The sequence below is a fragment of the Tenrec ecaudatus genome, chromosome 10 (genome assembly GCF_050624435.1).
Source record: "Tenrec ecaudatus isolate mTenEca1 chromosome 10, mTenEca1.hap1, whole genome shotgun sequence".
Classification (NCBI taxonomy): domain Eukaryota; kingdom Metazoa; phylum Chordata; class Mammalia; order Afrosoricida; family Tenrecidae; genus Tenrec; species Tenrec ecaudatus.
Window position 1 is genome coordinate 32,110,827 of NC_134539.1, and position 144,179 is coordinate 32,255,005.

The 144,179-nt window shown below is 44.9% G+C and overlaps 2 protein-coding genes and 1 long non-coding RNA gene across 3 annotated transcripts in view; 1 reads left to right on the forward strand and 2 right to left on the reverse strand.

Annotated features, from left to right (window-relative positions):
* The first annotated feature begins 1,519 nt into the window (after positions 1-1,519).
* LOC142457862 (uncharacterized) lies at positions 1,520-85,436 on the forward strand. Its single transcript, XR_012786393.1, has 5 exons — positions 1,520-1,639; positions 3,032-3,130; positions 34,718-34,763; positions 72,068-72,234; positions 83,495-85,436. It is a non-coding gene; the product is annotated as an uncharacterized LOC142457862 (long non-coding RNA).
* Positions 85,437-93,169: 7,733 nt separating this feature from the next.
* LOC142458466 (protein SPATA31F3-like) lies at positions 93,170-99,257 on the reverse strand. Its single transcript, XM_075559494.1, has 5 exons — positions 99,114-99,257; positions 97,208-97,253; positions 96,702-96,762; positions 95,510-95,622; positions 93,170-93,660 (listed from the first exon to the last, which is right to left on the reverse strand). The coding sequence occupies exons 1-5, from the start codon at positions 99,255-99,257 to the stop codon at positions 93,170-93,172; spliced, it is 855 nt and encodes a 284-aa protein (XP_075415609.1).
* Positions 99,258-142,954: 43,697 nt separating this feature from the next.
* Positions 142,955-144,179, reverse strand: part of LOC142458467 (protein SPATA31F3-like) — a 5,650-nt gene continuing 4,425 nt past the window's right edge. The window contains exons 6-7 of the mRNA XM_075559495.1: positions 143,257-143,445; positions 142,955-143,172 (exon numbers count right to left, since the gene is read on the reverse strand). Coding sequence (XP_075415610.1) covers positions 142,955-143,172; positions 143,257-143,445 — 407 coding nt within the window. The remainder of the gene's footprint in view (positions 143,173-143,256; positions 143,446-144,179) is intronic.

Genomic DNA, 144,179 nt, shown 5'->3' on the forward strand with positions numbered 1-144,179 from the left:
AACCACTGCCAGGTTCTCAGGAACTCTGCTGTCCCAGGAGAGACATACAGGGGCAGGGACTGTGCCCCCATGAATCTGCCAGCATTTGGAGTTGATGTGGCTCTGCAGCATTGCTTTGGTCTGCGTGAGCCAGTGTGGCATCGGGTCACTAACCCCATCGGCCTCTGGGCCTTCAGGCGGGGGGACAGTCAGCGTGTCCAAGGCTGTGCTGTTCCAGTGTCGGGGCTGCTGGTCAGTAGGGGGCAGGAGTAGCTGGATGGATTGCTTTATCATCTGGGGCAGGCCCCAATGATGGTAAATTAGCTTCTTCTGGAAGTGCAACTCCAGCAGCCTCCAGGCGTGGTCTGGGAACCAGAGCTGTTCCCTTGGCAAGACAGACACGGGGGGCCAGAAAGTCTCAGGAGATTGGTTGGTGGCCCGGGACTCAGATGGCATGTGGCTCTGGGAAGCAGCGGGCAAATCCCACCGAAGCTGGAGCTGTCTTCGAAGCAGGTGCCATTCTAAAGCCTCATACTCGCCCAGAGTCAGAAAAGGGAAATTGTTCTGGATTTGTTGAAGGTCAGGGGGAGATACCCATGTGTGGGTAGGTGGGGAAGGAGGTGTGGCTAAGTGAGGTGGATTATTCGGCAGCAGCGGGAGAAAGGAGGGCTTATTGAAGAGAAGAGGAACCTTCGAGGCAGGCTGGGATATGCTCCTGTTTTTAGGGGCGCCCTGAGAGTCCTTGAAGGTGATAAGTAGGGACTCACTGTGGAGACGAGGGAGGCCGTAGAATAGTTGGTTCGGCTTCCCACGAGTCCCCGCGTCTTCAGCCTGTCCTCCAGATTGTGAAGAGATGTTATTTAAGACCTTGAGAGCGGAAGTGGGCAAAGCCAGAGGCTCCGATCTTGGGGTTTTCTGGCAGGGGGGACTTGGGTGGCTTTGTTCTGAGTTCCTTCTGGACCATTCAGAATCCCACATGGCCTGGGGAGGCTGGCTGCCCATATGGGAGTCCCCAGTATCCCAAAAAATGGTCCCAATTGTTTCAGCACAGGCATTAGAAATAGCATCCGTGACGAGAGGAACTAATTGGCTATTTTCAGGCTGGCATGACAGTGGAGGGTCTTGCCTCAGCTGGCTCAGCGACTCCTCCACACGTTTGGGGAATCCCCACCTCAGGAAATGCACCCATTTTTTCATATGAACTTCAAGAAGCCTGAGGACGTCACTACTGAGGAATGGCAGATCGGAAGGAAGGACAGCGTCGTTACACAAAACCATAGGATGTGGCTGGGTGGCAGGGTCCGTGCATTCCTCAGTTTGTAAAGAAGACATCGTTCTCAGGTCCCTGGGCACATTTGGCAGTGGACATTCCTGGCCGAGGTCCAGGGGTGCAGTCCAGTAATCTTGGCCGCTTGATGGGCTAGTCGTCAGGGTTAAGGAATCTTGGTCTGTGAATTGGGACAGTGTGGAGGTTCCAGAGGCCATTAAAATCTCTCTGGAATGTTGGCAATGCAGCTCCAGAGTCTGCTCAAGAGAGACAGTAGACGGGGGCAAAATCTCTGTGCGAGAGGAGCGCTGGGTGGCCCTCACTGAAGTAGGGGCGACCAGGCTGTCCTCACTGGTGAACAGCTGCTGGATCTCCAGCGCCACATCATCGCAGGTGGGGCAGCAGGGGTCTGCGCAGAGGAGTCGCCTCACCCTTCCCTCCTCAGGAAGCCAATTGTGGCTGGGAAGGGAAAGAATGACCGTCACTGAGGGCGTGCCAGCTCCTCCTTGGAAGAGTGTGGCAGGTGGTGGGATGAGGGGTGGGATGGGACTAGGGGTTAGGATTGGCTCTACTCTCTCCTGGAAGCCCTGGGTGCCCCTCTGGGAGTTTACTGCTTTGCTTTATTCAGTACAAAAGTTCTGTTCAGCAGATTAGCCTTGGCTGAAGGGTTGGTATCTTGTTGGGTAAAGTCTAAGACAACCCATGGGTGGGCGGGGTCTTTTGAGAGGACTGGGGAGTGGGGTCCGTTCTCCAGCTGAACTGGGTTGGGAAGCTGGACTAGGCGAGGAGAACCAGGCAGGCGAGGGTGTCTGGTGGTCAGCAGAATGAGCACCACCAGGAACAGCGCCAGGTCACACCTCAGTTGAAGCTAAGAAAGCAAAGCCTGTTATTCAGAGTTTCTGGAGGGTGGGGCCCAAGATTGCTGCGGGAACCCTGCATTCTGGCAGCGTGGGGTGGCCCTGGTGCTGCCCAGAGTCTCTTTGGTATAAGTCACTATGGTGCTCTCTAGAGATTTCCACTAACTTCCCCGGAGACAGACCAACGGAGACGATGGTGTATTTACACAAAATCCATGGCTTTAACTGGATAGCTCATTTCATTGCTGAGTCTCAGAGGTTGCTTATAAATCATTCACTAGTCAAGCTTGAATTTTAGGACTGCTATGTCTCTAGTACCAAGAATGCAATTGGGAGTCTTCTATTCGCAGATATTGGGATCCCCCTCCCCGCCCCCCGCCCCGGCCTATGCAACTGTCTCAACCAGTGAACCAACCATCCTTCCTATCCTCATCCATGCCCCAGGTCAAGTCAGGAGGTTTTCACAGGTCATGGGGGGGCTTGGGAGACAACCAAGAGCAAATCACCTTTTCATGACCGAGAGAAGTTGCCATGGCTTCTTAGCCTCTTTCCGGGAAGACTTCATAGCTGAGAAACCAGAAGACAGTGTTAGGGGGCAGTTAGAGAGAGTCAGGGGGCATTCCCTGGGACATTGACTAGAAGGCGTTGGTCTCTGAACGAGAGGAAGCTGAACCTCCTCTTCGTAGTCTAGGGTATGTCCCCATGCACCTCAAACAGCCACTGTGTGCTATTCCACGAACACAGTATGCACTGGATCGTCATAACCGTAATGTGAGGGAGGCAAGAACGTGCATGTGAACACTCATTTTCTGTGTAATGAAATTGACAGCTAAAGTGACTTTCAGTGGTCAGGACCAACCCCCCCCCCCCAAACCCTAGTAAATCACATCATTAAGGATTTTCTCCCCTCTTTGTTTCACATTCTCAGGGGAATGAGGTAGTGAATTCTGGAACATTCCCAGGCTGGCATTGCAACCAAGGAAGCTTCTGTGAGAAGGTGTCCAGTTGCAGATGGAATTCTCCCTAGGTAAGTGTTCTTAAAGGCTCCTGGCATCAAAGGGTGGGAAAGAACCTCACCCGCAGCGAATGGGAGTCGGAGGAGAGCCCAGGACGTTACCTCTTGATGCCGTGTCTCTAGTCCTTTGTCTGACTCTTCGGTGTCGCTTAAAGAGACAAAAGAGAATGCTAAGGTGGGACACCATTTTCTTTGACTCTCAAAATGAGATAAGACCCATCAACACATTCCAGTCCTCTTCGATCTTCCAATATTTTCTATATTATTCTACTTTTCCTTTCTCTAGTCTGTCTTATGTTTCTGTTCGATTGTAGTAAGCTATAGATGAAACCATCTGCCATTTTAACCATCTTTCAGTCTACAATTCACGAAGTCCATTTACCTTATTTGCAACATCACCGTGGCCCATTTGTGAAACCCTAATCTACCTTTCCCCTCCGACATGCCCCGCCTCTTTATTTCTTACTCGCTTCCCTACTGCAGACCTTCCATCTCATGCTCAGGAGGAGCTCTGTGGGGCCCTTAGCATGATGCAGGAAGAAGAATGGAGCAGAGGGAAGGGTTAGTGGTTCCAGCAGCCAAAGGCTTCAGCTTACTAAAGCTTTGGAGAACTACCAACCAGACAACTTACCCAAATGGGGAGGCATTCTCAGAGCCAGTGAGGCAGACTCTATGTCTTGTAGGACTTGACCTCAAGCGAGGGAACATATGCCATAGGAAGGCCCTGTATCTGAGACCACCTGTTTCTATCCTAGAGGAGCTGAAGGGTTGCTTATCAAAAACGGGGTGCATAGACGACAGAGAGCGGAACGTGATGGTTTAAAAGATTCTTGTTTGGGAAGTAACTGAATGCATGGTTAGCATGTTTCCCTACCTGGCAGATGCTCTTGGTAGGTTCCAACTTTAATCCACAGTGTCTCTTTTTCACTCGCCAAAGAATTAGGATAACGATGAAGAGAGAGGCGTAGGTATAGAAGGGATATAGAATATCCCACATTACAAAGGTAGGATTCAACATGGTCGGAGCTGCGCTAGCACAAGGAGACCAGCTAGCCCAGGGTACTGGGATGGCCTAGTCATCTCTGCCTCACAGGGGTGGAACCAGAACACTGGCTGCATCATAAAGCCTTCCTGTGTCATGAGGCAGAGATGGTGTCAAAGGCCTATATTTGTCTTAGGGATGCTCAGTCCATCGATGAAGACATCTGGCTCTCTTTGAGGGTTACAGAGCCTGCGAGGAAAGGTTCTGCGGTTATAGTCAGTGTTGGACTCTCACGCCGACTCTGCTCTCTACAGCTGACACCAACCTGGTGACTAAGCTCCCTGTTACAACCACAATTTTGTCACCCATCCCCAGAAACGGAATGTTTAAGTACCCAGGCACCTTACAAGATGAAGTAGCTAGTACATAAGAACCCTTCACTAATCCCTTCACCTGTGCTGTAAACATCCTGAAGCACACCCAAGAGTTTAAGGCACACAGAGTCTGGGTCAAGTTTGAAATGGAAGGCTTTGATGTTACAAACTATGGGTGACTGGCAGGTATGATGCAGGCTGATGTGACAGAAAAGGACCAGGGTGACAGTATCTTCAAATGACAGTATGGGAGCAAGGAAGGAATGTCGCCAGTCTAAGTGAGTGGGAAAAAGCCCTCTTAACCCTTCTCCCCTGGAGGGACAGGAATGAGCCTCACGTAGGGAGGCCTGTCAAAGGGCTGCTTGTCCGGAGCTGCCCTTACAGATTTTCCCACTTACGCCTGCTTAGGGAGAGGCACACTACTTGCAAAGATGGGGCAGGGGCCCCTTTCAACTAAGGACCATAAACTGGTTGCTTGCTTGGATCTGCTCAATCTACTCTGCATATTGACTGCTTGATGGAAGTTTTTCTTCTTTTTCTTCACCTAGAACCTGGTTTATAAACTTTAAGAAGGACAAGAGTTTTCCAATTCAGCCTTCCCAAAGCAAACCAAACTCACTGCCATCAAGTTGATGCTGACTCATAGCGACCCTATAGAACTGCTGCCCCTGTGGATTTCCAGGACAGTGACTACTCAGTCCTCCTCTACTCTCTAAGAAGGCCTGGCCCCGGGGACAGTGAAGAAGCTATGTGACTCTTCTTTCTCCACCAGGCATGGCAAACACTCAGTAGATGCCCAGCCTCAAGCTGGGTAGTGTCAAGGGTACAAAGCTATTTGAACCATGCTGCTGGACTGCCCTCAGGATACTGAAAACATTTCAAAGTCAGGACCAATTCATGAGAAGTGAGAGCCTGCAAAGGGCAGTAATTAGAATTCTGTGCTTCCCTGTGAGGCTGAGGGAACACCTTCACATCGCAGAAGAGAGAAGGGGGTAGTGAGACTCAGGGTGGCCAGCAAAAGCTCTGGAAAATCAGCACTGGGGCTAAGTCTAAAAGTAGAGGCTGTAAAGAAAAGGGATCAGATCTGAGCGATCTGATTCAGATCAGAGAGAAACGTATGCACGATGGCAGCCAATGAGCAATGAGCAATGGACCAGCAGTTCATCTGGCAGGAAGCAATGCAGTCTATCTCTACCAGAGGTAAAGATTGTATAGACTGGAAAGGAATTGTAAGGAAAGATGAGAGGACCAGGGGTGAGTCCTCGTGATGAAGAAACTGGACATTTATTTAATTTCAAACGCTAAAATGAACTGATTTTTAAAAGGAGACATAGGTACACATGGAGCCCCGGTGGTGAAGTGGGTTATGATTTGAGCAGCAAACTACAGGTCAAATCCACTAGCTGCTCCTCGGGAGGAGGTTTTCCACGCTCATGAAGACGTACAGCCGTGGAAGCCCACAGGGGCAGTTCTACTCTGTCCTCCAGGGTCACTGTGAGTCAGAATTGACTCCATGACAGTGAGTTCTAGTTTGCTTTACATGGTTCCATGGTACACAGTTCAAACATCATGAGTAGGTACGCAGATGTCTCCTTCTGACACATGTCTGCCGTCTCCCAGTTTTCTTCCTTGGATGTGTTTCAAAACTAATTCAGAATAGGATGCACAAATTACTGTATACATTTTTCTTTTTTTGTATACATTTTTTCTTTACAACTATAAGAACATTACAATTCCCCCTCTTATTTATATATAAATATATCTGATGCATATAATTTTCTTTAATGACTATTCAGTCACTGTTTTCTTGTGGGGGGAGAGTTTTATTTATTTATTAATAAATTATTTTATTGGGGGCTCTTACAGCTCTTATAATAAGCCATACATCAATTGTATCAAGCACATTTGTACATATGTTGCCATCATTTAAAAAACATTTTCTTTCTACTTGAGCCCTTGGTATCAGCTCCTCTATTTTTCCTCCCCCCCCCCCCCCACTCTCACTCTCATGAACCCTTGACAAATTATGTTATTATTATTTTCATATCTTACACCGTCTGCTGTCTCCCTTCACCCACATTTCTGTTGTTTGTCCCCTGGGTGTGTGTGTGTATGTGTGTGTGTAATATATCATTCATTGTGATTGGTTTCGCTCTCTCCCCCTTCTCCCCACACCTTCCCCCTACCCTCCTGGTATCACTACTCCCGTTATTGTTCCTTAGGGGGTTATCTGTCTTGGATTCCGTGCATTGAGAGCTCTGATCCATATCAGTGTACATGCTCTGGTCTAGCCGGATTTGTAAGGTAGAACTGGGGTCATGAGCGGGTGGTGGTGGAGGAAGCATTAAAGAACTAGATGAATGTTGTGTGTTTTGTTGGTGGTATACTACACCCTGACTGGCTCGGCCCTTTCTTGTGACCATTCTGTGAGGGGATGTCCAATTGTCTATAGATGGGCTTTGGGTCTCCCCTCTGACCCACCTCGTTTTGCATAGATATGATTGTTTTTGGTCTTCTGATGCCTGATACCTGATCCTGTCGACACCTCATGATCCTACAGGCTGGTGTGCTCTTTCATGTGGGCTTTGTTGCTTCCCTGCTAGATGGCTGCTTGTTTAACTTCAAGCCTCGAAGACCCCAGATGCTATATCTTCTAATAGCCAGACACCATCATCTTTCTTCACCATGCTTGCTTATACACCCATTTTGACTTCAGTGATCATGATGGGAAGGTGAACATCACAGAATGCCAGGTTGTTAGAATGAAGTGTTCTTGTATTGAGGGAGGACTCAATGGGTGAGGAGGGCGTAGAATGCCTTGTGGGGTTTGATCAAGCTCAATGTAGCTGAGAGGAATTACTGAGAGCCGAATGAAGGTCAAACATGATAGTGAGACAGAAGGAAAGGAAAAGGAAATAGAGGAAAGAACTAGGAGGTAAATGGGCATTTATAGAGGTAGAAATATAGGCATGTATAAATTTAAATATATTAATATATGACAATAGGGATATAAGTCTATATAAATATATTTGTTTGTATGTTAATGTATGTTAAGTATCAAGATAGCAGATGGACATTGGGCCTCTAGTCAAGTCCTCCCTCAGTCATTAAAAAAATACTTTTATTGGGGGCTCTTACATCTCTTATTATAATTCATGCATTCATCTAGTTTGTCAAGCATATTTTCACATATGCTGCCATCATCATTTTCAAAGCATTCTCTTCCCACTTGAACCCTTGATATCAGCTCCCCATTTCTTCCCCCTCCCTCTCCTGCCCGCCCTCCCTCACGAACCCTTGATAAGTTATAGATTATTATTTTCATATCTTATATCATCTCTCTTAGTCATTCTTTTGTTAGTGGAAACATCACTTAAAATTTACTTAAATTTGTTGTTCATTTATTTGGTTTAGTGGATTTTAAATAATAATAAATATAAAACATTAAGTGTAACATAAGTGTAACATAGAGTTAACCATTTTAAAGATCACCTCATTTATGGGGGGTTTAATGCGATGTTATTGCTGGTTTCGTTTGTTGAGATGGGCTGTGCAGCTCTATAGAATGTGCTTCTTTAGAAACCAAAAGCAAATTGTGTTCGTCCAGACTGACTAGAGAAACAAATCCAGGGAAACTCTTATGTGTGTGAGAGAGAACTTTATATCAAAGAGCAATTGTACATTAAGAAAACATCCCAGCCCAGTCTAGGTTAAGTCCATAAATCTGAATTTAGCCTGTATGTCTGATCCATCCTATAAATTCCTCTCCAAACTCATGCAACACATGCAACGATGCTGACTGCAGGAAGATCGCAGGCCAGTGGGTGGAAAGTCTTGTGGATCCAGTGGCAGTGGAAGTATCGCAGTGCTGGCGTGGGTCTCCACATGGTTTCTCCAGCTCCAAGGCTCTAGCATATCTCTGTGTGTCTTGTCATCAGGAATACGAAGCAGAGAGTCCCTGTGTCCCCCTTCCAGTGAGATATTTATCTCCATAGCACCTCGAAATGAGGTCAAGATGCGACCTGATTGACAAGCTAAACTCCATGCCCTCACTCTTAATAGTCTCAAGTTGGCACCAGATTATGTAACTATCACACAAATGAATAAACAAAAAAGTCAGAGTAAAGGCTCACAACCTTAAAAATCCTCCAGACTCCTCATCCCTCACATCCAATCATTGGTCCGAGTAGCTAAAACAAGAAGGAAAAGTAAGACTGAAGCTGACTTGGAATCTTTAGTGACATACAAGGTCATTTCAAACATACGATTTTAAAAACCGACCATTTAAAAGTGAATAAATAACCAAGTTATTTCGTATATTCACAATGAAATGTCACCACCACCTCTGTTTAGTTCTAAAATATTTTTATTACCTAAACCTATTTGGCCTACCATCCCCTTTTCAGAAAAACAACAACAACAACAACAAACAAAAACTCAGCATCCTCCTGTCAATGCAAATGATTATACTATATAGTCCATAATCAAGGATCAAATGTTGGTATATGCTTTTGTAGTTGTACATCGTTCCAGAGCTCCCCATAGGGTGGCATCGCTGACTTTAAGAAACACTGAAAGAATATTGCAAATCTGGTGGTTTCAAAATGCTGACCGTTTGGTTATCAGTCCAGTGAGGAACCCTCTGTGCCACCAGGATAGAGGCAGTTCTACTCTGTCCTGTAGAGTTACTGTGAGTTAGAATTGACTTGACTGTAATGGGTTGTTTCTAAAGAATATCTGGTACCCACTAAGCAGTCAGTCTCCTTACTCTTTCCCGGGCCTCTGACAACCTCCGACTTATTTTCTGTCTCCATGGATTCATTAGGTGGGTGTCAAAAGGCAAAGATGCTACTTTGAGGATTAAGGTAAGCCTGACACAAGCCATGGTATTTTCATTATGCCTGTGAAAGTTGGACATTGACTAAGGAGGACCTAAGAAGCATCCATGCATTTGAATCGTGGTGTTGGGAAGAATATTCAAAGTACCACCGACCGCCAAAAGAACAAACAAATCTCTATCAGAATAAGTAAGCCAGAATGTTCTGTAGATGCAAGGGTGGCAAGACTTCAACTCACCAATTTGAATGGTATGTTTCTTTCATGTGGGCTTTGTAACTTCTGAGCTAGATGGCTGCTTGTTTACCTTCAAGCCTTTAATACCCCAGACACTAATATCTTTTGATAGCCAGGCACCATCAGCTTTCTTCGCCACATTTGATTATGCACTCATCTGTCTTCAGCGATAGTATCAGGGAGGTGAGCACACAATGATACGATTTTTTGTTCTTTGATAACTGATAACTGAATCCTTCGGCACCTCGTGATCACACAGGCTGGTGTGCTTCTTTCATGTGGGCTTTGGTGCTTCTGATCTAGATGGCCACTTGTTTACCTTTAAGCCTTTAATACCCCCAGTGCTATTTCTTTTGATAGCTGGGCACCATCAGCTTTCTTCACCAGATTTGCTTTTCCACCTACTTTGTCTTCAGCAGTCTATTCCTTCTATTGCCCCGTGTCTGTTGAGATTCTTGAAGTCCATCGGGGATAGTGTAGGGAGGGATTGTTTTTCCAAGAATTTGTCCACGTCTTCCAAATTGTTGAATTTATTTGAGTACAATCCTTCGTAGTACTGTGTAATTATCCCATTGATTTCATTAGTGTCTGTTGTAATGTCCCCTCTTTTATCCTTCATTCTTGCTATTGAGATGTGTTCCCTCCTTTCTTTGGTTAAGCTTGCCAGCAGTCTGTCTATTCTGTTCATCCTTGCAAAGACCCAACTTTTAGCAGCTTTAATTTCTTCTGTAATTTTCTTATTTTCTCTCTCCTGAATCTCAGAGAGAGGTCTGTATGATATCAATGTGCTCAAATTTATGTAGATTTGCCCTATGCCTCAGCATGTGGTTATCTTTGAATATATGCCACGCATATGTTGAAAAGAATGTGAATTTTTGGTATTAGGATGAAAAGATCTGTAAATATGTATCAGGTCAAATTGTCTAATTGTAGTATTTAAATCTCCAGCCTCCTTGTTGAATTTCTTTCTCTGTGACCTATCTTTCTCAGAGAGCGGTATACTGAAAGTTACCCACTACAATTGTTAAGGATGTGATTTCTTTTTTTCACTTTTTGGAGTGTTTGGTTGACGTATTCAGTGGGTCTCTCATTTGGGAATATTTGTTTACAATGCTTAGTGGTTCTTTTTCTACCATTCCTCTGAGCATTATATAGTATCCCTCCTTATTTCTTTCTATGGTTTGCAATTTGAGGTCAATTTTATCCCAGATTAGGATTACAACCCCTGCTTTTTTTGAATTTCTGTTTGCTTGATATGCCTTTCTCCAGCCTTTGATTCTCAGCCTATTTTTGTCTGTAGTCTTGAGATGTGTCTCCTGTAGGCAGCAGATTGATGGGTTGTGTTTTCTAAGCCAGTCTGATAGTCTCCATCTTTTAATGCCTGAGTTTAGTCCGTTGATATTCAGGGTTATTATCTCTATCTGCAGGCTCTGTGATGCCGATTTACACCTTTTGAGTGGGGTGTTTTCCTACCTTCCTTTCTTTGTGTTGTGCATGTGTAGTGTGCGGATCATTCTAGACTTCTTTCCATCCTTAAGCCAATGATATCTTGGAGTCTTTTTTTCTATTTGTTGCCCTCTGGGTGAGGTTGTTCTATGTGGCAGTCTCTTATTTATGCTTGGTGAATGTTGTTGTTCTGCCCATACTGGGTCAACAAGGATCTTTTGTTGGACTGAGTTTCTTCTAACATATTCTTTGAGTTTTTCCTTGTCTAGGAAGACTCTTACTTCTTGGCTGGGTAGAGTATTCTTGGGCTTGCATTATTTTCCTTCAATTTTTGGAACATGTTACTCCACTCTCTTTTCTTCTTAGTTTCTGCTGATAGGTCTGAACATATTCTTATTTGGGAACCTTTATATGTGATTGCTTGTTTTTTCCTAGCTGCTTTCATGATTTTCTCCTTTTCCTCAAAATTGGATAGTTCAACTCTTATGTGCCTTGGTGACTTCTTGGGATTCATTCAGCCTGGCATTCTTTCAGCCTCCTGAATATTTGCTTGTTTTTCATTCATTAAGCTGAGGTAGTTTTCCTCCAAGAATTCTCTCACTATTGTTGCAGATGACTTCTTTGTTGTCTCTTTTTCTGACAATCCAATTATTCTGAGTTTGTCCCTATTCATCGCATCAGACATAGCTCTTAGGTTTCTTCAGTTTCTCTGATGATCTTATTTGGTTTTTGTTCATTGTTGTTAGTCTGCTTGGCTGTCCCCCAAGTCACCGGTGAGGTTTTCTCCTTCCTCCAGTTGATTCTAGAGGTCTGTGAATCTGCTACTGGTGTACTGACTTTATCTCCTCTATCATTTCATACTTTTTCAGTGTGTTGTTTCCCTCATATCCTGTATGACTCCAAGGAATATTCTGAAAACTTCTTTCTGTGGCACATAGATGTCTGCTTCTTTTATGCATGTTGTTAGGTTCAGGACATCTGCCATTGCCTTTTGTTTCTCCTATTTTTTTGTTGAGGTCATTGTGGCTGATTGCTGTTTGCATTGCATTGTTTTAGAGGAACCAGGTGCCATTTTCCAGGGAGTCCAAGAGCACTGGCTCTCTCTGGGACTCTCGTAGGAATGCTTCTTTGAATTGCTTACAGCTAATTTCCCTATGGAATTATCCTACCACTTTATCTTCCTGTGACTTCACTCTTAAGGGGGGTTCCCCAGGAGGTTGATGGGTTGCCTGCTTTAGTGTAGAACACTGGGAATGGTGGGAGGAATTGCCCTGGCCTGGAAGATTACTGCAGAGCTTGGGAAGAGGTTCATGCAGCAGCTTGGAATGTTGGCGAGTGTTGACCCAGCTGCCTTAGGCCATGTGTGGCACTAAGGTAGATGGGAGGAAGTTCCCTCAATCACGTGGGCCCATAGAGGAAATATAGGAGCTCCCTCAGCCACAGGAGCAGGAATTCCCTTGGCAAGAAGTTGGGCAGAATATCCCCTGGTGGAGGCTGGCCAGTCTTTCCCTAGCCTTGGGCTATGCTGCCCAGTGTGGAATTTACCTAACTGGGTGGGGGACAGGCATAAATGCCCTAGGCTAAGGGGAGTGTCCTGGAGTTCAGCAGTGGCTTGTGAGAGAACAGGGAAGAGACAAATAGGAAAAAAAACAACAGCCTGCTGAGAATGGGGGGAGAAGAGAGAAGAGAGGGAAACCAAAGTAATAATATAGCTGAGCCCCAATCCCTGCCCGTGGGGCTGCAAGTGTTTAATTCCTGCCCCGAGGCAAAGCTGTGGCTGTGTTGAGATAAAGCCCCTGCGCCAGCTCCAAATGCTCCCAGCTCCGGCCAAGATAGTGCGGGGCCAAGGTAAGCCCCAGCGGGCCTCCGCTGAGGTAAGCCCAAACCCCCAGTCCCTCAAAACCTTGTGGATATGTGCCTACTCATTTTTATGAAGCTCCTTCTGTGGTCCAGCAGTGATGAATTTCCCTCATAGTAACTCTCCTGGGGTGATTTCCGTGGGGTCCCTCTGATATGTGTTACTCAGTCACTATCTTCCCGGAAGTCTCCTTCTTCTTTCTCATGCTCATTATTATTAGTTCTCCCTGTCCCCCTCATCCTTCCTGGCCCTATCTCTATAGATTTACCTATCTTAGGTTTAATATAAAGAAAAATATTTAAAACACAAAGCAATAAAAAACCCAACATGAAAAAATTAAAACAAAACAAACATGAACAATAAAACAGAAAAATCTCAATGGAAAAGAAAGCAGAAGATATTAAAACTGGAACAAATTTGAAATGGATTAAAAGGGAGAACAAATGATAAATGTTAACTTTTAACCTAACTACATTTGTCGTAAACCACTTCTCACTGCACTCGCCACCTGATCACAGGGCTGTACACATCCCAGGGCAATGGTCAGAGCGGATCCAGCAGAGGCTAAATTCACATGGGGACCCGACAAATAGATTTTGGGTGTTTGCTGTCTGTATTATTTCCAATCCTTGGATCACACAGGCTGAAGTGCTTCTTCCATGTTAACTGATACCTCACTTAGATGGCTGCTTGTTTTAAGACAAGCTTTTAATAGCGCAGATGTGATGCTTTATGATAGCTGGGAACCATCTGATTTCTTCACCACACTTTGCTATAATACCCATATCTTCAGTTGTCTCTTCATGAGGGCAAATATTGAGTAGGGCCACATCATAAGAAATAATTGTTCTTAGATTAGGACTGTGATTCAGTGTGAGCTACAAATCCATTCATATATCTCTGGTTTATATTTATCTCTGGTCCATTTTAGAGACATCAATATCATTTTATAATAGAGAACATTATAAATCATTCCCATGGGCATCAGGTAATTCTATCAATAGTATCATTAATTTAGCCAATAGTATGGAATTTAAAATACTTTTCAGAAAAGGAAAGCGTACACATTTAGGACAGATTGTTATACCAAAATACACAAATTTTGACCTGTACAGATAAAAAAACTCAAGTGGCTGTACAGTTTGCACCTCCCTAATGCTGCGACCTTTAAAACAGTTCCTCACATTGTGGTGACCCCCCAACCATAAAATTATTTTCATTGCTACTTCATAACTGTAATTTTGCTATTGTTATGAATTGGGAAACCCCTGTGAAAGGGTTGTTCAATCCCGAAAGGGGTCATGACCCACAGGTTGAGAACTGCTGGTTTACACACCAGTGAGGTTTGGAGATAGGGCAAAACTTTCAATAAGATTCATTCACCAAGGCAGGGCCATGCATGCTAGACTAAGATATGTCATAAAAAAGCAAAGAGAGTATAAAGATGCAAATATATGGTAGTCCTGAGTCACCAATCATTGGGTACCCTCGAAGCAAGAGATCTGAATCAAAGTCTTCACATCTGCTGCTTCTCATACTAGGGCGTTTCAGCATTAAATCCAAGGGAGTATTTCAGTTCCTTAAGGTAAAGCCCTGTTTGCTTAGTGGGGTTTCCAGATGGATCCTTTTGGTGTGTCCTATGAAGGATGTTGTGTACCTCGAAAAGGCAGTCTAGAGTCCTGGTTGTCTATAGTAGAGATATATTTGACACAAATTATAAAAACTGACTCCAATGATACAGCATTGGAGGACACTGGCATTTTTTTAGGTTCAGTAATAACTATACTTGTGGAAGTTTCTGTATCATCTGGACTATCTCTGGGGATGGAGACGGTGTTTCTAGTTTTAAAATAGCGAGTGCTGTCTGCATGCTACTTTTATTTTCCTTTATATTTTACAATCTCCTCTCATTGTTTCCTGACAATGTCTCTCAACCATGCTTTCAAGCAACTGAAGCCCTTGATGTAGTTTTGAAAAATTCCAGCTAATCTGTTCCTGTAAACATTTCTGATAATTTTCCTCCCTTTATTTTTCCTCTTCTTTTTTTCTCTTCAAAATCATTTAAGTTCTGATCTATTAGTTTCCATTCTTCAGGATATACAAGCTGTTCTACATAAATGACATCAGGTTTTAAATTCAGCCTTCTTGCCTTATGGGCGAGATTTCCACTGATCTCTTCCATCATATCATCCTGATCAAATGGTTGGAGTGTGTTCGCATGACTTAGCACATTTTCCATATCCCTTGCATGCATTTTCCTGCCACAGTCTTTCCCAGAAGATGAACTAATGAGAAGATGTACCCAGATAAATAAATCCATAAATAAACAAGAAGAAGAAAGAGGATGGTTGTAAATGTGGTTTGCTGACTCAGTACATCCTAAGTTGGGAACTATTTATATCTGAAACAAACTCTTATACACACACACACACACACACACACACAGCAGTAATAAAGAGCCAGCTTGGATATTGTTGCCTGTCAGATGAGTGTTTATCGCCTGGATGGCCAGGTGAAGGGGCTTCTTTGTGAAGTTGGTCCACCTCTGTAAAGCACCATCTTGCATTTGCTTTCTAAGGAGCCCCGGTGGCACAGGGCTGCTAGCTGCAAGATGGGAGTTTCAAGCCCAGCAGCTTCTTGGGCAGGGAGAACCCACCAGCTGCTCCCCAGGAGAAACATGAGGCTTCTCTGCTCCCTTAAAGAGATATAGTCTCAGAAACTCAAGGAAGGGTCACTGTGAGCTGGAACTGATTTGATGACAATGGGTTTTGTTATCTATTTACTTTCCATTCTTTCTTGCCTAATTACCTTTATCCTTCCTGTAAAGAATTATTACTCTGATTTGCTGGACTATGTTTTCTAGGGAACTGGAGCTAAGACCACGAGCACATCATAAATGCTTCATGTTAGAACTTGCAAGTGGAGGAACAAGGTAACGGAAAGTACTCTTAAGTTATGCAGAGGCTCAGTGTCTTCCATGAAGGGTTTCCCTGAGAATATTCTTGAGAAGACTCGGAGAAGTACCAAAGAATTGCTAACTATATTACTTTTTCCATTTGATGATTGCCAAATTTCAAGGGAATGGAAAGATAGCAGAAAATCAGTATTTGCACCGGAATGACTATCCCCTGTTGTGAAATTTCAGTAAGATACAGTACAAACATGCCTTGACTGGAGTGAATATGAACTAGACCTCAATGTCATGAATATAGAAGAAAAGCTCATCTGGAAAACAAGTAAATGAGAGTCCTCCAAAAGATCGCTTCACAAACCCAGGCTCAGAATAGGTGATTTCATGGGGTGAGTGGCCTGGAACCTGGCCTTGGCCCCATCCTAGAGTAGTTCCCTCTCCCACCCCCCCTTGGCATGACTCTCGTGTCTTTGCCATGCAATGGAAAAACCTAGGCAACGTGGAAATGTTGGTTCAGGCCCAGATCAGAGCGTTGTGTCTCAGGTTGCCACAGTCATATTCTCTCTCTCTCTCTCTCTCTCTCTCTCTCTCTCTCTCTCTCTCTCTCTCTCTCACACACACACACACACACACACCTGCTAACTAGACCAGCAAATTTAAAGATGATGAAATCTGAAGAAAGATGATTGAAGATTTTCTCTACAATTATGCCACGTCTATGCAGATTGTTTTATTGTGTATGAGGAAAAGGGCTAGTTTTGTGTGCTGGAGTACACTGAGTATTTGAATGGAATTTGTCAAATGTCTCAGGGCAGGACAAAAGGGCAAGTGGTTACTGCTCTCTAAAAACAGGTCCTGCCAAAATAAGGTGATCTTGGGCCCAGCGACGTTTTTTAGTAGATGGAGGAGATAGATGTTATTTGTCATGAATTGGCAAGGTTGTTCACCCAGTTCTATGGCATACTCATTAATCACCCGCTTAACCAGCCAGACAGGTGTTGAACAGGAAGCCAGGTGTTAAGCCCAACTTGACAAAAACAAATGAGAGGAACTAGAGAGACAAAGTCCATCCTGTAGCTAGCAGACTTGGGCACAAGATGGTCCCATTACTGGGACAGGTTCTAAAGGAGCAGGGGTGGGGGTGCCGAGTACCTGGAAACAGAGGAGGTATTAGAGGAAGGAGCCATCAACTGGAAGACTAACACATGTGACCCTGATAGGGGAGGAAGGAACTCGAATACAGCTGGGGTATTGTTCATTTTGATTTCTAAGATTTCCCATTTTTTTGCTCCCCAACATCTGAAATAAAAAAAATATGTAGAGTGACTTCACCAGTTGAAAAGGAAAATCAGATTCTGCATTAGCCCAAGGCTGACTCCTATGCGTCGGAGGCCGGACATGCCTCTTCTCTTCAACCTTCTTGCCAGCTTTGACACTGACCAAGTTTCCTACAGCATTTACTATTTCTCAGTTGGGTTTGAGAATCCATGCAACAGCCACACAGAACTCACAGACCATACTACTGGTGATAGCATTTACGAGGTACAATTCAGGAACAGAAATGTTCAGGATACAGTACTTTGGTCAGGACAGCCTCTTTTCTGTGGTGTCCAAGGTAGGTCTCTTTCTGGTCCACAGCCTTTGCCCTAGCCTCTTCTCTGCCAGATGTTATTACAAAGTTTTTTTGGTGTTTTTTTTTAAGCACTGTTGACAAATGCCCCAAAGATATTCCATTTTGCCTCAACTCAAAGGTGCTTGCCTCCAGCTCTGTGGGGAAGCAAGCGTAGCTTCCTTGATTAAGTGCTTAGAGTTCCCTACCCTAATCAGCTTTGCTTTTGCTCTGAGTGGGCCAGGAAGCCCACACTGTCTCTTGCTCTGGCTCTGCTGCTGTTGGTCCTCTGTCACACCTCTGCCATTTCTCTGGTGTCACAATGTTCTGGGCTTGGATCAAGGAGGTTTAATGGACAAGAATCAGGATCCAAAGGACATACTCCACTCCCATCTCTTTTTTCTTGATGGTAATGGGATCCCCATTCTTGTTTCTGAAATGGTTTAGTTTAAACCCAGAGGGATGGAAAATTGGCCAATTATTTGATTAGAGTTCTATGTTTACAATCACAATGAACTGTTACAAACCACTTGTATCTGGATCATATGAACCTAGCAGTATCTTCCCTCATCTTCTCCTACCCAGTTCCATCAGGAAACAGTGGTTGGGTGGGAGTTACAAAGACTAGGGCTAGAAGAGACATGGCTTCTTGACGCCAAGTCCCACTGGCCTAGCCTGGTGCATCCTGACTCAAGAAGCCCAGCAGAGCAGGGCTTTATTTCTCATCCACCACTCCTCATCACGTAGCACAGGCTAGCTGGCTCACTAGTGTGTCAGAAGTAGCTATGAGTCCCCTCCTGGGAGAACCAAGCTAATAACACCAACCCACCTACCTCCCCCTCCCCCACAGCTGCAGCAACTCTACAGTGGAATTTAAGAGCTAGTGGGGGTGGGGAGAAATAGGTATTTATAGCCAAAGTATCTATGTAAAATACGGATGGGATAAGGTTAAGTTTGTGAAAGCGCATACTGAAGCATTGATGAAAATCGAAGAGTTGATTGAAGGAACAAACCTGTCTGGCATTGGGCAATACCTCGTAAGGAATCGCCAAAGTGGTGCCGTGAAAAAAGGAACTTTTACAGAGTTTAAATACAGAGTCCAGGAATTTACAAGAAAAGGATTCTGATTGGTTGATATGGTCCTGTTTTCATAGATGACAATGGCAATATTCCTTAACTGTTTTTTGCTGATCATAACGTTTGAGTCTTTCAACCACTTCCTCTAAAATATTCGAAGGGTTCGCCTGAATGAATACTCTTCTTATGAGCATGCAATGAGAAGAAAGGGGGAGGAGGGAAGGTGGGGCCTGCAGGCTTCCTGAGATATGGTAGCTAGTTGACTTTTGAAAAGAGCTCAGAATAACCAGTAAAAAGACAAAAAAGAGTCTGGCCTGCATCAGTGGCAGAAGGCGTTTCTTATGCCAAGCACCTAATTCTTTTGAGCTCCTGAAGAAGCTAAACACCAGTATGTGAAACTATTTTAGCACCATGATAATAGTTGTGTATGAATGAGCAAAAAAACCCAGAAGGAAATATTCCAAACTGAAAGCATTGTTAGAAAGGCGAAGTTTTGAGAGAGAGAGAGAGATGTTTTTTCACTTTTTGGTATATGAATACCCTACTGTACTTCTATAGGTTAAAGAAACATTTCAGGAGTAAAGGGTTTGGAATCTTTCAATCCTATGATAGATTAAGTTGTTTCAGACTATACCTTACACAAAAACTAGGTAGAAAAGATTGACAAGATATTTTAAAAGTCTGTTTGAAGGCATTGTGTAACTACCAAATCCATGAGCTGACAACACATTAAGCACCAGGCTCTGTCATGGTTTGTGCTTCAGTTGGATAACAGCAAGATTTCTTCGTCTGCAACTCTTGACTCCTGATGGGCTGGTACAACACTCGGTGACACGAGAGCAAAGGGCTAGCAGTACCCACAGCCACCGTCACCCCAGTCAAATGTGGAGGTTATCTACTACAGACTCCTGTTGCAACTCACCCAGCCCTTGTTCCCCCGTCTCAGTTGAGCAAGTTAGAGACTGGTGCTGAGTCAGATAGTCGCCTCGTTGTTTACAGCACAGGCACTTAGTATATCTTATTGTCACAGAGTCAATTCTGACTCATAGTGACCCTCTTGGAAAGAGTAAAACTGCCCCTGTGGGTTTCGGAGACTGTAACTCTTTATTGGAGTGGAAAGCCTTGTTGTTCTCCTGTCGAGCCGACTGGCGGTTTTGAACGGCTGAGCTTGCAGCTAGCAGCCACTTAGCCACCACTCTGGCGTTTAGTATAGATTCCTTTATTGATTTGGTAGTGACGGGGGTGTTTGTGTGAACAAGAGCAAGTTCAGAGACCAGACACAGTTAAATTTGTTATTTTTAATGGTGTGGGTATAGATACTCACGTTGGCCTTCCTGCCTCATGCTAAAGAGTGGACAGCACACAGGGAGATGAAGTATGAGAAAGAACAGATGGCCTCAGAGAGCTGCACAATGATGATTTATACTCACTGTCTGGCCAAGAGCCAGACCACTACCACATGTTTTAAAAGTAGACTCTCTTCAGGAAACTGTTTATAGTTTCTGAGTAATATCAGGATATTCATACATGCTTGGGTTTATTAAAAAGCCTACTTAAACATGTCTCTGGGATTAGTGGATGGCTGTAGACAAGTTCTTTTCTTTTTCCGTTTTTTTTTTTAGTTACAAAAGGCATTGAAAATTATGGATAAGAATGATTTAAAATAAAAGTGCCTGATTAAACAAATACAACAAACAAATACAACATAGCCATATTTAGGACAACACAGCAGAGGTAGATATTCAAGAATAGAGTATTTTTGCCTGAGCAAAATGTAAAGACAAGTTCTTTTCATTAATATTTTTGTCTTGGTCTCATTAGGGTGACTTCAAAAATGGATTTTGTTTTTGTGCCATGAAGAGGGGTGGGGGTGGGTGAAGATAGGGACAGATATTGAGGTCAGGACTAGTATCAATATTTTTTCGGTATCAAATGACTTTAGACTTTATCTGAAGGAAAGGCACAAATGGAAGAACGGAAGTGGATGCTTGGGTACAATTTCTAGAAAAGGGACAGATCTACCCAATAAGCATGCGCTGCCTTGGTGACTTGGGGAAGGCCAGGCGGCCGCTTAGCGCTCTCCATCACCTGCTCATCCAGGTACTGCGTCTCGATGAAGTCACGGAGACGGGGGTCGTTGTCCGTGGCCAGCTTGTGCCGCTGTCGCAGGGACTGGCGATGCCCTTCTCCAGGTGCAGCGCACACTCCGTGGCGCTGAGCCCACTCTCCCCGTCGTTTCGGTCTGGTGGCTTGATATCCGGGAGGAAGATCCGGGCCCTCGCTGGGTCTGCAGCGTCATCCGTTGCTCCGCGTGTTCCCTCCTCGTGAGACTGGTGTAGAAAGTATTTGGCAAAATTCTTCAGAGCCACGTCATCCCCGTCGAAGTAGTAAGCCATGGTGGACAGGTAGACGTGGGAGGCGGAGAGCTCCAGGGTGATGTGGCGTTGATGGCGGCCTCAGTGAGAGTCCTGGTTGTAGTTCTGGCGCACCTGCGAGGGAGAGCGGTCACGGTCTGGGGGCGTGGAGGGTAGGCTGAGAGGTGCTGATGGGGGGCGGAGACTGGCAATTGCCGGGGGGGGGGGGGGGGGGGGTGGTAAAGCACCATTGAAGCAAGAGACCACTGCTGTTCCGCTAGTATCAATTTTTAAACAATACTCAAGTGGACACCTTCTCAAATCATTAAGCCTTTGCAACAAGTTTGCCAGAGTGCTGCCCCACACAAAACAATTTTTAGGTGGACTGAGAATTTAAAAAAAATCATTTTATTGGGGGCTTGTACAACTAACTCATCACAATCCATACATCCATCCATTGCGTCAAGCACATTTATACATTTGTTGCCATCATCATTCTCAAAACACTTGCTTTCTATGTGAGCCCTTGGTATCAGCTCCTCATTTTTACCCCTCCTCTCCTACCCCTCCCTCATGAACCCTTGATAATTTATAAATTATTATAATATTGTTATGCCTTACACTTTCATTATTATAATATTGTTATGCCTTACACTGTCCTATGTCTCCCTTCACACACTTTTCTGTGGGTCGTCCTTCAGGGAGGAGGTTATATGTAGATTCTTGTAATCGGTTCCCCCTTTCCACCCTACCCTCCACCCACCCTCCCGGTATCGCCACTCTCAGCACTGGTCCTGAAGGGATCATCTGTCCTGGATTCTCTGTGTTTCCAGTTCCTATCTGTACCAGTGTACATCCTCTGGTCTAGCCAGATTTGTAAGGTAGAATTGGGATCATGATGGTGGGGGCAGGGAGGAGGAAGAATTTAAGAACTAGAGGAAGGTTGTAAGTTTCATCATTGCTATACTGCACCCTGACTGGCTTTTCTCCTCCTTGCCACCCTTCCATAAGGGGATGTACAGTTGCCTACAGATGGGCTTTGGTTCCCCACTCCTCACATGTCCTCATTCACAATGATATGATATTCTCTTCTTTGATGCCTGATACCTGATCCAATCAACACCTCGTAATCGCACAGGCTGGTGTGCTTCTTCCATGTGGGCTTTGTTGCTTCTGAGCTAGATGGCTGCTTGTTTACATTCAAGCTTTTAAGACCCTAGACACAATGTCTTTTGATAGCCAGGCTCCATCAACTTTCTTCACCACGTTTGCTGATGCACTCATTTGTCTTCAGTGATCGTGTTGGGAAGGTGAGCATCATGGAATGTCAGTTTAAAAGAACAAAGTGTTTTTGCATTGAGGGAGTACTTGAGTGGAGGTCCAATGTCCATATGCGACCTTAATACTAAACCTCTAAATATATGCGCATAGATCTATTTCCCCATCATCATATATAAATATATTTACCTATGTACATGCCTGTATTTAGGCCTCTATAAATGCCATTTGCCTCCTAGTTCTTTCCTCTATTTCCTTTTGTCCCACTATCATGCTCAGCCTTCATTTGGGTTTCAGTAATTCCTCTCGGTTATATTGCTCTTGATTAAGGCCTCTTACACCCTCCTCACCACTGATTTTAGATCACTTATTGTTCCCTTGTCCCTGGGTTTAACACCCACTTCCTTTCCCCTGCCTTCCCGTCTCCCACGACCCTCTACCCCACCGTTGGTCCAGTTGTTTTCTCCTTCAGATTGTTTATTCCACCTATCTTATCTAGATAGAGCTGCAGAAACAATAATATGCACAGAACAAGACAGAGCAAAACAACAACAACAACAACAAAATGACAAAAAAAAAGAGCCTGTAAATAGTTCAAGGTCTGTTTCTTGACCTTTAGGAGTGTTTTCTGGTCGAGTCTGATGGAGTGCCATGCCCTGGCTTCAAAGTCTATTTTTGGTATTTTCTCGGGACTTCTTTGCTCTGCTCCCTTTGCTGTTCTGTTGCACGCCTTTAGTGTTTTCCTCAGTGTGGTGGGATTAGATCGGGCACAATTCCTACATTGTCTCCAGTGTTGTCCCCTGGAGGTCTATGGGTCAGTGAGGATGTTGTGTCTCATAGTGGGCCCAACCATATGGTCCTCTCTGTGCATTGTCTGCTCTGAGCAGGGATATCGTCCTCAAGGCTTGGTGGGCCAGGATGTGCTCCACTCTCTCTTCCTCCCCCTTCATTTGCTCCTGTGTCTTCTGATCAGACATGTCCCTCTCCATGAGCTGTACCTTCAGTGCTGTCCTCTGAAGCAAATTCTTCTTGGTGGAGGGGCAGCTGTCCATGTAGTTGGGATTGGGATGGCTCCTCAGACCTTTCCACTGGTTCCCTAATCCGTACCGGCATGTTGCATTCACATCTTGGAGCACCAGGTTGAAGTCTGGTCCCTCTTTCCCTGTGGAGATATAAACAATACCCCCCTCTTGGGTGGGTTAGTGCCCTGTGCTCCCACTACCCATTTCTTATCACCCCCTTTTCAGTTGGCTACCATATGTATTCCTGGGTTTGATCTTGTCCCTGCCATACTACCTTGACCTCACCCCAGGAATGTTTGTGTACAGTAGCTTTTCTCCTATGCCCCTCTTGCATTTTTTTAAGCTTATCTCAGTCGACTCATGTTATACTTGTCCTTTTGTGCTTGGCTTACTTCACTTAGCATACTTTCCTCCAGTTCTTCCCATGCAGCGGTGTGTCTCATGTGTTCATCACTGCTTTTTAGTGATGCATAGTACTCTATTGTATGTATGCACCAGTTTTTAAATTTTTTGATGGAAATTTAGGTTGTTTCCAACTCATTGCAATTGTGCACTGTGCTGCGATGAACATTGGAGCACAGATGTCTGACTGTGGTTTGCTTCTTACCTCTTCAGGGTATGTGGCCAGTAGGGGGATTGCTGGGTCATATGGTAGCTCAATTTCCATCTGTTTTAGAAATCACCAAATCGATTTCCATAGTGGCTGTACATACCTACTTGTCCACGAGCGGTGCATGAGAGTTTCTGTCTCACCACAGCCCCTCCAACACTTGTTGCTTTCTGATTTTTTGAATTGGGCTATCTTTGTGGGTGTTAGGTGGTATCTCATTGTTGTTTTAATTTGCATTTCTTTTATGGCTAATAATCAGGAATATTTTTTCATGTTTATTGGTCATTCGGGTTTCTGCCCTTGTGAAACTTCTGTTCAGGTCCTTTGTTGACCTCCTCAGTGGGCAATTCGTTTTTTTTCTTTTTGGAAGCTAGCTGAGTATTGTAGATTTTAGTAATAAGGCCTTTGTCTGATGTGTCATTGCTAAAGATGTTTTCCCAGTCTCTCTTATTACTCTTGGTGAATTCTTTCGATGTACACAAGTGTTTTATCTTCAGTATATCCCATTTGTCAATTTGTGCCTCCTCTGTGTTTGTGTCCTTCCCTATTTCTGATAGCCTGTGTATTCCCTGTGCCAAAGTTCTCAGGTTGGTCCCAATTCCCTCATTGATGGCCCTAATAGTTTGGGATTTTACTTCAAGGTCTGTGATTCACCTTGAATTTATTCTTGTGCATGGAGTGAGATAAGGGTCTTGCGTCATTTTTCTGCAGGTAGATCTCTATTTTTTCCAGCACCACTTGTTGAAGAGGGCATATGCTTCCCATTGGATATTTTTGGGCCCTTATCAAAGATCAGTTGTGTGTATGCTGATGATTTTATTTCTGAGTTTTCAGTTCTTTTCCATTGGTCTGAGTATCTGTCATTGTACCAATACCATGCAGGTTTGAACACTGTGGCTGTATAGTACATGCTAAAGTCAGGTAAAGAGAGCCCTCCCACGGTGTCCTTCTTCTTGAGGACTTCTCTGCTAATTCTGGGCTTCTTCTCTCTCCATATGAAGTTGGTAATCAGTTTTTCCGTTTCTTTGAAGAAAGATGAGGGTTATTGTATCAGGATTGCATTAAACTTATATAGTGCCTTGGGCAGAACTGACATCTTTACTATATTGAGCCTTCCAATCGATGAGCATGGGATATTCTTCCATTTGTTGAGGTCCCTCTTGGTTTCTTGTAATAGTGTTCTGTAGTTTTCCCCATATAGATATTTTGTTCTTTTAGTCAGGTATATGCCTAGATATTTCAATTCGTGCTTGCCTATTATGAATGGTACCACCTTTTTGATCTCCTCTTCTGTGGTCTTATCTGATACGCATAGCAGTCCAATAGACTTCTGTTTGTTGAGCTTGTATTCTGCCACTCTCCCAAACTCCTCTATTGTTTCCAGTACTCTCCTTACGGAGCTTTTGTGATTTTCCACATATAAAATTTTAATCATCTGCAAATAATGATAGTGTCACCTCTTCCTTCCCCAGGTGAATACCTTTGATGTCTATTCTTTGCCTTATGCTGTTAGCTAAAACCTCCCGTACGATGTTAAATAAGAGTGGGAACAAGGGGTATCCTTGTCTGGTCCCCTTTTTCAGTAGGATTGGGTTTGTCTTTTCTCCATTGAGTACCATGTTGGCTGTTGGATTTTCATATTTAGTTTATATTATCTTGAGGAATTTCCCTTCCATTCCTATCTTCTTGAGTGTCTTAAACAGGAATTGGTGTTGGATGTTGTCAAATGCTTTTTCCGCATCTATCAATATTATCATCTGATTTGTACAGTTTTTCATGCCAATATGGCGAATGATACTAATCGTTTTTTGTATGTTGGACTATCCCTGGATCCCTGGTATGAATCCCACTTGGATGTGGTGAATTATTTGTTTTATATACTTTTGTATTCTATTGACCAGTACTTTGTTAAGGATTTTAATATCGATGTTCATTAGGGATATTGGTTTTTAGTTCTCAAATCTTGGGGGATCCCTTCCCGCTTTCGGTTTCAGAGCTACACTAGTTTCAGAGAAGGAGTTTGTAAGTTTGTTGTCCTTTTCTATGTTCTGGAAGAGTTTTTGTACAATTGGTGTTTTCCCTGAATGCTTGGTGAAACCATCTGGTCTAGGGGATTTTTTTTTGCCTGATAATCCCTTGATAACCTTGTCTATTTTTTATTTGTTATGGGTCTGTTGAGATTCTTGAAGTCCACTGGGGATAGTCTAGAAAGGGATTGTTTTTCCAAGAATTTGTCCATGTCTTCCAAGTTGTTGAATTCATTGGAGTACAGTCCTTCATAGTACTCTGTAATTATCCTTTTGATTTCATTGTAATGTCCTTTCTTTCATCCCTCATCCTTGCCATTGAAATTTGTTCCCTCCTTTCTTTGGTTAGGTTTGCCAGCGGTCCGTCGATTCTGTTTATCCTTTCAAATAATCAACTTTTAGCAGTGTTAATTTTTTCCAGTTGTCTTATTTTCTTGCTCCTAAATCTCAACCCTGATTTTTTAATTTCTTTTCTTTTGCTATTAGTAGGGCTGTCCTGTTGACTCTGCTCTAGTTGTTGTAAATTTTGTGCCAGTATATCAATCGTGAGTCTCTCTTTCTTTTTCGTGTGTGCATGTATTGTTATGAAACTTCCTCTGAGAACGGCCTTTGCTGTGTCCCGTGAATGTTGGTACATTGTGTTCTCATTCTTTCTTTCCTTCGTGTTCTCACTCTTGTTGGTTTCATGAAATTTCCTAATTTCATCTCCGATCTGTGCCAGTATGTACTTTTTTTGCAATAGAGTTATTCCTCCTCCAATTGTTTGCTCTTGTTTTCTATGACTTCCTTTTGTTGATTTCCAGCCTTATGGCAGAGTGGTCAAAGGGAGAGGTCTGTATGGTATCAATATGCTTAAATTTATGTAGATTCACTTTATGCCCCAGCAAGGGGTCTACCTTCGACTATGTGCCATGTAGGCTTGAAAAGAATGTGATTTTGGGAGGGGGGTATTTGGATGAAAAGCTCTGTAAATATCTATCAGGTCAAATTGTTTAATTGTAGTGTTTAGATCGCTAGCCTCCTTGTTGAGTTTCTTTCCCTGTGATCAATCTTTCTCAGAGAGCAGCATATTGAGTCCCTCTGGTATGTGTTACTCAGTCGCCATCTTCCTGGAAGTCTGGACTGAGAATTTTAAGGAAGGTCAGGAGGACCTGAGAGATGAAGTCAAGATAGAGAGGTCACTCAGAAAGTTAAAGCAACTACTTTGGGGGATTCCAAAAGGATAATAAGGATAGATTTTCTAAAAGAACTGAGGAGAACCACAGGGGCTTATTAGGAACATGTTTTAAGAAAATTGAAACTGTCTTGGTAAGAAAAAGGCCAGGAAAGTTACATTGAGGAAATCACACCCCCCCACCCCCGCATCATGACAATGCATTTGCTCATTCTTTGAGAGGGGCCAGAGCTGTCCCATGAGGGACTTCACTTACCCCACAGCCCTGCAACCCTACTCTTGACCTTTTAGATTTCTTTTTGTTTTGGGATCCCTCAAGGATGCCAAGGTTGCTCTTTTAAAGTGGTGTAAATGAAAGAGTGCAGAATTCTTTGGGGGAAAGGTGGGAGAGATAGAAACACCACCTTCAGAAATGTATACAGCCTGATAGAGGATATGTTGAGAAGCAATAGTTTCATTTTTTTATTTAATAAAAATTTGTGAGATTTCATAGTAGTATTTCTTGACACACTCTCGTATGTCCCGTGGATTATATTGTAGCCCCATGAAGAAAAATCCTGATAGACATGCTAGTGGTGAGACTATTGTCCCTTCACAACACAAGCCCTACTAAACAGCTTCACTGTGTCTGAGAGCTTCAAAGTCAGCAGATCGAAACCACTAGCTGGTTCTATCCTATCCTATAGGGTTACTATAAGTTAACATGGTGAGTGAACAAATGGGCCAGGTATTGTGTTAGGTTCTGGGGAGAGAGAAAGCATAGTTTATGCCAGTTAGAAGCAATATTCTTATACACAAGCAAGCTTGTTAATGCCCAAGAGTGAAGACCCAGAGTAGTGGCAGGCCTCAAAAATTACCAGGGCTCACAGAGCTGGTCACTACACTATGCAGAAGTGTAGCCTAATACCACTAGATGGCGCCAGAGACACTAGAGGGTCGCATTTAGCTACCAGAACTATTCCCAAGGACTCCCAGCAGTAACCGGAAATTGTTAGCCACCTGCTCCAGGGTCATCAGTCCCCATCTTTCATCAGAATCACTTACACAGAACACTTATTAAAGACAGAGGTGGGTACATAATTTGTTGGGCCCAGTGCAAAATGAAAGTACAAGTTTCTTTTCACTCTGTTTTATAAGTCTACGAGACTCTTCTGAAATATATTATAGGCAAAATATTGAGCAATGCAGAAAGTGTCAAGAGAAGATGGAAAGAATGCACAGTTACTGTACCAAAGAGAATTAGCTGAAGTCCACTATTTCTGGAGGTAGCATATGAGCAAGAGCCAATGATGCTAAAGGAAGAAGTTGGAACTGCACTGAATGCATTCACCAAAAGCAAGGCTCCAGGAATGGATGGGATAGCCACTGAAATGTGTCAGCAAGCTGAAGGAGCCCTGGAAGCACTCACTGGTGTATGCTAGGAAATTTGGAAGATAGCTACTTGATCAACTGACTGGAAAAGATCCGTATTTTTGCCCATTCTAAAGAAAGGTGACCCAACAGAATACCCAAACTATAGAACAATATCAATTATATAGCTTAAGATTATCCAACAAAGGTTGTAGCAATACATTGGCAGGAAACTGCCAGAGTTCAGTCTGGATTCAGAAGAGGATGTGGGATAAGGGATATCATTGCTGAAGTCAGATAGATTTTGGCTCAAAGCAGAGAATAACAGAAAGATGTTTACTTGTGTTTCATTGACTATGCAAGGATATTCAACTGTGTATACCATAATAAACTTTAGATAATGTTGAGAAAAATGGGAATTCCTGGACACTCCATCGTGCTCATTAGGAACTTGTACATGGATCAAGAGGCAGTTGTGCAAACCGAACAAGGGAACACTGCATGGTTTAAAATCAGGAAAGGTGTACATCATGATTGTATCCTGTCACCATACTGTTCAATGTATATGCTGAGCAAATCATCAGGGAAGCTGGCTTATATGAAGAAGAGTGCAGCATGAGGATTGGAAGAAGACTTATTAACACACTGCAATAAGCAGATGACACCACCTTGCTTGCTGAAAGTGAGGAAGAATTCAAGCACTTGAGATGAAGATCACAGAGTGTAGCCTTCAGTGTGGATTATAATTCCATGTAAAAAATCCCAAACAACCCAAATCCTTACAACTGGAGGAAGTAAGGCCAGAATGCTCCTTAGAGGCAAATATGGCAAGATTTTGTCTTATATACTTGGACATGTTGTCAGGAGAGACCAGTCCCTGGAGAAGGACATCATATTTGGTAAAGGGGTGGCAAAAAAGAGGAAGGCTCTCGACAACATAGATGGACACAGTGGCTGCATCAATGGGCTCAGGCACAGCAAGAGTTGAGAGAATGACGCTGGACTGTGCAGGGTTTCATTCTGTGCTCCATTGGGTTGCTGCGGGTCATGGCCTACTCAATGGCACCCAACACCAACAACCCAGGGTCGCTGTGAGTCAGCCTAGACTTGACAGCAGTGAGGGTTGGGTTTGTAGGGAGAAAAATGCCATGAAAGGTATTAAAATGCATCGAAGCCCTTTTCCCATTGTCTTTGGTCTCTCTACTCATTATGATGTTTTCTATTTGCTATTTAATGTTCTAGGCAAAGAAAAATTAAAACTATACATAATCATCGGGGGACTTTATTCATCTTTATATGGTGCAATGCCAGTTTTACATTCAACTGAAACTTGTATACAGAAACATTACATACTTCACGCTTTGTAGCTCATTCGTGTATATGTATTTTTGCCAAGACTGTAGAAAATGCTGCACAAAGCAAACTCAAGTCATTTTATTTTACTTCTTGATACACCATCTACCAACAGGAGTCTCCCTGAACTCCCACACTGCATGGGTGCACCGGAATTCTGTGTTCATTGGGCATCTTGAATGTTTTAAGTGAAGGGGCGGCAAGGGATGGCAGGTACACCCATTGTGTGAATCTCCCCTGCTCATGTCCATCCTCTATTGTTCTATGAGCTTCACTTACAAGACACAAACTCAAAGACAGAATTCTGCTCCATACAGAAAATTTCCTTCCATCCCAGGAGCCATGGACAATTAGAAATCCAATCACGGACCTCCAAAAGGAGCCCAGGCAACCTGCTTATGAAGCTGTAGCCTGGATTTTGCCAAAACCACAGACTCCAGACGGAGGTGGGGGTCCTTAGTGAGCCCAACACCCAAACCAAGCCTGTCGCCATCACATTGACTCTGACTCATGGCCACCCTATAAAGACTGAGTAGAACTGCCCAATAGGGTTTCCAACATTTATGGAAGCAGACTGCCACCTCTTTCTTCCACAGGGTGCTGATGCGTTCAAACCGCTGGCGTTTAGGTTAGCAGCTGAGAGCTCTGACCACTGTGCAGCGGGGCTCCTTTCAGCAAGACCAGACTCTCCACAGACTGGCCTTCCTCTACGGTCAACAGGGGAACCCAAATCCTATGGTAGCCAAGAGTGGCTTCTTTGGTTTTCCCTGCCCCCACCCTCTTGTGCATGCAAACAGTGTCCAGTCACTTAAGCTTTTCATCCGCACAAGTTAACAGTTCATGTATTGTGGCTTGAAAAGCCAGCCTCTGCACATATAATTACCTTTTTTCAACAGTATTTTCTAAAGATAATTTAATTAGGGGCTCTTACACCTCTTTGGGTCTCCACTCCACTGTTTTGGGACTTCTGATGCCTGATAGCAGATCCCGTCAATACCTTGTGATCACACAGGCTGGTGTGCTGCTTCATTTGGTCTTTGTTGCTTCCCAGCTAGATGGCTGCTTGTTTATCATCAAGCTTTTAAGACCCCAGATGTTATATCTTTTAATAGCTGGACATCATCAGCTTTCTTTACCACATTTGCTTATGCACCCATTTTGTCTTCAGCGATCCTGTCAGGAAGATGAGCATCACAGAATGCTGGACTGTTAGAAAAAAGTGTTCTTGTGTTGAGGGAGTACTTGAGTAGAGGTCCAATGTCCATCTGCTACCTTAATACTTAACATACAATATATGCACATAGATCTATTTCCCCATTGTCATATATAAATATATTTACATATGTACATGCCTGTATTTAGACCTCTATAAATGTCCTTTGCCTCCTAGTTCTTTCCTCTATTTCCTTTTACTTTCATCTCGTCCCACTATCATGTTCCACCTTCACTTGGCTTTCAGTAATTCTTCTTGGCTACATTGCGTTTGATTAAATCCCACAAGGCATTCTACGCCCTCCTCACCATCGATTTTAAATCACTTGTTTTTCCCTTGTATCTGGGTTTGTTGCCGTCCCCATTTCTTTCCTTTACCTCCCCCTCTCCCATGTCCCCTCTGGAACTGTGGGTCTCATTGTTTTCTCCTCGGGATTGTTTATCCTTCCGATCTTATATAGATAGACATGGGGGGAAAAAAGACTGTAAATAGTTTCAGGTCTGTCTCTTGACCTTTATGAATGGTCTTATGAGGTTTGAAGTCCTGCCCCCAAAGTCTATTTTTGAAATTCCTCAGGGACTTCATTGCTTTGTACCCCTTGCTGCTCTGTTGTGCTCCCTTTGTGTTTTGCCCAGGTGTGTGTGTGGGGGGGAGGGGGAGCGGAGGGAATCAGACCAGGCACAATTCCCGCACTGTGTCTCCGGTATGTCCCCTGTAGCTCTGTGGGTCAGTGAGGGGAGGAAATGTCTCGTGGTGGGGTCGGCCCTATGATCTTTTCTGTGCATTGGCTGCTCTGAGTAGGAATATCATCCTCGGGGCTTGGTGGGCCAGGATGTGGTTCTCTCTCTCTCTCCTAACCTCTTCGAGTGCTCCCATGTGTTGAGACCCACCTCTCTCCCCAAGTTGTATCTTCAGTGCTGTCCTCTCTAGTGCATTCTTCTGGGGCGGGAGTCTGCATAGCTGGGATTGGGGCCATTCCCTCAACAGTCTTTTAAATTCTATACCATTGACTAAATTAATGATACTATCAATAGACTTATCTTATTCTTCATAGAGATGATTTATGGTGTTCTCTATAATAATAATGTCTCTAAAGAGACGTATATAAACCATGGATATATGAATGGATTTGGGCTCACACAATTCCAGCCCCAATCTAAGAACAATTACTTCTTATGGCATGGCTCTACTGGATACTCATCCTCATGAAGAGATCAGTGAAGATAGAGGTGCTATAGTAAAGTGTAGTGAGGATATCAGATGGTGCCAGGCTATCAGAAAGAATAACATCTGGGGTTTTAAGGACTTGTCTTAAAGTAAGCAGCCATCTAAGTGAGGTATCAACTAAGTCCACATGAGAAAAGGACATCAGCTTGTGTGATTCAAAGATTGTAAAATAATGAAATCCAAATCCAGTGGTGGGAATGGTATCAGAGCTTAAATTGTGAACATTCTGTTTGCAGAAGTCTGTAGATGACACTGAAAGCCCAAAATCCACTTGCAGGGTTCTCACATGAATTAAGCCTCTGGTGAATTCCCTCCGAGCATCGTTGAGGGATGTGAATAGGCTTGCTGTCAGACAGAGAGCATTCTAAAATTAATTATGGCAGATGTAGTTAGGTTAAAATATAAAACCTTATCATTTAATCTTTTTGACCCATTTTAAAGTTATTTCAGTTTTAAATATTTTCTTCTCTGTTTTCAATTGAGATATTTTTCTGTTCTGTTTTTTAATTGTTGGTAATTCTTTCTTGTTTTTGTTTTGTATCATTTTCTGCGTATAAAATTCAGGACAAGTAAATCGATAGCGACAGTAACTGGATCAATAACCACTTAGGGCCATGGCAGTGGGGTTTAGTGCTCCACTGGGGAGCCAACAGCAGTGAGCACTGGAAAGAAGAAGATGTCCTAAAGTGGTTGTGGTGAGGATCACACACCTCCTCTTACTATGCTCGAGCCGTTGAATTGTGTGACATGTGAATTATATGCCAATGAAAGAAGGAGAGGTTCCTTTGGAATCGGACAGACCTAGATTTGAATCTTAGTTTTACCACTTTCTTTATGACCTCGGGTCAGTTTTCATTTGGAATGTCTCAGTTTTGTTATCTGTAAAACAGAGATGGTAATAGTGCACAGCTCATAAGGTACATATAGGATCAAATGGAGTTTTCTAAGCCAAGAGTTTAGCACTGTACCTAGCACACGCAGTGACTAAAATGGAAAAGAAAATATTACAAAACACAACATCATGTTATAATCCTACTATAATCATTGCAGGCCTCTGCTGTCCTCTGACAACCTCACTACTTTGCTCTTCATTGTCTTTGCCTCATTGAAGGTGGAGGGGGTAACACAACTAGAAAATTGGAAGAAAGAAATAGAGAGCATGAAGTCAGATGAAGATAAAGATGTCACCATCAAGGCCCTGGAACGACGGCACTGTGGTACAGCCCTCTGCCTAGAGGCAGCCCTGTGTTAGACAGCCTATGAAGCCTAGGATTGATGAACCTACAGAGACCGAAAGTAGAAGAAGGGCTTCTGGGGGTGCAGTGGGAGGAGGGGAAAGAGAGCTGATGTCAAGGAGCTCAAGAAGGAAGAGAAAGTGTTTGAAACGGATGGTGGTAGCAATTGTCCAATCCTGCTGGCTGCGATCGAACTATGGAACTATGTGATATCTGTATTAGCTCCCAATAAAATGGCTTTAGGAAAAAAATGATGTCACCATTAAAAAGAGATATGATTATGTGCCTGAAAAGCCAAGATAATCAATGCAATTATTACATCTACTACGACTATTACTGTTGGAAAAAAGGAAACCAGCCGCTGTCCTCAAGTCTACTTATGTCCCCTCACAGGATGTCTGAGACGGCAAATCTTTCTGAGAAGACAACCTCACATTTCTCCCCTGGAGCTGTTGCTGTTTGTAGAAAGAATTCACTAAAGTGACACAATACAAAAATTAATGTACAGAAATAAAAACACTTTGTACCTACAAATCCTAATCAGAGGATATGCTTAAGAAGAAAGCCCCCTAATTCCTTTTACAAAAGTACCACCCAGAAAGAAAAGAATCCTAGAAATAAAAGATGCAAAACCATTGTGAGAAAAATTAAGACAAGGACAAAGCAAAGCCCTTTTTATTGTCTGAGTAAAAGTTGACAGAGAAAATGGGCTTCCCATTTAGCCATTATTATGCACTTTGATTTGTGACATTGATTGCAATCTCCACGACATCACAGGACTCTTCCCATTTCTTCCCAGTTTGTCATCCTTCTCTCCCGGCTCTTCCCTTCCTGCCTTCTGAGCTCGCTCCCTGGGCCAATGCTACCTTATTGGCCTCATTGACTTCGTTTCTCTAGGGCAGTGGTTCTCAACCCGTGGGTCAGGACCCCTTTGAGGGTCGAACAACCCTTTCACAGGGGTCACCTGATTCTTAACAGTAGCTAAATGACAGTGATGTAGTGGCAACGAAAATAATTTTATGATTGGGGGTCACCATAACATGAGGCACTGCATTAAAGGGTCGTGAAGTTAGGATGGTTGAGAACCACCTGTGAGGGCTGGCTGTGCCTCCCGTAATTGCTTGCCTTATAGGCCTGTCTATCGTTTGGCTAAAAGTTGAGCCTTGGGGGTGATTTCCACATTCAAAAGGTGTCTCAGGGCCACAGTCTCAGCAGTACTGTCAGTCTCTATCAGACCAGTAAGCCTTATTTTGAGTTTTGTTCCACAGCTTTCTCCCAGTCTATCCAGTACCTCCTTTTATCAGCCCTTTCAGGACCGTAGGCGATGGTGAGTTCTTCTGGTCTCCGTGTCATGGAGGCCGAGGTGTTCACAATGGATGAATTGCTTCCATGCACTTCTGATTTGCTCCATTCTTCTTTGTTCCAGATGGAGGGAAACAAACGCACCGCAGATGGGCACGCTGATACTTAAGGTTTGTTGTCAGCATGGTTGGGCCAGGATTGCTAGCGGCTTGGCCATTGAGACACAGTAATGCCCCCATGATGCTATCTCCCTGAGGGTGTGTCCTCCTTCCCATGTAAGTGGATGCTGTGAAAGGGCTTGCTTGTTTTTCTTGCTGGGTCTGGACAGATTCCTAGTCCTATACAGCTATATGGGGAAACAGAAAACTCTTGAATCAATGACCTCAACTTCCATTTCATGACATTAGAAAAGAACACTCACTGCCAACCAGTCTGTTTTGACTCAGGGACCCTTAGGACAGGAGAAGACTGCGCCTGTGGGTTTTCAAGACTGTAACTGGTTATGGGAACAGAAAGCCAGAAAAAAGAAGAGCAAATTAAACTCAGAAATCATCTTCTCATTAGAATGTAACTTTCAAAGTAAACATGCCGAAGAGTAGAGGCCCCCTAATCAGCAGGTGGGAGTATGCCAGATCCATGGGGGTTATATTACCCAGTGCAAATTAAAAATTAGCATTTTGATTTCTGTTCCAGTCTCTTTTTAATTTGGAGTGGCTTCATTCTGAGAAATGTTGACTTCTGGTTCCACTTGCTTCTGTTGCTCCTTACTCTGTCTTCCTGAACAACTGCAGTGGCAGAGACTGAACTCCTAAACGCCAGACCACAGCCCCTGGCTCCTGACAGAGGACAGTGTGTGCCACTGTCTGTCAGTCTAAGCCACCCTCCTGCTTCAGATGCACCGCTGTTTTCCTATTTATTGAAAATGGTCTCCACTTAAACATTGTGGATGCATAATGCTATTAAGAAATGAATCTTGATTGCCTTAAAGCTTTTCATCTAGTAGGAAGCATATATATGTATATATATATATATATATATATATATATATATATATATATATATATATATATATATATATATATATATACACTTGTTGGGGGCCTTAGAGTCAATTCTAATTCATTACAAATCTTTGTGACATGTAGATAAGATTTTCATTTTTGTAATCTTTAAGGACACAGCTCACCAGGTCTTTCTTCTGCAGAACTGCTGGCTGGGCTTGAACCACTGGCCTATTGGTTAGCAGCTCTCTCTCTCTCTCTCTCTCTCTCTCTCTCTCTCTCTCTCTCTATATATATATATATATATATATATATATATATATATATATATATATTTCAAAAAAGTTTTGGAAAAAGGGAATGAAAAGACAATAGTTGTATTAGTCTGGGTACTTTAGAGAAACAAATCCACAGAAACTCATGTGTATAAGAGGGAGTTTTATATAAAGGGTAAGTGCACATCAAGAAGACATCCCAACCCAGTGCTGCCCAAGCCCACAAGTCCAACATGAATTAACCCATATGTCCAACACCAACCCACAAAGTCCTCCTCCATCTCACAAAACACACGCAATAATGCCAACTGCAGGAGGAAAGCCGAATCAGTGAGCGTGTAAGCATCTCGGTGCTGGCAGGGGTCTCCACATGGCTGCTCCAGCACCCAGCGCTGCATTGGGGTAGGTCCGTGCAGCTTCTGAGCAGGGATGTCTTGCAGGAAGTGAGCCTTGCCAGCTGAAGCAAAGAACTGGCTAAGGCAGCTGCACCCTGGTCTGACCATCACAAAGCAAGAGACCCAAGAACTCGAAAAGCAAGGCTCATTGAGCCATTTATCCCTCCGCTCTTCAATTAACCCCACATGTGTTTATTGGCCAGGATGGCATAATTAACTACCTCAATAGTTTTCCCATGAACTTTTTGAAGCCCCTCCCTATGTATGTCTGCGTGTATATAATATACATATAAAATTATCCAGAATATCTCAAAGTGTGTATATGGTTCATATATATGTCCTGCTGTGGGGCTATGGAGGGAAGAGAAATTATTTTTGGCTGAAGTGATCTGGGGAAGTTTAATGTTGAAGATGATATTTAAACCGATACCTGAAACAGAGGGAAGACTTTAGTTCACAGGATTAGGAGGACCTTTTGGCTTCATTTGACCCAGACTCGCGCTCAACCCTGCCTGGCGGGGAGGACAGCCTTCTACAGCCCTCTCTTCTCAGGTGCGCTGGAGGAATGCGCTCATCCAACTTTTCAGGCAGCAGCCAGCGCTGGTTGTAACACCTGGGGACACTGGGATTGGGAAGGTTGAACCGAGTGAAGGGACAGCAAGGGCAAAGCTGTGTGTCTGTGTGTGATGACAACGCATGAGGAGGATTCTGGAAAGACTTGTTTTCGTTCCGGGCACATTTTACTTTGTGTGTGCTTGATTGTGTTTAGCGAGGCTTAGATTTCCTGATGTCTGTGTCGGCACGGAGTGTCTAGGCTTCTCCTTGGAGGCAGCCTGTGAACATGAACGGAGGAGATGGCTCTTCTGTGTTTCTAGGTACAAATATGCCTGTGTGGGTGCATTTCTCTACACAGATATTTTGGTCCGTGTGGGTGTGTGCGCGGGCAGTTTTAGAGAAACGTGCAGGGGAAAGAGAGGAGCAGGTGGAGCGGCTAGGGGAGGAAATGGGCGGGAGGGAAAAGAACATTTGCCCAGAAGCCCGAGGACAAGCTGATTCCAGGCCTTTGTTGTAAGGAGTTGGTCACTGATTGCCCCATCGATCTGTGAATTCCCCTCCCTAAAAATGCACTGATTAGTAAAAACCCAGTGTTTCAGAGTGCCAGATAAATATTTTTAAACTCTTTCTGTTTAATTTCTTTCTGGTGAATTGGGCGCAGATTGACAGAGCAGATCAGCAGTTTCACATTCAACAATTCAGGCACATTTTGTCCCATCTCATTCAGAGTCTCCTCAGTGTAACATCGCTTATTCCACGCTCTCCTCGTGTTTTCAGTTTCCATCCCTCCTTCTTTTCTAACCCTTCTGAACTGTGCTCTTGGGGAAATGCTGTCCCTTTGGGCTCAAGTGGTTGATTATCCTAAGGTGGGCTTACCCACCTAGTGTTATTGTCCCCCTTATGCTCTGTGGTAGTTACACGATTTCATGTCACATTGATAAAAGAATGAAGAGGTGGAGTCTAGCCTGTCAGTCACAGCCCTCCTTGTGGGCGTGGTCTTCTTATGAGGATTCTGGGAACTTCCTCTCTTCCTCCCTGGAACAGGACACACACTCTCTCTGCTTGATATTCCTGTTGACAAGTCGTTACAGGGAGCCATGCTGATGGCAGTCAGCACCCTGGAGATACATCCACTGCCATTGGATCCACAGGACTTTCCACCCACCGGCCTGTGATCCTCCTGCATTCGGCATCATTGCATGTGCTGCGTGAGTCTTGAAGAGACTAACACCAGACTTATGGGCTCACATCAGACTTATGGACTTGATGTGGACTGGGCTGAGATGTTTTATTGATACACAATTACTTCTTGATATAAAGTTCTCTCTTACATATCTATGCATGTCAATGAATTTGTTTCTCTAGTCAGCCCTGTATAATACCTGCATGCTCTGTCTATTGTTGGGATGGAAGTAGAGTCATGAGGATGAGTTCCGCTTTAGACCCGAAAGGTGATGAAGGATCATAGTCTTGAGGGTTTCACTAGTCTCTGGATGACCTATAAGCCTAGTTTTTTGTTTTTCAGAATTTTCAGGTTTGTTCCCCATATTTTTCTCCCACACTATCCTGAACCATTTAATGTGGTCCCTCTCAGAGAAGTTGGTAGTGGTGGCCAGGTACCATCTAATCTTCTGGTCTCAGGGTTAAGTAGGTTGGACTAATTATTCCATGTGTCTTCAATTGTCATCACTCTTCTTTCTCCTGGACACCTCAGATAGCCACTCGTGAGCTTTTAAGACCTCAGTTACTACTCGCCAAAGTAGGATGTGTAGTGTTGTCTTTGTGGACCATGTTATGTTATTTAACCTTGGTGTGCTTGGTCCTATGACTCTGAGCCTCCAGGGCCAGAGACTCCCTTTCTCACAGGATTGAGTTATGTCCCAGGACCAGACAGTGCTTCGTTCTGTTGTTCCATAGGGTTGCTCTGAGGTGGAACCAACTCAATGGTACCCAACAACAACAACACATCTTCCTACCTTGGCGCCCTGTATGCTCGTTCCACCACATTCATCGATGTATTTGTGGAGGGATGGTAATGGTACAAGTAGAAATATCTCCCCAAACTCAAAAATATTCAGGGGGTGGTCCTACTCTCCCATCTGCACCCATTCAGCTTTAGTGTCTGTCCATGTGGCTACTGGTAGATTGCAGGATTTGTGTCTAGAACAGCATTTATCTCTTATTGTATATTGTATATTGCCGTCTCCTTCACCCAAGTGGACAGGGGTCTGGTCTCTAGCGGGCCACTTACGCTTCCTTCCTCTCACCTTAGGGAGTATTCAAATGGTTCTTTTCATGTGAAAAGGTTTTCTTGCCTTTTTACAATAGTGGCCTCAAACAATATCTGCCCTCTTGCGATTGGCTCACCTCCCTCAGCATGATGTGTTTGAGGCTCCACATGGCTGTCTCACAGATTCCTGACTCTGTCTCCACGTTGCCATTTGCTGTGTGCTTTGTGCTGTACTGGCCAATTTCTTTGTTCCACATACTTTTCTGTGCTTTGTGGGCTTTTGTATCATTTTATTCATCCCTATTGATGGAGTATTTCTGAAGCCTCCATTAGTTTTCTTGTTTAACATTTTTATGATAAGATTTATTAATTTTCTTTGAGCTTCCCTGTAATAGCCTCATTTCTATCCGAATTTTAGTCTGATCCAGATCAGAATCCACTTGCCATGTCTTTTCTTTTACCCTTTGTCTTTTGTCCCTTCTATGTTAATTTTCACGTGCCTCTTTTCACAAAATTGAATACTCTTTGGTGTTTTTTCTCTTAGTTTTTATTTTTTCTTCTTTCAAACTTCATCCTGCTCTTCTGTAGCGCTTCCTCCATCCCCCTCCTTTATCAGGAACAATGATGCTCACGCCTTCCACCTTGACTCTAGAAAGAGTATTTTAAAATTTGGGGGAGGATGGGGGTCGTTTTTGGTTTTGTAAAGATTTTTAGGCTCTGTCTGGGACTGGCATCTTCACTGTCTTTTCTCCCAGCCATTTCATTCATTTGAATTCAACAAGTGCCCAAGGCGCTGTGGAAGCAGACAGAACATCCCTCTGCCCCAGGAGCTTGCATTTGAGTGGGGGAGAAGCAATCACCCAACAAACAGGTGCGAGAAATGTATAGCGTGTTAGAGGGTGAGAGCTGTGGAGAGGAAGCAAGAAAGGAGCAAGTGGGGACCTGCGATGTCAAGAGAGGGCAGGTGTGAGATGGTGGCCTCTAAGCAAAGTGCTGATGCAGATGAGGGAGTAAATCACAACAGGTATCTGGTAGGTGTGCATTTGCAATAGAGGACCAGCAGGTGCAAAGGTCTTGGGAAATGGCATTGCCGCTTTCAAACTTTCAGCTATCACCCAAGGATGATTTGCCTCTGTTAATGTCCCCTACACCTTATTTAAAGTTACAGACAGTGATGCACTCTCAACTGGGATTTACCTAAGTAGTTTACTTACCACCAGAGCCAATATTTACAAATCATCTAGAGCAGGGGTTCTCAACCTTCCTAATGCCACAACCCTTTCATACAGTTCCTCATGTGGTGGTGACCCCCAAACATAAAATTATCTTCGTTACTACTTCATCACTGTAATTTTGCTGCTGTTATGAATCGGGTGACCCCCGTGAAAGGGTCATTTGACCCCCACAGGGTGAGAACCGCTGATCTAGAGGAAACATTATAGCATGGTAGGTTTAAAAAAATAGTCAAATAGAGCCATTTTTAAGATGTGTCAACACAATAGACTCAGTTTGTTAGTAACATATCTCAATAATAAATATTAAATAAATTCTAATGTTGTACAGCTTGAAATCTCAGAACTCTGAAGCTCTAGATCATAGCTTTTGGGGCTATCAATGTTTATTTGAGAATTCGATGTAAGCAATGTACCACTTCTTAAAAAATAAGCACATTGACAATTTGCGTGCGTGCTTATAATGGCAGGGGTTCATTCCATTAAGAATCCCTAGTCTGGAAGCATCTCTACAGTCACGTGAGGTCAAATCACTCTTGACTTCAGGTGTCCTTTCTGGATTCCTATGCAGCTTTCTTTCTACTTCAACCCGTTCCAGTCCCTAGTGGAAGCACAGTCCTGCCCTCAATTGCTATTAAGACTTTTAGCCTGGTCGCTTCAAGACTTTTAGCCTGGTCGCTTCTAGACTTGTCAGCTCACACATACTGCCACTGAGCCAACTCAGAGACCCTACAGGGCAGTGTAGAACTGTCTTTGTGGGTTTCTGAAACTGTAGCTCTTTACTGGGAGTAGAATGCTTTGTTGTTCTGACGCCAAAAGGCTGGTGGTTTCGAACTGCTGACCTTGCAGTCAGGAGCCCAAATGTCATCACGAAGCCACCAGGTTCCAAGGCTACAAAATCTTAATTCTAGCCAAGGCTCCAAAACTCCAGACTCACTGCCATCAAGTCAGTGCTGACTCACGGTGCCCCCAGTGGGTCTCTGAGACTATCACTGTGTACAGGAGTAGAAAGGCCCCTCTTACTCCTGCGGAGCGGCTGGTGGTCTCAAACTGCCCACCATAGGCTCTCAGCCCAACGTGTAGCCACTGCACCACTAGGGCTCCCGAGTCAAGGCTCAAAGTCTTATTTTAAGGAGTGTCACGGTTACACGCTGGGCTGCGATCTGAACAGTCAGCACTTGGAAACCACCAGCTGCTCTTTGCCAGTCAGACCGACCGGGCTTTCTACTCCCATAGTTACAGTCTGAGCTACTCTGACCTGGGGTCGCTGTGAATCAGCCTTGACTCGATGGCAGTGAGTTTGGCTTTTGGTTTAAGTTGCCATGTCGCCAAAGGAGCAGTTGTCACACTCGGCTGGGTCGAGTCCACCCAGAGGCACTTTGAAAGGAAGACCTGGCAATCCATCTTCATGGGAAACGTCTGCCATGGAAAACGCAGGGGTGGGGCACAGTTCGGCTCTGACACGCATGGGCTCAGCCAGAGTTGGGAATCACTGGACGGCAGTGGTCGTACATGAGTCACACAAGACTGTTGTTTTCTCAAATCTCCCGTTCATGCATCCTTCCTAGCACAATGGGTGTAGAGAACATTTTCTAAATTAAAGAGGACATGCATCACTGCCATCTGGTTTCACGATCACCTGTTTTTCAGAAGACTTTTTAAATTTAAAAATAAATGTAAATGGACAGAAGTTTCAAAAAAGAGTTTGGAGGCTAGATATGTTTTCACTCGGTATCTCCCAAGGCTCCCAGCCGTGTGACCGTAGCACAACACCAAAGATAAGAAATCAACATTGGAGAGATAAAATTAACTAAACGAAGACATGGATTTGGATTTCTCCGGCTCGGCCATGTTCTTCTTGTGTCTCAGGATCCAATCCAGGCTGCTGATGGTCTCCTGAGCCTTCTCCAACAGAGTTGTATGACACTGTTCCACTTGTTCCGGTCTTTCATAACCTTGAGAAGCAATTTTAAAAACAGCTTTATTGAAGTATAATTAGTCATGCCATAAATCCATCTTTTTTTTAAGTGTACAATTGAATGATTGTAGTAAATGGACAAAGACCTCTAACCATCTCAACAATCCAACTTTAGAACATTTCTATTACTGCAAAATAATCCCTCACAACAGTTTACAGTCAATCCCTGTCCCAAGCTCAAGTCCCAGGCCACCGCTCCTCTGACTTTTCTGGGCATTTCATATAAATAGAGCCAGGCCATTGGTAGGATGCTTGAGCATCGTTAAGCCCAAGTGCTTGAGAATGAATGAGCTCCATTCCTGGGAAACAGCCCCACCTCTGCGGAGTTTGCTGCAACCCGCGTTGAACCAGTTCTGTCCAATCTCTCACAGCATCTTTTCTTATGCCCAGCTGTTTCTGGATCCTCAATTGGTCATTTTAAACATTTGACTCAGTTTGTTGAAGAAACTTGTTTAAATTCCCTTTGAATTTTCCTGCTCGCTCCTTGCCCTGCCTTTCCTGTTCAGTCTTTAGAACTGAAGTCCCGGCGGATGCTCCATCCAGAATGTCAAGAACTCCAAGGCGACAGCAAGCCAGCCACCTCGTTCAGATATGTCCGCACGGATTTCAGGAGAGGGTCGACTCGGCTGCTGGAGTCTGCCTCCCTCCTCTCCCCCCGCTGTCCTCTTAATACCGATGATGAAAACCATCTGCCCTTAGCTTACGGTAGTCATTAACAAGATGATCATGGCTTGCAGTCATGGCTTCACAACTCTATTATCCCGGGATGCTCTCCCCAAGGAGGATATAGCTTTATTGTTCATTACAGGGAATAACCTTTTTATATATTTCCAGAATTTCTAGAAAATCCTATCCGCTCTTTATAGATAAGAAGTTTTCAGCCCTAGATTCTTTTTGAACTCCCATCCTCAAAATCATAACCTGCTTTTTACACTAATTCTGATATATTATGATTCTCGCCCAATTCTAAGTGAGCCCTCCTGAGACCCCGACTCTTGCATGAATGGACCCGTCTTACACCAGATTTCAAAAGCTCAGGGAATCCAATCATGTGCTTTCTCCTCTGACAAACTATTGAATATCTTGGTAGGATCATCCCTTGCCCAGGCAAGAAATAACATGTTTTGCTTTTAACAAATGGTTCTGATCATATCTGGAGGCTTGAAATTTTATAATCTTTATTGGTTCCCTAACACTATTTCCTACAGATTCTAGAAACGAGGACACCTCATGGGGCGGGGGTGGGGGGGTGGGTTCTGGGCTTCAGGACCTCTAGCTCCTCTGGTGGTGCAGTGAGTTACACATTGCTCTGCTGTTGGTGCAGACCTACCAGCTACTCCACGGGAGAAAGATGAAGCTGTCTGCTATTGTGTAGTCTCAGGAACTCTTTGGGGTAGTTTTCTCTGTCCAACAGGGTTGCTGCGAGTCAGGATTGACCAGGGCAGTGGGTTCCCTTTTAGAAATTACCAGTGACATGAATAGAGACTTCTAGAATACTAAAACCAAACCAAACCGGCTCAAACTCACTGCCGTCCAGTCAAGGCCAACTCACGGCAACTCTGTACGACAGGGTAGACCTGCCCCAGTGGGTTTCTGAGACTGTAATTCTTTATCAGAGTAGAAAATTCTGTCTTTCTCCTTTGGAGTGGCTGGTGGTTTTGAACTGCTGACTTTGAGGTTAGCAGCCCAAAGCATATCCACTACACCACTAGAACTCCTGGTTTCTAGAATACATGTGTAGAATTCCAGTGGTACTTTTTCCTCCAGAATTTAAACATTCTTATTTACTTTTAGTACAAACTTGATATTTAAGCTCTTTTAAAAAATAACAACTAATCACAAAGACTGAACCAGAAGATCTCTTGTGCCTGATGGACACAACCCAAGACGTCCTGTCAGTTCATTTATTCCCAATTGTAGCTAAGCTTCCAGATGATTTGTTTTACTATCTGAACCTTGCCTTCCAAAGAGGAAGAGCAAATGAATGACCCGATGCCATGGTGGTTAAATGTTAGGCTGCTAACTGCAAGGTCAGCAGTTTAAAACCACCAATTGCTTGGAGGGAGATAAAGGAGGCTGCCTAGTTCATAAAGAGTTACAGGGGCAGTTTTACTCTGACATACAGGATTGCTCTGAGTCTGTGTTGACTCGATGGCAGTGAGGTTTTATTTATTTACTTATTTCTAAAAAATCATATTTACTGTATGTTTCCATGGTAACAGAATGTCACAAATGAGAATAGATTCAGGTTACAAAATTAGAAAAATGTAATTCTGAAAGCATCTGCCTCAGATGAACATATGTGAAAGGCTCGACCAATGTAGTCTCCAGTGTAACTTTTTAATTGATGCCTTTTCATTGCCTTTCTCATCCTAGCCAATTTGTAATCTTCAGACAGCATTAGAACCATTCTTTGAGACCAGTCAAACTCTCCATCCAGTCACTAAATTTCTCACTTATATTTTTTAGCATAACCTTCGAGCTAGCATTTGAACAAGGTCCCCGAGAAGCCAGCAGCCTGTTCGCCACACTCAGAGAGCCGGGGCAGCCTCTGTGGGTAATCTCCTCGCACGAGTGGCAATCTCCTTTTCCTCTGAGACGTCTCTAAGGAAAAGTGTCCATAAATAGATTTACCACTGCAGCTGGTGGAGGCGTCGTGCCTTGTAATGAGGCTTTCTTGGCATAATACAATGAATTATATGATTTGTTTGTGCACAAGTCAAAGTGCATATGACATGTGTGGGTGAGTCTGTGTGCAACCTGTTAGTGATGGTTTCTGTTAGGAGTTCGTACTTCAGAAAAAAGAAATGGTGGTTCATTCTACCAACTGAGAGGTCAGGGGGAAATAATTTTAAATGTATTATGACTTTTGGGTCTTTAAAAAATTAAATAGATAATTCTGTTGGGGGCTCCTACATATATTATAATTACCATACATCTGTTATGTTATCTCAAGTGAACGTATACAATTTTTGGCATCAACGATTTCTTTTAAAAATCATTTTATTGGGGGCTCATAAAACTCTTATCACAATCCATACATCCATCCATTGTGTCAAGCACACTTGTACACTTGTTGCCATCATCATTCTCAAAACATTTGCTTTCTACTTGAGTCCTTGGTATCAGCTCCTCATTTTTACCCCTCCCCCACCCCCATGAACCCTTGATAATTTATAAATTATTATTATTCTGTTATGGCTTACACTGTCCAATGTCTCCCTTCACCCACTTTTCTGCTGTCTGTCCCCCAGGGAAGGGGTTATATGTAGATCCTTGTAATCAGTTCCCCCTTTCTACCTTGTCTTCCCTCCACCCTTCCGGTACCGCCACTCTCACCACTGGTCCTGAAGGGATCATCCGTCCTGGATTCCCTTTGTATCCTGTTTCTATCTGTACCAGTGTACATCCTCTGGTCTAGCTGGATTTGTAGACCTTTGGGTCTTATAGAAGGATTATAAGTTACTGGACTGGAGGCAATCCCAACAAGTTTGGCAGCTACTCTTGGTACCATAAGGTGGAATGTTTAGTGCAAGGAGAGATCATGTCTAGCACCTAGTCAGTTCAAAGTTTCCTCGTCTGACAGGTCCCACTTTCTGACCTCTAGTTTCTTGTCCTTGAGAGAGACAGACTCAATGACCTCCATGGCTCTGCTTTTGTGCTCCAGGTCTTCCAGCGGGCAAGGCAGCCAGGCCTCTTTTGATAGATGGCAATTATGATGAGACCAAATGAAGCCTCCAATATCTGATTATTAACTGAATACATCCTTCAGTAAGATGAACAGCTCACAATTTTGTTATGAGTGGAAGGCTTAAAGTCAATTTTTATAGACATAGGAAACTGGAAATTGAATTACCCTAATAATTATTTATATTGAGTAGACCCTTTTAAAAAATTGTTATGCTGTGTTTTACAAAATCCAACAAAAAAGTTTTAAAGGTTTCACAAGTGCTAGATTTTCATTTCATTTTTGAAATGTATTTTAGTTTAGTTTTTTTCTTTTTAGAAAATAATACACAGAAACATAAATGTGTCCTTTACTAACTTTAAACATATTTCAGAGTTTAAACATATTAGAACTTGGACGTGGAGCTTCTTCTCTGACAGTCTCTACATAACCAAAAAAATTTGGGCTCACACTTAATCCCAGCCACAATCTAAGAACACTTAGTTCTTACGACATGCCCCTGCTCGATACTTGCCCTCATGAGGAGATCACTGAAGACATGGGTGCTATAGCCAAGTGTAGTGAAGAAACCAGATGGTGTTTGGCTATCAGAAAGAATAGCCTCTCAAAGGGCATATATAGAGGTCTAAACACAGGCATGTACACATGTAAATATATTTATATATGATGGTGGGGAAATAGATTTATGTGCAAATATTCATAGGTTTAGTATTAAGGTGGACATTGAGCCTTTACTCAAGTACTCCCTCAATGCAAAAACACTTTGTTCTATTAAACTGGCATTCCATGATGCTCACCTTCCCAACACAATTGCTGAAGACAAATGGGTGCATAAGCAAATGTGGTGAAGAAAGTTGATGGTGCCAGGCTATCAAAAGATATAGCATCTGGGGTCTTAAATGCTTGAAGGTAAACAAGCGGCCATCTAGCTCAGAAGCAACAAAGCCCACATGGAAGAAGCACACCAGCCTGTGTGATTACAGGTGCCAAAGGGATCAGATATCAGGCATCATAGAACAAAAAATCATATCATTGTGAATGAGCGGGAGTGTGGAGTGGAGACCCAAAGCCCATCTATAGGCAATTGGACATCCCCTTATGGAAGGGTCGCCAGGAAGAGACGAGCCAGTCAGGGTGCAGTGTAGCAATGAGGAAACATACAACTTTCCTCTAGTTCCTAAATGCTTCCTCCCCCACCACTATCATGATCCCAATTCTACCTTACATATCTGGCTAGACCAGAGGATGTACAATGGTAGATAGGAACTGGAAACACAGGGCATCCAGGGCAGGTGATCCCTTCAAGACCAGTGATAAGAATGGCGATACTGAGAGGGTGGAAGGAAGGTGGGGTGGAAAGGGGGAACCGATTACAAGGATCTACATAAAACCTCCTCCCTGGGGGACAGACAACAGAAAAGTGGGTGAAGGGAGACCCCAGACAGTGTAAGATATGATAAAATAATAATTTATAAATTATCAAGGGTTCATGAGGGGTGGGGGGCAGTGGGGAGGGAGAGGGGAAATGAGTTGCCGATGCCAGGGGCTTAAGGGGAGAGCAAATGTTTGAGAATGATGAGGGCAATGAATGTACAAATGTGCTTTACACAATTGATGTATGTATGGATTGTGATAAGAGTTGTATGAGCCCCTAATAAAATGATTTTTTAAAAAAACTTCATAGAGAAGAGGCATTTGACATAGTGCCCCATGCATGGGAAACTCTCAAGAAATTAGCTCTATCATTGCTGAAAAAAGAATGAAAGAACGAATGAAGGAAAGAGTAGCCTGTGGTGTCTTAAAGACTTATCTTCCAACAAGCAGCCATCTGTGAGAAGCCTCGACTACGTCCACACGGAAGAAGAAGCCAGCAGCCCGTGTGATCCAAGTATTGTAAGTAAGAAAAATCCCAATAATGAAAGAGGGAATGGTGTCAGAGCTTGCATTCTGAACACTTGGTTTGCAGAACCCTAAGGATGACAGTGGAGGCCCCAAGCCCTCTGACGGTAGTGAAGGGATGTGGATTGACGGTAGGGGAGGGATGTGGATTGACGGTAGTGGAGGATGTGAATAGCCCTGTTATAAAGTCGGTTATTGCAGATGTTAAAATGTATTATGGAAGTTAGGTTAAAATGAAATATTTTATTATTTTATCTCCCTTTGGACCCATTTTAAAGTGTTTCCATTTTAAATATTTTCAGCTTTTTCTTTGAGTTTTTTCTGTTTTGTCTAGCCACTGTTGTTGCTTTGTTTGTTTGCTTCCCGCTTGTGCTTTGCATGATTTCCTGCATATGAGATCCAGACTAGGTAGAGCCGTCGAGACAGTAACTGGATAGGGGCACACCAGGGGAGGTGGAGAGTAAATGAGATGCTGAGAACAATGGGTACGAGAAGAGAATGTCCTGAAATTGATTGTTGTGACGAGTGCACAAATCTTCCCAATCTGATTGGATGATTAAATTGTATGATAAGTGAGGCATATCAGAATAAAATTATTATTTTTTCAATCATTTTGGGGGCTCGTACAACTCTTATCACAATCTATATATACATCCATGTATCAAGCACGTTGGTACATTTGCTGCCATCATCATTCTCAAAACATTTGCTTTCTACTTGAGCCCTTGGTATCAGCTCCTCATTTAAAAAATCATTTTATTAGGGGCTCATACAACTCCTATCAAAATCCATACATACATCAATTGTGTAAAGCACATTTTGTACATTTGTTGCCCTCATCATTCTCAAAACATTTGCTCTCCACCCAAGCCCCTGGCATCATGTCCTCATTTTCCCCCACTCCCCCCTCCCTCATGAACCCTTGAAAATTTATAAATTATTATTTTGTCATATCTTGCTGTGTCCCACATCTCCCTTCCCCCACTTTTCTGTTGTATGTCCGCCAGGGAGGAGGTCACATGTAGATCCTTGAAATAGGTTCCCCTTTCCAACCCACCCTCCCTATCCCCTCCCAGTATCGCAACTCACACCACTGGTCCTGAGGGGATCATCTGCCCTGGATTCCCTGTGTTTCCAGTTCCCATCTGTACCAGTGCACATCCTCTGTTCTAGTCAGACGTGCAAGGTAGGATTCGGATCATGACAGTCAGGGTGCTGGGGGAGCATTTAGGAACTAGAGGAAAGTTGTATTTTTTCACTGTGCTACATTGCACCCTGAATGTCTCGTCTCCTCCCCAAGACCCTTCTGTAAAGGGATGTCCAGTGGCCTACAAATGGGCTTTGGGTCTCCACTCCACCCTTCCCCACTCATTCCTATGGTAAGATTTTTTGTTCTGATGATACCTGATACCTGATCCCTTGACACCTTGTGATCGCACAGGCTGGTGTGCTTCTTCTATGTGGGCTTTGTTGCTTCTGAGCTAGATGGCCGCTTGTTTACCTTCAAGCCTTTAAGACCCCAGATGCTATATCTTTTGATAGCCGGGCACCATCAGCTTTCTTCGCTACATTTGCTTATGCACCCATTTGTCTTCAGCAGTCGTATCAGGGAGGTGAGCACAAAATTATATATATATTGTTCTTGTTGTTGTTCTATGATGCCTGACAACTAATCCCTTCAGGACCTCGTAGTCACACAGGCTGGTGTGCTTCTTCCATGTGGGCTTTATTGCTTCTGAGACAAATGGCCACTTGTTTACCTTCAAGCCTTTAAGACCCCAGATGCTATATCTTTTGATAGCCGGGCACCATCAACTTTCTTCACCACATTTGTTTATGCACCCACTTTGTCTTCAGTGGGTACATGAAGAAAAATGACAGCATCTAAAAGAACAAAGTACCGAGGAATAAACTTAACAAGGGAGGTCAAAGATTTGTATATGGGGAACTCTAAAACCCTATTTAAAGAAATTCTACAAACCCCACTTCCAGCAGAGCCACTGATGGAAAAGCACTAAGTAGGAGAGACCCAAACGTCCTGATTTGACCACTGTCAACTCACTGATTTACAAACCCTACTGTGCTGATTGGTGCTGTTGAGTCTGTTCCAACTCACAGGGACCCTCAGTACCACAGAAAGCAACACTGCCTGGTCCTGCCCCCTCATCACCACCAGTATTGCTATGGTTGAGCCCATTGTTGTAGCCATTCTGTCAGTCCATCTCCTTGACAGCCTTCCTCTTTTTCAAAGACCCTGAACTTTACCATACCTGAAGTCCTTCTCTTATGCTCTCTCCTGTCAGCATGTTCGAGTATGTGCGACGAAGGCTTGCCATCCGTGCTTTTATGGAGCATTCTGGCTGTATTTGTTCAAAGACCTTAAACTTCAAAGTTCTTCTAGCAGTCCACAGTCCTTTCAATATTATTTGCCAGCACCATAATTTAGATGCACGGGTTCTGGATCTCCCTCCCTCACTGTCCAACTTTCACAGATGTATGAGGCAATTGGTGATCCTACGGCTTGGGTCAGGCCCTCCTTAGTCTTCATGTGTGCTCTTCAACACTTTAAAGGGGTCTTGGGCATTTGCCCGATGCTGCATGAAATAAGTGTAAAAGGGAAAACAGTATATGGTCTCACTGATATGAAATAAGCAAATATATAGAAATCAAAGATTATTAGTAGTTCCCAAGGGTGAAAGGGAAGGAGGAAGAATAGTTTTGTTTTGGGGGCATTGAGTTTATGCTAATGGTTGTGGAGTTATTTGGGAAAGGAAAGAAGCAGAATACACCAAATCTCCCTGAAGCACATTACACATGAAGAAACAGTTGAGGTGGTAGATATTGTGCTGCACATTCCCCCCCCCAATTAAGATGAACCAAATCAATAAATATTTTTTTTCTATTTTATTTATTATTTTAAATCATTTTATTAGGGGCATGTACAACTGTCAACACAAGCCATACATGCATCACTTGTGTAAACTACATTTGTACATTCATTGTCCTCATCACTCTCAAAACATTTGCTCTCCATGTAAGCCCCTGGCATCAGCAACTCATTTTACCCTCTCCCTCCCTTCTCCCCTCTCCCTCATGAACCTTTGATAATTTATAAATTATTACTTTGTCATATCTTACACTGTGCGACGTCTCCCTTCACCCACTTTTCTGTTGTCCATCCCCCAAGAAGGAGGTTTTATGTAGATCCTTGTAATCGGTTCCCCCTTTCCACCCCACCTTCCCTCCATCCTCCAGTATTGCCACTCTCACCACTGGTCCTGAAGAGATCATCTGCCTTGGAGTCTCTGTGTTTCCAATTCCTATCTGTACCAGTGAACATCCTCTGGTCTAGCCAGATTTGTAAGGTAGAATTGGGATCATGATAGTGGGTGGGGAAGGAAGCATTTAGGAACTAGAGGAAAGTTGTATGTTTCCTCATTGCTACACTGCACCCTGACTGGCTCGTCTCTTCATGGCAACCCTTCTTTTAAAAATTTTTATTTTATTAGGGGTTCATACAACTCTTATCACAATCCATACATATACATACATCAATTGTATAAAGCACATCCGTACATTCTTTGCCCTAATCATTTTCAAAGCATTTGCTCTCCACTTAAGCCCTTTGCATCAGGTCCTCTTTTTTTTCCCCCTCCCTCCCTGCTCACCCCTTCCTCATGAGCCCTTGATAATTTATAGATTGTTATTTTGTCATATGTTGCCCTATCTGGAGTCTCCCTTCCCACCCTTCTCTGCTGTCCATCTCCCAGGGAGGAGGTTACATGTGGATCCTTGTAATCGCTTCCCCCTTTCCAACCCACTCACCCTCTACTCTCCCAGTATCACCCCTCACACTCCTGGTCCTGAAGGTATCATCCACCCTGGATTCCCTGTGGCTGGCAACCCTTCTATAAGGGGATGTCCAATTGTCTATAGGTAGGCTTTGGGTCTCCACTCCACATTCCCCCTCATTCACAATGATAAGATTTTTTTGTTCTGATGATGACTAATACCTCATCCCTTCGACACCTCGTGATCACACAGGCTGCTGTGCTTCCTTCATGTGGACTCTGTTGCTTTTGAGCTAGATGGCTGCTTGTTTACCTTTAAGCCTTCAAGACCCCAGACACTATGTCTTTTGATAGCTGGGCTCCATCAGCTTATGCTTATGCACCACGTTTGCTTATGCACCCACTTTGTCTTCAGTGATCATGTCAGGAAGGTGAGCATCATGGAATGCCAGTTTAATAGAACAAAGTATCCTTGCATTGAGGGAGTACTTGAGTGGAGACCCAATGTCCATCTGCTACCTTAATACTAAACCTATACATACATGCACATAGATCAATTTCCACATCCTCTTATATATATTTACATATGTGCATGCCTTTATTTAGACCTCTATATGTGCCCTTTTCCTCCTAGTTCTTTCCTCTATTTCCTTTTATTTTCCTTCTGTCCCACTATCATGCTCAGTCTTCATTTGGGTTTCAGTAATTCCTCTCGGTTACATTCCCCTGGGCTACACCCTACCAGGCCTCCTACACCCTCTTCACCACCGATTTGGATCACTTGTTGTTCCCTTGTCCCTGGGTTTGTTAACACCACTTCCTTCCCCCCCCACCTCCCACTCTTCCATGCCCCCCCTCCCGAACTGTCGGTCCTGTTGTTTACTCCTCCAGATTGTTCATCCAGCCTTATTTAGACAGACCTGTGGAGATAATAACATGCACAAAAACAAGACAGAGCAAAACAAAACAACAAAAGAAAACAAAACAACAACAAGCCAATGACAAAAAACCAAACCAAAACACAACAAGAAAGAAAAGCTTGTAGTTAGTTCAAGGACTAATGGCCTTTAGGAGTGTTTTCCGGTGGAGTCTGAAGCGGCGCCAAGCCCTGGCCCCAAAGTCTGTTTATGGTATACTCTGAGGACTTTGTTGCTATGTTCCCATTGCTGTTCTGTTGCATGCTCTTAGTGTTTTGCCTCAGTGTGGTGGGATCAGATTGGGCGGGATCCCACACTGTGTGTCCAGTGTTGTCCCCTGTAGGGATATGGGTCAGTGAGGGATGTCGTGTCTCATAGTGGGGCGGGCCATATGGTCTTCTCTGTGGATTGGCTGCTGTAAGTGGAAATATCCTCCTCAGGGCTTGGTGGGCTAGGATGTGCTCCACTCTCTCTTCCTCTTCCTTCATTTGCTCCCGTGTGCTCTGATCAGACATGTCTCTCTCCATGAGCTATAGTTTCAGCGCTTTCCTCTGAAATAAATTCTTCTGGGGGCAAATCAATTAATGGTATTGTTTCCACTTGGTGTGAAAACTTTCCCATGCTAAATAAGTTCTTTCTATCTGTTCAGCCACCTCTCATTCTCATTTTGTGTTTTACTTTTTGGTTTTTCATGTGCAGTAATTTGTTATTGGTAAATATGAAGGTCAGTTTCAAAGTTCAGTTGTCAAGCGAATGACCTTCTACTTACCTTCCTCTTCCTCAAAGCATGGTGCCTTGGTAGAAGGAGTTTCCTTATCGTCCCTACAAAATATGGCTGAGCTGTGGTGTTGCCTTTTTCCACTGGCTTCCAGTTGAGTGATCTCATTCTGCTGACCTCTGTCCACTATCCTCTCTTTTTGTGAAATTCATGTGACTACTGGGTGTGCCTCATCCTGTTTGAGCCCCTGTGCAGCAGACCCAGACCATCGGCAGTCAGCAGGGTTCTGTGAGTTGTTCTGTGGAGGCACTTGCCATCACGCCTGCTGTGCTGTTGATCACTTGCCTCCTGAATACTGTCACCGCCACATCCTAATCCTACGGTCACATCCGAATCCCCAGAATCTGTGAACATGAAGGAACTTTGTAAAAGGTCGGGATATTACAATGGGAATATTTCCTGGATTACTTCCACTCTTCTGTCCTCAACACAAGACAAGGATTTTGCTCCATTTTCCTTCTGGAGGGCCTTCCCTTTTTATCAGATGTTCCTTGTGGTCAGTGGCGTTCATCTCCTGTCATTTCCCGGGGGCTCTATTGGTGCATCGCTGAGGGAGAACATATTTGGATTCGGGGAACATGAGTGTTGTGGGTTGTCAGAGGAGTTTAATGTGAAAATATTAAAATTCGTAGCATTTAGTCTGTCTCCATCATAAGATATAAGTTCTGAGCATGGTAGGACTCATTTGTCTGCTTTCCTTTACTCATCGATCTCCAGTGCCTACCACAGAGTCTCAAATGCGGGACAAAGAAAGGGAGGTGGGGGAGCAGACAGATGAATGTGGGCTGACCTGTGCTGTTGGCCTCTCGAGAATTCTGGACGGAAGGTGGACGTAAGCATGTTCGCAGGCATTATTAAGTGATGCCTTTGCTGTCCCTGGTCTTCCTAAGTAGCAGTATGTACTATGACCACCAGTTTTCAGTTAACTCGCAAGTACACATACTACAGTGGAAGAATTCAGTTCTGTAAATACCCAGCTCTGTGAATAACCTCCTGAGAAGAGCTGAGGAAATCACACACGTTTAGACTGCTCCCTTCCCCTAACTCTCTCTCTCATCGTATTCCCTCCTCCTCCACCTCCACTGAATACTCATTAGGCAACGGAAGTGGCTAGCCATCAGAACCCTTGCAGAGGATGTCAGCAGAGATCTGGATACCCAGACTACTCTGCTGTGATATTTGCATTTCAAACTAAACTTGTCTCTAGCATTACACATTTCACACTCCTACATTTTCACTGTTGTAACATCATCATCATAAAAATGACATTTGCGTCTCCTCTTTTGCAAGTAAAATTAGAATTCCCAAATAAAATAAAGGGGGGGCGGGGAAATTGGCTGTCTCCCTAAAAGGTTTAGGGGCTTAAAATCCAAGTCTGAAGTTTAAGTTCTCAGTGCCTGACACTGGTTTTGTGTAGGTGTAAAGATGGCGTGGGGGTGGTATCTGACCGCCTCTGCCTTCCCAAAGGCTGATTCCTGAGGCAGAAGTCAGACCTCCCATGTTCTTGATCAATTCTGACATCAACCACTCCCACTCACAAGGCAGTTTCTACTTCTCTACTGGATTTAATAAAACCTTGCAACGCAAACACAAAACTCACAGACAACACTCATGCTTGTAGGATTTATCTGGGAAGTTAACAGGTTACAGTTTAGGATCAGAAATGCTCGGTATACAGTTCTTAGGGAAGGAGTATTTCTTTTCAGCTAGACCTGGAGACATGACTCTCTCTAGTATACAGCTCTGAGCTCAGCCACATAGCCACTTGGCCTTGACTGTTGAAACAATGTTACAAAGTTCTTTCAGCTCAACTGATATATACCCCAAAGTCCCTCCACTTCATCTTAAGTGAGGCTAGGCCTGAAGATACTTAGATCTAGCACCACAGGTAGGCAAACCTGCCCCTTGCCCCCATTTAAGTGCTTGGGTGGACCCCACTCATCAAGTGAGTTTTCTGCCCGCAGGCACTCAGTTTTACTCACTTCGTGGGCCTGGAGGCTGGCTCTGATAGCTGTACTCCTGGTTCTGCCGCACCCTCCTCGGCTGCTCCTTTGTGGATCAAGGAGGTTCAATGTGCAGAAATCTTAGAGTCCAAAGGATACACTCCACTCCTGGCTGTCCTTTTATTTTTCAAACCTTTCATTGTGAATTAGGTGAAAGCTTACAGACCAATCATAGTTTTGCATGTAACATTTCATAAATCTTCAAATTCAACTCATCCGATTGCAGTGCTCTCAACGGACCGTGGAGTATCCCACTTCCTCCTGCAGCTCCTGATTCCATTCCCTTTCCCCCCTAACCTTTTGAACTCTGTCCTTGAATGAATGCTACCCGTTTGCTGCTAAATGTTTGATTATTCTACCATGAGGGTGGTTCAGTTCCAGATCTGAAGAGCAAAGGGATTGCACCAGGTTCCGTCAGACCCATAAGCCTGGTCTCTTTTATGAATTTTGATTCGGTTATACATTTTCTCCTACCCTATCCTTCTTAGGAAGTGGTTCTCAACCTTCCTAAGACTGTGGCCCTTTCATACCGTTCCTCATGTTGTGGTGACCCCCACTCCCCGGCCAACCATAAAATTATTTTCGTTGCTACTTCATCACTGTAATTTTGCTCCTGTTATGAATTGGACGACCCCTGCGAAAGGGTCATTCAACCCCCAAAAGGGTCGGGACCCACAAATTGAGAACCGCTGTTCTGAGGTGAACCCTTTCAGAGCAGGTGGGAGTTGTAGCTGGACATCGTTCCTCTGGTCCCAACATCGTGGAGCCCAATGCTAGCATCGGACAAATTGCTGCCATGTGTCTTTCCATTTTTTGTCACCATTTCCTCTGGATGGCAAGAGACCAAGAATGGGACCATAGATTGCTGTTCAGGAGCTTTTGAGACCCCAGTCGCTACTCACTAAATCAAGATGTACAAGCTTATCTTTGTGATCTATGTTATACCATTGGTTTGGATGTCTCCTGAAACTACCATACTGGTCCCTTGTCCCTGAAACTTATTTCCTCAAGGTATTTGGTTATGACAAGAAGTTTTATAACTCTGTTCCCTGTCTACTGTATCATGTTCGTGGATATATTTGCAGCAGAAGTAAATACACATACATGGATATCTCTGTCAAGTCTATATATACTCATGGGCATACTCCATACTCCATCTTCTACCCGTTTGTTCAACCCATGTGTCTGTCCAAGCATCTACTTGTAGATCACCAGTGTTGCAGGATGGTGTAGATAACAGCATTCGCCTCTCTTGTCTTGCATTCTTGCAAATCTCCCAGTGTCTTCTCTTGCCTCCCCCATGATTCTTAACCTCCCTCTTACTGGGCATTGCCTTCACCTTCACCCACATTAACATTTGTCTATCCTTTACTGCCACCACTTCTCTGGCAGTTTGTTGCACTGTGGTGGCTTGTGTGTTGCTGGAAACTATCTCACTGTTATGTGAAATGCCAGCAAGGTCACCCCAAAGGAGCAGGTTTCTGCAGAGCTTCCAAACTAAGAACAGACCATGAAGAAGGAATAGGTTGTCCATTTCTGAGGAATGAGCCACTGAAAAGCTTATGGATCGCAGAGCAACATTGTCACATACTGAAAGCCTCATGAATACGAAGAAGGACTTTGTTAGAGGGCGTTGTAGAAGAGGAGCCCCTCAGGTCTGAAGACACTCAAAGAATGACCGAGGAAAAGCCTTTTCTCAAAGCAGAGCTGGCCATAATACCACGGATGGAGGAAAGAGTTCAGGGCCCTCATTTGTTGATGGGGGAATGACTCAAAAAGGGAAGAAAGCTGCAAACATCCATTAATATTCAGCATGTGGAATGCACAAAGTATGAATCTAGGACAATTAGAAGTCATCAAAAATGGAATGGGACCCATATAGATTGATATCTTAGGCTTCAGTGAGCTGAAATGAGCTGGCACTGGCCATTTTGAATTGGGCAGTGATGTGGTTCACTATGCCAGGCATGATAGATTCAAGAGAATGACTTTATACTCATCATCAAAAAGGACCCATCAAGATCTAGCTTGTAGTAGAATGCTCTCCATGATAGGATAATATCTATCTACCACATGCAAGGAAATCCATCAATACAGCTAGTGTTCACATTTATGCACCAATCACTAAAGCTGGTGATGAAGAAATGGAAGAATTTTACCAATGTCCTCAGTTTGAAGTTGATCAAACATGCAATTAAGATGCATTGGTAAGTATTGGTGATTGGAATATAAAAGTTGGAGACAGGCAGAACAGTAGTTGGAAAATATGCCATTGGCGATGGAAATGAAACAAGATAGAATTTTTGCAAGACAAATGACTGGGTCTTATTCCATCACACATACATTTACTTCCCCAACAACACTAAAAGTGACTATACACATTGACGTCTCCAGATGGAATATACAGAAAACACATTGATGACATCTGTGGGAAGAGATGATGGAGAAACTCAATATCAGCAGCTGAAATGAGGCCAGGGACTTGGAGCAGACCATCAACAACTTCTGTGTAAGTTCAGGTTGAAACTGAAGAATATTAAAACCAGTTTACAAGATCCAAAATCCAACCTTGAGTATATCCCACCTGAATTTTAAGAACATCGCAAGAACTGATTTGACTCATTGAACACTTGAGTTGCTGTGGGATGCCATCAAGAACATCATAGGTGAAGAAAGCAAAAACTCACAACTCAATGCCACCAACAGGGTAGAACTCCCCTGTGAGTTTCCAAGACTGTAACACTTTACTGGAGTAGAAAGCCTCATCTTTCTCAAGCAAAGCATCTAGTGGTTTCAAAGCAAAAGGTCATCAAAAAGACAGGAAAAAAAGAGCTCAAAGTGGACGTCAAAAGAGACACTGAAACTTGCTTTTAATCATAGAGTACCTAAGGCAAATGGGAGATATGATGAAGTAAAAGAGCCTTGAGCAGAATGGGACTTCCAGAGCCCTTCATTGTGCTCACTCAGGACCTGTAGTTGGATCGAGAAAAGGCATTTGTGCAACTGAAACAAGGGAATACGGCATAGTTCAAAGTCCAAAGGTGTATGTCAGGGTTGTATCTTTTCACCAGACTTATTCCATTTGTAGACTGACAAAATAATCAAAGAAGGGGATGGTGTGAAGAAGAATGTTGCTTCAGGCTCGGAAGAAGGCTTATTAATAAGCTGCAGTTAACCCAACCCTTGCTTGATGATAGTGAGGAGGACTTGAAGCACTTGCGAATGATGATCAAAGATGGCAGCCTTCAGTAAGGATGGCAGCTCGATGTAAAGAAAACCAAAATCCTCCCAACTGGACCCAGAGGCAACATCATGAGAACGAGAGAAAAGACGGTAGCTGCCAAGTTTCCTTGTGCTGGGATCCACAATCAGTGCTCGTGGAAGCAGCAGTCAAGAGAGCAAATGATACATTGCACGGGTACATCTGCTGCACAGGACCTTTTGAAAGTCTTGAAAAGCCAGGAGTTTCCTTTGAGGACTGAAGTGCGCCTGACCCAAGCCATGGTCTTTTCAATCACCTCATATGCATTTGAAAGTTCGGCATTAAATACGAAAGACCAGAGAAGAAGCAATGCTAGTGAAGAATATTGACAATACCAAAAGAACATCACTGACTGCCAAAAGAAGAAGCACATCTGTCTTGGAAGAAGTACAGCCAGAATGCTCTTTAGAGGCAAAGGTGGTGAGATTTCATCTCACATACTTTGGCCTCTGTCAGAAAAAATGGCGTTCAATGCAGATTTCAATATCTGATAACTGGAAGTCACTTAGTAAGTATTGCTGAAATAGAGGATGTTCATCAGTATGTATCTTTATTCAAGACAGGAACACTAAAGCAATCAAATGGAGGCAATAGATTTAAAAGGTTTTCTTCTAGTACTTATAATGGCTTATGTTTATTAACCATTGATTAAACAAGTACACTAAGCACTATGTTGAGCTTTTTGGTATGTAGAAATTCTATGATATAGACACCACGATAAGTTTTATTTCTGGCAAAGTTTGAGCAAAACTGGAGTTTAGTATTATTATTATGTACTGTTAACTGACATCATTTTTAACTTAGCAATGCGTTGAATCATTTCCAGGAGTTATTTATTCGTTGTAAAATGAAAGAGTAAGCCAACATCCAACTGCTCACTTTCCAGCTTCCCAAGTCACAAAGTGAGCGAATACAAGGCGAAGTCAGATTAAAATGTACTAGTTTATCATCTGATCTCCTGTTTGGTCCATTTTAAAGTGCTTTGTTGTTGTCAGGAGACACCAGCCCCTGCAAAAGGGCACCATGGTTGGTAAAGTAGTGGGGCAGTGAAAGATCCTTCCTTGCCAAGGTGCACTAACCTCGCAGCTGTCACAGTGGGCTCACACCCAAGGACACTGGTCAGGGTTCCGCAGCATGGGTGGTACTTCCTTTTGTTGGACGTCAGGTCACTGCGAGGCAGAACCAATTACGGCACCAAGCAACCACCACAGATGGCCGGCACAAAACGATCTTCAGCAAATGTCTGCTAAACAGATTTAACAGAATAATTTTAGTAACAAAACTATTGGGCTTTAAAATTGTTCATAATTTCTGTATAGTGGGACTATTGTTTGTATAATACATAAAATAACCTTTTCTTTCAATTATGACAAACTCAAAAGTGTATTTAAAACAAAGTAAATTAAGTATCTATGAAGTAATTTTATTTAAACGGAATAGTATATAACTATATCCTACCCAGGTGGCATAGTAGTGGCAAGTTTGGCTGTGAACTGCAAGGCCAGCAGTTCAAAACGACCAGCCACTTTGTGGGAGAAAGATGGAGATTTCTATTCCTGTAACAACTTGCAGTCCTGGCAATTCACAGGGTAAGTGCTACTCTCTGCCCTGTCGTGTTGTTATATGTTGGCATCGACTTGCTGGCAGTGAGATTTTAAATATATTTTAATATATAATATATTTAATACATATACTTTAAATATATTATATATAAGAATATCATATACTATAGAAAATTACTATTTTTTCCTATACAAATTTCTCTTTCCACACATTCTCTGCATATATTTTAACCACGACTTCTGTCCTCTTGATCCCAGCTTACCTAAAACTCACTGCCATTGAATCATTTCTGACTCATAGCAACCCTTTAAGACAGGGTAGAACTGCCCCTGTGGATTTCTTAGATTGTAACTCTTTATGGGTAGAGTAACCTCTCCACTCCAATAGTGTGCATTCCCCCCAAGTAGGAGGAGGGACAACTCCATTTTTAAAAAACATTTTATTAGGGGCTAATACAACTCTTATCACAATCCATGCATATACATACATCAATTGTATAAAGCACATCTGTACATTCTTTGCCCTAATCATTTTCTTTCTTTCTTTTTTTCTTTTCTTCTTTTACATTTTATTAGGGGCTCATACAACTCTTATCACAATCCACACATATACATACATCAATTGTATAAAGCACATCCGTACATTCTTTGCCCTAATCACTCTCAACGCATTTGCTCTCCACTTAAGCCCTCCGCATCAGGTCCTCTTTTTTTTCCCCCTCCCTCCCCGCTCCCTCCTCCCTCATGAGCCCTTGATAATCCACAGATTGTTGTTTTGTCATATCTTGCCCTATCCGGAGTCTCCCTTCCCCCCCTTCTCTGCCATCCACCTCCCTGAGAGGAGATCACATGTGGATCCTTGTAATCAGTTCCCCCTTTCTAACCCACTCGCCCTCCACTCTCCCAGCATCACCCCTCACACCCCTGGTCCTGAAGGTATCGTCCACCCTGGGTTCCCTGTGCCTCCAGCTCCCATATGCACCAGTGTGCAACCTCTGCCCTATCCAGTGACAACTCCATTTTATTTTTTTAAAAAATACTTTTATTGGGGGCTCATACAGCTCTTATCACAATCCACCCATCCACCCATTGTGTCAAGCATATTTATACATTTGTTGCCATCATTCTCAAAACATTTGCTTTCTATTTGAGCCCTTGGTGTCAGCTCCTCCTTTTGCCCCCTCCCTCCCCGGACAACTCCGTTTTCACTCACCATCTTATTCCTAGCTTCAAGAACAATGTCTGATAAATGGAAGTCACTTAGTAAATATTGCTGATATTTGGAGGATGTACATCTGTAGAAATCTTTAGTCAAAAAAAAGAACACTAAAGCAATCAAATGGAGGTGATCAATTGAAAAGGGTTTCTTCTAGTGGTTATGAGAACTCACATTTATTAATCATTTATTAAGCAAATACACTAGGCACACTACGTTATACTCTTTGCATGTAGAAATTCTATGATAAAGATACCACTATTAATTTTATTTCTGACAAAGTTTGAGAAAACTAGAGTTTAGAGAGTTTAGTATTATTGCTATGTACTGTTATATAATATCATTTTTAATTTAGCAAAGCAGGAAATGTTCTCATCTCCATGAGTTATTTATTCATTGTACAAATAAAGGGTATGACAATCATCAAGTGCTCATTTTCAATTCCCTAAGTTGCAAAGTGAGTGAATAAAAGATGAAGTTAGGTTAAAATGTAATATCATTTGATCTCCCTTTTGACCCATTAAAAGTTGCTTTGTTTTACACACACACACACACACACACAGGAAATAGTCCTATTATAAGCCTCCACTGAATCTCTGCTGACCATAGACTAGGAAGGTGAATAGTCTTGCTATCATGCATTAGAAATCAGGCAGGTTAAAATTTAACACTGTATCAGTTTATCTCCATTTTGATCCATTTCAAGTTTGCTCTAGCTTTTGACATTTTCTACTTTATTTTCTATAGCAGTTTTCTTTACTTTGTTGTTGTTGTTGTTAGTTTCTTATATATATATATACACACATATACTGTGTGTATATATATATACTGTATATGCAATCTAGGAGAGGTAAATATGTAGAGACGGTAAGTCACTGGACTGATGGTCTCTTGGGGGTATGGTAGGCAAGGTTGGGGGAAATAGGAGCTAATAATGAGGACAAGAGAGAAGAAAATGTTTTAACGTTGATTGTGGTGACGATTGTAAAACTTTTCTTAATATGACTGAACTATTGAATTATATGATGTGTGAATTATATTCCAATAAAACTGTTTGAAATTTGCTGCGATGAGGATTTTAAATTCTCCATCCTAGTATGTGGCCGAAGTAGCTCAAATTGTTTCCCAGAGGACTCATACAAACATCCGCAGTAATTGCTCGTGTCACACTATTGGGGTGGAGAAAAGCTAATAAGTGATTACCAACCACTTTATAAATACAAAGTGCTGGAAAAAATGCAAAACATTTACAACAACAGTAATTACTTTTAATCACCATCTCTATAATGTATGCAGCTGCCTTTCAAAATTCACTTTGGGAGTTTAATCATTCAATTGCAACAAACAAACCAGACTCGCTCTTTATCAGACTCTACTAAGAAGCTGTCCCTTATTCCTCACAGCTTCAAAAGACCCTCCACACCCACTTTCTATTCTCAGGCGATCAGTAAAGTCTGCATGCCGATTATTAACAAGAGCAAAGTGATTAACCTGAACCTTTTGCTTTTCAAATCCCCGAATTGCAAACAAAATTCAGCTGTTGCTGTTGTTGGCTGCTAAGTTGACCCAGCTTATGGAGAGCTCGTGCACAGTGGGATTGGATTGCTGTGATCTCCAGTGTTTCCACTTGTTGAGTTTGGGGAAGTAGATTGCCAGGCTTTTCTTCTTAGTCTGTAAGTTCTGCAGACACCTGTTCACATCATCCTATTATGCAGCTTCCACTGACAGATATGTGGTGGGTGCACTTATGGTGCATTTGCTGGGAATGGACTTGAAGTGCATTTGTTGATAATTGAACCCATGCCAAACAGGGGTTCTATCACTGAACTATGACACACCAAGCCTACTGCCATCAAGTCAATTCCAACTCATAGTGACTCAATATAGAATTTTCAAGGCTATACATTTTTATAAGAGCAGCTGTTGTTGCTAGTTGCCATCACGTAAGCTGCCCCCCATGGTGACCCCATGCACGACAGAATGAAACACTGTATGACACTGCACCATCCTCACAATTGTTCCTTTGCCTGAGCCCATGGATGCAGCCACTGGGTCAATCCAGTTCATCCAGGTGCTTCCTCTATTTCGCCACCCTTCCATTTTATCAAGACCTGGAGAAATGAACGATAAAAAATCATGCCTCAATTTGCGTTAGTGAAAGAATCTATTGGCAAAATATGCAATGGTGTAGGAAGCATAAAAGAAGATGGAAGAAATACAGTCACTAAACCAAAAGTAATTGGTTTATATTGAACCATTTCAGGAGGTAGTGTAGGATCAAGAACGTAGAGTATTGAAGAAAGCAGTCTAAGATGCACTGGAGAAAAATACTGCTCCAGGAATTAACAGAACACCACCAGATGTTTCTACCAATGAATGCAACCGTGAAGTGCTTATTTATCTGTGCCGAGAAAAGTGGAAGACAGCGACCTGGCCAACCAACGGGAAGAGATCCATATTTGTGCTCATTCCAAAAATGGCGATTCAACAGAAAAGGGGAATTATCAAACGGTATCATTAATATCACATGCAAGTAAAATTTGCTGAAGACAAGTTTTAAAAATGGTTGCAGCAGTACCTCAACAAAGAACGGCCAGAAACCCAAAATGGATTCAAAAGAGGATGTGCAATGTGAAATGTCATTGCTGATGTCAGGTGGACATTGGCCAAAAGCAGAGAATACCAGGAAGATGTTTAGCTTTGTTTTCTTGCCTAAGCAAAGTCATTCAACCGTGTAGATCATAACAAATTATGGATAACATTATGAAGAATGGGAACGCCAAAACACTTGTGCCTAGGCAGAAACTGTACAAGATAATACTGTGTGGTTTAATATCAGGAAAAGGGTGTGTCAAGGTTGTATCCTTTAATCATAATTATTCAATCTATTTGTTAAGCAAAATAATTTTTTGAGAAGTTGGGCTGCATGAAGTAGAATTGGCATCAAGATTGAAAATGGGTTCATTGGCCACCTGCGACAATCAGATGACCCAACCTTATTTGCTGAAAATGAAGAGGATTTGAAACACTTCCTGATGAAGATGAAAGACTATAGAATGGTGTGGTAGTTACATAATTTCATGCCAACTTGATACATAGAGTGTAGGGGTGGAGTGGAGTCTAGCTTGTCAATCAGGTCACAAGGTAAGGAGGATTCTGGGATATTCTCTCTCCTGATTGTGCCATAAGAAGAATCAGGTCTCTCTCTCTCTCTCTCTCTCTCTCTCTCTCTCTCTCTCTCTCTCTGTCTCTGTCTCTGTCTCTCTGTCTCTGTCTGCTACATGGAGCTATGCTGATGTCAGTCAGAGTCCTGGAGCTGGAGGAGCCACATGGAGGCCCACGCCAGCACTCAGATGCTTCCACTGCCACTGGATCCACAAGACTTTCCACCCACTGACCTGTGATCTTCCTGCATTTGGCATTATTGCATGTGTTTCGTGAGTCTGAAGAGGAATTTATAGACTGGTATTGGACATATGGGCTAATATCAGACTTGTGGACCGGTGGGGATGTTTTCTCAATATACAATTACTCTTTGATGTAAAGCTCTCTTTACACACATGGGTGTCCCTTGATTTGTTTCTCTAGTCAACCTGGACTGACAAATGGGTTGCACCTCAACATAAACAAACCAAAAACCAGCCCCCTACTCGAAATCCTCAAAACTGGACCAATAAGCAATGTCACGATAGAGAAAATATTGAATTGTCTAGGATTCCATTTTACTTGAATTCACAATCAATGCCCACAGAAGTGCAGTCAAGAAATCAACCTGATGTAGTGCATTGAACAAATCTGTTGCAAAAGACCTCTCTCTCTTTTTTTAAAGACCTCTTTTTAAATGTTAAAAAGCACAGATGCTACTTGAGGACTATTTTGCGCCTGACCTTTCTCATATGCATGTGAAAGCTGGACAATGAATAAAGACACCCCCAAAAGAATTGATACCATATAATCTTAGGGTTTGGGCAAAAACCCTAGCTTTCCCATGGGCTGGCACAAGAATGAACAAATCCATCTTAGAAGACATTGGCAGAACGCTTCTTAGACGTGAGAAATCTCATGTACTTTAGATAGGGTATGAGAAGAGACCAGTCCTTAGAAGAGGCTGTTATGTTTGGTAAAGTAGAAGATAAGTGACAGAGAGGAATATCGTTAAGGACATAGATTGGCTACAACAATAGGCTCAAACATAATGTGAGGCTGCTTCAGTGCCGGTCACTGTTTCATTCTGTTGCATGTAGGATCACGATGAATCAAAGTCAGCTCAATGGCACCGAATAGCAATAGCAATAGTGTGGAGGTAATCACTTGAGACAACTTGAGACAATGCACACGGGCTCTGTGCCTTAGCTCCATGTGTTGGCAGTCCTGACATCGTCTAAATCCATCTCCGAGACTGTAGACCTGCCTTATGGTGTCTGTAGGGGCGCGCACACCCCCGATCAGAACTCAGGATGCCTGGATCAAGGAGGCCTGACGGTGCAACAAGAGGTTGGTGAAGTTAAAACCTCCAACAACTTCAAAGAGGAATAGACTTGGGGCTCTGCTCCCACGAAGATTGTAGCCTAGACGTCATCAGTCGCTGGAGGGTCCGCGGCGCGTTCTCCAGCTGGCCCACTACTTGGAAGTGCGTGTGTCCGTTTTCAATAAAGTCAACCAGGCTGCAGAGCACCTCCAAGGTCAAGAGCACGTTTGCCTACTGTACAGGGTCTAAAGACGCCGAAAGGGAAAGGCGGTGCCCTGCCAGTGAACTGGCTGAACCAGTTGCAGAGAGTCTACAGCATATTAGTGAAGTACGTGTGTCCATCTGCGGCCAAATGGGATAAAACCCATATTGGAAAGGTCCAGGTAATGACTTCAGACATTAGTTGAAAGTAACAGCAGCACGGACACTACTGACATATGGAAAACCTAAATCCTGAGCGAATCTGAGTGGCTTCAGGTCGGCCTCGTGGAGATGATGTTCTCCAAAGAACAAGGTTTGGTGAATTGTACCTTGATTTTTTAACTTTTCTCTAGAAATGGGATACTTCTTTTTTAAGTAAATTAAGTTTTGGATTTTTTTTAAGTTGGTGTATGTCTAAACAGAAGTGTACTATTAACATGCTCAGGAATCCTCAATCTGCAAAATAATAATAATAATAAATTACAGCCTAGCAACCCGATGGCACAGTTCAAGCTAACACAGAGAGGCTGCTGTGCGTTGGTATAGATAAATAGCAAACAGTAACAGGCTAGGTCCCCACCGCCCAAATGACGTCATTCATATGCTCAGGTTTCTTTAGAACTTGAGCCTCTGGGCTCATCTCAGAGACCCAGGAGAGCTGTCTGACAGGTAGAGAGCTTCTACCAGCCAGCATGATTAAAAAAAAAAGACAACCCCAATTGATTTAAATAGCTTTATGAAGATATAATTTACATACTAAAAAGTTTCAGCAATTCAATAGTGTATAATTCAACTGCTTTTAGCATATTACAGAGTTGTACAACCATCATCATAATGTTAAAACACTTATCGTCCCCAAAGGAAGCCTTATGTACATGAACAGGGTACTTTCGTCATTCCAAAACGAAACTGTGCCCCTTAGCTATCACTCCCAACCTCCTACATATCCAAATCAGTAGTTTATTTTCCTGTCTCTCTAGATTTCATATAAACAGACTGTAGAAGAGGTAGTCCTTTGTGACAGACTTCTGTCATTTATTCTAATTTTTTCCAGATGCATCCATGTGGTAGCATGCCAGTGTTGGCTTTTGTTAATTGCTGAACAAGATTCCACTGTATGGATCTAACATTTCACTTGATGGATAGTTAATGAATAATGATGCTATGAACACATTTTTTGGTGGGGACATACATGTTCGTTTCTTTTGGATCAACCCCCCCTAGGCTGGGCCATTTGGAAAGTCTTCAGAAACTGCAGGATTGTCTTCCCCAGCAACTGTACCACGTTACCCTCCCAACAGCAGGGTGGAGAGGATCCATTTTCTCCACATCTTTGCCAACACGCGTTCTGCTACAACACGTTGCCATTGTAGCCAGCCTTTGATTTGCAATTCCTTGATGGCCAATGATGTTGCTTGTCTTTTCTATGCGCTTAATGACCATCTGTACATTTTCTTTGGCTAAATGCGTGGTCAGATCTTTTGCCCATATTTGAATTGGGTTATTATTTGTCGTCTTATGATTGGGTTGTAGAGTGTGTCATATATTGTAGATTCAAATCCTTTACCAGACACGTGAGTGACAAATATCTTCTCCCATTTTGTGGGTTGCCTTTTAACTTTCTTCAAAGACACTACCCCAAAGGCAAGACAGAGAGAGAGAACAGCTCACCTCAGTCCCGTTTGACTATATTCATTGTAAAGTTGACCAATCTGAGGGAGTTTCTAAAAGTTTGCGGGAAATTTTCATTATTTCCAAATCCCTGATCTTTCTGGAGCACCATGAGATTTCTTACCAGGAAGAAGACGAAGCTCTCTCCTCCTATAAGAAGCCCCAGGGGCAGATCGACATGGTTCTACAGGGTAGCAGGTGTGCGTGTGAGCGAGTGAGCTATTCCTTCCAGTTGGCTTTCTCAGCCTGAATTACCCACCTAGTCTCTGATCCCATCTCTGATTCTCTCTCTCTCTCTCTCTCTCTCTCTGGAGTCCTTGTGGCCCAGTGGGTTAAAGCATCGGTCTGCTAACCACACAGCGGGAGTTCAAACCTACCACCAGCCACTCCACAGGAGAAAGATGAGACTGTCTGCTCCCATTTGCCCTCTTAGAAACCCGAGGGGGTAGTTCTACCCTGTGAGTCAGAACCGACTCGGCCTCTTTGCTTTGGCTCTTGTAGACGCACACACAGGAGTCTATTTCCCCCAGCAGAAACGAGTACCTGCGCAGGTTCAGGTCCGGCACTCCTCATGTTCCCTGTATGGAGCTCATTTATGCAAGTCGTTTCTTTTCCCTTCAGCGTCAGACTCTTTTAGCCCCCGAATCCCACATGTCCTCCTTCAGCAGAGCTGCTTGCTTTCTGCCATCCCATTCCCCACACGGGTTCATTTCCAACAACGGTGGGAAGGATGTCCACGCCATGCTTTGACTTTCAGGGCCAAGTTCGGGCAGCAATTGCTTGCAAGCTCTGGAGCCAGAAACCAAGACATTTGGTGTCCCAACGAAGACATGATTGTCTTTCTCCTTATAACTTCTCCCTTCTTCCCGTTGCCCCCTGCCCAGTAATTCCTTCCAAGACCCACCCCAGGCACGATGCCAGAGATATATGTTTCTTGTTCTTGAGTTCATCCGTGACTAGTCTGCAATTAAGAGATGTCAGGGGGAAATGGGTGGCTCAAATGCTTAAGCACTCAGGTTCTAACTGAAAGGTGACGTAGTTCAAATCCACTTAGAGGCATCTCAGAAAAGACTGGGGGTTGGCTTCGGAAAGATCACAGGGCTCAGAACCCGACGGAGAATAGTTCTTGAACGTATGGGGTCCCTCGGGGTTGGAACTGACGCAATGACAACTGGTTTGGTGTTTGGGTGTATGCCTTTGCACAGTGGACCCTGGAATCCAATGCCTTTCTCTCTTCTGGCAGCTACATTTGTAGCCCCTCTGCCGTTTCTCGGCCTAATGACTTTTGTTCATAACCTTTCAGCAGTGGTCACAGTCCTACTTTCATTTGTTCTGAGTCACCCAAATGTGTGCTGTGTCTGCGTGCATGTCCAAAATTTTCCGAGACTCCAGTTATGCTGATTTCCCAAAGCTCTTCTGTCCCCTCTGTTAGGTTAAGTTGCTGGTCCACAGGCACGTGTTTCTAGAAGCCAAATTGCCTAGCGCCTTACAAATGTCGACCCCTCTGTACCAGTACTGCTTGTGCTACATGCTTTCCGAGCAAATCAGGAAAGACAGAAGAGGTATGATTTCAAGTTTTTGGTTTGCGACTTTAGTTTGGTTTGTGCCCGTAGCTTTCCTGTGGGCCTGGGCATAGCACAGGGTATAACACAAATTCGGGGGGCTGCTAACTTTGGTAATATAGTCTCTTCTTGTCATTGTGATTGTGGAAAGTGGCTACCTCCCCATGGGCTTCCTGTTCTCATTCCTCATTGTTTGCTCCACGTCTGAGTAAAACCAAAAGCAAACTCAGCCATTGCGTCAAGGTTGACTCAGCAACTCTAAAGGACAGAGTAGAACTGTACATCTTGACAGGAGTAGAAAACCTTATCTTCTCCCCGATGGAGCTGCTGGCCTTGTGAAGGGCGGGTGGTTCTGAGCTACCGACCTTGTGGTTAGCAGTGCAATGCATAACCCACTACACCACGCAGGCTCCATCTTGAGTGAGCAGAGTGGATTTGATGAGCTAGTGACTGCTTGCATTGTTTCTAGAAACAAGTTCTGAAGATTTGATCTGATGAGCCCCTTTGGCCTATTCTGAATTAGTGAAAGGATACTGGTATTGTGGCCTCAAGGAAACCCTCTGCTTTCTCCAATCACCTTTGCATCATTTCCTCAATAAAGATTTATTGGACCCCTGTCCTTTGTAAGGCAGTGGGAAGGATTTCTATTGTTCTCCTTCCTGAGCTCGAAGACAATCTGAAGCTTCATTTTTCTACCTGTTAAACTGACTGATTTTAGCGGCTTCCTCTTGCTTCCTTTTCCCTAAGTTGTCTTTTGACTTATGATTGCCTGGGAAATCCTCCTATCTTCGAAAAGATCACTGCTAGGTTTTTTGTTTATTTTAGCTTTTTCCTAAACATCTGCTACTTATCTATTCATCATCTAATGAACGCACTAAGGGTCCACCAAACTTTCCCCTTCCGTCTGGCTGGTAGTTTCAAACCCCTGACCTTGCGATTAGCAGCTTAATGTGTAATCCAGTACGCCACCTGGGCTCCTCCCATTGAAGGGTGCTTTACATTTAATAAGCAAGGGAAGGGAGTCCCGACCTATTAGCAGGGCTGCAGACTCGCCATAGCTACTCATCCTGACAGAGAGGTGAAGGAGAAGGGTTTCCCAGGTGCTGTCCCAGTTCCTGTTGGTGGTTTTCTTTCCCTCTAGCCCGGGGAGTGGTTACGCATTTGGCTGCTAACTGCCAGGTCAACAGTTTGAAACCAGGGGGACAGATGAGGCTTCCTAGTCTCATAAAGAGCTACGGTCTCAGAAATTCACAAGAGAGTTCTACCCTGTCCTGTAGGACTGGGATGCATCATAATTGACTTGATGGCAGTGGGGGTTCTGTTTGTTTGTTTGTTTGGTTTGAGGGAAAATCGTGAGGTTTGGGGGCAAGGCCCAGCCAGATGCCAGGGCTGATGATGACCTCATGACCTCAGTCCTACACCCCCACCCACGTGGCCTGGCATCTGTGGGTCTATGAGATGGCCTGTGTTCATTTGCTCTGTGTGCACGCTTGCCCGTGTGTGCGCCTGTGGTTTGTGCCTATGCCTGCTTGAGCATGTCTGACTCAGGGTGTTCCTGTGTCTAGATTAGGTGTTTTCCTGGGAAGGCCTCTGCATCAACTCAAAAACCGAACTCACACCAGCTAGTCGCTTCTAATTCACAGGGACTCTATCGGACAGGTTATAACTGCCCCTGCGGGTTTCTGAGGCTGCAACTCATTACAGGAGCAGACGACCTCCTCTTTCCTCCGTGGAGTGGTTGGCAGTTTCAAACTGCAGGCCTTTCTATTAGCCCAATGCATAATACACTATGCCATCAAGACTCTTGTAGTATTTCTGGGTGGCATTTTGGACTTTGTGTCATTTGCTTTGTAAATGTGTCTGGTTGTCCGTATGGTATTGACTGTGTGTGTAAGATTCTTGTCTAATCTCTCTCTCTACCAGTCCCTGGCCCCGATTTACCCCAGCTTCCAGCAGTATTTAGGGTGATTCATAATGACTCTATAGGGCAGCAGCTAACTGTCCCTGTGGGTTTCTGAGGCTGTAACTCTTTATGGGAGTAGAAAACCTAATTTTTCTCTCTCGGAGCAGCTGGTGGTTTCAAACTGCTGACCTTGCAATTAGCAGGCCAGAACATAACCACGATGCCACCAAAGTCGCTGTGAGTTGGAATGGACTTGACAGCAATGAGAGGTGGTTTTTTGTTTTTTTTTTGGTGTGTTTGCCAGCAGTATTTACTGCAAAGATCGTCTTCCCTTCCCGCAGTCTGGGTCCCCAGGGGTCAGGCAGTCTGCCCAAAACCCTGCCCCTGTGGCCTCTGTTCAGGCTTGATCTGAGGGTGATAAATTCTGGAAAGCCCCCAGCCTGCTCTTTGGCCAAAAATCTGGAGAAGTCCTGGTGGCGGAGAGGGCAGCACAGGGAAGGGGGACATTTGGCAACAGTAATCCTCCTACTGGAAACGCATCTCCCTTGGGCCCCTTCCCAGGCTCCCTGCTTCCCCCGAGCTCACATGCAGACCAAGTATCCGGGGGCATGGCCTGTCTGTCTCTGAGAATGGGAACGGACACACCCTTGCAGTCCGGTTGGGAGCCGGTCCTCACTGACTCTCAGCCCCTGGCCTGCCCGAGGGGTGCCCATCTCCATCTCCCTCCTGCAGCTCACAGTTGTCTGTCACCATTTCTAACCCTGCACTGGGCACAAGGCCCCTTTTGTTCCTTCATTTCATGACTACACTGCCTAGGGCCATGGGCCCCTGAGGACTGGGGTGACCAATACCACAGCAGTGACTCAGCCCTCTCTCTCCCGCTGCAGGAAGAAGCATCTCAGCAGGGCCTCACCCTCTCACTCCTGTGCTGTGTCTGTTGCCTTTGCTACTTGGATCGAGTGAGCAGGCACAAGATGAGGCAAGCCTGGCCCCTGTCCTCAAGGACTTAAGACATGAAGAGGATGTTTGGAGAAGACATTTTTCTCTTCCTGCGGTTAGTCCCTTAAGTCACATTGATCAAACCCCAGAGTACCGGCCAACGTCCCAAGGGAGGGTCTAGATGGTCAGGGCTGCTCACTGTGGCAGGTTACCTCCATGACCTTAGCTCTGACGATCATGAGCAAGCCATGATGCGGTCCTAGCGTCTATCATCCATTCTGGGGCAGAGGGTTATAGGTTGGGGGTTTGTGCCCTGCCATGAAGCTTTGTTTTGTTCTGATTGTTAACTCTCTTGGGCTCTCTCTGGGTAGTGGGAGGGACAGGGTCAGAGTAGAGTTCTGGGATAGGACGAGCAAGGCCTCCTTCCCGTAACAGCATCCTGTGTGAAATTCGTAGATGCTCACTTTGTCTCTTCTTGGCTCTTGACTTTGCTGAGAACCCAGAGTCCTGAAGTTCTTGGTCTGGCTCATCTCTCTGTCTCCCAGCCCTTTGGCATGGGCCTCTGCCTGTGGGAGACCATGGCTAGGACCTTTCAGGATGTGCACACCTTTACCCTGGCTTCCCACCCCCTGGTGCTGTACCCCATCGAGTCACTTCCCTCCCCTTTGGCCTTCCTCTGCTCTTGCTCTAGCCAATGGGCAGCTGCCCAGCTCCCATTAGGCAGGGAGGATGTGCCTGCCACAAGACCTCCTGTGATCTCCTGTGGGAATGACTGCATCAGGCACACACCTGGAGAGTGTTGGCAGGCCAGGCTGAGGGCAATTGCCTGGTTCCTCTGGGGCAACATGGGCGTCCCTGTCCTTTTTGTGCAGAATTACCATTCCGAGCAGGCCAGGGTCAGGCTTCTTCCCATCCTGGTTTGGCTGCATCCAGTCACTTTGTGCATGGTGCCAAGCATGAGAATTTTCTTTAGGGCGTCTAGTCACCACTTCCTCCTAATTTGATGGACTTGTGAGGGATTCTGAAGTGCCTTAGAGTACAGCAAGACAGCCCCAGGTGCCACAATAGAGAAGCCACCACATGTCTTGATCTCCCTCCAGCTCTTGCCTTCTCTGTGGTGGGACAAGGCTGCAGGGCCTTTCAAGGGTACCATGTGGTCAGAACAGTCCCTCCCACACGCTCAGCTCAACCTCTTTGTCCTTCTGTTTCCCATTTGTCTCTCGTCTCAGGCCCAAGCCTCCTTAGACACGACACCAAATGTCTGATTCTGCATTTCTAGCCCCATCTTCTTTCTCAGGTTTAGGAAGCAAGCACAGAGTTTGCTTCCTCCCATCACCAAGAGTCCTCATGCTGTGGGTTGACTTGCTGGCTTTGGACTTAAACGACAACAAAAACAAACTTTGTGAGTTTGGTGAAGGTTTACAGAGCAGATCATCAGTTTTACCTTAAAACATTCAAGTCTATGTTTTCATTGCCATCCTCTCAATGTACTAGCGTCACTTATCCCACCGTTTCTGTTTCCTCTTTCCATTCCTCCTTTCCTAGCCCTTCTGAACCTGTCCTTTGATCGTCAATGGTTGATGATTCTGAGGTGGACATAATTACCTATTGGTATTGTCCCCACTGATAGAACAGTCTAGTCCTTGGCTGAATATTGAAGCCCAGGGGCTGAGTTCACTTCCACTCTGGCAAGGTGAGTAAGGGCCATGGTCTCAGGGGTTCAATCGATGACTATTCAAGCACTAAGCTCGGTCTCTTTTATGACATCAAGGACTGGTCCACCTTGTTTCTCCCCTCTGTCCAGGACCTTCTTGCTGTGATACAGATCATAGCACTTGATAGTGGTCGCCAAATACCATGAAGTCCTTCTGATAGTGATGTGGTCTGGATGATTGGCATGTAAAACAAATAAACAAAACCATTGCAGATATACATACGATCCTTTACATCATTCCAGGCCTGCTTCTTACCCTGGTAGCCCTTGGGTTGGCGGACAAATCCCTCTCTACCTGTGACTCCGATGTGCATTCTAGGATGCTTGCTTTCTACACAGATGAAAGGCAGTGGAGGAGGGAAACTGACCAGCAGGCTCGCAGACTGAGAGGAAGACCTTGCTATGGGAAACCAGGAGCGGAGATGGGGGAATCTTCATCTTGGTTTTAGCACCAGTCACATTCCCTCTGAAACTCACAAAAGCATCTCTTCAAGTATGGGGCACTGTGCCACTCTCCTGGAAACCTTCCAAAGATGGTAGACACTAGATACCTCTCAGCCACCAATTAACGTTCGTACCTGTGGGTAGGCCAACAATGCATTGATTTCTGAACCACCTTTGTGTGTGTGTGTGTGTGGGGGGTGTTGAGTATTACCTGTCAAAGGGTTGAGGCCATCATGGAGAGCCATGACTGAATTTCTACTGATCTCTAACCTCAATGCACCTCATAAAGCCCTGAGTTTTTCTGTTCAATTCCCTTAAACTAGAGACCAGGATGGGGCTGGAAGGAGTTATGTGGAATGGTGATATAGGTGACTGTGGATATCATTGATTCTTCAACAGGAAGAACCATACAATTCTTTCTAACCCTTTGACCAATCACGATGAGAAAAGAAGAGGCAAGCAGACAGCACTTTGCTTATGTGCATGCATGTGTATATATCTATGTGCGGCTGAGCTTTGTTACCAACCCATTTATTAAGGAAAATGGCAAGTTTCAGTCCTATTTGAGAGGTATGGGCAGGGATTGGTGAGCTACCAATTTTTGTCACATACTTGTGTGTCCTGCAGCCCTCGGAGGGTAGGAACCCAGGTCGGGCTATCTGTTTGGGTGGCACGAGCTACTGGAGGAGAGTGACGGGGAAAAGAGTGGCGGAAGTGGCCAAGGAATGACAAACAGTCACTAAGACAAGTGCGATGCTTATGGACAGTCTAGGGTTTGGGGTTCATTTACACAGCCCAGGCTCCCCTGTATCTACCTCGGGGAAGACTGGATCATGGAGACTTCTGTGGCTTTCTTCTTAGGGTGCCTCATAGGGTGTTTGTTCAGAGCGCAGAGCTTCTCCGCATTTCCCCCTTGTTTTAGTCATGGGCTCTCCTGCAGGGCTTGTGGGTTCCTCTACTGTCTGAGGATGAAGGTAGGGAAGGAATTTTTTTATCCTTTTAAAGGCAGATCCTAGGTGATCCTGCTGACCCCTGGTGTTCCTGCTGACTGCTGGTCAAGCGGCTTCGGGATCCTGGGCACCAGGCCTCCTCCAGGCTGGGGCTGTTCATGCTGGTGACAGATGCCTCCTCCCAGAGGGTGATATCTTGGTGACCGAGGCCAGAACCAAAACTGGAAGTGGCTTGCTTCTGGGTCTGCTGCACCACAGTTAGCTCACTGACCAGCTGTTCTTTTTAGCGGCCCCTTTCTGGATCTGGGGTCTGTGAAATGTCCGGTGGGACGGGGGTGGGGGTTAATGCCTGTGTCTCATCTGTGTCTCTTAGGGCAGATGATGAGGTGGATTTGTCAGTAGATGGAGGTGTCTGGTTACCTGTAAGGGCTTCAGAGGCTGGGTCAGCAGGGGCTATCTGTGTTTTTCGACATTCTCTACTGTTCACTCCTGACACAGGGTCATGAGACCTAGCTCTCTGTTACCACAGTCTGATCCCCTCCCCAGAGATGGAGTGATTAAGCACACAGGGACCCTTCCAGGAAAGAGCAGACAGGACCGAGGACACCCTACCAACTTCACTTGTCACTGGAACCTTACCTGCACAGTACACAAGCATTTAGGGCAGGCCGAGTCTGGTTAAAGGGTGGAACTTTTATGTTGCAAAGGCGACTAAGGCTGATGGGTGAGGAAGAGACCGAGGGGTGTGTGGGTTTAAACGGAACCCTTCTTCCTTGGAGACCCAGGGACGAGCCTCACTTCTGGAGGCCTGTCCATGTCCTCCTTTACCACCAACCTTGTGGATGGGTAGCATGAGTCACCATCGCTGGAGGAGAGTTGTGCAGGTGGCCGAGGAAAGACAAGCAGCCAGAAGACACGAGGGGGGCTGCTGTGGGCCATCATGGGCTTGGGGTTCATTCACAAAGCCCAGGCTCCCCTGTATCTCCCTGGGAGAAGCCTGGGTCAAGATGCCTTTTCTCTTTTCTGTTTTCTTAGGGCGCCTTAGAGCCCAGTGCTTCTGAGACTTTCCCACCCTGGTTGTCGTGGGCTCTCCTGCAGGGTGCGTGGGAGGAAGGCAGGAAGGAATCTTTTTACCCTCTTCAAGGCAGATCCTAGGTGTTCCTGCTGGCCTCTGGTGTTCCTGCTGGGCACCAGGCCTCCTCCAGGCTGGGGCCATTTGCCCTGTGACAGATGCCTCCTCATTGTAGGGTGAGATGTTGGTGACGCAGAGGACAGAAACAGAACCAGAACTAGCTTGCTTCTGGTTCTGCTGTACCAGCTTGAGCTCACTGGCCAGCTATTCTTGAGAGTGGCACTTTTGTGCAACTGTGTCCTGTGGAATGTCCAGTGGGAATGGGTGTTCAAAATCCCGTTAGCCTGGGGGGTTCAATGGCTGGTGAGACTGGGGGTTCAGTGTCCGGTGGCATGGGGCATTTTATGTCCCGTGGGACAGGGTGTTCAATATCCAGTGTTACAGGGCATTCAATGTCCAGTGGGACAGGGTCTTCAATGTTCAGTGCAAGGGGGTCTTCAATGTCCGGTGGGACGGGGTGCTCAATGGCTGCTGGGACTAGGCGTTTATTGTCCAGTGGTATCACACGTTCAATAACTGGTGGGATGGGGAGTTCAATGGTCAGTGGGATGAGGTCTTCAATGTAAGGTGGGACTGGGCGTTCAATGTGCGGTGGGTTGGGGCCTTCAACGCCCAGTGCGATGGAGCCTTCAATATCCAGTGCGAAGGGGCATTCAATTGCCGGTGCAACGGGCGTTCAGTGGCCGGTGGGATGGGGTCTTCAATGGCTGGTACTATCGGGCATTCAATGGCTGGTGGGAAGGGGCGTTCAATATCTGGTGGGATGGGGCCCTCAGTGTCCGGTGGGACAGGGCGTTCAATGGCTGGTGGGACCAGGCATTCATTTTCAGGTGGGACCTAGCATACAATGTCTGGTAGGATGGGGCCTTTAATGGACAGAGGGATGGACCATTCAATAGCTGGTGGGATGGGGTGTTCAATGCCCGGTGGGATGGGGCTTTCAATGACCGGTGCGACGGGGCCTTCAATGGCCAGTGCAACGGGTCCTTTAATGTCCAGTGGGAGAGGGCATTCTATGTCTGGTGCCATGGGGCATTCAATATCTGGTTGGATGGCTGAGAGATTGGAATCTTGGTAGTGGGACTTAGCATGTAGGCCTCGCAACACACATCTCCCCCGCTTAAGCGACCTCCAGCTGAAAAGGGGAGCAGGGAAATTGTTACTGAGGAGGCGTCACCTCCTCTCTGTGGACACTGTGGTCTAGGGACACACCCTCACCGAGGCCTGTCAGCTTGGGCCTCCCCTTGGGAATCAGCCCTTTGCTTTGGATGCCTGGATGAGCTGATCCTGGTCTAGGAGGACAAGGCGCACCTAACTGATGGGCGGGCAGAGTCCAGAGAGAGGGCAGGAGGTGGATCCATTCTCTGCTGAACTCTTATTGAGAAACTGAACTGGGACACCAGGCAGGCAAGGATGTCAACTGCTTAGCAGAATGACCATCTCTGGGCATAACACAAGGTGGAACCTGGAGTGCATCTCACTTGGGGTGAGGAAAGAAATGTCTGATGGCCATATCCGGGATCATGTCAGCATTGTGGGAACAAGCTCTTCTAGGAACTGTGGGCTGTCATGTGTGGCTCACCAGGGGGTGCTATACACATGAGCTCTTAGGGACTAGGGCTGTTTTCTGGAGATCCTAATGATAGGATAAGATGATAGGTGTCTGTCTGAGCATTTCAAGGAGTCTGCCTTTGAGAGGGTGTCGGTGCAAACGGAATAGGACCATGGTAAGTGATCTACGCAAAAATGCTGTCTCTAAACTGGATCACTCTGATTGAGTCCCACTCTTTAATGATCAGTTACAAAGCAGTCAAACTTGACATCTAGCATTAACATGTGTGGGAAACTAGTCTCTTCTGAGACATCCAGTCTCTCCTGACCCCTCCCTCAGCACGTGAAGGAGCCTGTTCTGTGAATGACTTCCTTACAATCACTACCCCTCTCCTCATCCTCCCCTTGGCTAAACTGAGACCATCACAGGCCAAGCTGGGACTTGAGAGACAGCAAAAAGCAAACAACCAAAGCTCATTTTTTTTTTTCTTTTTTGAGAGCCTCTTTGCACGATTCGACAGTGCTTTCTTAGAAGTTCTCCTAGCTGAAAAACCAGGAGACAGTCAGAAGTACTGGAGGCAGAGTCATAAGGTTTTGATTCTGAATGAAGGACTCTAAGCACCGCCCCCCACCCCAAAAGTCATGCTCTCTGGCATGTCCTGTCTCTGCATAACTTCAACATTGATGATGTGTGGTCTCCTTCCCAGTCTCATTGGATGCTCATCACCACCGTGTGAGTGAGGCAGGATCAGTGTTGGCCCATTTTATGGATAGCAAGAATGAGGCAAGAAGTGTCCACAGTGCCATTAAAACTAGGAAAGTCCAATTAGTCAATAGCACAGTAGGAACTCTTGTCCTCTTTTCTCATTCCTTCATTCCTAGTAAGGTGAGGTAGACACATTCTGGCATTTCCACATTCTGTCTTCCCATCCCAAGGAGTTTCTATGAGAACGGATCAAATTGGGGAACTTGAGCTTTCAGTGGCTAGAGCGCCTCATGTTGCCACCACGGGTTTTTATTTCTGTGTTCCTTGTCGGTCGGTCATTAAAAAGACAGGAAAGAAAGAAAAAAAATCAAAGAATGAAAATCGCTCTTGATCAAAAAGTAGCTAAAGCAAATGGAAGAAATGATGAAATAAAAGAAGTGAGCAGAAAATATCCGAAGTCAACCTAAGGCGATGAAGTGTTCTAGTGAAATAAGTGAAGACTCTGAGTTGGAACACCGAAAAGGGAGAGCACACTCAGTGGACCCACAGCTGACAGAACTCAAAATACTGAGCGACGCAGGAAGCCTCCGAAGAAGATGGAAGACATAGAGTCACTTGTACCCAAAAGACCTAGTGGACATCTAGCCATTTCAAATGGTGGCATGTGATCATGAAACAATGGTACCGAGGAGGAAGTTCACGCTGCCCTGAGAGCATTAGGCAAACAGGGTTCCAGGAACTGACAGAGGTTTATTCCCAACACAATGTGTTCACACAAGTCTGTGATAGTGGATAACTGCAAGCAAGTCCCCTCAGTAATACACTGATCTCACTAGTCAATTACTTTTCTCACTAGGATGCCTTCAGGAAAAAAGAGATAATTAAAAAAAATTAACATTCAAAACTTGCTAAGAAAGCTGATCTCTCCACCAATCTTCTAAGCAAGACCAACACAATTGAAGATGATTGCATTGTGACAGGAAAAAGTCTTGGATTTACCATGCAATGCAGAGAGCACGGTCTAATTAAAATGGGTGGCTTTTGAGAGGATCTACGAGGCCGACGATGGAGATAATAACCCTGCATATCAATGGAACTGGCTTAGAAAACACAACCCATCAATCTGCTGCCTACAGGAGACATATCTCAAGGCTATTGACAAAAATAAGCTGAGAATCAAAGGCTGGAGAAAGGCATACCAAGCAATCAGCAAGTCAAAAAGCAGGGATTGCAATCCTAATCTTGGATAATATTGGCCACAAAGTGCAAACCATATAAAGGGACACTATAATGCTCAAGGGAATGATAGACAAAGAACAAGTAAACATTGTAAACATATATTCTCCAAATGAGAGACCCGCTGAATACATTAACCAAACACTCCAAAAGATGAAAAAGAAAATCACTGTCTCAATAATTATAGTGGGTGACTTCAATACACCGCTCTCAGAAAAAGATAGATCACAGGGGAAAAAACTCAACAAAGAGGCTAGAGATCCAAAACCTACAATTAGACTATTTGACCTGATAGATATTTACACAGACTTTCATCCCAATTTTAAAAAAATCAGTCTTTTCAAGCCTGCATGACACATATTCAAAGATAGACCACATACTGGGTCATAAGACAAGTCTACATAAATTTAAGCATATTAATATCAGACAGACCTCTCCCTTTGACCACTGTGCCATAAGACTAGAAATCAACAAAAGAAAGACAAAGAAAACAAGAGCAAACAATTGAAGATGAATAACTCTCTATTGCAAAAGGAGTGCATACTGGCACAGATCAGAGATGAAATTAGGAAATTTCTAGAAACCAACAAGAATGAGAACATGACATACCAAAACATAGGGGACACCGCAAAGGCAGTTATCAGAGGAAGTTTCATAACAATGCATGCACACTTGAAAAAGGAAGAGAGACTCATGATTGAAATTTACAACTAGAGCAGAGTCAGTAGGACAATCTTACTAATAGCAAAAGAAAATACAAAAATCAGGGCTGAGATTATGCTGCAAAAAGTTGGTTCTTTGAAAGGATAAACAGAATTGACAATACTGCTGTCAAAGCTAACCAAAGAAAGAAGGGAACAAATTTCAATAGCAAGGATGAGGGATGAAAGAGGGGACTTTACAACAGACCCTATTGAAATTGAAAGGATAATTACACAGTACTATGAAGGATTGTACTCCAATGAATTCAACAATTTGGAAGACATTGACAAAGTCTTGGAAAAACAAGCCCTCCCTAGACTATCCCCAAAGGAAGTCAAGAATCTCAACAGACCCATAACAGTAAAAGAAATAGACAAGGTTATCAAGGGATTACCAACAAAAAGTCCCCTAGACCAGGTGGCTTCACAGGAGAATTCTCCTAAACATTGAGGGACGAACTGACACCAATCCTAAATAAACTCTTCCAGAACATAGGAAAAGATGGCAAACTCCCAAACTCCTATGAAGCTAGTATAACTCTATACCAAAACTGGACAAGGATCCCACAAGAATCAATAACTACAGACCAATATCCCTAATGAACATCGATGCAAAAATCCATAATAAAATACTGGCCAATAGAATACAAAAGCATATAAAACAAATAATTCACTATGACCAAGTGGGATTCATACCAGGGGTGCAGCGATGGTTCAACATACGAAAGACCATTAGTATTATTCGCCACCTTAACATGAAAAACTATAAGAACCACACGATAATATTGATAGATGCAGAAAAAGCATTCGACAACATCCAACACCAATTCCTGTGCCAATGTGGTAGTCACTGGAGAAAAGATTAATACAATCCTACTGAAAAGGGGGACTAGAAAAGGATGTCCCTTGTCCCCTCTCTTATTTAACATCGTACTGGAGGTTTGAGCTAACAGCATAAGGCAAAAGAAAGACATAAAAAGTATTCGCCTGGGGAAGGAAGATGTGAAACTATCGTCATTTGCAGATGATACAATTTTATATAAGGAAAATCCAAAACTCCACAAAGGATGTACTGAAGCAATGGAGGATTTTGGCAGAGTGGCAGGATACAAAATCAACAAACAGAAGTCCAGGGTACTGCTTTACACATCGAATAAGACCACAGAAGAGGAGGTCAAAAAGGCGGTACCCTTCACAACAGGCAAACACAAATTGAAGTATCTAGGGATATACCAGACTAAAAGAACAAAAGATCTATATGAGGAAAACTACAGAACACTATTGCAAGAAACCAAGAGTGACCTCAACAAATGGAAGAATATCCCATGCTCATGGATTGGAAGACCCAATATAGTAAAGATGACAGTTCTGCCCAAGGCTCTATATAAGTTTAATGCAAACCCAATGCAATTACCCTCATCTTTCTTCAAAGAAATTGAAAGAGTGATTACCAACTTCATATGGAGAGGGAAGAAGCCCAGAATTAGCAGAGAACTCCTCAAGAAGGACACAGTGGGAGGGCTCTCTTTACCTGACTTTAGCACATATTATACAGCCACAGTGTTCAAAACCGCATGGTACTGGTATAATGACAGATACTCAGAGCAATGGAAAAGAACTGAAAACTCAGAAATAAAGTCATTAGCATACAGACAATTGATCTTTGATAAGGGCCCAAAAATATCCAATGGGAAGCATATGCCCTCTTCAACAAGTGGTGCTGGAAAAAATGGAGATCTACCTGCAGAAAAATGATGCAAGATCCTTATCTCCCTCCATGCACAAGAATAAATTCAAGGTGGATCACAGACCTTGAAGTAAAATCCCAAACTATTAGGGCCATCAATGAGGGAATTGGGACCAACCTGAGAACTTTGGCACAGGGAATACATAGGCTATCAGAAATAGGGAAGGACACAAACACAGAGGAGGCACAAATTGACAAATGGGATATACTGAAGATCAAACACCTGTGTACATCGAAAGAATTCCCCAAGAGAGTAATAGTCTCCACGGACTCAGAAAACATCTTTAGCAATGACACATCAGACAAAGGCCTTATTACTAAAATATATAATCCTCAGCTAACTTCCAAAAAGAAAAAAATCTAATTGCCCACTGAGGAGGTGGGCTTAGGACCTGAGCAGAAGTTTCACAGGGGCAGAGATTAAAATGACCAATTAACATAAGACAAAATGATCCCAATCTTTAGCCATAAGAGAAATGCAAACTAAAATAAAATGAGATACCATCTAACACCCTCAAAAGATAGCCCAATTCAAATAATCAGAAAAGAATAAGTGTTGGAGGGGCTGGGGGCAGACAGGAACACTCATCCACTGCTGGTGGACTTGAAGGTATGTAGAGCCACTATGAAATCAATCTGGGGATATCTAAAACAGATGGAAATTGAACTTCCATATGACCTAGTAACCCCCCTACTGGGCATATACCCAGAAGAGGCAAGAAGCAAACCACAGTCAGACATCTGTGCTACAATATTCATTGTGGCACAGTTCACAATTGCAAGGAGTTGGAAACAACCCAAATTTCCATCAACTGAAGAATGGATTAAAAAACTATAATGCATACATACAAAGGAGTACCATGCATCACTAAAAAGCAGTGATGAATACACGAAACACATCGCTGAATGGGAAGACTTGGAGGATATCATGCTAAGCAAAGTAAGCCAAGCACAAAAGGACATGTACAACATAAGTCCGCTGAGGTAAGCTTTGAAAAAAAAAAAAGATGTAAAAGGGGCATAGGGAAAAAGCTACTGCATGCAAACATTCCTGGGGTGAGGACCAGTTAGTATGGCAGGGGCCAGACCAAATCCAGGAATACATATGGGGAAAAGGGCGGGGGAAAGATATGGGTAGCCGGGGAACAGGGCATTAAACCACCCAAGAGGAGAGTATTGTTTATATCTCCACAGGAAAAGAGGGACCAGATTTCAACCCAGTGTTCCAAGATGTGAATGCAACATACCAGCATGGAGTAAGGAACCAGTGAAGAGGTCTGAGGGGCTTGCCCCAATCCCAACTACGTGGACAGCTGCCCCTCCCCCAGAAGAATTTATTTCAGAGGATAGCACTGAAGCTTCACCTCAGAGAAAGGGATATGTCTGATCAGAACACACGGGAGCAAATGAAGGGGGAGGAAGAGAGAATGGAACACTTCCTGGCCCACCAATTCTTGAGGGTGATATTTCTGTTCAGAGAAGCCAATCCACAGAGAAGACATATGGCCGGCCCCACTATGAGACAAGACATCCCTCACTGACACATAGCCCTACAGGGGACAATACTGGAAACACAGTGTGGGAATTGCGCCCGATCAGATTCCACCCCACCAAGGCAAACACTAAGGGCGTGCAACAGAACAGCAAGGGGAATAGAGCAACGAAGTCCTGAGGGAATACCAAAAATAAACTTTGGGGCCAGTGCTTGGCACCCCATCAGACTCAACTGGAAAACACTTCTAAAGGCCAAGAAACAGTCTTTGAACTAAGTATAGGCTTTTCTTTGTTGTTTTTGTTGCTTTTTGTCATTGGATTTTTGTTTTGTTTTGTTTTGCTGGCTTTGTTTTGATCTGTCTTGTTTTTGTGCATGTTATTATCTCCGCAGGTCTGTCTAAATAAGATAGGCTGGATGAACAATCTGGAGGAGAAAACAATGGGAATGATGGTTCCCAGGTAGTGGGAGGTGGAGGGAAAAGAAGTGTTAACAAGCCCAGGGACAAGGGGACAACAAGTGATCCAAATCAGTGGTGAGGGTGAAGGAGACGTGGTAGGGCATGACCAAGGGTAATGTAACCAAGAGGAATTACTGTAACCAAATTAAGGTTGAGCATCATAGTGGGACAAGAAGAAAGTAAAAGGAAATAGAGGAAAGAGCTAGGAGGCAAAGGGCATTTATAGAGGTCTAAATAAAAGCATGTACATATAAATATGTTTACATATGATGATGGGGAAATAGATCTATGTGCATATATTTATAGATTTAGTACTAAGGTAGCAGATGGACCTTGAACCTCCACTCAAGTACTCCCTCAATGCAAGAATACTTTGTTCTATTAAACTGGCATTCCATAATGCTCACCTTCCCAATACAATCACTGAACGCAAAGCGGGTGCATAAGCAAAGGTGGTGAAGAAAGCTGATGGTGTCCAGCTATCAAAAGATATAGCGTCGGGGGTCTTAAAGGCTTGAAGATAAACAAGTGGCCATCTAGCTGAGAAGCAACAAAGCCCACATAGAAGAAGCACACCAGCCTGTGTGATCATGAGGTACCGAAAGGATCAGTTACCATGCATGATAGAACAAAAAATCATATCAATGTGTGTTCACCTCCATGATGCAATCGCTGAAGAAAAATGGGTGCATAAGCAAATGTGGCAAAGAAAGCTGATGGTGCCCAGCTATCAAAAGATATAGCATCTGGGGTCTTAAAGGCTTGAAGGTAAACAAGCAGCCATCTGGTTGAGAAGCAACAAAGCTCACATGGAAGAAGCACACCAGCCTGTGCAACGCGAGGTGTCGAAGGAATCAGGTACCAGGCATCATCAGAACAAAAAATCTTATCATAGTAAATGAAGGGGGGAGTGTGGAGTGGAGACCCAAAGCCCATTTGTAGGCCACTGGACTCTGGGAGGAGATAAGCCAGTCAGGGTGTGATGTAGCCATGATGAAAAATACAACTTTCTTCTTGTTCCTAAATGTTTCCCCCCCCCAACCCCCTACACACACACACACCCTGTCATGATCCCACTTCTACCTTGCAAGTCTGGTTAGACCAGAGGATGTACACTGGTACAGATAGGAACTGGAAGCACAGGGAAGCCAGGGCGGATGATTCCTTCAGGACCAGTGGTGTGAGTGGCAATACTGGGAGGGTAGAGGGAGGGTGGGTTGGAAAGGGGGAACCGATTACAAGGATCTACATGTGACCTTCCTGAGGACAGGATCACAGAAAAGTGGGTGATGGGAGACATCGGACAGGTCAAGATATGGCAAAATAATAACATAAATTTATCAAGGGCCCTTGAGGGAGGGAGAAACGGGGAGGGAGGGGGAAAATGAGGAGCTGATGCCGGGGGCTTAAGTGGAGAGCAAATGTTTTGAGAATGATGAGGGCAATGAATGTACAAATGCGCTTTACACAATTGATGCAGGTATGAATTGTGATAAGAGTTGTATAAGCCCCTAATAAAATGATTTTAAAAGTATATTAATAAAGCATGTGGTGAAGTTGGGGGGGGGGAAAGAAATAAAGCAAGCAGCCATTAGCTCAGAAGGAACAAAGCCCACATGGTAGAAGCACACCAGCCTGTGTGAGCATGAGGTATTGAAGGCATCAGGTATCAGGCATCAAAGAACAAAAAATCATATCATTGTGAATGAGGAGGGGTGCAGAGTGGGGACCGAAAGCCCATCTGTAAGCAACTGGACATCCCCTTATAGAGCATCATGGGGAGGAGATGAGCCAGTCAGGGTGCAATGTAGCAACGATAAAACATACAACTTTCCTCTAGTTCCTAAATGCTTTCTCCCATCCCACTATCATGATCCCAATTCTACCTTACAAATCTGGCTAGACCAGAGGATGTACATGGGTACAGATAGGAACTGGAAACATAGGAAATCCAGGACAGATGATTCCTTCAGGACCAGTGCTGAGAGTGGTGATATTTTGGGGTAAAAAGGGGGAACTGATTATTAGGATCTACATATAACCTCCTTCCTGGGGGATGGACAACAGAAAAGTGGGTGAAGGGAGACATCAGACCATGTAAGTTATGACAAAATAATAACTTATAAATTAGCAAGCATTCATGAGAGAGGGGAAAAATGAGCTGATGCCAAGGGCTTACGTAGAGAGCAAATGTTTTCAGAATGATGAGGGCAACGAATGTACAAATGTGCATAACACAATTGATGTATGTACAGATTGTGATAAGAGTTGTATGGGCCCCCAATAAAATGATTAAAAAATAAATAAAATGTTTGAAAATGGTGATGACAACAAATGTACTAATGTGCTTGACACAATGGATGGATGGATGAATGGATGGATGGATGGACGGACGGATGGATAGATTCAGAGCTGTATGAGCCCCCAATAAGATGATGCAAAAGAAAAGAAAATGTCATGGAAGGAACTGATAGTACTGGTCTAGACGTGAGGGTGTAGGTCTCACTGGCAATATGAACTCACCATTTAGCTACAAGCCTTGAAGAGGTGAGAGAGGACTGGCATGGGGAATGAGGAAGTAGCAGGAGGGATGTGACATTGTGGGGACTGTAACCAATGGCATGACATGAAAGGTTAGAGTTGTTGATTGGCAGAGTGATTTGCTCTATAAACCTTCACCCATTCACATACAAATTCTTTTTATTTTTTCTCCCGACCCCATGCGAAGGAGGGAAACCACCAGTCACCAGTGCCACCGCTGGTGCCCAGTGCCACCGTTGCCCAGCGCCATCGCTGCCACCACCAGCGGCAGCTCTAGCCTCCACACAAATTCTTTAAAAAACAACACACCTATATTTTAGCTGGACAGAATTGAAACCATGAGACCAGCTAAGATCTGAAGGAAACGATAACTAAGAGGAGGTAAAAGGAAGCGAACCGAGAGCGGAGTCCAACGGGATTTCCATGTGGACGTTACGGGTTTGGTAGAGGGGGTGCGTAAGCTGAGTGTCTTATACTCCCCATTGGCCTCCCTCCTCCTGCACATGAACATGCTCCGCTGTCACGGCCAGGCTCCCTTTGTCATGACATGGCAGCTCTGTGATCACAGTTGGCAAGGTGTCACACTGACCATCGAATGCATCCCGTGTCCTAACACAAACAGCCTACACAGAGAATGCTGCCCTCGGAATATGTAAACGTAGCAAATGAGTGGGGACGATTAAGGTGGAATAACGCTATGAAAGGAGTCTGAACCTGTGCCTCATGGGCCTCTGGCAGGGACCAGGGAGAACCTCTCCATCTTACTGACCAGCTCTGTGGGGCCTAGGCAACCACACGGGCCAAGGGTGTGACGGTCCTGAAATGCTGTTTGGCTTCCGTGGGAGGTTATCACGGTAGCTTTTCATGACAACTCAAAGCCCTCAGAGTCCAAAGACGGTGCCCTCATCATGGCTTCTTCCTATTAGACTTTTATGGGCTCGTGAATATTCAATGGTGACAGGACCTCCTTTACATCTTATCCTCTTGAACTAAAATGAGGAAGACTGACTTACTCAGCACTTGGGAACCTCAAATATCTCAATAATTCATTAAGGGGGGGGGCATGTGTTCCTGGGCTGTCTAGAGGCAGAGCTGCTGGCTGAAGCCATGGGAGAATGGGATGACTCGGGATCGACAGAGGTGGGGACTAGGAAGCATCTAGCGCTACATCCAGGTGGCAGAGTAGCTGGCTCAGCAAGACCCCAAGGGCACTGTTGGGGTGCTAGAGTCCTGAATCAACAGCCAGGCACTGGAGAACAGCCAGAACACTGGGAGCCTGTCTGAGCTCAAAATGCAGGCCTCTGGGTGGTTATTGCCAACTCTCACAGGCGGGGAGTTCAGAGTGTCTACATGTGCGTTTTGCACTTCATATGGATCCAGGTTCCTTCCTACAGCTGTTCCTTCCCCCTGGGTGACCACCTTCTCTATTCAGAATGTGGCTCTCCCTGAGGCACTCAGGCGCATGCCAGGGGCCAGTGGTGGCCCCCCTGACACACTTCACCCTTCTTACAGAGTGCTGTTCATGGTCAAGTCTCCTGCTCAAAGCCAGGATGGAGGACATTCATTTTCATGCATCCCACATGTAGCTCTAGAAATTGTTCTTCTATAGTCCAGGGCACAGCGACGCAGGACCCAAAGTGGGAGGCAGTTGACGCTGGTGATGTTGGTCTCTCTTACTCAGTGGTTGTGCAAACTGTGTGAAAACCAGAGTTCAGGAGCTCTCCGCTGTGATCACCCCTAGCTGCTCTAGGGGTTACCTGTCCCCATCTTGCTAATGGAGATCACCATACAGTCTCCACCTCTGGGAGAGCAGGGCGGATGTGCCGACTGTCCACGGTCCACTTTTGCTCTGAGCGGTCCCCTGGGCCCACTTTGAGGAAGAGAAAGAGAACCTGCACTGTGATCTCCTATCTGCCGTAGATGTGCCTCAGGCAGCAGGGCAGCAGCGTCCCACATGGAGGTGCAGACCCTGTGCTCTGTGGAGGCAGCGGGAATGATCTAGACATATTCCCTCCTTCCTGGTGGCAGTGAGTCCTGGCCCTTCCTCCTCTACCTGTTGAGCCCTTGGCAGGGCCTTGCTCTGCCTTTCAGAGGTTTGCTTTACTCTTTTCTGCCCTATCAAGGCCCTCACCTCCAGGGGAGCCGTTTTCCAGAGGTGCATTGCCACCCTCAGAATCCCAGGAGAGCGAGGAAGGGCTCATCCTTCATGGAGGCATGGAGCGCAGCAGGACCAGGGAGCTGTGGCTCCAGCCTTCAGGGGGCTGCTACGCGACTCTCCACAGCACCTTCTCTTCATAGAGAGCTTGGAAGTTGGGGATGTGAGGGCTCCTATCTGCCTTCTTGTTGCCCCTTTCCCAGCTCTACTGCTGCTTCCCACTTGGTCCCTGTGAACAGTCCCAACACCAGACACACACACACACACACACACACACACACACACACACACGTGCCCACATAGCTGCTACTGCCTGACAAACCCAGCTGGTCAGCTTGCTGAGCTGCAGCAGGGCCAGGGGAAGATTCGGGCTGGCTTTCACTTCCTGTGGTTCACACAGCCAGAGGGGCCCAGACTACCGATGCTCCCATTGAGCGTCTCTGTTCAAGCCCTTCCCACGACACCACAAGTTCTCTGACAGTCCGTTATGCTGGGGACAACATACATCCTTTTCTCTCTCCATCCTTGCCAGGGGGGCAGATTCCCAGGTCCCAGCAGAAGAAGTCCCCACCAGGCGACATTCAGCACCCGTGTGACGGCGTAAACGCTGAGTTTCTCCAGCACAAAGAGGCTGCGTTTTCTGACCAGGCATTTGTTTGCCCCCTTACAGATCACTACAATGTGTTTCTCTAGAAACCAGAGCTGATCTTGTTAAGGCCTCAACACCCCCACCCAGGTTCACATTCGATTGTAATCAGGTGTCTCTGAATACAAGTTGGCTGCTTTCCTCTGTGAAGCATTAAGGATCTGCTCCTCATTTGTGCGGCCTGATTGGGGTGTCATTAAGTGTGGCCTCAAAATCAAAGCCATGTCACTTCAGAAGCATCTGGCTTGGATTTTGATGCTCCATTCAATGGTTCTTCTCGGTGCTTCTGCCCCCAGAGGCGTGAGGAAACCTAGAAAATCGAGCCATTTCAGGCAAAAGGAAGAGTACTACTCGCAAGGCCTGTGGTCGGGGCTAGAGGACGGCTGTGTTTGCTCACTCCTGCGTTTGTTCGTTTCTCTTATGGACTTCAGCTGCCGTCTTCATGGAAACTCCATTTAAAGCAAATCTGCAAACCATTGCCACAACCTCATTATAGAGACAGCAGTTCTTGGTGTCTGGTTGGGGACTGATTGGTTGTAGCAGGAGTCAGGATAGTGGGAGGTGCTTTGTGTTAACGGCGAACACAGTGTCAATGAATCAGGCCCTTAAGAGTAGCCCTCCTAATTGACTGGCCTTGGATCAATAACTCTTTACACATGATCTTTAGGAGTCAAGGAGAACTATTTACATATTATTAATTTTGCACCCATAAAGTCATCCTTGAAAAGTCATTTCATAGAGGAAAGAACTAAGAAGCAAAGGACATTTATAGAGGTTTAAATACAGGAATGTACATATGTAAATATATATACGATGATGGGGAAATAGATCTATGTGTATATAGTTATAGGTTTAGTATTAAGGTAGCAGATGGACATTGGTCCTCCACTCAAGGACTCCCTCAATGCAAGAACACTTTGTTCGATTAAACTGGCATTCCATGATGCTCACCTTCCTGACACGATCACTGAAGACAAAGTGGGTGCATAAGCAAATGTGAAGAAAGCTGATGGTGCCCAGCTATCAAAAGATATAGCATCTGGGGTCCTAAAAGCTTGAAGGTAAACAAGCGGTCATCTAGCTGAGAAGCAACAAAGCCCACATGGAAGCACACCAGCCTGTGTGATCACAAAGTTTTGAAGGGATCAGGTATCAGGCAGAATAGAACAAAAATCATTATCATTGTCAATGAGGGGAGTTGGGTGTGGAGACCCAAAGCCCATCTGTAGGCAACTGGACATCCCTTTACAGAATGGTCACGGGGAGAGATGAGCCTGTGTAGCAATGTTGAAACACACAACTTTCCTCTAGTTCTTTAATGTGTCCTTCCCCCCACTATCATGATCCCAATTCTACCTTACAAATCTGGCTAGACCAGAGGTTGTACACTGGTAGAGATAGGAACTGAAAATACAGGGAATCCAGGGCAGATGATCCGTTCAGGACCTGTGCTGAGTTTGGCAATATCTGGAGGGTAGAGCAAAGGTGGGGTAGAAAGGGGATCCAATTATAAGGATCTACATATAAGCTCCTCCCTGAGGGAGAGCAGAAAAGTGGGTGAAGGGAGATGTCAGACCGTGTAAGACATGATAAAATAAGAATTTATAAATTATCAAGGATTCATGAGGGAGAGGGCATTGGGGAGGGAAGGGAAAAATGAGGAGCTGATACCAAGGGCTCAAGTAGAAAGCAAATGTTTTGAGAATGATGATGGCAACAAATGTAAAAATGTGCTCGACACAATGGATGGATGGATGGATTGTGATAAGAGTTGTATGAGCTCCCAATAAAATGATTTTTAAAAAGTACATTCGGTATGTTTATTCTTTGTCTCCCAATAAGCGCTTTTAAAATGTTTTTAAGTCCATGCTCTCTTTCTCATAATTATAAATATCTTATGGTTGTGCCCTAAAATGTTTATGTAATTTCTGAGAGGAAATTGCTTCTACGTAAAAAATTAATACCTCCTGCATATCACTGGGAACCAAGATTACGTTAATCTCTACTGCTTTGTAAATCTGCATTGCAATGATAATAATAAAAATGTTGACTTTTGATACGTTTTTGAAACATAAATCTTAAAATTTACATTGACATTATTCCTCCCTGCCTTGGTTTCCTCGCCGGGCCCCTCGCCTAGGTTCTCCATGGCACCCTGATTCAGGCCCCTGCTCTCCTGCTCTTGGGAACCGCACAGGTACATTCGCTGCTGTCTTTGCCGGTAAATCTCTTCTCACGTTTATGCATGGGGCTTTCTCTCACCTCCTGCGAGTTTTTGCTCAACTGCTAACTTTCTAGTGACACCTGCCTTGATCACCTGCTTATTTTTTAGACACTTTATTTTTCAGGGCAGCCATAGATGAACAGAAAATTTGGCCAGTAAATACAGAGCATTTCCCTATAATTCTTACCCTCACTGCCCCCAGTTTGAATTTTCTGATTAAAGTGACACCCAATTAAAATCCTCCCTGGTCTCCTTTCCTTGACTTGGTTTTTAGATCTGCCTACTACATAGTTGCCTGATGTTTATTTCATCTGCTTCCTCAGCCCACTCCCATCATCAACCCCTTGGATTCTCGGCTGTGTTTCCAATGTTTCTATAAGCCGATGGTCTGCGAAACCTACGGAGAGTGTTCAGGCTTTTTCCAGGCGATGAGAGAGTGCCGTCTCTCCTCTAGCTGTCCAACTGCATTGTGGACCCTCCAAGCTTTGGACGTAACGTTGCCCTGACTACAGGAATTCTCTAGCTAGCCCCCGTCCTCTGACCAGGCACGCTACCTTCCCAGCACCGCGCCTCTGCTCATGCTGAGCTCTCGGCCTGGGGAAGCTTTACCACCGCCACCCTCTGCCACTCACCCTTTGAAACTCAGTGCCCACACCGTGTCTTCCAGGACACTTGCCACAAACACGCCCCACACTGCACTCGGAGCCTTCCTGTTTCCTTTTACCTCTTTGCTTGACCCAGCTCATATTTATGAAACTGCTGTAAGGCTGACTTACGTCACTCTCTACCATGGAACAAAGCCTTGTGTTGTGCTCTGTGTGTCCCTGGTACCTGAGACTGTGCATGACACCAAGCAAGTGAATTGTTTGAAGGCAAGGCCCAGCTCAAGGTCATTTTCATTGTGACCTTTTTTAGGATGTCTTCATCAAATGATTTGGTATATCTATACATACAGATGTGCATAAATATAATTATGTGTTGTATTATAAGAGATATAATTTCCAATGAATGCTGCCTAATGAGGGCCAATAATGTATTTCCAGCCACAGCTTTTGGTCAGCACCCCGTCACATCCACCTCTCTCAGGCCTTGACCCTCAGTGTCCCACTGCTGTCCCTTCGTCCATCATGCAGAGCGGGTGGGAGGAGTCGTGTGAAGTCCTGACCCAGCAGAGCTGGGTGCATAAGCTCTTCCACCTCGCTCAACCTGCCTTACTCGCTCCATCACTCACGATCTCTGAAATAAGGAGACAGCGACACAAGGCGGCTCTTTGGTGGTAGAGTCTATTGGGAGAGGGCCTCCCCTCAGGTGCGCATGAATGGAATCATGGGAGGCCTTTTCCAGGAAGGCCTCAGCGGGGCGTGGCCCAGCTTTGGGAATCCACGCACTGCTTTTGCTCAGGCCGAGCCTTCTCTTTGGGACAAGCATCTTCTAACCCGGGAGTGGAGATTCCAGGTCGACTGTCTGCTTGCACATCACAGTTCAGCGGATCACTGTGCTCTGGGCACTGGTGATGGTGGCACACGATCAAGGACTGGCAAAACTGAAGGGCGCTCCCTTGGCGCTGATCTGCAGGGCAGGAGGAGGCATCAAAGAAAGGCAGGCTCGAGTCTTCAGCTGGGGGAGGCCGGGCCTTGGGTTCTCCGGCCTTCCTGGACTTAGCATCCCCCACGCGGCTGTCGCTAAGGTCAGGGCTCTTCTCAGCAGTGCTTTGCTTCGCTTTGGTCACTGTCGCAGACTTGGAGAGGACAGCGCCTTGCTCTTGCCGTTGGCTTCCCGTCCTGGGGTTCAACCAGTGGAGGAGGCACTTCATCTTACTTCGCAAGCCGGCTTCTGGAGCTTCTGCAAGGAGGGGGCTTTTGTGAGGATGGGCTGTTTGTAGCAGGCCAGGTAAAGTGTGACCCTGACTTTGGGGCCCTGCCAAAGTGCACCCTCCACCAGAAGGCCCTGGAAAACGGGTTCCCGAGGCCTGGCTTGGTAAAGTCTTCCCCCAAACGGTTTGTCCTGCAACACCTGGCTTGCTGACCCTGTAACGTTTGACCCTGCAGAGTATGGCCTTAGAACACATGGCCCTTCAAATGCCAGCCCTGCCAATCTTGATCCAATCAATTGACCCTAGGAGGCCTGGCGCTTCCAGGCCTTTCTCCGGAACCGCGGGTTGGGTGACGTCCTGGGTTTCCTTTAACTGCCTTTTGGGACATTCTCTCGGTTCCCTTTGCTACATGAGCTCTTTGGGATCATAAGGTAGGGGTCAGGCTGCTAAAGACAGCCGCAAAGAACCCTGAGCTGCAAGGCTGCACGCCGTGGCTGTACAAAGTCAGCCACATCCTGTTAGCCCAAACCCACTTAGGCACCCGTGGGCCACGCTACATTTCTGCCTGAGAAAGAAGATCCCAAACCCATTTAGGAAGTCAGGGGCCCTGAGATTATTGCTTTAAGTTCCCCCATAAGCCCTATAACAGGTGTTTGTTGTCTCTGTGGGGAAAGCCCCCGCCTTCCCACCCCTTTTCTGTGATCCCCTGTGGCTTTGCATTTTCCGGAGGTTTTGTCTCCTCTTTGGGGTTGGGGATGAAGTGGAGGGCTTGCCCTTGCCCTTCACCTTGCACAGGCTAAAGCTTCCAGGGCTCCCCCAGTTGACAGCTATGTTCTCTGACATGGATCTGGGCTTGGTGATGGTCAGGAGGGTAAGCCTAGATTGAGGAATGGGAGGGACCAGGCAAGGCTGAAGTTTGGGGCAGCATGGAGATGGAAGAACAACCAGAGAGAGAGAGAGAAACCAGGACACCCCTTTTGTGAACACACCCCCAGGGGCAGGACAGGGACTCATTGCTTAGAAGAGAAGCCACAGAAGGAGCAGCTGGTTTGGGCTGCAGGCTGTCCTGTGAGTCAGCCGGGGAACAGCAGAGACCACTGAGGGCTGGGGGTGGGAACAGAGTCTAACCAGAGCCATAGGTTGGGGACTTCTTCCCAGAGACATTGTTGCTCTCAGTAGATCCAGAGTGGATCTGCCCAAAGCCCAGAAAGCCTCCCATGAGCCCCAAGCCAGGGAGAGGAAAGGGCTGGCAGTAGCATTTCGGAGGAGAGATAGAGTTGGTGGTGGTTCTAGGTTTTGAAAACCATGGGAAGTGCGTTTTGTTAGCTGCAGGTGGAATGGCTCCACGGATCTTGGTAGCCCTGAAGAGTGGAAATGTGTTCATTGATAATTATCTTAAAGAACCTTCTAGGCTTGGAGACTAAGGAGCAGCAGGTGTGCAGAGAATGCAAGGTCTGTGTGTTCTAGGCTAAGGGGACGTAGTATTCAAGGGACGCTGACCTTTTTTCTCTAGGACAACTTCAGAATCCTTCTTCTTCTTCTCCGGCTGCGTTGCAGGGCTGCCCGGCTCCACGAGGTTCGGAGCATGCAGGGTGTCCAGGGTCCCCGACAGGCCTGGCAGTGGGCAGTCCTGCCCCAGCTGCAGGTACTCATCCCAGTAGTGCTGAATGCTGAACTCGTCCGAGAGCGGGGCAGCCATCTGCGCTGAGGGTTGCTGAACTGCTACTTGTGACAGTTTGGTGGCTGATGCTGATGCGTGTTTTTTAGAGTGCTTGGCGCCCAGATGCAGCCTGGGCTCAGAGACCCCGGGCTCAGACAAATTCTCTGGGCCAGACGAGTGCTGTGCTGGCCCCAGGGAAGTGGAGGTGACCAAGTGGCTCTCCCCCTGCAGCAGTTGCTGGATTTCCAGAGCTAAGTCATTGCAGGTGGGGCAGCAGGGGTCTGCACAGAGGATGCTCCGCACGCTTCCCTCCCGAGGAAGCCAGTTGTGGCTGGGAAGGGAAGCATGGCCATTACTGCTGTGGTCCCCTCTGCCCCTGAGGGCACTGTGGCCAGGGCGGGGCAGGGTGAGGGGGCTGACCCTGCCCTCTCATAGGCTTGTAAGCCCTGGGCCTTCCCCTGGGGGCTCCTGTTTGGCTGTTCTCCATAAGAAAGGACCATTCAGCAGGTTAGATCTGGCTGAGATGAGGGTCTGGGCCTTGTTAGACAGTCTCTGAAAACTCATGTGAAAGTGGGGGCATCTGAAAGGACTGAGACTTGGGGTTCAGTTCTCTTTGGACCTGTGTTTGCAAAGCTAAAGTAGGAAGCCAAGCAGATGGGGTTGGAAAGTGCATTAGCAACTGGACCGAGTAGAACTTGGTCTCATTTTGGACCAAGAAACCAAGCCTGCTATCAAGTATTTCTCAGCTGAAAGGAAAGAAAATGGGATTCTCGCAGGCACTCTGCATCCCGGGAGCTGTACAAAGCAGCCCTGGGACTGTACAAAGCATCTCTTGTGAAGGACCCCATTCTCTAGGGCACGTCACAGGCTAAGATACAAACCCTCTTGTGTAGGGCTGTCCCAGAGACTGGCCTCGCTGAAGACAGATCGGAGGAGACTCAGGCTGGACCCTGAACGAATCCTGCTGCTACAGTGCCTAGGACAATGTGGACGTGTGTCTGTAAACCCATTCTCTTGGCTGGACAACTGGTTCCATTTCTCAGGTCGGCCCACGTGGAGTCTCGTCTGGGGTGCACGGCGGTCAGGCCCTGAGCGCAGGGGTTGCCGTGGCTGTGGCCTGAGAGTGCCCTTTGGGAGAGGCCTCTCTGGGACGCCTTTGACGGTGACAAGACTCTCCGCAGGGAGCCAGCCTCCACTGTGCACTGTCCCCTCCCAACGTTTCCCTCTCTGCCTGCTTCCCTCTAGTGCCCTGTTGCCAAATCATCACAGGCCAGGTGGCGTTTGGAACCTGTCCCCTCCCCTCTTCCCCAAACCAACTTCTAGTGTTCATGGTTCTCTGTCCCAGTGTCATGTTCAGACATTATTACAGGCCAGGCTGGGAGTCAGAACAGCCCCAAAGTAAGAAGTCACCTTCTCATAAGAGAGAGCAACTTCCTCAGCTTCTCAGCTTCTTCTTGGGAAGTTCTTCTAGCTGAGAAACCAGAAGACAGTGTTAAGGTTGACAGGGGAGCTGAGCAAGGCTTCTGATACTGAATGAGAGGAAACTGACAACGCTGAGTCATACTGTAAGAGAGTGTGTACAACAGAAACATTTACAACGTGCTATTTCTAATCTCAGTCAATGCTCACAGCCAGGGGTGAGTGAAGCAGGGGCCTTGATGGAAAATAAGCCTGAGAGGCACCGTGACTTCTATAGGGTCATAGAACTGGTACATGGCCCAGGGCCACTGCCTGCCATGCTCATTCTTCAGTCCCTGCAGGCTATGGGAGAAAGAGAACTTTGAACACTCCCAGACTCTGTGGGGAATCAGAATCGATGTGGTTAGAGCACCTGGCACCTAAGAGCTAGAAACAGTCACTATCCATGGGCACCTTACCTCACTGCAGGGGAGTCAGGAGAGAGATTGGGAGTTTACCTGTTGATGATCTAGCTCCAGTCCTTGGTCCGATTTTTCGGTGACACTTAAGGACAAAAACAGAGTTGTATGAAGCTACAACCCAATTGTCTTATCACATCCAAAGTGAGACAGAATCCATAAACTGTCCCGCCCCCCACCCCCAACGCCTTGGTAGGTGCCAATGGTGAAACTCACCTTTTCTTTCCCTGCTCCAGCCCCTTCCCCAGAATTTCCCTCTCCACTTATTTCTGACTGACTCCCAGACTGTTCTAGACGTCATACCACCCATCCCCAGTCCCAGACTTAGCTCTATGGAGAGTTGAAGATGAAACAGAAGGGGAAATAGAACTGATTCGAGCAGCGGTTCTCAACCTGTGGGTTGCGACCCCTTTAGGGGTCAAACGACCCTTTTACAAGGGTCACCCAATTCATAACAGTAGCAAAATTGCCGTTATGATGTAGCAATGAAAAATAATGTTATGGTTGGGGGGGTCACCACAACATGAAGAACTGTAGTAAAGGGTAGAGGCATTAGGAAGGTCGAGAACCACTGGATTAGAGAGTAGGTGGTTACAGTAGCCCAGGGACCTCAGCCATCAAAGGCACTAGATGACCACCAACTAAAATAACCGTGACACCCCTTTCCCCCCGCCCAAGTTACAGCTGATCTGGGATATAGTGAGGAAACGCCATAGAAAAGTAGGGTTAGTCAGGGTGCAGTGTAGCACTGATGAAACACCTCACTTTCCTCTAGTTTGTTAATGTTCCCCCCCCCCCACTATCCTGACCTCAACTCTTCCTTACAAATTGGATTAGACCAGAACATGCACACTACTATAGATAAGAGCCCGAAACACAGGGAATCCAGAATCCTAACTCCTCAGGGCCAGCAATGAGAATAGAGATACAAGGAGGATAAGGGGAAGGGGAGGGGAGAAAGAGGGAATCGATCACAAGGATTAACATATAACCCCCTCCCAGGGGGACAGAGACAGAAAAGTGGGTGAAGGGTGACAGAGGACCATGTAAGATATGAAAATAATAATCTATAACTTATTAAGGGTTCATGAGAGGGAGGGGAAAATGAGGACCTGATACCAAGGGCTCAAGTAGAAAGAAAATGCATTGAAAATGATGATGGCAACATATGTACAAATGTGCATGGCACAATGGATGAATGTATGGATTGTGATAAGAGATGTAAGAGCCCCCAATAAAAGTATTTAATTTTTAAAAAGGAAAAGGAAATTAGGGTTAGTATAGCACCGATTAAATGTACCAATTTTCTCTAGTTATTTAATGCCTCCTCACCCCAATTATCATGACCCCAATTCTACCTTAAAAATCTGGCTAGACGAGAACATGTACATAGGTACAGATAAGAGCTGGAAACACAGGGAATTCAGGACGGATACATCCCTCAGGACCAATATTGAGAGTAGCGATACCAGGAGAGGAAGGGGAAGGTGAGGGGAGAAAGGGTAACAGATCACAATGATATACATATAACCCCCTCCCAAGGGAACAGACAGCCCAAAAGTGGGTAAAGGTAGACATTGGTCAGTGAAAGACATGAAAAAATAATTTATGAATTATCAAGGGTTCATGAGAGGGAGGGGAAAAATGAGGAGCCGATACCAAGGCTCAAGTAGAAAGAAAATGTTTTGAAAATGATGATGGCAACATATGTACAAATGTGCTCGACAGAATGGATGCATGTATGGATTGTGATAAGCACTCTCTGAACCCCCAATAAAATGAATTTTTTTAAAAGAAAATTAGGGTTTGATGTGACAAGAGGAGGTCAGTGTCACCCCAGGGGCAGGTGAGCAGCAAGGCTTTGGATGGAATGAGAGTGAAAGCGAGGGGATTGCGTGTACCCGGAGGCGTCATTAGTTTAGGCCCCGCCGTGCCATTTCCCTACCCGGTAACAGCTTCTGCTGGGTCCCAAGCTCAATCCTTGCTGGTTCCTTTTCATTTTCCAAATAATTAGCATAATCACGAAGACAGAGCCGTAGGTATATAAGGGATATCCAGCATTCCACAGAAAAAGGATAGGGCTCAACATGGTCTAAAGTTCACTAGTCTTCTGCCTTCCTGGGTTTTCAGGGTCTTGGAACTTCCTGCCTCCAGATTCTAGACCTTTCATCTCTGACTCATAGAGGATGGAACCAAAGCCCAAGACTGCGTTACAAACCCTCCTGTTATCTGCCAGAAGCTCATGTGGTGATTCAGTGGCAGATGTTGCCTGTGCGATTTGTGAAGCTTGATACTAAAGGTGCCGGGGCACTGCCAGCATATGCCCTCTTATGGTCTCTCGAGTGCCCAGAGCCTGCTCTCTCAACAATAATGTGAGCACCCCTCCCCCAAGAACTAATTCTATGCACCCAGTGAGCGCTACACGAGGGAGAGTGTCCCAGTCAGTGGCACTTCAACACCTATGCCACCTTTACTGGTAAAATCATTGCAACACGCATGTAAGCAGACGGGGCGGGCCTCATCATGTGAGAAGCCATTCTGACGTCACAGGTAGTTAGCACTGAGAGGTTCAGCAAGGGGACCTTGCCCAATGGGTCAATGAAAAGACAAGGCTGTGGCTCTTTTCAAAAACATTCTGAGCATGAAGGATGGTCTTGTCTGTGGGAGGGGGAAACTTCAAATGTGTAGGAAGAGATCGTCAAGTCTGTTTTCCGTGGAGGCACCTGGATGAGACTCCCTGATGGAAGTCTTTGCCTGGTTTGACTGAGCAGAGTTGCCTCTGCAGATTTGATAGTATCTTGGTCATTCATGGAGATGGGTTGTGGGCAAGACATTTGTTTAGGGATTATGAGCTTGTGGGGCTCTTTGGCTCAGTTCGTCAGGATGGGAATGTTTGATGTTTGGCTGTTTTCTGCCCCACCCCCACCCCCATACTCAATTTGAACACCTTAAGGCAGGGCAGGATTTTCCCATTTAACTCCAGTATCCACTACTACTATGCACTCATCCACACATTATTGTTAGCTTCTTCATCCCTATCAACCGTCTGATATTGAAATCCAACATGCCAGGATTTCTCAATGTCCTTCAGAGGTTCTTGTCCTGGTGAGAGTTGGCCCATACCAAACCACTTATTAGGCTTCTGAAGAGCTGATTTGACACTTCACCCAGCATCCAGTCCCCCACCCATCGGGCATGGTGAGCACATAATATGTATATCCCTAAGCTGGGCAGTGTCAAAGGTAAGCATATTTTGAGTTTGTTCTGCCTGGTCTCAAAGCACTTAAACATTCAGTTTTTTAAAAAGATAAGACTAATTCATATCAAACAAGAGCCAGCTATCCACTTCAAATGATTTTATGTGCCCACTTTTGAGGTTTCAAATTCTAAACATCAAGATAAAGGTAGAAAGGATCCGGGTGGCTAGGTTGGGTCTCAAAGAGCAGGTTTGGGGGAAAGGGTTAGGCTCCCAGTGAGAAACTTACAAACAAGTGGAAAAAAATGAACAAGCCAGGCGTTTATTTGGCAGTAAGAAGTGTGACTCATCTATAGGAGCGGTTTTGGGTGATTGGAAAGGAATTATCTAGAAAGACAAGAGGGCTTTCTCTGCTCCAGCTCCAGGGATCCGGCAGCCGCTCCCGCACCAGCTGACTTGCTTGGTGGGAGACCTCATTGAGTGCTTTGAGCAGAAGGGTTCTGTCCGGCGACCATGAGGTTCCTTAAGGCCTCCGGTGAACACCTTGCTGAAGCAGCACTTCATGGACCTGCAAGACCGCCCGTTCTCCCCAGGGAGGGGGAAGGACTTGAACTCGGGACCCATTGTGGCCAAGGTCTGGGAGGGACTGAACGTGAAAACAGGTCAGGTGATGCTGGGGGAGACCAACCAGTGGGTTCTAAGCCAGCCACCCCAGATGGGACTTTTGTGTTCACGTTGGCAGGAGCATCATTCCTGGGAGTGACTCAGTCAAAAGCGCCGAGAAAGAAATCGGCCTCTGGTTTAAGCAGAGGAATTGGTGGACTACCAGCCTTGTGCTGTGACTGGATCCATGAAGAACAGGCTTACAAAGCAGTCCCGTCCCGCTGGGCCCGTTGGCACTGTGCCTGTCCTGTGTACAGCACTTCTTCCGGGGTTGGAAGCAGTGGGATTGACGTCCAGTCTCTTCGCAAAGCACACTGATCAACAAAATAAAGCTTTGTAAAACAAACCAAAAGAAGACAAGAGGAGGAACGTTGAGATCAGATCTTTGGAGGGAGGATGAGACAGTTAATGTTAAGGCCCCACTTGCTAGGCTGGAGAACCTAGTTATTTAATCAAACAGTAATCTGGGTGTGGATGGGAAGATAGTTTACAGGTGTGGTTGATATCTACAATTAGCTGATTTTAAGTAAAAGGAGCTTAGCCTCAATGGGAGTGGGTCTTTACTATTCAGTTAAAGCCCACACGCTATCTGGAGAAGAAATTCCACCTTAAGATTGCAACGCTAACTCCTGACTAGTGTCCTTACAAATTTGGGACTTTCTACTCCATATGCTTATGTGAGCCAAACCCTTAAAGTTAATCTTTTGCTGTAAATGGGTATGTGGTTTCTATTGGTTCCTCTTCCCTGGAGAACCATAACTGATACCTGGGTCCTTGGTCTTTCTTTTCTTTCAACCACTAAAATGAACTTATTTTAAAAGGCATGCATTATCTACACCAGAAAAGAATCCAAAACAGGTGGAGGGGGTAGGTGGGAATGGTGAGGAGATCTGAAGAGCAAACAATGAATGAGGGAGCGGGGAGGGAGCATGACAACATATTGTGATGATGTGTCTCCAACTCTTTTTTTTTTAAACATTTTATTAGGGACTCATACAACTCTTATCACAATCCATACATATATCAATTGTGTAAAGCACATCCGTACATTCTTTGCCCTCATCATTTTCAAAGCATTTGCACTCCATGTAAGCCCTTTGCATCAGGTCCTCTTTTTTTCCCCCTCCCTCCCCGGTCCCCCCTCCCTCATGAGCCCTTGATAATTTATAAATTATCATTTTGTCATATCTTGCCCTGTCCCACATCTCCCTTCACCCTCTTTTCTGTTGTCTGTCCCCCAGGGAGGAGGTCACATGTAGATCTTTGTAATCGGTTCCCTCTCTCCAACCCACTCGCCCTCTAAAAGTGATTTAGCCATGGATGGGTATGACATGTGCACACTATATCAAGGAAAGTCCCAAAAGAAAGACAGACAGGCCGCGTTTGCCCACCAGTTACTGCACGTGAAGGCCAAGAACTGTGACTCTATGGACATCGAGTTCATGGTCACGGAGGAGGGGTGCTTCGGCGGTGCAGTACGCAGAGTACAATCAGTAGAAGGTGCAGAATGGGGAATGTTTCCTTGTGGACATGTTTGTCACCATTAGAAATAAATGACATACATAACAATGAGTACAGGAAGAAGAAAATGTTCTAGAATTGAATGTGGTGATAATTGTATAACTCTTCTCGATATGGTTGAATTATTGAATTGTCTGACATGAAGTGCTAATAAAACGGTTACAAAACAGGAAGTCAAAAAAAAAACAGGAAGTCCGCTGCTTTTGATGAATTCTAACTCATAGTGATCTTATAGGATGGGGTAGAACTACTCAACAGGGTGATGCTACTAACTAAGGCTGTAAATTTAAACTATTTTACATCGAAATGTATTTCATTTTTTGATGTTGCTACAAACACAGATTCATGAATCTGTGTTTGTAAATCCTGAGCATTATATAACAGCAAATTATTTTTATTGTGAATTACTCAGGGGCTAATATTTCAGGTGACCAATTTTGTATTCAACAGTCTACATTAGTTATCAACACATACCCCTCCCCTATTAGCTTCCCCTGCCCTCTCCTTTGGCTTCTCTGCTCCCTCTCGTGGATTATCATCCTGGTCACTAAAGTTAGTACCTATCAACCTTCTAGCCTAGTGCTTCATCTTCCTCCCTCAGCCTTCTTAGTAACCTGCAAAGTCTGTTCTCTTTAGCATGTAAGTCTTTGTCTTGACACCCCCCTCCCCCTTTATAGCAGTGGTCTCATACAATATTTGTCATTTTGTGAAGGACTAATTTCACTGAGCATGATGTTCTCCAGGTTCATCCATACAATGAGGGGTTTCGAGGTCTCATCATTGTTTTTTCAGCGTTGCATAGTATCCTCCGTGTGCATGTACCAAAGTTTCTTCATCCATTCTTCTGCCAATGGGCATGTAGGTTGTTTCCATCTTCCTGTTACTGTGACCAGTGCTGTGATGGACATGGGTGTGCATGTGTCTGTTAGTGCTATCATTCTCTATTTCGGATATGTAGCCAGCAGAGGGATGGTTGGATTATACAGAATTTCTATTCCCAGTCATTTGGGGTGCACCAGAGTGCTTTCCACGGTGGCTGTACATATTTACAGTCCGCCAGCAGTACACTCTCATACACTCATTCGAGGGCTCCCGCATCTCTGTACTGAGACTGGGGATCTTTATGGGAGCAGATCACCATCGCTTTCTCCCTTGGAGCAGCTGGTGGGTTTGCATCTCTTAACTTGTTAGCAGCCAGCCTCTGAACCACAGAACACCAGGGATCCTTAGCATGCCTGTCATTGAGTAGATTCTGACTCCTCACGACCCTGTACAGAATTCAAGAGGCACAACGGGTAGTTAGTCTGGCTTCTTTCCATCTTTGTCTCATCTCCCATTTTGCTTCCCCAGAGCCAAGTGTCCCTGTCACATTCTTGGGTGTCTTTCTAAACTGGTCTTATTGTTATTGCCCTTACTAGACTCGGTGTCGATGGCCTTGGATATTACAGAACAAAGCTCTGCGGGGGTCTGCACCATCTTCATGATCGTTGGTACATATTTGAATCCGTGTTCTTGCTCTTCTGAGAGTTTATGTCATTGAGGATTCCTTCATTTTCCCTGACTCTCGGCCAATCAAAGTTTCTATTTCTAGCCACTTGTCTTTTCTGACAATGTTTCCAAGTAAATGAGCTGAAATCTTGACAGCCTAACATCTAAGGAGCACTCTGGCTGCACTTGTCCTCCGCCTGATCGGCTCACTATTCTTCCGAGCTGTTCAATACTCCTCACCACCACAGTCTGGATGCATTCCATCTTCTGCTGTCTAGTCTTTGAGTGCATTTAGAAGGCAATGGAAAGATCAAGGCTGGTGTCAGCTGCACTTTCATGATCAAAGCAGCATCTTTGCTTTTTAAACCTTTAAAGAGGCCGTTTGTAGAAGATTGGTCCAATGTAAAATGTGGGCAAGCCCAGACGTATCCTAAAGTTTTAGTTCCTATATACCCCAATTTATTCCAAACAAAACCTGTTTCGACATGTCTCTGTGAGTGTGGATGGCTGTGGGAACATTCCCTCAGTAGTCATGGCGTGCCTTCAGAAAGGGCCCCATCAACGCAGTGGCTTCTGAAAGAGTCTGATGTTCCCGTTACAATCGAGGCAGAAAAGTCAGCTCAGAGGTTTGGTGGCCATTTGGGGGTACTATTGACAGAGTGTCTTGATGGATGCAGAACCCCCAGGAAGCTTATCAAGAACAACTTTGAAGACAAAGGGAAACCGCTGTAGTGAGGAAAAGGTCGGGCAAGTTGTGCTCAAGAATTCCGTCCTTGTGGCGAGGATGGGCCTGCCTGGAAGGGAGCCAGGGCTGTCCTCTGAGGAATTCTTTGGGAAACCTTACCCTGTCCACCCACAGCCCTGATGCTGCACCTTCAGATTTCTCTCTGTTCCCCTAACTCGAAGAATACTGAAAAGGAACCATTCTGAGTCGTCCAAGGCCGTCCAAACTCCTGTTTGGATGTATGTAAACAAGGAGCGCAGGATGCTTTGGGGGAAGGGTTATAGATCTGAAAACACCCTTCCAGGAGGAAGTCTACCTAAAGGGGATAAATGTCAAGACACAGTAGCTTCGCGCTGTTATATGTGTGTTTAATAACGTTGATCTGAATTTGCAGCAGTATTTCTCGACTTACCCTTAGCCATCATCTGGTTTCTGACTGCTGCTTCCGTAGGTAGCAATTGCTGATTCACGTTGAATGAAATCATCGACAACTCTGGTTTCTTGTTCCTTTACTATGCTGCCTTTTGGTTGTGACTCTTTTCCTTTTCTTAGTGTGGGCCCAGGGATCGTCGACAGTGAAGTCTTTGACCTTCACCAGTAAGGGCTTCAAATTGTCTTCATTTTCAGCCAGCAAGGTTGTACAGATTGTTCATGAGCTTTCTCTGGGACAGATGCTGGATTCTTCTTCATACGGTTGACTTTCTCAGATTATTGCATAAGTTAAAAACAAAATTTTCATTTTCTTCACAAAAAACTATATGATGCACACTCCCCCCTGTTTATTTAATAATACAACTATCATACTTAATAATTTCTTTAATGGCTGAACAATTTCCCTTAATATGATTATAATACAATTAATGCTCAATAGTCTATTCATGAATAAGTAATGACAGTGTTTTCATCATGCTGACATAAACCTCATAAGTACATAGTAGCGTGTACTCATCATCGGGAAACTAGGGAGCCATGATAATTAGGCCACAATAAACTGCATTAAACGGAGCGAATGTGTGCTTCGGGGGCTGGGGCCAGAGAAGAGGGAGTGCCTTTCGGTCTTACTGATGAGCTCTGTTGGGGTAAGTGCAGCCACATAAACCAGTCACCGATGGTGTGATGCCCCTTAACTGTCTCTTGGCTTTAGTGAGAAGGCAGCCCTGTAACTTTTAATGAATCTCAAGACCCCAAGAGGCCAAACACAGGACCTCCTTCACAACTTATGATCTGGAGCTGAAATGAGAAAAACTCAGCACTCAAATATCTCAATTATTCACTGAGGGGGGTGTTGCGTGTGTTCCTGGGCTGTCTAGAGCCAGAGCTGCTGGCTGAAGCCATGGGAGAATGGGATGACTCGGGATCGACAGAGGTGGGGACTAGGAAGCACCTAGCGCTACATCCAGGTGCAGAGTAGCTGGCTCAGCAAGGCCCCAAGGGCAGTGTTGGGGTGCTGGAGTCCTGAATCAACAGCCAGGCACTGGAGAACAGCCAGACCACTGGGAGCCTGTCTGAGCTCAAAATGCAGGCCTCTGGGTGGTTATTGCCAAGTCTCACAGGTGGTTATTGCCAAGTCTCACAGTGTCTACATGTGCGTTTTGCACTTCATATGGATCCAGGTTCCTTCCTACAGCTGTTCTTTCCCCCAGGGTGACCCGCTCTGTTCAGAATGTGGCTCTCCCGGAGGCACTCAGGCGCATTCCAGGGGCCAGTGGTGGCCCCCCTGACACTTTTCACCCTTCTTACAGAATGCTGTTCATGCTCAGGTCTCCTGCTCAAAGCCAGGACGGAGGACATTTATTTTCTGACTCCATGCCCTGGTGGCTGCGTGGGTCAGGAGTTGACCTGCTAGCCACAGGTCAGCAGTAGGAAACCACCAGCTCTCCTTAGGAGCAAGACGAGGCTGTTGACTACTGTAAATGGGCATAGTCTCAGAAACCCACAGGGGGCAGTTCTCTGCTCTGCCAGGGGACTATGAGTTGGAATTGATGCAGTGAATGCAATGAATGCTTTCTACATCAGTTCTTCTGTAGGCCAGGACACAGGGACACAGGACCAAAAGAAGGGGACGGTTGACGTTGGTGATGTTGGTCTCTCTTACTCAGTGGTTGTGCAAACTGTGTGAAAACCAGAGTTCAGGAGCTCTCCGCTGTGATCACCCCTAGCTGCTCTAGGGGTTACCTGTCCCCATCTTGCTAATGGCGATCACCATTCAGTCTCCACCTCCGGAAGAGCAGGGTGGATGTGCCGGCTGTCCACAGTTTACTTTCTAGAAATGGATTCTGAAGGTTTGCTCTGAGCGGTCCCCTGGGCCCACTTTGAGGAAGAGAAAGAGAACCTGCACTGTGATCTCCTATCCGCCGTAGATGTGCCTCAGGCAGCAGCAGGGCAGCAGCGTCCCACATGGAGGTGCAGACCCTGTGCTCTGTGGAGGCAGCGGCAATGATCTAGACGTGTTCCCTCCTGTGGTAGTTACATAATCTTGTGTCAACTTGAGGGTATTAAGGGTGAAGGGGTGGAGTCTAGTCTGTCAATCAGGTCACAGCCTGATGATGCCTCCCTGTGGGTGTGGCCTTCTCATGAGGATTCTGGAAACCACCTCTCTTTCTGCCTTGGTCTTCCTGTTGAGAAGCCACGCGGAGACTTGATGAAACCTGCGAGGAGTCCCTTGCTCTGCTTCACCTTCCTGTTGAAGAGCACACGTGGAGAGCTGGAGGAGGCACGTGCAGACCCGCGCCAGCGCTGAGATGCTTCCATCGCCATTCGATGCACAAGACTTTGCATCCACCAGCCTGTGCCCTTCCTGCATTTGCATCCTTACTTGTGACTGCATAAGTCTGAAGAAGCCTTGATGGAATAGGATTGGACTTATAGGCTAATATCAGACTCTTTCCTACACATATAACATCTCTGGATGTACTTCTCTGGTCAACCCAGACTGAAACATGTCCTTCCTGGTGGCAGTGAGACCTGGACCTTCCTCCTCTACCCATTGAGCCCATGGCAGGGCCTCGCTCTGCCTTTCAGAGGTTTGCTTTACTCTTTTCTGCCCAATCAAGGCCCTCACCTCCAGGGGAGCCGTTTTCCAGAGGTGCATTGCCACCCTCAGAATCCTAGGGAAGCTAGGAAATGCTCATCCTTCATGGAGGCATGGAGCGCAGCAGGACCAGGGAGCTGTGGCTCCAGCCTTCAGGGGGCTGCTCCGCAACTCTCCACAGCACCTTCTCTTCATAGAGAGTTTGGAAGTTGGGGATGGGAGGGCTCCTATCTGCCTTCTTGTTCCCCCTTTCCCAGCTCTACTGCTGCTTCCCACTTGGTCCCTGTGAACAGTCCCAAAACCAACACACACACACACACGCACGCGCACACACACACACGTGCTCACATAGCTGCTACTGCCTGACAAACCCAGCTGGTCAGCTTGCTGAGCTGCAGCAGGACCAGGGGAAGATTCGGGCTGGCTTTCACTTCCTGTGGTTCACACAGCCAGAGGGGCCCAGACTACCGATGCTCCCATTGAGCGTCTCTGTTCAAGCCCTTCCCACGACACCACAAGTTCTCTGACAGTCCGTTATCCTGGTAACAACATACATCTTTTTTCTCTCTCCATCCTTGCCAGGGAGGCAGAGTCCCAGTTCCCAGCCAAAGAAGTCACCATCAGGAGTCATTCAGGGCATCTTTGTGATGACATAACCAGATTTTCCCAGCACGGAAGCAGCTGAGTTTTTCTGACCAGGCATTTGTTTGCCCCCTTATAGATCACTACCATGTGTTTCTCTAGAAACCAGAGCTGATCTTGTGAAGTCTTCAACACCCCCCCCCCCATCCTCCAGGTGCACATTCGATTGTAATCAAGGTGTTTTTGAATACAAGTTGGCCGCTTTCCTCTGTGAAGCATTAAGGATCTGCTCCTCATTTGTGCGGCCTGATTGGGGTGTCCTCAGTGTGGTCTTCAAGTCAAAGCCACGTCACTTCAGCAGCATTTTGGGGATCTTGCTTTGACTTTGATGTTTTCCTTCTAATGATTCCTCTCTGTGCCTGGGTCCTGAGAGGTGTAAGTGATTTAGGGAATTGAGTCATCTTGGGCGAAAGAAACAGCACAGCTCCCAGGGATTTTGCCCCATGGTTTTTAGGGATTTTTGTTGTTTGGGATTTTTGTTTGTTTTTGTTTGCTGATGGACATAAGCTTCAGTTTCCTCAAAATGCCTTGAATGACAAATTCTCAGACAATACAATAACATCATGAACAACTGATGTAACTTAGAGTGCCCCTTGTTATCTTGACAGAAAATATCAAGTTATAACAGGACCAGTGTGTCCGGAGGTACTAGGGTTAATCCACTGATTGCTTTTAATAAGTTGATTACGTGTGGTGTAACCTTCCTAGTGAGCTGATCTTACTATGTGAGCTGAAAAGGCAGAAGGAATGAGATTTATATTTTCCTACAGTGAATCAGTCCTGAAGAAATGAATGTAGTATGTCCATCCCAGATGTCCAAGTAAGTGGTTCTCAAAAAAAAGTACTAGTTGTTCCTTCTGTCTTATAAAAATGAAAATCCTGATTGTCCGCTAACGATTATAAAACACCTCATTGGAGGGGCTGCCCCAACTATTTGAAGAGCTAGCATATTATCAATAACCCAAGGAATCAAGTAGGAAACATGTTGTGCTGTTTTGTTGTTTATTATATGCTCCAAATTAAAAACAAAGAAAAGAAATAAAGCTTCTGATATTTTCCAAATCTAAACGTACGTACTATAATTGATTAACCTTTTCAATTCACACCTTTCTTCCTTCCTGGGGTTTTCATATGCACTTTCCCCACCTGCCCCAGGGCTCGAGTGACGCACGGTCTGAAAATCATTGCGCTCTCTCTGAGTAAATCTACTTCTATCTCCCCACCCTTTAAGAATCCGAATACACCACAAGTTACTATTCCCCTAGTGTTATTTACACATTTGTGTCACTGTAAACACTCCTTCAATAAATATTCTTTTACCTATGCCCGCGGGTTATAGAAGATGAGCCTCTTGTACACACCAGGGCTTTGCTTCAGCCAATGGCATATTAGTCCTTGTCCACTCTGCTAGACTGTACAATCACAGAAGACGCCTAAACTTGAGAAATCTTTTTTTCTTGTTCCTCTCCATTCAAGGACAAAGTTTATCATAAACCCCACCGTGTTGCCCTCACTACAGAGGGTGGTCATCTTTAAATTCAGAGAAGAGCAGTGATTTAATTTTAAATTTTTTTTAAAAAAAGAATGATCGGGCATTCATGGAGGTCTAGACAAAGACATGTACATGCAAATATATATAGGAGGATGGGGAAATAGATCTATGTGTCTATATTTATAGGTCAAGTATTAAGGTGGCGGAAGGACCTTGGGCCTCTACTCAAACACTCCCTCAATGCATGAATACCTTCTTTTATTAAAATGGAACTCTGATGCTCACTCTCCCGACACAACGGCTGGAGCCAAAGTGGGTGAACAAGTAAATGTGGTGAAGAAAGCTGATGGTGCCCGGCTATCAAAAGAGATAGTGACTGGGGTCTTAAAGGCTTGAAGATAAACAAGCAGCCATCTAGCTCAGAAGCAACAAAGTCCACATGGAAGAACACACCAGCCTGTGTGATCGAGTGGTCCCAAAGGGATCAGTTACCAGGCATCAAAGAACAAAAAATCATAGCATTGACTGCACACCTCCATGATAGGATCGCTGAAGACAAATGGGTGCATAAGCAAATGTGGTGAAGAAAGCTGATGGTGCCCAGCTATCAAAAGATTTAGTGTCTGGGGTCTTAAAGGCTTGAAGGTGAACAAGCGGCCATCTAGCTCAGAAGCAAATAAGCCCACATGGAAGAAGCACACCGGCCAGTGCGATCACGAGGTGCCCAAGGGACCAGGTATAAGGCATCATGCAAAAAAGAAAAGATATAAGTGTGTGTATGTATGTGTATATATGTGTATATGTATATATGTATGTGTATATATGTATATATATATCATATTAAATGAAGGGGGAAGTGCAGAGTGGAGACCCAAGGCCCAAGTGTCGGCCAATGGAGATCCCCTCATAGAGGGGTTTAGGAGAGGAGATGGGTTAATTAGGGTGTGAGGTAGTATCGATGAAGAACACAGCTTTCCCCCAGATCCTGGATGCTTCCTCCCCCCAACTACCATGATCCGAATTCTACCTTGCAGGGCTGGATAGGACAGAGGCTGTACACTGGTACATATGAGGGTTGGAGGTACAGGGAATCCAGGGTGGATGATACCTTCAGGACCAAAGGTGTGAGGGACGATGCTGGGAGAGTGGAGGGTGAGTGGGTTGGAAAGGGGGAACTGATTACAAGGATCCACATGTGACCTCTTCCCTGGGAGAGGGACAGCAGAGAAGGGGGGAAGGGAGACTCCGGATAGGGCAAGATATGACAAAATAACGAGGTATAAATTACCAAGGGCATATGAGGGAGGGGGGAATAGGGAGCGGGGGGGAAAAGAGGACCTGATGTAAGGGGCTTAAGTGGAGAGCAAATGCCTTGAGAATGATTGGGGCAGGGAATGTATGGATGTGCTTTATACAATTGATGTATGTATATGTATGGATTGTGGTAAGAGTTGTTTGAGTCCCTAATAAAATGTAAAAGAGAAAAAAATGATTAGGGCAAAGACTGTACAGATGTGCTTTATACAATTGATGTATGTATATGTATGAACTGTGAAAAGAATTGTATCAGCCCCAATAAATTGTTAAAATAAAAAAAATTAAAAAAAAAAAAAAAAAAGAATGATCCTCAGTCTGTGTTTTCACATGGATGGTCCTGATCCATCAGTAGGTGATGAAGTCCTCTTAGAGAGTCCCTCTCGGGGCCGCCCCAGTGAGACAGCATCAGGAGGGCAGAATGTGGGGAGCCCTACATGTGGTCATGGGGGGCTGTTTCACTAACTCTTAGTTCTATTACAGATCCATAGGCGGATGCATGTGTGTAAAGAGTCCGATCATCAATTGTAGTCCTTACTAGGGCCCACCGTTAAAAAAAACTTCAACACACCTCAAAAGATTTCTGAGGAAAACACTGCGGGTCTGGAAATTATAATTGGCCATAAAGAAGGTAAGCTGTGAAGGCCTATATGTCAGTGGCTTTACATTCTTCACACACACACACACACACACACACACACATAACGTATATATAAATATATACCTATTATATATATAAATATATACCTATTATATATATACCTATATGCACACACACACACACACACACACACACACACATATATATATATACACCTGTCCTCCAGGTGGATACTCCCATTAGATTCATAGATTTTTACAAAAACTTGAAAAAAACAATTGGTGTAAAAACAGGAAAACTAAAGTGCAGAGCAGAGAAGCTGTGTCTTGGAGGTCAGGAAGTGGCCGATGCTTTGTGAATGTGTTGTCGAAAGATTTTCCCTGTCACTGACACTCATTGTTCGTATAAATAGTGTCTAGGCACTTAAGAGTTTAAACTGTTTAAGTCAGCAGTTCATGTATTGCGGTCAGAAGCCAGCCTATACTTGTATAATTTCCTTTTCTCAACAGTGTTTTAAATTCTATACCATTGGCTAAAATTAATAGCATTATCAATAGAATTACTTTATGCCCCGGTGGGGGGAGATGTGGTTTATAATGTTTTCTATCATAAATGATAGTGATATCTCTAAAGTGAAGCAGAGACATATATAAACCACAGATACGTGAATGGATTGGGGGCTCACACTTAATTCTAGCCCCAATCTAAGAACAATTAGTTCTGATGACATGACTCTTCTTTTTTTTTTTTCAAATCATTTTATTGGGGGCTCGCACAACTCTTATCACAATCCATACATCCATCCATTGTGTCAAGCACATATGTACATTTATTGTCATCAACATTCTCAAAACATTTGCTTTCTACTTGAGCCCTTAATATCAGATCATTTCCCCCTCCCTCTCCACTCCCCCCTCCCTCATGAACCCTTTATAATTCATAAATAATTATTATTTTGTCATATGTTCCACTGTCTGACATCTCCCCCCACCCTCTTCTCTGCTTTCACCACTGGTCCTGAAGGAGTCATCTGTCCTAGATTCCCTATATTTCCAGTTGCTATCTGTACCTATGTACATCCTCTGGTCTAGCCAGATTTGTAAAGTAGAATTGGGATCATGATAGTGGGTGGGGAGGAAGCATTTAAGAACTAGAGGAAAGTTATATGTTTCATCGTTGCTACGCTGCACCATGACTGGCTCATTTCCTCCCCACAATCCTTCAGTAAGGGAGTGTCCAGTTGCCTACTGATGGGCTTTCAGTCTTCACTCTGCACTCACCCTAATTTAAAATGATATGGTTGTTTGTTTGTTTGTTTGTTTTTTGTTCTTTGATGCTTGATAACTGATCCCTTTGACAGCTCATGATCGCACAGGCTGGTGTGCTTCTTCCATGTGGGCTTTTTTGCTTCTGAGCTAGATGGCCGCTTGTTCACCTTCAAGCCTTTAAGACCCCAGACACTATATCTTCTGATAGCCGGGAACCATCAGCTTTCTTCACCACATTTGCTTATGCACACGTTTGTCTTCAGTGATCATATTGGGAAGGTGGGCACACACTGATGTGATTTTTTTGTTCTTTGATATCTGATAACTGGTCCCTTCTACACCTCGTGGTCAGACAGGCTGGTGTGCTTCTTCCATGTGGACTTTGATGCTTCTCAGCTAGATGGCTGCTTATTTATCTTCAAACCTTTTAGACCCCAGATGCTATATCTTTTGATAGCCAGGCACCATCAACTTTCTTCACCACATTTGCTTATGCACACATTTTTCTCCAGCAATCATGTTGGGAAGGTGTGCATCATAGAATGCCAATTTAATAGAACAACGTGTTCTTGCATTGAGTAAGTACTTGAGTGGAGGCCCAATGACATGACTCTTCTTGATGCATACCCTCACAAAGAGATCATTGAAGATATGGGTGCTGTAGCAAAGTGTGGTGAAGAAACCAGTTGAGGTCTGGCTATCAGAAAGAATAGCATCTGGGGCCTTAAAGGGTCTCCATTAAAACAAACAGCCATCTACATGAGGTATCAACTAAGTGCACATGGAAGAAGCATGCCAGTTTCTGCCGAGGGGCACAGCAGGGGAGGGAGCGGGAAAGGGCCAGCTAACCACAATGAGAATGAGAAGAAAATGTTCTGAAGTTGATTGTGGTGATGAGAGATTATATTGTATATAATAAATACATATTCTTCATAAAACTGAGAGATTAAATTGTGTGACATGTGAAGTACATGCCATTCAAACTATTTCTAAAAGAAAGTGGCAGATGTAGAGCTAAAAGAAGTCACCGTCGACAACCCTGGGATTATGCTTCATTAGATAATAAATTATATAATGCAGCATAGGAAAACAAGAAAACATAGATTAACAGATGGAAAATACAAGCCCCCACTGCTTATTCTTTCCAAAATATAGTCATGATATGAATAGTATTGTAACTTTTCGTTTTTCATTACAACATTCATATACGATCAACATCACTCCAGCAGCTCAGTGGGAGAATTTTCACCTGTCACACAAGCTAATGTGGTTTGTGGGTAGCTCCCACCTGTCTGTCATCAGGAGCCTGAGCTTTGCTATAGTGCTAAACAGGTCTTAGCAGAGATGCAGCCTGAGGCAGGCTAGGCAGAAAGGCCTAGGGATCTACTTGGGAAAACCAGCCCATGAAAACTTTATGGATCACAGTGGTCCTTTCTGCAAGCAATCTGGGAGACACAAGACCAGGACATGGCTCCTCCCATCATGCCATGACTTGCTGTAAATTGGCAACCGACTTGGCCACAGGCAACACCGCCACCAGTAACACATGACAGACTGGGTAAATGAATGGTCCCCATTCTCCAGCCTGACAAAACCTCATTCTAACAAACCACAGGTAACTCCGCAGGCAAGACATGAGATTGCTTCCAGCCTCCAGGACCTACAGGAGCAGGTCTACACTGTCTTATAGGCTCGCTCTGAACCAGAACCAACTCCATGGTAGTTCGGTTGGGGAGAGTTTTGTGATACAGGGACTTCTCCAGTTAGTCGAGGTTCTCTCACATGACACATCACTTTCCTGACTCTGCCTTTGGTCCTGCTGCACCCTCAGCCTGGAAAAGCCTTACCACTACCCACCCTTTGCCACTCATCCTTTGAAACTCAATCTACACATCTTCCAGGAAACTTTGCATGAACACTCCCCAAACTAGGCTAAATGCCCTCCTGTGTTCTTTGACCTACGACTTTAATTGCCTCCTATGGTATTGCCTTTCATGATGGCTCACTTGACTCTCTACCTCCTGAAACCATGAGCTCCATGGGGCAAAGGTCTGTGTCATGTTCTTCATGTGCCCCTGGATTCTGGCATAGTACCCAATACAAAGCAAGTTCGAGAATATTTGAATGATTGAAGGCAAGAAGACTCTTCTCAAGATAACCTTCTTTGATGATTACCGCATTAACTGATCTTCATTCTCAAACTCAAATCCACTGCCATCAGGTTGTTTCTGACTCATAGAATCCTAGGTGGGGGGAAACAGAAAAAAAGAATCCTAGGGGATGCGGTAGGACTGCCCCTGTGGATTTCCAAGGCCCTACATCTTTACAATAGAAAGTCTCATCTTTCACCCTTGGATCAGCTGGTGACTTTGAACTGCTAATCTTGTAGGTAGCAGTCCAACTCCTAACCCATTACACCAACAGGTTCCTTTGACCTCCATTCTTGAAGGCCCCTTATTCCATGCAGCCAAGAAGCCAGGCAGGTCATCAGCAAGGAACAGTGCTTCCAGATGGGTTAACTTTAGGGAGATTGTCAATATTGACGGGGAACAGAGACAAATCAGACTATGTGCTCTTGATAAGCACAAGAAGCTCAAGGGTGCCACACTGGGGCACTCTATAAAAATAATTTCTTTCCTTACAGATGGTGGATGTGTGTGTGTGTTTGTGTACATTTACATATTTCAAAAAATTGTGGAAATTTCATGATTTTTCCTTCCATTGTCCTTATATGTGCATGCTTCATTGTCAATCAGTTATACCTACAGGTCCCCCAAGAATGCTTTGTATTCCTGGCACTCCTTGTCAACGCAATCATGTCCACGTTGTTCCTCCAGAGTTCAACATCTCATGGGAAGCCATGATTGAATTCCAGCCTGACCTTAACCCCACTTCCCCCACCCCAGGGCACCTTCAACAAAGACCTTGCTTTCTCTGGCTAAAGTCCTTTATCCACAGTCTGTGGTGGGGCTCAGAGAAATTCGTGGAGTGCTCCCCCATCTGAAATTGGGGCTTCAGTTGTTATACCAGACATATAAGCCCCTCAGGATCAATAATGAGAGTAGTGATACCAGGAGGGGAAGGGAGAGATGGGGTGAGAAAAGATCACAAGGATCTACATATAACCCCCCTCCCTGGGGGATGGACAACAGAAAAGTGGGTGAAGGGAGACATCTGACAGTGTAAGACATGAAAATATAATTTGTAAATTGTGAAGGGTTTATGAGGGATGGGGGCACAGGGAGGGAGAGGGAAGATGAGGAGCTCGAGTAGAAAGAAAATGTTTTGAGGCTGATGACAACAATAAATGTACAAATGTGCTTGACACAATGCATGTATGTATGGACTGTGATAAGAGCTCTATGAGCCCCCAATATAATGATTTAAAAAAAGAAAGAAAGGCTAGTGGGGTGAGGGGTTCCTGGAGCTACCATTGCCCCCAGTTCTTTTGAGTCCTAAAGGATCCCAGATGCCAGGGGAGTCACGGGGATGGCCACCGTATGTTCCCTGGACCTGTGCTATCTTTATGAGTCTATCCAAATGTGTCTCCTGAATTTGCTTTGCCAAGTAGAAGTATACTTCTCCAAGATGGGTATTGAGTGTGCAGAAACTAGTGGGATCTGCCTGGGCCTCTAGAGACACCCTCTCCATCCTCCTGAACTTCATTCTAAAAGACTCATTAGCATCTTGAGAAGATTAATCAGGATAAATAAAGTATGTTGCAGATAAGGTTGAGTCAAAGGCTCAATTGGGCTCTGATAGGCCCAGGCACCATCTCTGTCACTGCAGACTGGCAAGTGATTGCCAAGGCCACATACCAGAGGCTGGGCAGGCCCAACAGGAAGGTGGAAAGTTGTCTTTCCAAACGTTTTTCGTGACCTCCCTAGGGGAGGACCTGGGCAGCTCGAGGTGATAAATGACAACATGCCATGAAACTTATTGCTGGTCACATTCTGTCCACTTTCAAGGCTTCACTTCTTGATGTAGGTGGGGGATGATTGTTGCCCCCAGGTCTGGGTGATTGCCTCCCAGGGCGCAGGAGAACCTAATCACTGCCAGGGCCCCTGGATTGCTGCAGTGCCCTGTGATTTCCCGTCCCCACAGCAGGCCTGGTGTCCTGGCAGGCCTTCTCTCATCTGAGTCAATGTGACTGCTGGAGCTTGACTGACCCTGCTGCCGCGGTGAGTCAGAACAAGGCACCATCCCCCTTTGCCTGTGGAGCACAGGCTGGAGGACCTTCATACTTCCCGGGGGCATGTCTCTCTAGGACGAAGGGGATCGATCAGCAGGGACAAGGATACTTGCAAGGGTTTCTGGGTCTTGTAGGGCAGGCGCCAGGGATGGTGGGTCCATCTGCTTAGTCAACTGTTTTTGGAGGAGGAATTCCTGCAGCCTCTGAGAAGGAGAATGCTAGGTCTTTCTTGAGGACTAAAATGGGTTTCCCAAACCAGAGAGGCCCAGGCTGGCTGTAGCAGCTGCAATATGGCATCTCATTCACTGCTGATGAGTCAGTTCTGACTCCCAGGCAGCTACAGGACAGAGTCTATCTGCCCCAGTGGGTTTCCAAGGCTGTAAATCTTAGGACTACCCATATGATCCTCTGGTCGACACTTGGAAAGCCCTACAGTTGAAAGCAGTGATGGGGAACATCCAACCCACAGGCCATAGAAGGCCTTCAGAATCCTCGATACCAGCTCACAGCCCGGCACTCACCAAGAGGAATCAGTGCCAGCCATTGTACTAGGGGGGAGTTCATCACATTCTGGAGCAAATATAGCAGACGATTTTTGAAGTTGATAATTTTGTATGGCATGCAAATGATATTTGCATAGCCACATGGCTTTGGGCAGAAAAATGTTCTCCGCCACAGGTGTAAAGCCTCTCACTCCAAGCTTGGTGATGGTCAGGTGGGTAGGCCCAGATTGAGGAATAGGAGGAAGAAGGTGAGGCTGACGTTTAGGGCAGCATGGAGATGGAACAACAATCAGAGAGAGAGAGAAACCAGGGCACCCCTTTTGTGAACACACCCCCAGGGGCAGGACAGGGACTCATTGCTTAGAAGAGAAGCCACAGAAGGAGCAGCTGGTTTGGGGCAGGCTGTCCTGTGAGTCTGCCGGGAAACAGCAGAGACCACTGAGGGCTGGGGAGTGGGGACAGAGCCCAGCCAGAGCCATAGGTTGGGGACTTCTTCCCAGGGACATTGTTGCTCAGAGCAGACCCAGAGTGGATCTGCCCGAAGCCCAGAAAGCCTCCCATGAGCCCCAAGCCAGGGAGAGGAAAGGTCTGGCGGTAGCATTTCGGAGGAGAAAAAGAGTTGGTGGTGGTTCTAGGTTTTGAAAACCATGGGAAGTGTGTGCTGTAAGCTGCCGGTGGAATGGCTCCACATATCTTGGGCGCCCTGAGGGTGGAAATGTGTCTGTTGATATTTATGTTCTTTTTAAAAATTTCATTACTTTTAGTTTTTTGATTACTTATTGTACTTTTTTTCTTTTAAAAATCATTTTATTGGGGGGTCAGACAACTCATATCATATACATATATACATCTATTATGGCAAACACATTTGTTCATTTGTTGCCATCATTCTCAAAACATTTTGTTTTTGCTTGAGCTCTTGGAATCAGCTCCTCATTTTTTGTTTTATTTTTTTCATTTTGCCTTTACTTTTTTTACTTATTTTTTTAATCATGGTATTGGGGGCTCATACAACTCTTATCAAAATCCATACATACATCAATTGTATAAAGCACATTTGCACATTTGTTGCCTTCATTCTCAAAACATTTGCTTTCCACTTGAGCCCCTGGCATCAGCTCCTCATTTTCCCCCTCCCTCCCCCATGAACCCTTGATAATTTATAAATTATTATTTTGTCATATCTTACACTGTCCAAAGTCTCCCTTCATCTACTTTTCTGTTGTCTGCCCCCAGGAAGGAGATTATATATAGATCCTTATCAGTTCCCCCTTTCTTCCCCACCATCCCTTGACCCTCCCAGTATCGCCACTCTCAGCACTGGTCCTGTAGGGATCACCCGTCCTGGATTTCCTGTGTTTCCAGTTCCTATCTGTACCATTGTACATCGTCTGGTCTAGCCAGATTTGTAAGGTAGAATTGGGATCATGATAGTGGGGGGGGGGAGGAAGCATTTAGGAATTAGAGGAAAGTTGTATGCTTCATTAATGCTATGCTCCTCTCCTCCCCGTGAATGTTCTGTAAAGGGATGTCCAGTTGTCTACAGATGGGCTTTGGGGCCCCACCCCGCACTCCCCCTCATTGACAATGATATGATTTTTTTGTTCTTTGATGCCTGATACCTGATAGCTCATCCCTTTGACACCTCCTGATCACACAAGCTGGTGTGCTTCTTCCATGTGGGCTTTGTTTCTTCTGAGCTAGATGGCTACTTGTTTACCTCAAGGCTTTAAGAACCCAGGAGCTTATCTTTTGATAGCTGGGCTCCTTCAGCTTTCTTCACCACATTTGTTTATCCACCCATTTGTCTTCAGTGATCGTGTCAGGAAGGTGAACATCATGGAATGCCATTTTAATGGAACAAAGTATTCTTGCATTGAGGGAGTATTTGAGTGGAGGCCCAATGTCCATCTGCTACCTTAATACTAAACCTGTAAATGTATACACATAAATCTTTTTCCCCATCCTCATCCATAAATATATTTACATATGTACATGTCTTTATTTAGACCTCTATAACTGCCCTTTGCCTCCTAGTTCTTTCCTCTATTTCCTTTTACTTTCCTCTTGTCCCACTATTATGCTCAGCCTTCATTTGGATTATTGAAATTCCTCTTGGTTACCTTACCCTTGATCACACCCTACGAGGCCTCCTACACCCTCCTCACCAGTGATTTGGATCACTTGCTGTTCCCTTGTCCCTTGGTTTGTTATACCACTTCCTTTCCCCCCACCTCCCTGTCTCCCATGTCCCCCCAGAACTGTCTTTCCCGTAGTTTTCTCCTCCAGATATTTCATCCAGCCTAGCTTATTTAGACAGACCTGCAGATATAATAACATGCACAAAAATGAGACAAAGCAACAAAAGAAAACAAAACAACAAAAAGCAAATGACAAAACAACACAACAACAACCAAAAAAGAAAAGCTTATAGTTAGTTCAAGGGCTGTTTGTTGGCCTTTAGGAGTGTTTTCCAGTCGGATCTGATAGGGTGCTGAGCCCTGGTCCCAAAGTCTATTTTTAGTATTCCCTGGGGACTTCGTTGCTCTGTTCACCATGCTGTTCTGTTACACACCCTTAGTGTTTTGCCTTGGTGTGGTGGGATAAGATAGGCACAATTACCACACTGTGTCTCTGGTGTTGTCCCTTGTAGGGCTGTGGGTCAGTGAGGGATGTCAAGTATCATAGTGGGGCTGGCCATATGACCTTCTCTGTGGATTGGCTGCTCATTGACAAGGCTTGGTGAGCCAGGATGTGCTCCACTCTCCCTTCATTTGCTCCTGTTTGCTCTGATCAGACATGTCCCTCTCCCTGAGCTGCAGCTTCAGTGCTGTCCTCTGAAATAAATTCTTCTGGGGGAGGGGCAGCTGTCCACATAGTTGGTATTGGGGAAGGCCCCTCGGATTTCTCCACTGGTTCCTTACTCCATGCCTGCATGTTGCATTCACATCTTGGAGCACCGGGTTGAAGTCTGGTCCCTCTTTTCCTGTGGAGATATAAACAATACCCTCCCCTTGGGTGGGTGAGTTATTTATTGTGCCAACCTGGCCAATAAACACATGTGGGGTTAATTGAAGGGCGGAGGGATAAATGGCTCAGTGAGCCTCACCTTTCGAGTTCTCGGGTCTCTTGCTTTGTGATGGTCGGACCGGGGTGCAGCTGCCTTAGCCAGTTCCCTGCTTCACTTCCTGCAAGACATCCCCAAGGAGAAGCCGTATGGAACTACCCCGATGCAGCCCTGAGTACTGGAGTAGCCATGTGGAGACCCCTGCCAGAGCTGAGATGCTTACATATTCACTGACTCGGCTTTCCTCTTGCCGTCAATGTCATTGTGTCTGTTTTATAAGATGGAGGACTTGGTGGATTGGTGCTGGACATATGGGTTAATGGGTTAATGCTGGACTTGTGGGCTTGGGCAGCACTGGGTTGGGATGTTTTGTTGGTGTGCACTTACCCTTTATATAAAACTCTCTTATACATGAGTTTCTGTGGGATTGTTTCTCTAAAGTACTCAGACTAACAGAGTGGGTTAGTGCCCTGTTTCCCCGCTACTCATTTATTTTTAATTTTATTTCCTTTCCCCCCCTCCTTTTTAGTTGACTACCATATGTATGCCTGGATTTGGTCTGGCCCCTATCATACTTCCTGGTACTTGCCCCAGGAATGTTTGTATAGCTTTTTCCCTATGCTCCTTTTGCATTTTTTAAGCTTATCTCAGCGGACTCACATTGTACTTGTCCTTTTGTGCTTGGCTTACTTCACTTAGCATATTCTCCAGTTTTTCCCATGCGGCGATGTGTTTCATACATTCATCACTGTTTTTTAGAGGTGTAGTACTCCATTGTATGTATGTACCACAGTTTTTTAAATCCACTTGTCAGTTGATGGAAATTTGGGTTGTTTCCAACTCCTTGCAATTATGAACTGTGCCACGATGAACATTGGAGCACAAATGTCTGGCCATGGTTGTTTCTTGCCTCTTCTGGGTATATACCCAGCAGGGGGATTGCTGGGTCTTATGGTAACTCAATTTCCATCTGTTTTAGATATCACCAGATCTATTTCCATAGTGGCTGTACATACCTACAGGTCCACCAGCAGTGAATGAGAGTTTCTGTCTCCCCACAGCCCCTCCAACACTTGTTGCTTTCTGATTATTTGAATTGGTCTATCTTTGAGAGTGTTAGGTGCTATCTCATTTTAATTTGCATTTCTCTATGTCTAAAGATCGGGAACATTTTGTCATATGTTAATTGGCCATTCAGATTTCTGCCCGTGAAACTTCTGTTCAGGTCCTTTGCCCACCTGCTCAGTGGGCAATTTGGTTTTTTTTTTCTCTTTGGAAACTAGCAGAGTATTGTAGATTTTAGTAATAAGGCCGTTGTCTGATGTGTCATTGTTAAATATTTTTCCCAGTCAGTGGACTCTATTACTCTCTTGGTGAATTCGATGTACACGGGTGTTTTCTCTTCAGTATATCCCACTTGTCAATTTGTGCATCTTCTTTGTTTGTATCCTTCACTATTTCTAATAGCCTATGTATTCCCTGTGCCAAAGTTCTCAAGTTGGTCCCAATTCCCTCATAGATTGCCCTAATAGTTTGGGGTTTTACTTCAAGGACTGTGATCTACCTTGAGTTTATTCTTGTGCATGGGGTGAGATAAGGGTCTTGTGTCATTTTTCTGCAGGTAGATCTCCATTTTTTCCAGCACCACTTGTTGAAGAGGGCATCTGCTTCCCATTGGATATTTTTGGGCCCTTATCAAAGATCAATTGTCTGTATGCTGATGATTTTATTTCTGAGTTTTCAGTTCTTTTCCATTGCTCTGAGTATCTGTCATTGTACCAATACCATGCTGTTTTGATCACTGTGACTGTATGGTATGTGCTAAAGTCAGGTAAAGCAAGCCCTTCCACTGTGTCCTTCTTCTTGAGAGGTTCTCTGCTAATTCTGGACTTCTTCCTTCTCCATATGAAGTTGGTAATCAGTTTTTCCATTTCTTTGAAGAAAGATGAGGGTAATTGTATTGGGATTGCATTAAATTTTGGGGCAGAACTGACATCTTTACTATATTGAGTCTTCCAATTCATGAAATGGGATATTCTTCCATTTGTTGAGGTCACTCTTGGTTTCTTGTAATAGTGTTCTATAGTTTTCCCCATATAGATCTTTTGTTCTTTTAATGAGGTATATCCCTAGATATTTCAATTTGTGTTTGCCTATTGTGAAGGATAACACCTTTTTGATCTCCTCTTCTGTGGTCTTATCCAATGTGTATTACAGTCCAGTGCACTTCTGTTTGTTGATCTTGTGTCCTGCCACTCTGCCAAACTCCTCTATTGCTTCCAGTACTCCCCTTGTGGAACCTTTGGGGTTTTATATATATATAATCATATCATCTGCAAATAATGATAGTTTCACCTCTTCCTTCTCCAGGCAAATACCTTTGCTGTCTATTCTTTGCCTTATGCTGTTAGCTAAAACCTCCCGTACGATGTTAAATAAGAGTGGGAACAAGGGGTATCCTTGTCTGGTCCCCTTTTTTAGTAGGATTGGGTTTGTCTTTTCTCCATTGACTTCCATATTGGCTGTTGGTTTTTCTTATATAGCTTGTTTTATCTTGAGGAATTTTCCTTCCATTACTATCTTCTCAAGTGTCTTAAACAGGAATTAGTGTTGGAAGTTGTTGAATGCTTTTTGTGCATCTATCGATATTATCATTTGGTTCTTATAGTTTTCATGTCAATGTGGCAAATGATACTAATGGTCTTTTGTATGTTGAACCATCCCTGCATCCCTGCATCCCTGGTATGAATCCCACTTGGTCATAGTGAATTATTTGTTTTATATACTTTTATATTCTATTGGCCAGTATTTTGTTAAGGATTTTTGCATCAATGTTCATTAGGGATATTGGTCTGTAGTTTTCAATTCTTTCCCAGTTTTGGTATCAGAGTTATACTAGTTTCATAGAATGAGTTTGGGAGTTTGCCGTCTTTTTGTATGTTCTAGAAGAGTTTGTGTAGAATTGGTGTTGAATTCTCCAGTGAAGCCATCTGATCCAGGGGATTTTTTTGTTGGTAATCCCTTGATAACCTTGTCTATTTCTTTTACTGCTATGAGTCTGTTGAGATTCTTGACTTCCTTTGGGGATAGTCTATGGAGGGCTTGTTTTTCCAAGACTTTGTCAATGTCTTCCAAATTGTTGAATTCATTGGAGTACAATCCTTCATAGTACTGTGTAATTATCCTTTTGATTTCATGAGGGTCTGTTGTAATGTCGCCTCTTTCATCCCTCATTCTTGCTATAGAAATTTGCTCCCACCTTTCTTTGGTTAAGTTTGCCTGCAGTCTGTCGATTCTGTTTATCCTTTCAAAGAACCAACTTTTCACTGCCTTACTTTTTTCCATAGTTTTATTTTCCCTCTCCTGAATCTCAGCTCTGATTTTTATTATTATTATTATTTTTGCTATTAGTAGGATTGTCCTGCTGACTCTCTAGTAGTTGTTTTGTGGCAGCATATCAATCATGATTCTCTCTTCCTTTTTCAGGTGTGCATGTATTCCTATGAAACTTCCTCTGATAACTGCCTTTGCTGTGTCCCATAAGTATTGGTATATCATGTTCGCATTCTAATTGATTTCTAGAAAATTCCTAATTTCATCTCTGATCAATAGTTATTCTTCCTCCAATTGTTTGCTCTTATTTTGTCTTCCTTTTGTTGATTTCCAGCATTATGGCACAGTAGTCAGAGAGAGGTCTGTATATCAGTGTGCTCAAATTAATATAAATTCGCAGTATGCCCAGCATGTGGTCTATCTTTGAATATGTGTCATGTGGGATTGAAAATATGAATTTTTTTGTATTCGGATGAAAAGCTCTGTAAATATCTATCAGGTCAAATAGTCTAATTGTAGTGTTTAGATCTCTAGTCTTCTTGTTGACTTTCTTTCCCTGTGATCTATGTTTCTCAGAGCAGTGTATTGAAGTCATGCACTATAATTGTTGAGGTTATGATTTATTTTTTTCATCTTTTAGAGTGCTTGGTTGACTTATTCAGCTGGTCTCTCATTAGGGGAATATATGTTTATAATGCTAAGTGGATTTTGGTATACCGTTCCCTTGAGAATTATATAGTGTCCCTCCTTATCTCTTTTTATGGTTTGCACTCAGTTTTATCCAAGATTAGGATTGCAATCCATGCTTTTTAAAAAATTGCTGCTTGCTTGGTATGTCTTTCTCCAGCCTTTGATTCTCAGCCTATTTTTGTCTGTAGCCTTGAGATGTGTCTCCTGTTGGCAGCAGATTGATGGGTTGTGTTTTCTAAGCCAGTCTGCTAGTCTCAGTCTTTTAATGCCTGAGTTTAGTCCTTTGATATTCAGGGTTATTATCTCCACCTGAGGACTCTGTGATATCATCTTATATTTTTTGTGTTGGTGTTTCCTACTTTCCTTTGTTATTAGTATGTTGTGCATGCGTGTATGTGTGTATCATTCTTGACTTCTTTCCATCCCTAAGCCAATGCTATCTTGAGGTCTGTTTTCTCTTTGTTGCTTTCTGGGTAGATTGTCTATGTGGTGGACACTCATTTATGCTTGGTGAGTGTTGTTCTTCTGCCCATACTGGGTCAGCAACGATCTTTTGTAGGGCTGGGTTTCTTCTAATGTGTTCTTTGAGTTTTCCCTTGTCTGGGAAGACTCTTACTTTTCCATCTATCTTGATCAATAATTTGGCTGGGTAGAGTTTTCTTGGGTTTTCTTCAATTTTTGGAATATGTTACCCCACTCTCTCCTCTTCTTCATAGTTTCTGTTGATAGGTGTGAGCATATTCTTATTTGGGAACTTTTATATGTGATTGCTTGTTTTTCCCTAGCTGCTCTCCTGATCTTCTCCTTTTCCTCAAAGTTGGATAAATTAATTATGTGCCTTGGTGACATCTTCTTTGGATTCAACCTAGCTGGTGTTCTTTCAGCCTCCTGAATGGTTGCCTGGTTTTCATTCATTAAGCTGGGGAAGTTTTCCTCCAAGAATTCTCTCACTATTGTTGTCTTCGTTGTGTTTTCCTCCAGTAATCCAATTATTCTCATGTTGTCCCTCTTCATAGCATCAGACATAGCTCTTAGGCCTTCTTCAGTTTCTTTGATGATCTTATTAGATTTTTGTTCGCTTTTGTTAAAGTCTGCTTAGCTGAACTCCAAGTCATTGGTGCGGTTCTCTGCTTTCTCCAGTCAATTCTTGAGGTCCATGAATCTGCTACTGGTTTCTGTTATGTCCTCCCTAACTTCTTGTATTTCCCTTTGGTGTATGGACTATATCTCCTCTATCATTTCATTCTTTTTCTATATTGTTTCCCTCATATCCTCTATGACTCCAAGCAGCATTCTGAAATTTCTTTCTGTAGCAGATCAATGTCTGCTTCTTCAATGCATGTCATTAGGTTCAGGACATCTTCTGCCATTGCCTTCTGTTTCTCTTGGGTTTTTTTTTCTTGAGGTCGTTTGGGCTGATTGCTGTTTGCATTGTATTGTTTTAGAGGAGTCAGATACCATTTTCCAGGGAGTCGAAGAGCACTAGCTTTCTCTGGGAGTCTCAGAGAAATGCTTCTTCGAACTGCCTACAGCTAACTTCACTATGGAATTAGCCTACCACTTTATTCTGCTGCTTCACTTACAAGGGGAGGGCCCAAGAAGGCTTGTGGATAGCCTGCTTTGGTGTAAAACACCGCAAATGGTGGGCAGAATTGCCCTGACCAGGTAGATCACTGCAGGGGTTGGGCAGAGGTTCCTTCAGCAGCTTGGAATGTTGGCAAGTGTTGGCCAAGATACCTTAGGCTGTGTGAGACACTAAGGTAGGCGCAAGGATATTCCCCCAGTCATGTAGGCCCTCAGCTGTAAAATAGCTCCCCTAGCCACACAGGCAGGAATTCATGGTAAGAAGTTGGGCTGATTATCCCCTGGAAGAGGTCAGCCAGGCTTTCCCCAGTCTCAGGCGACACTGCATAGGGTGGATCAGCTCCTCATTTTTGGTCTTCGTCTCCACCCTCCCTCCCTCTCTTACCCTTGATAATTTAGAAATTATTTTTTCATGTCTTACACTGTCCAATGTCTCCTTTCACCCACTTTTCTGTTGTCCATCTTCCAGGGAGAGTTATATATAGATCATTATAATCAGTTCCCCCATCCTCCCCCATATTCCCCTTTTCCCCTCCTGGTATCAATACTCTCATTACTGGTGCTGAGGGGTTTATCTGGACCAGATTCCCTGTGTTTCCAATTCCTATCTGTACCAGTGTACATCCTCTTGTCTAGCCTGATTTGTAAGGTAGAATTGGGATCATGATAGTGGTGGGGAGGAACATGAAAGAAATAGTGGAAAGTTGTATGTTTCATCATTGCTATACTGCACCCTGATTGCCTTGTCTCCTCCCCATGATCCTTCTGTAAGGGGATGTCCAGTTGCCTACAGATGGGCTTTGGATCTCCACTCCGCACTCTTCCTCATTGAAAATGATATTTTTTGTTCTGTGATGCCTGATACTGGATCCCATTGACACCTCATGAATACCCAGGCTGGTGTGCTTCTTCTATGTAGGCTTTGTTGCTTCTCAGCTAGATGGCTGCTTGTTTATGTTCAAGTCTTAAAAACCCCAGATGCTATATCTTTTGAGAGCCAGGCACCATCAGGTTTCTTCACCGCATTTGCTTATGTACCCACTTTGTCTTCAGTGATCTTGTCAGGATGTGAGCATCATGGTATGCCAGTTTAATAGAACAAAGTGTTCTTGTTTTGAGGGAGTACTTGATTAGAGGCCCAATGTTTATCTGCTATCTTAATACTAAACACATAAATTTATGAATATAGATCTATTTCTCCATCATCATATATACATAAATTAACATATGTACATGCCTGTATTTAGACCTCTATAAATGTCCTTTGCCTCCTAGTTGTTTCCTCTATTACCTTCTACTTTCTTCTTGTCCCACTACCATGCTGACCTTCATTTGGATTTCCATAACTCCTCTCATTTACATTGCCCTTGATCAAGTCCTACTAGGAATCCTACACCCTACACCATTGATTTTGGATCACTTTTTGTTCCCTTGTCCCTGGGTTTGTTAACACCTACTTCCTTTCTACTGCCTTCAGCTCCTCATGTCCTCCTGGAACTGTCAGTCCAGGTCCCGTTGTTTTCTCCTCCAGATTGTTTGACCCACCTATCTTATCTAGATAGCCCTGCAGAAATAATATTATGCATAAAAAGGACAGAGCAAAACAAAGCAACAAAAGAAAACAAAACACACACACACACACAAACCCATGACCAAGAAAAGAAAAACCTTTAAATAGTTCCAGTTTTGTTGATCTTTAGGTGTGTTTTCAGGTCAAATCGGATGGGGTGACAAGACTAGTCCCAAAGTCTATTTTTGGTATTTGGGTGCCCAATAAAAAAGCAGTGACTCAGCCCTCTCTCTCCCACTGCAGGAAGAAGTATCTCAGCAGGGTCTCACCCTCTCACTCCTGTGCTATGTCTGTTCCCTTTGCTACTTGGATCGAGTGAGCAGGCACAAGATGAGGCAAGCCTGGCCCCTGTCCTCAAGGACTTAAGACATGAAGAGGATGTTTGGAGAAGACATTTTTCTCTTCCTGCGGTTAGTCCCTTAAGTCACATTGATCAAACCCCAGAGTACCGGCCAACGTCCCAAGGGAGGGCCTAGGTGGTCAGGGCTGCTCACTGTGGCAGGTTACCTCCATGACCTTAGCTCTGACTATCGTGAGCAAGCCATGATGTGGTCCTAGCGTCTATCATCCATTCTGGGGCAGAGGGTTACAGGTTGGGGGTTTGTGCCCTGCCATGAAGCTTTGTTTTGTTCTGATTGTTAATTCTCTTGGGCTCTCTCTGGGTAGTGGGAGGGACAGGGTCATAGTAGAGTTCTGGGATAGGACAAGCAAGGCCTCCTTCCCATAACAGCATCCTGTGTAAAATTCGTAGGTGCTCACTTTGTCTCTTCTTGGCTCTTGAGTTTGCTGAGAACCCAGAGTCCTAAAATTCTTGGTCTTGCTCATCTCTCTGTCTCCCAGCCCTTTGGCATGGACCTCTGGCAAGGCAGGAACCTGTGGGAAACCATGACTAGGACCCGCCCCACCCTGTCAGGATGTGCACATATTTACCCTGACTTCCCACGCCCTGCTGCTATGCCCCTTTAAGTCACTTCCCTCCCCTTTGGCCTTGCTCTGCTCTTGCTTTGGCCAATGGGCAGCTTCCCAGCTCCCATTAGGCAGGGAGGATGTGCCTGCCACAAGACCTCCTGTGATCTCCTGTGGGAATGACTGCATCAGGCACACACCTGGAGAGTGATGGCAGGCCAGGCTGAGGGCTATTGCCTGGTTCCTCTGGGGCAACATGGGCGTCCCTGTCCTTTTTGTGCAGAATTACCATTCTGAACAGGCCAGGGCCAGGCTTCTTCCCATCCAGGTTTGGCTGCATCCGGTCATTTGGTGCATGGTGCCAAGCATGAGGATTTTATTTAGGGGGTCTAGTCACTACCTCCTCCTAATTTGATGGGCTTGTAAAGGATTCTGCAGTGCCTTGGAGTATAGCAAGACAGCCCCAGGTGCTACAATAGAGAAGCCACCACACGTCTTGATCTCCCTCCAGCTCTTGCCTTCTCTGTGGTGGGACAGAGGAGACTGTCGGGCTGCCACTTTTTCAAGGGTACCAAGTGGTCAGAACAGTCCCTCCTACATGCTCAGCTCAACCTCTTTGTCCTTCTGTTCCCCATTTCTCTCTCATCTCAGGCCCAAACCTCCTTAGACACGACACCAAATGTTCTGTTTCTGCATTTCTAGCCCCATCTTCTTTCTCAGGTTTAGGAAGCAAGCACTGAGTTTGCTTCCTTCCACCACCAAGAGTCCTCATCCTGTGGGTTGACTTGCTGACTTTGGACTTAACAAACATGAACTTTGTGAATTTGGTGAAGGTTTACAGAGCAGATAATCAGTTTTATCTTAAAAGATTCATGTCTGTGTTTTCCATCTGATTCACTGAAATCCTCTCAATGTGCTAGCATCACTTATCCCACCTTTTCTATGGGTTTCCTATGTCCATTCCTCTTTTCCTAACCATTCTAAACCTTGTCCTTGGGTAAGTGGTACCCTTTTGATTGTCAATGGTTGATTATTCTAAGGTGTATATACCTACCTATTGTTATCCTCAGCGGAATAGGTCAACTAAACACTCCAAAAGATGGAAAAAAGAAATCACAGCCTCGACAATTATAGTAAGTGACTTCAATACACTGCTCTCTGAGAAAGATAAATAACTGGGAAAGAAACTCAACAAGGAGGCTAAAGATCTAAACACTACAATTAGACAATTTAACCTGGTAGATATCTACAGAGCTCTCTACCCAAATACAAAAAAAAAATCACATTCTTTTCAAGCCCACATGGCACTAATTTGAAAATAGACTACATGCTAGAGCATATGTCGAATCTACATAAATTTAAGCACATTGATATCATACAGACCTCTCTCTGTGACCACTATGCCATAAGATTGGAAATCAACAAAAGGAAGGTAAAGAACTCAAGGGTAAACAATTGGAGGATGAACAACTCTATTGCAAAAGGAGTGCATACTCGCTCAAATGAAATTAGGAAATTTCTAGAAACCAATGAGGACAATAACACAACATATCAAAATTTATGGGCCACAGCAAGGCAGTCATCAGAGGAAGTCTCACAGCAGTACATGCACATATCAAAAAGGAGTAGAGGCTTATGATTGATACACTGGCACAAAATTTATAGCAACTAGAACAGAGTCAACAAGAAAATCCAACTATTAGCAAAAGAAAAGAAATAATAAAAATTAGATCTGAGATTCAGGCGAGGAAAAATAAAACTATGGGGAAAAAATCAATGCTGCTAAATGTTGGTTCTTTGGAAGGATAAATCGAATCAATAAATCTCTCATGAATTTGACCAAAGAAAGGAAGGAACACATTTCAATCGTAAGGATGAGGGATGAAAGAGGGGATGTTACAACAGACCCTAGTGAAATCAAAATTATAATTACAAAATACTATGAAGGACTGCACTCCAAAGAATTCAAAAACTTGGAATACATGGACAAATTCTTGGAAAAGCAATCCCTTCCCTAGACTATACCCAATGGCCATCAAGAATCTCAACAGATCTGTGTTAGTCTGGGTGCTTTGGAGAAACAAATCCACAGAAACTCATGTTTAAGAGAAAGTTTTATATAAAATTTAAGTGCACATCAAGAAAACATCTCAGCCCAGTGCTGTCCAAGGCCACAAGTCCAGCATTAGCCCATTAACCCATATGCCCGACACCAATCCACAAATTCCTCCTCCATCTCACAAAACAGATGCAATGATAACAACTGCAGGAGGAAAGCCGAGTCAGTGAATGTGTAAACATCTCAGCACTGGCAGGGGTCTCCACATGGGTCCTCGAGCACCTAGGGCTGCATCGGGGTAGGACCATGTGGCTTCTCCTCAGGGACATCTTATAGGAAGTAAGCCTTGCCAGCTAAAGCAGGGAACTGGCTAAGGCAGCTGCACCCTGGTCCGACCATCAGAAAGCAAGAAACCCAAGAACTAAAAAGGTGTGGTTCACTGAGCCATTTCTCCCTCTGCCCTTCAATTAGTCCCACATGTGTTTATCGGCCAGGTTGGCACAATAAACTACCTCAAGACCCATATCAGTAGAAGAAATAGACAAGGTTATCAAGGGATTACCAACATAAAAATCACTTGGACCAGAGGGGTGTACAGGTAAATTATATCTAGCATTCAGGGAAAAACTGACCCCAAACCTACACAAACTCTTCCAGAACATAGAAAAAGATGGAAAACTCCCAAATACCTTCTATGAAATTAGTATCTAACTCTGGTATCTAAACTTGGCAAGGCTCTCACAAGAATTGAGAACTACAGACCAATTTCCCTAATGAATATCGATGCAAAAATCCCTAACAAAATACTATCCAACAGAACACAAAAGTATATAAAACAAATAATACAGCATGACCAAGTGGGATTCATACCAGGAATGCAAAATTCCTCAATATAATACAAGCTATATATGAAAAACCAACAGCCAATATGGTAGTCGATGGAGAAAAGACTAGATCAATTCTTCTGAAAACAGGGACTAGACAAGGATGTCCCTTGCCCCCAACCCTATTTAACATTGTACTAGAGGTCCTAGCTAACAAAATAAGGCAAAGAAAGGACATAAAAGGTATTCGTCTCAGGAAGGAAGAAGTGAAACTGTCGTTATTCACAGGTGATATTTATATATGGAAAATCCTAAAAGTTCCATGAGAGGAGTACTGGAAGCAATAGAGGATATGGCAAAGTAGTAGGTTACAAGACCAACAAACAGAAGTCTATCACACTACTGTGCACATCAGACAAGGCCACAGAAGAGGGAATCAGAAAGGGGGTACCATTCACAATAGCCAAACACAAATTGAAATATCTAGGGATATACCTAACTAAAAAAACCCAAAAGATCTGTACGAGGAAAGTACTATTAAAAGAAATCAAGGGTGACCTCAACAAATGGACGGGCATCCCATGCTCGTGGATTGGTAGACTCAAGATTGTAAAGATTTCAATTCTACCCAAGGCACTATATAAGTTCAGTGCTATCCCGATCCAAATTCTGGCATGCATCTTCAAAGAATTGGAAAAACAGATTACCAACTTCATATGGAGAGGGAAGAAACCAAGAATTAGCAGAGAATTCCTTAAGAAGCAGGACAAAGTTGGAGGGCTTGCTTTACCTGACTCTATTATACAGCCAAAGTGGTCAAAATAGTATGGTATGGTATAATGATAGATATTCAGACCAATGGAAAAGGATTGAAAACCCAGAAATAAAATTAGCAGACAGACAACTAATCTTTGATAAGGGCCCCAAAAATATCAAATGGGAAGTGGATGCCCTCTTTGATGCATAGTGGTGGAAAAAATGGATACATAACTGCAGAAAAATGAAGCACGACCCTTACACCTCACCCCATGCACAAGAATAAACTCAAGGGCCAAGCTATTAGGGCCATTAATGAGGGAATTGGGGCAAACCTAAGAATCTTGGCGCAGGGAATACACAGGCTATATGAAATCGAGGAGGGCACAAACACAGAGGAGGCACAAATTGACCAGCGGGACAAACTAAAGATAAAACACTTATGTACATCAAAAGAATTCACCAAGAGAGTAATAATAGAAAACACAGGATGGGAAAACATCTTTAGCAATGACACATCAGACAAAGGCCTTATTACTAAAATCTACAATACTCTGCTAACTTATAACAAGAAAAAAAAAACAATTGTCCACTCAGGAGGTGGGCAAAGGACCTGAGCAGGAGTTTCTCAAGGGCAGAAATCCTAATGGCCAGTAAACATATGAGAAAATGTTCCAGATCTCGAGCCATAAGAGAAATGCAAATTAAAACAACTATGAGACACCACCTCATACTCTCAAAGATAGCCCAATTCAAGAAATCAGAAAGTAACAAGTGCTGGAGGGGATGCAGAGAGATAGGAACTCTTGTCCACTGCTGGTGGACCTGTCGGTATATGGAAATTGATTTGTCGACATCTTAAACAGTTGGAAATTGAGCTACCATATGACCCAGCAATCCCACTACTAGACATATACCCAGAAGAGGCTAGAAACACACCGCGGCCAGACATCTGTGCCCCAGTGTTCATCGTGGCACAGTTCACAATTGTAAGGAGTTGGAAACAGCCCAATTTCTAACAACAGACGAATGGATGACAAAACTGTGGTGCATGCATATAACAGAGTATTGCACATCCCTAAAGAGCAGTGATGAACGCATGAAGTGCATTGCCGCATGGGAAGAACTGGAGGAAATGATGGTAAATGAAGTAAGCCAAGCACAAAAGGACAAGTGCAACATGAGTCCACTGAGGTAAGCTCAAAAAATTCAAAAGGGGCATAGGGAAGAAGCTACTGTATTATACATACATCCCTGGGGTGAGGTCCAGGCAATATGGCAGGGACCAGACTAAACTCAGGGATACATATGGTAGCCTACTAAAAAGAGGTGGTGAGGGAGGACATGGGTACCCAGGGGAACAGGGCACTAACCCACACAGAGGAAGGATGTTCATTGTGTTTCCACAGGGAAAGAAGGACCAGACTTCAACCCATTGCTCCAAGACAAGAATGCAAAACTGACATGAAGTAGGGAACCAACCAATAGGGAGGCCTGAGGGACCAGCCCCATTACCAACTAGATGAATTCACTTCAGAGGACAGCACTGAATCTACAGCTCAAGGAGAGGGAATAGTCTGATCAGAGGACACAGAAGCCAATGAGGGGGGAAGGGAAAAAAAAGAGTGAAGCACATCCTGGCTCACCAAGCCCTGAGGACAATGTTTCTGCTCAGAGCAGCCAATGCACAGAGATGACCACAGGGCCAGCCCCATCATGGGACACAGCGTTCCTCACTGACCCATAGCACCATGGGGACAACACTAGAGACATGGCAGGAATTGTTCCCGTCCTGAGCCCACTATGCCAAAGCAAGCCACTGGGGATATGCAGCAGAGCAGCGGGGGTGGGGGGTGAGCAGAGCAATGATGTCCCCAGGGAATGCCAGGGATAGATGTGGGACCAGGCCATGGCACCCCATCAGACTCAACTGGAAAGCACTCATAAAAGACAACAAATAGATCTTGAACTATTTATAGGGTTTGTTTTGTTGTTGTTGTTGCCTTTTTGTTGGTGTTGTTGTTGTAGCTATTGTTTTGTTTTCTATTGTTGCTCAGTCTTGTGTTGGTGAATACAGTTGTTGCTGCTTGTCTACCCAGAAGGGATAGGCAGATAAACAAGCCAGAAGAGAGAACAATGAGATGACAGTTCCTGGGGGACATGGGAGAGGGAGAGAAGGTGAAAGGAAGTGGGTTTTAACAAACCCAGGGACAAGGGAACAACAAGTTATCTAAAATCAGTGGCAAGGATGGTGTAGGAGGTCTGGCAGGGCTGGATCAAGGACAATGTAACTGAGAGGAATTACTGAAACACGAATGAAGGATGAACATGACAGTGGGACAAGAGGAAAGTACAAAGAAATAGAGGAAAGAACTAGGAGGCAAAGGGCAGTTATAGAGCTCTAAATACAAGCATATATAGATGTAAATATACTTATATATGACGAGGGGGACATAGATCTATGTTCATCTATTTATAGGTTTAGTATTAAGGAAACAGATGAACAGTGGGCCCCTATTCAACTACTCCCTCAATGCAAGAACACTTTGTTCTAACAATTCGGCAGTCTGAGATGCTCACCTTCCTGGCATGATCACTGAAGATAACGGGTGCACAAGCAAATGTGGTGAAGAAAGCTGATGGTGCCTGGCTATCAAAAGATATAGCATCTGGGGTCTTAAAGGCCTGAAGATAAACAAGCGGCCATCTAACTGAAATGAAAAACAACAAAACCCATATGGAAGAAGCACACCAGCCTGTGAGATCACAAAGCATCGAAGGGTTCAGGTATCAGGCATCAAAGAACAAAAATCATAGCATTGTGAATGAGGGCAAGTGCAGAGTGGGGACCCAGAGCCCATCAGGGTGTCATGTAGCAATGATGAAACATACAATTTTCCTCTAGTTCTTGAATGCTTCCTCCCCACCACTATCATAATCCCAATTCTGCCTTACAAATCCAGCTGGACAGGAGGATGTACACTGGTACAGATAGGAACTGGAAACACAGGGAATTCAGGGCAGATGATTCCTTCAGGACCAGTGCTGAGAGTGGCGATACCAAGAGGGTGGAGGGAAAGTGAGGGAGAAAGGGGAAACAGACTACAAGGGTCTACCTATAACCTCCTCCCTGGGGGATGGACAGTGGAGAAGTGGGTGAAAAGAGACGTCGGACAATGTAAGATATGACAAAATAATAATTTATAAATTTTCAAGGGTCCATGGGGGAGGAGGGAGCAGGGACGGAGGGGAAAATATCAGGAGCTGATACCAAGGGCTCAAGTAGAAAGTAAATGTTTGAGAATGATGAGGGCAACAAATGTACAAAAGTGCTTGACACAATGGATGTATGTGTGGATTGTGATAGTTGTACAAGCCCCCAATAAAATGATTTAATTACGAGTCCGAATCAACTTGATGGGAACGGGTTTGGCGTGGTGTTTTGAAGTTGACACAGGACCCAACATGGAAAGGACTGCCTGGATGGTTTCCCAGTAGCCAGAGGCCGCCATTTACAAAAGCGCTAAAGAATCACCAACCTGAAGAAATCGCCAAACTGGGAGATCCAGCAAGGCTGACTTAGAGGCAACCCATGCTAAGTAGAGAGATCCTAGATTTTTCAATGAGAGTATGCTGCCCGGAGAGCTGGAAGAGAGATCTAACATGGAAATGACTGTCCAAGGACAAATGGCAAACAAGAATCAGCGAAGGTTTAATCTAGAACATCCTAAGGTGGGATATGGTAAGGAGAGAAGCTGAAGGTTTAAAGACCGACTTCTTGTCTGAGAAGGTATTCAGTGTTCCCTTACCCGGCAACGCCTTCTGGCAGGTTCCACCTGGAATCCATGCCATCTGGGGAACAGCAGCAGACCAAAATGACACCAAAACACATACATGTAAACCAACACACATAGAGTTCACCATGGCTATCCCTCATGAGTGCAAGGACACACGTTGTACCTCTACCTGAGTACCCAGCAGACTGGCACCTAGTGCATCTCAGGGTTACCTTTTGTCCTCTGGCTATGTGATGTCATAGCCAGAGGCAGGTGTGGTGTCAAATCCTGCATCTGTGTCTCTTAGGGCAGATGATGAGGTGGATTTGTCAGTAGATGGAGGTATCTGGTTACCTGTAAGGGCTTCAGAGCCTGGGTCGACAGGGGCTGTCTGTGTTTTTCATCATTCTCTACCGTTCACACCCGACACAGGGTTATGAGACCTAGCTCTCTGTTACCACAGTCTGATCCCCTCCCCAGAGATGGAGTGATTAAGCACACAGGGACCCTTCCAGGAAAGAGCAGACAGGACCGAGGACACCCTACCAACTTCACCTGTCACTGGAACCTTACCTGCAAAGTACACAAGCATTTAGGGCAGGCTGAGTCTGGTTAAAGGTTAGAAATACAGGGCTTTAATATGACAGTTATGAGTGATTGGCCATCAGAGGCGCAGACCAAGGCTGGTGGGACAGGAAAGGACCGAGGTGTCTGTGTGTTTCAATGGAAGGGATGTTTCCAGTCGCGTGGAAAGAAGAGATTGTAGACGCCCTTCCTTGGAGGCATCGGAATGAGCCTTACTTCTGGAGGCCTGTCCAAGGCCTGGTTTTCCAGAGAGCTGCCTTCTCAGGGCTTGTTATTCACTCAACTTCTTTCATCTGTCTATGTAGAGTTATTTTTTCATTCATATTTGATACGTGTTCAGCCACTATTTTTAAACAAGATTTCCACTCTTTCAAAAGCCTATTCTTGCTGTTTATCTGTGATCTGCTTTAGGCAAGTACGACCAGCATTATGATGTCACCGACCAGCAGCAGAGAGATGAAGCCGTCTGTTCCCATAAAGCCTGTCCCAGAAACCCCATGAGGATGCGCTAGGTGTTAATAACCCACCTGATGGCAGTGGATTGGGGGTTGTGTTTGTTTTTAAAGTAGATATAATGGTGCTTAGACCAGGTTTAACAATATATGTGTTAGGAAGTTGTCCAGTTTAAGATCAGTTTTGGAAACATAACTACTGATGGATTAAATGTTGAGAGTGAAACTGAAAAAACAAGGAAAGTTCCTAGATAATTATTGGTCTGAGGAATCACATGGCTGTATGGTGCCCTTAGATGACAAGGGTAAGGCTCAGAGAGATATGAATTGGGGGTGGGGTTAATATTTTATATTTGGCTATGTCCTCTTTGAGGTGTCCCTTTACCTTAAAGTGAAAATGTCACGCAATGGGGGCATGGATTGTTCTAAGAACCCCCAATAAGGTGATAAAAAAAAACCCTTCCCTGGGGGATGGATGACAGAAAAGTGAGTAAACAGAGACCTCGGTCAATGTAAGACATGAAACAAATAACAATTTATAAATTAAGGGTTCTGGAACGAGGGTATGGGAAGGAGGGGGGAAATGAGGAGCTGATACCAAGGGTTCAAGTAGAAAGAAAATTTTTGAAAATGGTGTTGGCAACAAATGTACAAAAGTGTTTGTCACAATGGATGGATGGATGGATGGATGGATGGATGGATGGATGGATGGATGGATGAAGAGCTGTATAGGCCCCCAATATAATGATGAAAAAGAAAAGAAAATGTCATGGAAGGAACTGACAGTAGTGGTCTAGATGTGAGGGTGTAGGTCTCATTGGCAATATGAACTGACAAGTTAGCTAGAAGCCATGAAGAGGTGAGAGAGGACTGGCTTGGGAAATGAAGTAGCATGAGGGATGTGACATTGTGGGGATTGTAACCAATGGCATGACATGAAAGAGGTTAGAATTGTTGACTGACAGAGTGATTTGCTCTATAAACCTTCACCCATTCACACACAAATTCTTTTTTAATAAAAACAAAAGAACCCCTACATTTTAATACACTTGACCCCTAAATTTGACAGAATTGAAAGCACGAGGCCAGCTAAGATCTGAAGGAAACGAAAACTAAGAGGAGATAAAAGGAAGCGAACCGAGAGCGGAGTCCAACGGGATTTCCATGTGGAAGTTACGGGTTTGGTAGAGGGGGTGCGTAAGCTGAGTGTCTTATACTCCCCATTGGCCTCCCTCCTCCTGCACATGAACATGCTCCGCTCTCACGGCCAGGCTCCCTTTGTCATGACATGGCAGCTCTGTGATCACAGTTGGCAAGGTGTCACACTGACCATCGAATGCATCCCGTGTCCTCACACAAACCGCCTACACGGAGAATGCTGCCCTCGGAACATGTAAACATAGCAAATGAGTGGGGATGATTAAGGTGGAATAACGCTATGAAAGGAGTCTGAACCTGTGCCTCATGGGCCTCTGGCAGGGACCAGGGAGAGCCTCTCCATCTCACTGACCAGCTCTGTGGGGCCTAGGCAACCACACGGGCCAAGGGTGTGACGGTCCTGAAATGTTGTTTGGCTTCCGTGGGAGGTTATCACGGTAGCTTTTCATGACAACTCAAAGCCCTCAGAGTCCAAAGACGGTGCCCTCATCATGGCCTCATTCCTATTAGACTTTTATGGGCTCGTGAATATTCAATGGTGACAGGACCTCCTTTACATCTTATCCTCTTGAACTAAAATGAGGAAGACTGACTTACTCTGCACTTGGGAACCTCAAATATCTCAATAATTCATTAAGGGGGGGGGGCATGTGTTCCTGGGCTGTCTAGAGGCAGAGCTGCTGGCTGAAGCCATGGGAGAATGGGATGACTCGGAATCAACAGAGGTGGGGACTAGGAAGCACCTAGCGCTACATCCAGGTGCAGAGTAGCTGGCTCAGCAAGACCCCAAGGGCAGTGTTGGGTTGCTGGAGTCCTGAATCAACAGCCAGGCACTGGAGAACAGCCAGACCACTGGGAGCCTGTCTGAGCTCAAAATGCAGGCCTCTGGGTGGTTATTGCCAAGTGTCACAAGCGGGGAGTTCAGTGTGTCTACATGTGCGTTTGCACTTCACATGGATCCGGGTTCCTTCCTACAGCTGTTCCTTCCCCCGGGTGACCACCTTCTCTGTTCAGAATGTGGCTCTCCCTGAGGCACTCAGGCGCATGCCAGGGGCCAGTAGTGGCCCCCTTGACACACTTCACCCTTCTTACAGAATGCTGTTCATGGTCAAGTCTCCTGCTCAAAGCCAGGACGGAGGACATTCATTTTCATGTATCCCACATGTAGCTTTAGAAATTGTTCTTCTATAGTCCAGGGCACAGCAATGCAGGACCAAAAGCGGGAGGCAGTTGACGTTGGTGATGTTGGTCTCTCTTACTCAGTGGTTGTGCAAACGGGGAAAACCAGAGTTCAGAAGCTCTCTGCTGTCATCACCCCAAGCTGCTCTAGGGGTTACCTGTCCCATCTTGTAATGGCGATCACCATTCAGTCTCCACCTACAGGAGAGCAGGGCAGATGTGCCGGCTGTCCACAGTCCACTTTCTAGAAATGGATTCTGAAGGTTTGCTCTGAGCGGTCCCTTGGGCCCACTTTGAGGAAGAGAAAGAGAACCTGCACCGTGATCTCCTATCCGCCGTAGATGTGCCTCAGGCAGCAGGGCAGCAGCGTCCCACATGGAGGTGCAGACCCTGTGCTCTGTGGAGGCAGCGGCCATGATCTAGACGTGTTCCCTCCTTCCTGGTAGCAGTGAAACCCGGCCCTTCCTCCTCTAGCTGTTGAGCCCTCAGCAGGGCCTCGCTCTGCCTTTCAGAGGTTTGCTTTACTCTTTTCTGCCCAATCAAGGCCCTCACCTCCAGGGGAGCCTTTTTCCAGAGGTGCATTGCCACCCTCAGAATCCCAGGAGAGCGAGGAAGGGCTCATCCTTCATGGAGGCATGGAGCGCAGCAGGACCAGGGAGCTGTGGCTCCAGCCTTCAGGGGGCTGCTCCGCAGACTCTCCACAGCACCTTCTCTTCATAGAGAGTTTGGAAGTTGGGGATGGGAGGGCTCCTATCTGCCTTCTTGTTGCCCCTTTCCCAGCTCTACTGCTGCTTCCCACTTGGTCCCTGTGAACAGTCCCAAAACCAACACACACACACACACACACACACACACACACACACACACGTGCCCACATAGCACCTACTGCCTGACAAACCCAGCTGGTCAACTTGCTGAGCTGCAGCAGGACCAGGGGAAGATTCGGGCTGGCTTTCACTTCCTGTGGTTCACACAGCCAGAGGGGCCCAGACTACCGATGCTCTCATTGAGCGTCTCTGTTCAAGCCCTTCCCACGACACCACAAGTTCTCTGACAGTCCGTTATGCTGGGGACAACATACATCCTTTTCTCTCTCCATCCTTGCCAGGGGGGCAGATTCCCAGGTCCCAGCCGAAGAAGTCCCCACCAGGAGACATTCAGCACCCGTGTGACGGCGTAAATGCTGAGTTTCTCCAGCACAGAGAGGCTGCGTTTTCTGACCAGGCATTTGTTTGCCCCCTTACAGATCACTACAATGTGTTTCTCTAGAAACCAGAGCTGATCTTGTTAAGGCCTCAACACCCCCACCCAGGTGCACATTCGATTGTAATCAGGTGTCTCTGAATACAAGTTGACTGCTTTCTTCTGTGAAGCATTAAGGATCTGCTCCTCATTTGTGTGGCCTGATTCGGGGTGTCATTAAGTGTGGCCTTAAAATCAAAGTCACGTCACTTCAGAAGCATCTGGCTTGGATTTTGATGCTCCATTCAATGGTTCTTCTCGGTGCTTCTGCCCCCAGAGGCGTGAGGAAACCTAGAAAATCGAGCCATTTCAGGCAAAAGGAAGAGTACTGCTCACAGGGCCTGTGGTCGGGCTAGAGGACGCTGTGTTTGCTCACTCCTGCGTTTGTTCGTTTTGCTTATGGACTTCAGCTGCCGTCTTCATGGAAACTCCATTTAAAGCAAATCTGCAAACCATTGCCACAACCTCATTATAGAGACAGCAGTTCTTGGTGTCTGGTTGGGGACCGACTGGTTGTAGCAGGAGTCAGGATATTGGGAGGTGCTTTGTGTTAACGGCGAACACAGTGTCAATGAATCAGGCCCTTAGAGAGTAGCTCTCCTAATTGACTGGCCTTGGATCAATAATTCCTTACACGTGATCTTTAGGAGCCAAGAAGAACTATATACATATTATTAATTTTGCACCCATAAAGTCATCCTTGAAAAGTAATAAGAGGCAAAGGACATTTATAGAGTTTTAAATACAGGAATGGACATATATAGATATATTTATATATGATGATGGGGAAATAGATCTATGTGCATATATTTATAGGTTTAATATTAAGGTAGCAGATGGACCTTGGTCCTCCACTCACGGACTCCCTCAACACAAAAACACTACCTACTACATTGTTGCCTGATGTTTATTTCATCTGCTTCCTCAGCCCACTCCCATCATCAACCCCTTGGATTCTCGGCTGTGTTTCCAGTGTTTCTATAAGCCGATGGTCTGCGAAACCTACTGAGAGAGTTCAAGCGTTTTCCAGGCGATGAGAGAGTGCCGTCTCTCCTCTAGCTGGCCAACTGCATTGTGGACCCTCCAAGCTTTGGACGTAACGTTGCCCTGACTACAGGAATTCTCTAGCTAGTCCCCGTCCTCTGACCGGGCACGCTACCTTCCCAGCACCGCGCCTCTACTCATGCTGAGCTCTCGGCCTGGGGAAGCTTTACCACCGCCACCCTCTGCCACTCACCCTTTGAAACTCAGTGCCCACACCGTGTCTTCCAGGACACTTGCCACAAACACGCCCCACACTGCACTCCCCACACTGCACTCGGAGCCTTCCTGTTTCCTTTTACATCTTTGCTTGACCCAGCTCGTATTTATGAAACTGCTGTAAGGCTGGCTTACGTCACTCTCTACCATGGAACAAAGCCTTGTGTTGCGCTCTGTGTGTCCCTGGTACCTGAGACTGTGCATGACACCAAGCAAGTGAATTGTTTGAAGGCAAGGCCCAGCTCAAGGTCATTTTCATTGTGACCTTTTTTAGGATGTCTTCATCAAATGATTTGGTATATCTATACATACAGATGTGCATAAATATAATTATGTGTTGTATTATAAGAGATATAATTTCCAATGAATGCTGCCTAATGAGGGCCAATAATGTATTTCCAGCCACAGCTTTTGGTCAGCACCCCATCACATCCACCTCTCTCAGGCCTTGACCCTCAGTGTCCCACTCCTGTCCCTTCGTCCATCATGCAGAGCGGGTAGGAGGAGTCATGTGAAGTCCTGACCCAGCAGAGCTGGGTGCATAAGCTCTTCCACCATGCTCAACCTGCCCTACTCGCTCCATCACTCACGATCTCAGAAATGAGGAGACAGCGACACAAGGCGGCTCTTTGGTGGTAGAGTCTATTGGGAGAGGGCCTCCCCTCAGGTGCGCATGAATGGAATCATGGGAGGCCTTTTCCAGGAAGGCCTCAGCGGGGCGTGGCCCAGCTTTGGGAATCCATGCACTGCTTTCGCTCAGGCCGAGCCTTCTCTTTGGGACAAGCATCTTCTAACCCGGGAGTGGAGATTCCAGGTCGACTGTCTGCTTGCACATCACAGTTCAGCGGATCACTGTGCTCTGGGCACTGGTGATGGTGGCACGCGATCAAGGACTGGCAAAACTGAAGGGCGCTCCCTTGGCGCTGATCTGCAGGGCAGGAGGAGGCATGAAAGAAGGGCAGGCTCGAGTCTTCAGCTGGGGGAGGCCGGGCCTTGGGTTCTCCGGCCTTACTGGACTTAGCATCCCCCACGCGGCTGTCGCTAACGTCAGGGCTCTTCTCAGCCGTGCCTTGCTTCGCTTTGGTCACTGTCACAGACTTGGAGAGGACAGCGCCTTGCTCTTGCCATTGGCTTCCCGTCCTGGGGTTCAGCCAGTGGAGGAGGCACTTCATCTTACTTCGCAAGCCGGCTTCTGGAGCTTCTGCAAGGAGGGGGCTTTTGTGAGGATGGGCTGTTTGTAGCAGACCAGGTAAAGTGTGACCCTGACTTTGGGGCCCTGCCAAAGTGCACCCTCCACCAGAAGGCCCTGGAAAATGGGCCCCCGAGGCCTGGCTTGGTAAAGTCTTCCCCCAAATGGTTTGTCCTGCAACACCTGGCTTGCTGACCCTGAAACGTTTGACCCTGCAGAGTATGGCCCTAGAACACATGGCCCTTCAAATGCCAGCCCTGCCAATGTTGATCCAATCAATTGACCCTTGGTGGCCTGGCGCGTCCATGGCTTTCTCTGGACCCATGGGTTGGGTGAAGTCTTGGGCTTCCTTCAACTGCCTTTTGGGACATTCTCTCGGTTCCCTTTGCTACATGAGCTCTTTGGGATCATAAGGTAAGGGTCAGGCTGCTAAAGACAGCCGCAAAGAACCCTGAGCTGCAAGGCTGCATGCCGTGGCTGTACAAAGTCAGCCACATCCTGTTAGCCCAAACCCACTCAGGCACCCGTGGGCCACGCTACATTTCTGCCTGAGAAAGAAGATCCCAAACCCATTTAGGAAGTCAGGGGCCCTGAGAGTATTGCTTTAAGTACCCCCATAAGCCCTTAACAGGTGTTTGTTGTCTCTGTGGGGAAAGCCCCCGCCTTCCCACCCCTTTTCTGTGATCCTCTGTGGCTTTGCATTTTCCGGAGGTTTTGTCTCCTTTTTGGGGTTGGGGATGAAGTGG

What these genes read in the sequence shown, in the direction of transcription:
- LOC142458466 (XM_075559494.1), bottom strand. Translation starts at nt 99,257, where the DNA reads ATGTTGAGCCCTATCCTTTTTCTGTGGAATGCTGGATATCCCTTATAT. An exon ending in CCAGCAGAAGCTGTTACCGG is followed by an intron (nt 97,254 to 99,113) that starts GTAGGGAAATGG and finishes TTTGTCCTTAAG; the next exon opens with TGTCACCGAAAAATCGGACC. An exon ending in GCAACTGCTGCAGGGGGAGA is followed by an intron (nt 93,661 to 95,509) that starts GCCACTTGGTCA and finishes CCCTCCTTGCAG; the next exon opens with AAGCTCCAGAAGCCGGCTTG.